This window comes from Aphis gossypii, chromosome 1 (genome assembly GCF_020184175.1).
Source record: "Aphis gossypii isolate Hap1 chromosome 1, ASM2018417v2, whole genome shotgun sequence".
NCBI classification, from domain to species: Eukaryota; Metazoa; Arthropoda; class Insecta; order Hemiptera; family Aphididae; genus Aphis; species Aphis gossypii.
In genome coordinates, this window is record NC_065530.1 from 85,800,610 (window position 1) to 85,944,788 (window position 144,179).

Here is a 144,179-nt window from a genome sequence, read left to right on the forward strand (position 1 = left end):
TCTATCACTTCATCTATCAACGGTTAGTGTTTTTTAGTACCTCTGATAATACATTTTTAATACAAATCGCTTTTCGGATCGTTAGGTTGGCGCGAACAAACGTCATATTATTACGCCGTAACAGCCGGCAAACCGTTTGTTTTCGTTACCTTCGCGAAAACACGACTATCGTTTCTACAAGGCGGAGTAAGCTATAAAAGAATGTCCACAATTGATTTGTTCCATCTCACCCACTCACCATTCAAACTTTTATTTTATGTAGTATAAAATATTTAAGTGGCCATTACCATAAATAGAAGCCGTAAAAGTACCTATATAAATGGATTAAATGATTTATGAAACTTTCAAGTAGCCAGAATGTAACACCTGAACGGAAAAAATCACTGTATAGTAAAGCAAAGAGCTAAATAATCATAAACACTGCTCATAATTTTTAGCCGCTTTTTGTGATCTTATTTTTTTTTTATTAAAAATTAACTTCAAAATCAGTACAATTTTTCTAATACCGATATACCTACTGAGTAATTAAAATAAATTTAAATGACTTATACTATCATAATACAATTTTCGGGTTTATGACTGTTATATACTTATATATTATATACATATAAAAAAAAATACGATGTACAAATTTAAATTAGGAAATTGAATTTGCGTAAAAATTCTGGTTTTTCTTTAATCCTTTTTTTTGTTTTTCCCGATTATAAAAAATAATAATACTTAGGAATTTCTTTTGATTTCTCAAAGGTAGGTACTTACTAGATACAATTTGATACCAAAAACAAATCTATTTTTGAAAATCGAAGTATTTTATCAACGACATCGTATTTATAGGCACACACTATAAAATCGATACATTTATAGTTCTCAGAATTATTTTTTTGTCTGTTAACACTCTTTTCGTTTAAAAAATGTTTTGATCATCAATTTCGAGAAGGGTTTTTGATAGAAATTGGATCTTGTTGGAGTTCTTAGGAGGAAATATCCAGTACTTTTTTAAAATAGTTGATGAAAAAAGAATCAAAAATGTTTAAAATTTTAACATTGTTATTAAAATAATTTGTTGACGAATTTGTAGGTTCCAATGTAAATTTCCAATCTGTCTTTATAGTACTATAATATAACATAGTATATTATAGGCTATAACCACTTTCAGGAATAGATACGACACCGATTTTAAACAATATCTTCTAATTTTTTTAGCGTTATACATCATAGTAGTTATTTGAAGTGTTTTGACACTCCTGATTTTACTTCTAATCACATATTTATATAGTCGACACTGGTTGTATTTGCCCAGTCAACCTCACAGACAAGTGTTATATCCATCCTTTTATTTAATGTTTTTGGATATCTTTAAATGTTTTGTTAATCTATATGGGAACTATGAGATATCGTTCTGAAGGTCTCATATCACCTGCAAATTGTTAATTTGTGATTATATAATAGTTAATGTTACTTCTACATTTTTAAGGAACAATTAAAAAAAAAAGAATTGCCAAAATTCATTCAGTAGCTAATACCAAATAGAACAAAAACAGAATAATTATTAAAAAATTAAAAAAGTAGGTATGATATATAACATATTCCCAAGTCTGGGATTATAAGTTTGAAATAAATCTGCAAGTACGTTGTGCTTTCACCGCCCGCATCTACCAACCCACAGTAGGTTACTGAAATTATGAGTAGGTATTGCGACAGTATATAAGTGTTCTTCAACAATGTATTACAGGTGTCAGTCATTAATCATTATATGTACCTAATTATACATAAGTAAATCATTATCAATCATCGGTTATTGTAAGATACATCAAGCAGCGGTAATGTAAGTGGCGTACAGGTAATCGTATAACAAGTAATCGAGACGCATATTTATTATAAATGTAAATATACCTACTCGGTTATCAATTATTATCACACCTCGATATTGCTATTAAGTACCTATAATATAATATTGATATCAAATAGGCGAAGACAGTATTGATTGTTATGCCAATAAGGGCTTGTCATTAATCATCAATATTTAATATTATATTTCGGAGTTCAAACAGTATAGTTACAAGCGGAATCGTATAATAAAAACATGCGAGCCTGTATAGTCTAAAAAAAGGATGGCGATGTACGTACTGCACTAGTGTACGAAGGAATAATTAATAAGTTTGTGGCCTGCATAACTATACAAAATCATTATATATGTACAACTGGTGTACATATAATATATTATATTACATTAGAAATGTTTTAGGTTTACTTGAATATTTAGGTAATGATTAAATGGTAAAAATATTAAATGTTCATACTTAAATACTTAAATATACATAATATACCTGCTATAACTGAATAAAGGGAATTACCTCGAGCTGTTTGTCCGTATCAATTTTTTTTTTAAATATGAAAACTACAAGTTAATTTTTTCTAGAGAGCTTATAGGTTCTCTAATTTTTTCTATCCATTTTATTTTGCACGGATATTATGTATAATTATTTTATAATTGTTATTTATTATTCATAGTCATATGCTGTAAGCAATAAACCATATAATAAATTGCAGTAACAATGGAAAATAATAAAATAATGAAAATAAATTAAATTACCGACATAAGCATTAATGGAATGGTGGAAAAATAAAATGTAAGTACTGTTAAATATAATTTTTAAATTACTGATAACGTGAATAACAACTCTAAACCATCGACGGTTTTTCGTATGTAGAATTTTGTAAGTTATTTTTTTAATAAATTTAATTTGGAGGATAATATTATGATAGTTGTACCATAATGTACTATAAATTATAAACAAGAGATTTTTTGGGTTGTTAGCATTAAAATTCAGAGTGCTAAGCACCTTATTTTCACCGATTGCGCTGTGATAAAACTATACATGTTAAAGAAATAATAATTATTAAAGTGCATAAGAAAAAAATCAAAACTAGGATGATACTATTATTATAAGAATTACAAAATTCAGTTCAGTAGTGTAGCTGAATTGCCTGTTCAATACGCCGTGTGATCATCATAATATTGTTTGACGCGTTTATTTTTGATAATTATATTATGTCGTACATCAATGCAGATGATCGTATCATTCATTAAAAAAGGTTAAGATTTATCGAATAGTTAATTGGTGTATTATCAAAAATTAATGTTTGGATATCATCGATATTAAATAACATCAATATTATTTTTCAAGCATACTTACCTATATAATCCATAATATTATATACTATTAATTTTCCAACTAAAGAAATTTATTCCTAATAATTAATTCAAAAAAATAATAATAGCAAAAATATCCTGAAGGGTATACCCGGTATATAATATATATTACAATTTTAACTCGTAACAATTTAGTTTCTAATGTTTTGTAGATGTAACATATAATTTACTTGCACAGTAATAGAGTATATTATTATCAAATTAACTCTTTTCAGAATACATATACTAATAAGTTAATAATTTATCGCAGTGTTTTTAATTAGTATATTGTACATTAAAATAATAATTATTATAATTCTGAATATTTGTTATTTTGATTTTGACGTGCATTCAACTATATCAATTATCAATTATGTATTAATATTTATTACATTATTTTTGTTACGAATTGAAAACTATTTATAGGTATTAAAAGTTTTTTTATTATAAACTGTTGTAAAATCAATATAGATTTATAGTTAGTGTTGATAGACCTCATAATAATGAATTGTTCCTGTGTAAAATAAATGAACCGGTATAAGTGTGAAACGGTTGTACATAGTAATGTACTTATTGAATCTAATATTGAATACTGTTTATAGACTATTCAGGCGATTATTCACTTAATACGTTAAGTTATTTACTATTTAATGTTAACGTTTAATATACATTTTTTTATAGTTTCAAAACTAATACTGAAAAAATAAAAACAAAAAACTTTAAAATTTTAGTGAGTACCGGTTTTGCTGTATATCAAGTATTTTCACAATAACTATAGATAAATGCATAACAATAAAAAATACGTAATAGTTTTAGATTCCTATAAATAATGTTATTCAATTATAACAAAATAATTAATATCATTATTATTATCTTTAAATAAATAATATCATGCAAATTCGAACTCAAAATGTCTATCAAAAATAATTTTCTTTAAATATTTTTTAGATCTTATGGTTTCAGAATGAACTACTTATAAAGAATTTTGTGTTAATTTTTTTAAATTATTAGATACAAAAAGAAAAGTTTTTATGAATTTTAAACTATAAAAAACTATAAAATAGTTTGCTATTTTTCCGATTTAAATACTCATAAAGAAATATTGTGACTACACAGATTTTGTCAACAATTGGATTTGCGTAAAGATTCTTAATTTTTCTTAATTTTTTGTTTGTTTTTCTCAATCATGAAATTAATTAGTGAGAATTTTTAAGCTTGACCTATTTAAAGTACAGATAAGATCCAAAACTATTTCTGTTTTTAAAAATCAATTCATTTTATTGATAACTTATTGTGGACTCATAAGCACACACAAAAAAAAAAAAAACACACCATACAACCTTTTATTTCAACATATTCATTGCTTCGCTCAGAATCTAAAAATGCTACTATGATCCAAGAAAACTTAAGATTAATGAGTTTAAAAATTATGCCATTTAGTTCGGATAGAAACATATTATACCTAATGAAGAAGAAATATTAGAAAAAAATAACTACAACCTATATAACCAACAAGTAAGTAATTGTTGATGTATAATACGTGGTGTTAATATAGAAACAAATAACGACTATAACTCACGGTAATTATAATTAATCATCAATTATGCTCTAATTAACAAATATAATATATTCAAAAATTTTTTGTCCTTTATTACGTTTCATATCAAATACACGCAGAATACATTTTATTATTTATGAATTTTAGCTAGGACTACTATAAAGTATAACTATAATATTTTCAAATTAAAATTATTTAACAGCATTTATCTGTGGTGTGTGTGTCATCCTATACATGTGCTCAGAGGAAACGTACCGTGGAGCCTGGGTTGTAAGTATGTATGTATCATATGATTATATTAAGGTATTTAGATGAGTTTTTTTTTAAATTGACCGGTTCAAATACAAAATTGTCAAAGGAACGCGTAATACCGGATATAACGTCACGGTACATATATTATTAGTATATTATGTTACATGGACATGTTGAATTATTATAAATATATATAGTACTATAGTAAGTATATAGTGCAACAAAACGTCCGGTAAATAGTAGTATACTTTGTAGCAGAGAGAAAGTGAACATCTCACAGTTTTCTTAGCGTTGCGAATTTCTCATATTATATTGATGTGAAGTAGAGGGACACGTCTAGAGAATTTTCACACCCAGAAACTATAAAATATATTATATTCACACTGAAAATATTCCAACCGATTCATCGTTGTAATGAGTTTTTGTAAAAATAAAAAAAAGGTAATTATTTATAATATTCTTTAAGGACAATACTGCGACTATTGCAGGGTTTAGTGTATAATTTTTTCGAAAAAATAAAATATAATTACTATATGATATATACAGGTTAAATAAAGTATAAATTTAATTTTCATATTATTATTAAATAAGTATATAGAAAAATCAGACTTAGGTATATAATATTATCCTTTTCAAATAGATAAAAGTCAAAGTCAAACCAAAAATAGTTAAATTAATTGTAATAAAAAGCTATGAACGGATTTTTATGTATATTAAGCAGCTTTTTTCCTTCCTACTGATTCTATCGTAAATGATATACTTATTATAGTTATAATATACAGTTATCAATATTATTTTACCTAAATGTTTATAATCAGTTTGTCCTGAATTTGAATCGTTTTTGGCATAGCAATCGAAGGACCGATGATATTTAATACCATATAGGTATATTATATAGCTCCGTGTATCGTGTAACCCGCAAATGTCGGTCTCCATTGTCGATCAATCTGGTTACACTTCAATGTGTATAATATAGGTATTCTGTTGTATTATAATATTATTGTATTCACATCAACTATACCGCGACTATGACACTATCGTCGCTACCACCATTACTATTCTACCTATACCTAACTGCTTAATTAATATTAGATAATTATTTCGTAGTATAATAATAATAATTTATTAGCTATTTAGATAATCGTATGAATAATATACGATATAATAGTCCGACTCTTCACCGAGGAAGGATCCTATCTTTTTATCGGCGAAGTTAGAGTGTTGAAAAATAAAACAAATATTTTTACACAATATTATTTTCTATAAATGAAATGTTATTCTAAGACACAATAAATATATGTATATACTATATAATATATAAATAGTAATTACACCTATACAGTATACGTACGTATACTACTAGAAAGTTAAAGAGTCTAACCTGGCATATAATAATATACTGAAGTTATATATTTTAAATATTATACAATTTGAGATGATATAATATCGCAAGCTCAACACAATATATAATATATTACACGAGTAGGTATTGAGTATGCGTATTATATATACGCGTGCAGTACACAATGCCCGTCGTGCGATGTATATAATACAAGAGAGGGGCCTGAGCTTGCAGCAGTACCCCGCAGGGATTCCGCCGGCAAAATATCACCCGACGAAATCTCGCCCTCCCCTCGCCACGTCGGAAAAATTAATTATGAATAATGGAAGGGACGGAGGCCTCCAACACCGCCGCCGCCGCCGATGGAAAGTGCCCGCGTACAGTCATAATATTTTCATTCACGCCGAGTGCCCGCAACAGTGGAGCGAGAGACTCGGCAGTGGCGGCGGTTACTGCAGTATATAGTGATGGAGGGGTGGACTTATTCGCTGAGGGGAGGGTGACGACGGGGTGCGCGAGTACAAGGGTAGCGTGTGTCCGAAGGGTGTGGCCGCCCTATCTAATACGGCTAACCCTCCCTCCAGCCCGCTCGCCCATCACGACGACTCGGGGAAATAAAAGGGAAAAGTACCACCGCCGATGCCGCCGCCGCCGCCGCTTCCACCGTCTTCACCACACCGCCACCGACGCCATTCCACCCCTTCAAGTTCGGCTATTGATTCCACCTGCAGCGACGTTGCTGGGGAGGTGGTGGCGGAAAGCGGTGTGCGAATTGTGCGTTGCAACGGCGGCCCTCGTACATCCGCCTCGCCCGCTCCGAAGGGCGCGAACGACGCGCGACGGCGATGGCGACCGGGCACGACATCTCATCCGCGGTGAACCAACACACACACGCGCGTACGTCGGCCCGCGAGTTTCGTTTTGCAAACGTTTTCAGTGCTATTCGAACGACGGCCGTGGATGCAGGGACGGAGGTGGACTGCAGTCGGCGTTGTTTTGCGAAGTTGACGAACGAATTCGGAAAAGACGTCAATTCACTTCGTCAATTTTCATATTATCTGCACGAACTCACGTACGTATTATATTTATAAACGTGTATAAGCTTAAAAAATGATACCTTTCTGTATACGCGCAATACGATTAAAGTAAGTTTATTATAGTATAAGTATATTTTGGGAGCCCTTATACGTGTTTCGTATTGTGTTATATAGCGCGTGTGCCGCACCCGAAACCGCGGCGATGACGACGACGACGTAGGTATACTACGATATTATGTTTATACTTACTGTATTATAATATAAACCACGCCAAAACCTAATAATCCTATTATAGTGTAATATAATAATGGACAACTTCTCAAACACCGCCACCTAACCGGCGTGACTATCGTGTACCTGCAACAGTCGCTCGACTTAAATTATCGTTATTATACGATTATCGCCGCGTTGGATGATCCCGATGATTTGTAAAATATCATGATATAGTATTATAATACAATAGTGTCGTAAGTAGTCGCGTAACCAGTGACAGACGACTACAATAGCTATAATTAAACTATATTATATATGTACAGCGCAAACAAAATTGTACAGCGTGAGAAATTTTATTTCAGGAACTTTACATCACGCGTATTGGATATATTTTCACGATTCAAGTACATCACGAAGCGGCGCCAACTTATCGCAAAGTGTAATAGCCGCAGTTCAACAGAAATACACGATATATATAGGTATCTGTCTAGTGTCTACAGTGTCTGCTTTCGATCGAGGCCGAGTACACACACCGTGGAAAACCGGAGGTAAAAACGATTTACAAAAAACTATATGAATGGTTTTCTCTACACATTTACAGCGTGGATGTATGCATTGACGGAAATTACGATAAATAAGACGCTCGACGATATGAGGGGTACATGCTGGTGGGGGAAGGGGGTAGTCTTGTACCGGCGACCGCGAACTTTTTCGATGTACCTATACGTCCTCTTCCGGCCACCTGTTTTCTATAATATAATATTATTACCCTGTATTCCTCTTATTGTATCGTATTATATTATACTTAATAATACGTAAGTATATATAGTAGGTACGACGAATTAGCGTAATGGAAAAACCGTATTTTTCCTATCTGCCTGCGGCCGACCAGGTCACACCCTTTTCGTCATATTATTTATTATTTATTTTCTAGCTGTTCCACACTCGTAAAACTCACAACGGGCGTCGGTTGAGAGGACGTGTTAAAAGCCGTTTTACTATATTGCACGGTAGTCCTTCGAAAGAGGTCATTGGACGTTATATACTCATGTTTATACAAATAGAGTGCTTTCCACTGGTGGCTTTTTTTTTTTTATTCGCCAAATTAATATGATCGCACAATTAAAACACCCGGAAAATCCATAACTCTTTGCTTCACGCAGGAAATCGTTTTGCACGCAATTTACGCCTTTATTTTTTGAAATTAATAAAATTGACTGCACACGACGTAATACTTTATGTTTAAACCATTACCACGGTTCGTTTAATGTATTATGTGGGTGGACAAGGCGAATGACTATTAATAATAAACTTAAGAGAAAACACAACGGAATACTTTTATTTTCATCATCAGGGATTTGTTTTTGATCAATAAACCGGTATTTCATTGCTTTTCCGAGCGTAGCTTTACACGAGAGTAGACCTAAGAATATAATGCTGCACGTCCTCAGCTGACCCATCATTCGTACAGGAATTATGTTGATTTCGTTTTGAACAGATTGAAATAGAAACCTATTTAATTATTGCGATTTTGTTCATGTATTAGGGAATTTTAAAAATGACTTAGTTTAGTTAGAAGTAAAATGGAACAATACGATAATAAATTCGAGTTTGATATTTTTCTAATAATGTAGAACGAAAGGTACAATAGATTATATATATATATATAAATAATAATTTGTGTTTCAATCACACAGTTTAAAACTCGTAGGTAGGTATACCGATTGCCGATTACACAAAAGTCACGTTCACCAAGATTCTTTTTGCCTATTAGGCTGTATTTTGACGAGTAAAACGTCATTACTATTATAATAAGCAATACATGCGATGTTGCTTAAAATTTAATGAGCGTACAGGGTAATCCGTCCAACGTTCAGTAGCATTCGTTAATTTTTGTGATTTTTAAGTAAGTTACCTAATGCTCGAGTAATAAAAATCTGTACATCAACGACAGTTTAATTATTACATTTCACAAAACAAAATATCATGAGAAATTCTAATTTTCATTTTAGCTCACTAGCGCAGCATGTTTTAGTTTTACTATTATATTGTTTCTTTTTTTAAATATTGCAATTCATATTTTGAAAATATAACTCGAAAAATATAATAAAAAGTAATTAATGTCAATTGTCATTCATATAGCGGTGGATTATTATACAATTTGGTACTTTTAGTTTTTCGAAACTAATGATATTGTAGTTCATGAAACGAATCGCATTGTACATGCATGACGTATTATAGGACTGTCGACTTCTGAATCTTCTGATCTGTCGTCGAGAAATTCTTTTTAAAATTCAGTTTTTCTTTATCAGCGGACGCGTAAGACCCATTATGTACAAGTTAATATAAAATAATGATAATATTAATAATAGTATACGCCACCCGCCTCGGTGAACCCTTATTCGCGGACTAAGGCTAACGACCCCGCAGCAGGATTCGAAGTGGCGTTTAGCCGTGGTTTGCGGACGATATAGGGGTGCGATATAGCCGCCGCAGGGACGGATGGGTAGGAGAAAACTCGACGATTTGAGCGGTTATAGTTCGCAGGGCTAGCATGCGATTTTCGCTTCAGAACTGCTACACATACGCGTAGTACACCGGAAAACGTATACCCCTAGTATGGTTGAGGTTGATCTCAGTCTTTGAAACGTCTGGCCATATACAGGGTGATTCACTGAGCACGACCAATTCTATTTTTTCGGTTTATGATAAATAAATTTATATTCCGATTATGATGGTATGTTTATTAATTACCGTGTTTTCAAATTTTTGATTTTTGTGTACTACTTATGAGGAGTGTTCCTTGACGATAAAAACTTTGGTTTTTCAAATCAAAATTCCTTTCTTTAAAATTAACCATTCAGTGTATAATTGTTTTGAATTAATTTTGATAGTTTAAGATTAGTGATCCACTAAATAGTTGGGTACAATAGAAAATAGGAGTTTTCGTTGGAAGAACAAAAGTTCATATATTTGAACAGATCACTCCACAGATAAGTAGTACAAAACGTCTCAAGAATTATTGAAAATTTGATTTTTAAGAATGCGTGTATAATATATATTCAAATATTGCAACAATCAGATTTTGAATCATTTCGCGTCATTGAAGTAGAAAAACGGGTTGAATGCTCTTTGTGAGTCACCCTGTAGGTATACGTCCGTAGTATTTGGTGGCGTTACGTCGCCGGGAAATCCATTTGTGACGGAATAGGGACCGCTCGACGAGAGTTACCGGCGGCGTTGTCGTGACGACCGTTGTAGACGCTTGCGCGCGCGCATTGTATGATAATACTGTAACATAGGTACCCTCTGTAGCTGGCCGCGAGCAAACCGTGTACTTAGCATTTTATAGTACATAACATAATGCACGTCGTGTTGGTGGTGGCCAAAGTTCGGTTTTAGTTGTGATCAACACCAAGTACCGTGCTGAACAATTTTCAAGGCTGAGGTAATACCTACTATCGTTTAACTATCCTCATAGGGCTTATTTGATTAACGTTTGTTTATAATAGTATAATTTCAATTTTAATCGTATTTACGATTAGTTAATGCACTATATTATAATATATTGTACCAACCAAAAAGTCTATAGTCACGTTCAATGATTAAAAATCGATTTTCTTACAATGACCAAATCAAATTTAAAACAATTAAAACGGATGTGCGAATATCCTATTATTGTAATTTCCAAACTGTGTTATCGGCATTTATACACCGTTGTTCCTACGGTAAAATGTTTTTTCTTAAAATAAACTAACCCGTACGGTTCGCTTAAAAGGACATTATCGTCGCCGCGATAAGATATATTTTATAGTATGATAGGTATATAATATATATAGATACAGTAGATACACTCCAATTTTTCGACTGATGTCCGTTAGGTATACTGTAGTTTGGGTCAATGCCACCGCGTCGGACGCAGCAGCAGGCGCCAGCGGAGGTCGCGTGCACCGGGGCCGTTCAAATTTTTATTTTCACCCTTAACTTTAACCGTTCACAAAACCCAAAGTCTGGCCGTGTGTCTCCGTGACGGAATGTATATAATATAGGATGTAAATACATAATGTGATTAAAATAGTTTTTTTTCGGCAAACCCGCACGCGGATGATGTCAATAGCCGACAATGGTTAGCAGCACACACAGTTTATGCGTTTTTAATTATACTTACGGCGATGCAATTTCTAACACGTCGACAGATTTAGCGAAACAGATGTAATAATGTCCGAGAAAACGTCCTGATTCTGGTGCAGGTGTCATATAAAATATTCTATAATTCTATATACGAGTCAAAGTAAAAACTAGTTATCTTTTTTTTTTTGTTTTATAGACGGTTAAGGTTAACTATCTTTTTTATATCGTTACCATTCAGCACTAGGTATACATTATTAGGTACCTCCTATATATTACCTTCCTTTTTTTTATTATGTTTGTTGTCGTGTGTAGAGAGACAGGCGTATCGATGTCAATTAAATTCCTGCATCAAATATACATTATAAATTGTCATTCATCACGTAGACTTACACAAATGCAGTTTAATTGCACATTTGCAACGTTGTATCTACACTTTTGACTTATAATATCTATCTAGGTACCTACCAACCTACACGCTTTCAAGTCTTATCGCTATCTGCTATCACTTCACCACCATGTTCAGAAATGTAGATATCTACTCCTGTTTATAATGCAAATAGAAATGTATCATTCATTTATTTTTATACGGATTTAATGACGAACGAGTGAACAAATAACTCAACAGTATAGCTTAAATTTATATTTTTTTAGTATTCAATTCATTCCATAGTTCTAATTTGTATTTTGTCAGACTTATTGGACGCCCGCAATATAAAAGTAATTTAAATATTTATTCAACTACAATATCATATTATGTTTATTCACTCATAAATCTATTTTAAAAGGGATATCATGTTATACTCAAATGTTGATTAAAATTTAACGTTGCTCCCTAAAATAAACATTTCATTTTAGACAATAGCAACCTACCTATAATTTAATACATTGTAGTAGAAAATAATCATATTTCACAATCCCAGAAATGATATACACGCGATGCCTTCTACAGGTATATCTAAGTTTAGAGCTAATACGTACAAAATGAAATGTATTTTATCGGTCTACTATTTATAGGTTTACGAATATTATAAATTTTCGGGGTAAAATTAATCCTAATATCTCTAAGTAACTCTGCAGACTTGCCCTCGTAATAAGCGTAGATCATTTAAGCTTAAACACATTTAGGACGCATTGCGTGTGACCGAGTATAGTTAGATAGAAATAGTGCACATACTTATACATATTTTATATACCATTGGGAAATAGGTTTTTTGTTTTTTTTTTCAGCTGTATTTTCAACATTTGTATTTAATTAATCTTTTAAAAATTGGTTACGAACATGTATAGTAAAATGTAGTTAATTTGGTGTCTTTCGAAAAAAGTACAGTTATTACAAAGAATAATAATATTATCGTTTTGGGAATTTCGTTCAAAATTATAAACGACTAGATAGCATGTCAAAAGTTAACTAGGTATTAAAATTATTGGTAGGTAGAGGGTTTATATATATGTCTCTTATTTTGAATTCTTTATAATTATGTTCAAAGGACTGCGAATAATAAATAAATGCAAATAACATCGAAATTTTGAAAATGATTACTTAGTTGGTAGGTACTATAGCTTTATACAGCTTGAACTATCCAACATTAATCGTTGTAATGATGTAATTAAACAATTTCACTCTGTAGCAACTCTCAAAATAAGCAAAGCTGCCCATATTTATTCGTATTAATATTATATTTTATGAGTATTTAGAAGAGAATTGCAAATTTTCTCAGGTATGTTTTCTGTGCACAATATAATTTGTTGTTTGTTTGAAGTATTTATCTATGACGATAAACAGATTTTACGTCTGAGACTATTTCGGCTAGTAAGTACATTGTCGTTAAAGATAACACAATTAAGATTACAGTTAATACAAAATATTTCGTTTCATGTTTTCTTAAGTAGCCTGAACAATATTATTGCAGATTAGGATTTCTAACTTAATACAATAATATAATATCATTAAACATTTTGTACGTGTACAGTCAAAAGTATAAAAAGGCGAAATGCGTTTAAATATATATTTAGTATGGTAAAATTATCAATTTATTTAAAAACATAACATATATCGAAAGTAGTATGAGAACTGTTTTCTTCGTTTTTTTGGATTCAACGGCGCCGACTTTTATGTATATGTAAAATACCCTGAAAAATTCATAAAAAAAGATATGCACAACAATACAACATAGCAACAATACACAATATAAAATATTTAGTTATAACAACGTAACAGCATTAGTATAATGTAGTTAATGATTATTATACGTAAACATAATTTTATTAAACTGATCTCCTGTTAATCGAACGCAATTCATCTGGAATAAAGATCATTAAATTATAAAATGTATTTTACATTATTCACACTTTATTAACAACTCTCAACAACTCGTTGATACGCTATTCGTTATGTTGGTCTGCAAGGTAAAACGAATTCGGTAAATAATGTTTTTTTTGAACTTACCATTCATTTATTTAAGAATTTGTTGTTGGATGTTAAAAGTATATAAAAATGTTTCGTATATCACATCATCATATTAAATAAAATATAATATGATTAAAAAAAAAAAAAAACGCAAACAGATATTTTGTAGGAAACATTAATATATAGATCATAGATAGGTTCTTTGAAGTGTTAGCTAATAATCTAAAAATATATAAGGAAGAAGTAGCACACAATATTATAATTGTAATAAAAAAACCACGTTTATGTTTATTTTTTATGGGGTAAAAAATGTATTTTAAAGTAACTTTTTCGAACTAACAGAAAAAATAGTAATAATAGTAATAATAATAATAATAATAAATACAAATTCTAATCACATAATCTACACCTAAACTAACCACAAATACGAATATATATATATATCATATATATTTATTGATTCTAGGCGACTAACCAAACATGACTAGACCTAGCCTAAAAAATTGTTGTACAAAATTTACACAAGTTATATCGATTAAATACACGTCTAAATATATCTTGTTATATAAAAAATAACATATCGATTTACATTGTTTAGACAGTCATGGTTTAGGTGCTACTCGTATACTCACTAATGATGTTTCGTATTAATTTATTATTACAAAGGAAGACTTACAAACGACGAATATTAAGTTTGAATAATATGTCACGACATCTGATATATTAATTAAATCCGTAAATAATTAGTAAAATATATATACTGATTAAAAATAAGACTAGATCAAAAAACGACTAGTACAAGGTTCAAATATCACAAATTTTACATATTTCAAAGATCGTATTAATAATAATAATAATAGTAAAAAAATGTTATATATATAATATTTATAATACATATATATATAAGTACGTAAATATCTTACAATTCGTATTATTGCCGTGAACGATATATATATATATATATTATTATATATATTATATGTATTATAAATATGCCTAAATTTTTAAAATCACTATAAAAAATACACGTTGAACGAGAAAAAATTCTAAATATTACTTCCGTCCATTACATTATATATAAATATATATATATATATTAGGTACGTAAATATAATAAATTAATATATTAAACTAAATAGGTTTTTGTATACTATGCCACTAGTTTGGCGTTTATAACTAAGTGTTTATACATACACACATATATATATATATATTTTTTTTTTTGTATGAATATATAATATATAAAAAAAAAATGATACACCTAAATATTAATTAATTACACGCTAAACTATTTGAGCAATATATAATAATATAATAATTATGATGATAATAATAATAATAATATTAATAATAATATAATATAATATAACATAATTTTATCCATTTTTTTCTCAGATAGAATGGGAAAGGACGTGAATAGTGAATATCGATTTCCCCCCGAAATATTACAGTATAACACGAGTGAAATTGAATAAAATTCATAATACTAAAAGCGCACAGAAAAGTATGTGAAAATAAAACTGGCACAGAACTAAATGTAATAAACACATAAATATATATTTAATGATAAATGTATATAAAATACAAGAACCGTTGTTAGACTATATTAACATAAATAAATATTATTTTGGTGTTAGTATATATAGGTATAATAAATGTCATGTCTACTTAAATACTACTTCCAACAACGGTGGAAACACATGCAATCGGCACCAACTACGATGTTTTACGAGCTACGGATAGTTTACTGTTTAGTATAGAATAATTAAGTAATATAATATTATTATATGAGGCCGGTTTTGAAAAAAAATTTCTAAAATTTGTCAATTTTTTTGATTAACAGTGCTCGTCACTTTTCAATTATTTTTTTTTTTAATATTTATAATTATATACAAGCGATGTATCGCTTAGCCAACGAATCTGTTGAAAAGAGTTAAGTTCTCATCGGTTTCAAAAACGATCATCGTAATGCGTTATATTAAAATACCTCTCCATATAAACTATATTACATTAATGTGGTATATTGCGCTGGTCCTGTTTTCTGTAAGAAAAAAAAATGTATATACCATACTTACCTATGGCACACACACGGTTTTAAACGTTATGTCTGTCGCGCGGGGACCAAAAGTCGGCGGCAGCTGCTGTCGCAGTCGGAGTTGTCTTCGTAGTTGTCGTCGTAGAACTAAACACAAAATCGTACAAACACACCCACTAAATTTATTAAAACAATCGGTAGCTAATATTTTTCCGTTTTTCGTATTTTGCCTAATTCGCAGTATAATATAATACGCTTCTAATATATTATTATACGTAGCAGAGATAATATGTAATATATTACTGTGATACGAGTCTACACAAAGCGTCGACTAATGATAATATTATTATTATGTACTGCAAACGTTGTTAATATTAATATGTTTTTTTTGTTCTACAGGTGAAACGGCGGCCGCCGATGTCGTATCTCCGGAGAGCTGTTCGAGCACCGCCGGTCGTGTGTTCCACGAGGAAGTTATAAGTAATAATAATACGAATAACAACGATTAGTAATGACATAATATTACGAACCGTTATTATTAAATTGTTATTACCTTCAGTCGTGCGGGCCGTATAAAATTTAAGGCGACACAACTGTATACTATTAATTTCTACGCCACACACCAGAACCCGTTACCTACCGCAAACGCAACAGTTAATATAGTGAGTAAAAACAAAAAAAAATTTAAAAAAAAATTCTAATATCGTACCAGCCGAAAAAATACTTAATATAATCATCAATTGTATTATATTGTATTGAGTGTGTAAATATTATATTTTTTTTTGTCGTTCTCGTCGGTTGTGACTCGAGCGCGACGACACTGTCGAAAATAGGCGAAGGTATACAAAATGTGTATAAATTATTAAATAATTATTATTATTACATGATGACGATAATATTGTATATACGTGAAAAAAATTAAACTATTTCGTTCAACACGTTCTTTTAAAACCAAAATGTTGTTTTCATTATTTTTTTTTTTCGTTTGCTCGCACAGCACATTACACACATTATAATACGGTGTAATGATGTGCTATAATTACGAAAAGTAATATAATATACATAATATTAAGTATTGTATTTATCGGTAATAATAACAAAAATCACAACGATAATACGACTACGTATATTAATGTGATGTTACGAACGTAATATATATATGGTCCGGGGTTAATTTCAGCGGCACGTAATTATAAATTACTATTTACGACGCAAATACGTATTATTATAAGTCCATATACTGAGCAGCCGTTTACGTATTACACTATATATATATGATATACATGTTAGGAATATTTATATATTATATCGAATTCTTCTAATGGGTTAGTAATATTTTTTAACTACTTATCAAACAACAACAACAACAAAAACAACAATAACAACAGCAACAACAACGGTTATAGGGTTAATAATGATAATAATATGTATATATAATATCACTCTACTGTCTAAATAATAATATTATATATGGGCCGATGTACAACGGACGGCTTCAATAATAGAATAATAATTGCAGTATATGTATTTTAATACACATACACACTCAATCGATGATGGAATTAGGAGAGGGATAGGGGAGGGAAAGAGATGATTCTCATCCCCAAAATTGAGCGCGGGCGGACCGTACGCGGCGATATATACCTACATATCGCACGCGAGGTCATACGCATGCAATATATTATATTATTACTATAATAATATAGATATATTATATAATTTAGTATTAGTATTATAGGTAAATAGTATACATATAGATAGATATTGGTATTATAACAACATTACGGTAGTGTGGTGTTAGGATGAGAGTAAGATTGTTTTTTTTTTCATATACGATTATTTCCTTTACTCGAATACATAGATGTGTATATATATAAATACTATATACACACACATATATGTATATGAATTAAATAATAATGATCTAAAAAAAAAAACAAATCTAAAATTAAATTAAATAACCAAAAGCGGATCGGTCGGATTTTCTACTGACAAATACTACTTTTATTTATTTCCGTTTTATAATGTAAACAACACAGCATTTTTAAACATTTAACTACTAGAGTGCGTAAAGAACTAAATTGTTAATAAAAAATAATAATAATAATAATGATAATAATTGTAAATAATAAAAGAAACGAAGGATCCACGTATATAGAGGTATCTAAAACTACTGTTAATAATATATTTTTACGATTTTTTTATCTATATGTAGGACTACACACGAATATATAGTAGAGAACGTCTACACAGAAACTAAATAAATTAATAATAATAATAATAATAATTAAAAAAAAAAATGTCAAAAAGTGTACACTTAATTACTCTTACAACTATGTATTTTTTTTTTAATAATAAATAGTAGTTAATAATATTACTCTACAAAAAAAAGTACTAAACTAAAAAATACTGTTAAAATACACACCAAGTCTAAATATGACTTCGACATTAAAAATATACACCTAGAATAGGTTTTTAAATGTACTAAAAAGTCTAGGTCTAGGATATACGACACAAAACCGGAGTATGTAAAAGCATCGCTAACCCTCTTTCGTATAATTGCTTTGTCTTCCTTTTTATTAACTCTCAAAATATTACAAAAATAGAGGGCTTACCACTAGAGTAAAACTATACTAAAAAAAGATTTAAAAAAAAAAATATATATAAATAAACAAAGAGATCAATAACCATTTAAGTATTATTGCTTTACATACATATAATAATGATCTAATTAGTATTGTCCAGTCGAATCAGTGCTTTTCGTAACTTTTACTTGTTTAATTCTAACAAACTAAAAACTAAATCGCGCAGAAAAATTAAATTATTGTTTTATAGTAGATAATATTATACGTTTTAACTCTTTTAGTGTCTAACTAAATATTGAACTCGTGAGATTTTCATTACTTGACAATATATATAAAAAAAAAATACAAAAAAAAAAAAAACAATGTACGATTGATCACTAAGGCGAACAGCTAAAATTAAATTGTTGAACAACTCCAATGTCTTGTTTTCTACTGATTTAAGTATACAATAAGTAGTGAGAAAATAAACAAAAAAATATATACATATAATAAGAATTATTGTTTTTGTTATACATTTTCGTACTTATGTTTTCTTTCTAAGTTAAACTACTATAATACTAGAGCGAGTTAGTAAATCTGATTTTAAAGAAGCATTTGATATAAGAAGCGAAAGATTTATAATTATCATGTATTATATGCATGTATACATATATATACAACAATTAAATATACGTATACATGCATAAAGAGAGAGAGAGAGAGAGAGATAATGAAATATATAGAGAAAAGAGAATATAATTTATGAAATGGTATTTAAAAAAATTGTCATGATGTATGCTTGTGAGCTTTGGTCCTTAATGGAATGTATTTTCTCTACTGATCATTGGAATTTTTTTTATTAAAGAGCAAAATAATACATTAACTAATTAATTAATTAATTACACGTTATTTAGACACTAACCACACTACGATTAGAAAGTTGAGAAATATTAAAAATTAATAATAATTATTGATAGTAATAATAATACATAAAAAAAAAAATAATAATAATTAATTAATATTAATGATAAATCTGACTAGAAATCGTTAGTTTTTATCCGATGAAAAAATAACTCACGACAATGAGGCAGTGGTATGGCACACACGCGGATTGATCTCCGAAGATCTGGCTGTCAGCCTCGTCGATTTTGAATAATACAAAAAAAAAAAAAATGATAATGAAACGCGGTTGGGTGTGGGTTGGGGTGAGGAGGGTTCAGATGGGGATTTTTTTTAGATTTTTTTTGGTTGAATATTAAAAAAATAATTTCAATGATAGAATGTATCTGAGCAACAAGAGAATGTTTTTCGTTTTACTTTTTTTTTGTTCGGTTTTCTCATTTACGCGAAAAAAAATTGACCTGACCAACACACAACATACAAACAGCACAGGACGCGCGCAATAAGGGTTGAAACGGGCCTAAACGTACATGCCACCCATGCCATACATGGACGACCAGTCGATGCCTTGGAAGCCACTCATGTCGATGCCGGACAGGCTGTACGCCGGATATGCGGCCTGCGTGGCTGCGGCTGCTGTGGGCACCGGTTGCGGGGCGGCGGCTGCTGGCTGCGGGGCCGCGGCTGCGGAAACCGGAACTGGATACGGGGCATAACGGTAGCTGGCCAGTCCTGGATACGTGGCGAACAGCTTGTTGTAGTTGTGCGCGGCCACCGCGGCCGCGGCGGCTTGAGCCTGAGCCTGGGCCTGTGCCTGGGCTTGTTGCACGGCAGCCAACTGGTGGCTGGCCTGTGTCACTGGAGCTGCGGCCACGCGGACGCCAAGCGGTCCACCGACCAACACTGGGCGCTTGCCCAGCAACAGGCCCGCGGCGGCAGCGGCCGCTGGCTGCACTAATTCCTTGGGCTGTGCCTTCTTGCACTCCACCTTCTTGTTCTTGATCGTGTGGAAGTGGATCTCGCATATCGTGTCCACTATGTCATCGTTTTCGAACGTGACAAACCCGAAGCCACGGTGACGCTTGGTGTGTTGGTCCATCAGCATCACCGTCTCCTCCACCTTACCGAATTGGCTGAAGTACGCTTTTACCTCGTCCGCGGTGGTGTCCTGGCTGACACCACCTACGAATATCTTCTTGGTCTTGCTGCCGGCCTTTGGGCGATTCTTGGGCGTCGCGTGCTTCGGGTCGATCTTTTTGCCGTCCAACGTGTGTATGGGCACGGCCAACACCTTCTCCACAGTTTCCGCATCCGAGAATGTGATGAATCCAAAACCACGACTCCTCTGCGAGTGACCAAAAAAAAACCAAAAAAAAAAAATAATATTTTCGTTACATTTTATTCGCGAGACAAAGATATACAAGCCTCCATGGACGGTCGAGATTCTTACCTGAGTGATGGGGTCCTTCATGATAAGTACATTGGTCACGTCACCAAACATGCCAAAATATTGTTTGAGCTTGTCGGCCGAAGTCTGCCAACTGAGACCACCGACGAACAGTTTGGCCGACGTGCCCTCGGTGCTGCTGTTCGGTGTCGACCGGCCGCTGGGCGATGGCGCCGAAACCATCTGTTCGACGGCCACGGCGCCGTTTTGTTTGCCACCGCTGATGATGGCCTGTTGCTGTTGCTGTAGTTGCTGTTGCTGTTGTTGTTGCTGTTGCTGTTGTGCGGCTACCACGGCCGCGACGTCTTGAGCTGACTGATTGCCGTTTTGTAGCGGTGAACCCGCCTTGTTGGCTGCCGCCGTCGGTTGAGGTTGAGCGATTTTTACCAGGCCCGGCAAAGGGCCGCGCACTGATTGGTGGTGAGGGTGCAAGGCCAGTGGCACTGGTGCGGCAGTCATCGGCTGCGGCATGCCCATGCCACTTGCGGCCAACATGCCGCTAAAGTCAGCCGCGTGTTCGGCCAACGTAGCCATTTGATCCACTCCCAAACTATACATTTGAAAAAAAATAATGTTAAAACGTGTTAAATATAAAAAAAAATTATATGAAGTTAGGCCGTTACGCGCGAATTATATTATTTTTTCGTTTTGCGTCTATGATTATTATTAATAATAATATATATATTTTTTTATGTAGGTCTACAGGTGAAGAATTGCGATCGTAATATTAATTATCAACGCAAGATGAACGCGATAATAAACAGCAATATTACGGCGACATATAATCATTATCAACAACAGCTACGTCACAACAACAACAACAACAACAATAACATAAATGGTAAGTCTACACAAACTTTGTTCTAATACGTAAATAATAATAATAATAATGTATTTATAATAAAAAAAAAAAACCAACTATAATTCGTTTATAACAATGAAATAATATCGTAAATGTGTGTTCCGCAGGGTTTTGCAGACTGCAAAATATACACGGAGTAGCAAGCCTCGGAAGATACTCAACAATTATGAAATACTTTTACGACGATGACAACGTTTAATGGATAACACTCCGATATTGTCCTGTCACAGCAGTAATGTCACTTATTCGAATTGTACTGCTGTCGCGGGACATTTTCGGAGCTGTCATCCATCTCTCAATGACGTTTACCAAAAATACCATACGAACATCACCATAATCGCAACAACGCAATTCAGAGTAGAAGAAAATAAATAACAATTTTTTTTTTTTAATTTCTTCGTTTATTTTTTATTATTAATATGTGAAATATTTGTATTTTGTTTTGATAAAATAATTTTTATTTTACATTAAAATGGGATTTTACTATATTTTCTCAATACACAATTAATATATTTTCATTTAGATATATATTAATTAATACGTTATAGATAAAATATAATATTTTTGGAAACATCTGATCCTAATATTTTTGCTTATCAGTCGAACTTTAGTTTACTATATTTGGTTCTCAAACTTGTAAATATACTAAAGCATATTTTATAGATAATTCTAATATTAATTAATGAAAGATTTCATCCATCACAATTATTTTTGATTTAGAAATGTTCATAAATTATCGATGAATAATAATATTTATACATTTTATGAGGTTTTATGATATAAGATGGCTAGAAAATAAAAATGATATAATATTGTGAATAATTTTTAAATGTTCTAATTCGAATATAACAAAAAAAAAAACTTGGCAATTACTTCGGAATAAACATTTAAAAACTTGTAACTTATGTTGTTTGTTACAATTAAAGAGTTGTGTTGGCTTTTATTCAATCATGTATTATTTTTTAAGAATTAAGTAACTTTAGGCATCGTAATTTTAAAATATTAATTTTCTAGTAAAAACACTAATAAGAAATAGTATAAAGTAATATTGTATATATTAAGTTTTGTGAATTATACCTACTAACAGCACAAACATATATAGTTTGTGTCAATGTGTAAATAATAATGCTATATAAATATTTAAACAATTGTAGATAGGTATGCATATTGTAAAGGTATTATACACAATATATAGTTGCATCTCAACATTATGTAGCATAGAAAGTTGTCATAAATATTGATTAAATAGTAATTGTGTTTGTTTAAGATTTAGGTATCCAAAATGCATTTTACAAATTCACGTGCAAGATAATGTACTATTACAACCTAAATGTTACTTTTTAAAATCACTTGAATTATAATAGCACCTGTGTTAAGAAGAATTTTATTTTGTAATTAAATGAGTAATCATATAAAATAATTTTAATTAGTGTATAACTATAGGTACATTAGTAAAAATTCATTAATTTTCAGGAGGTTTTCATTGTTATTTAGGCCGTTAAAACATTTTTATGTTTTATAGAATAATAAAATAAGTGTTAAATCAAATTTAATACTTTTACATATTCCGTGTATAATTTGCCAACAGTAAAATATTAAAAAATAAAATTTTAACAGTTTGTTTAATATTTATATGACATTGTGGTGCGTGAATGAACATCATATACGACATGACGGTACAAAACACATACAATAATTCACTTTTAGTATTGTTGGTCAATTAAATGTTCTAATAAAATGTATATAACTGTAAACGTATCGCAGAACTGTATAAATAATGAATTAGTGTATGTTAAATAACAATGTAGCGAAAATGTGTATCTGAACGTATTTATGACTAGTAATAAGAACTGTAAAGTAATAGTACTGTACCATAACGATAACATATATTTGTTTAATACGCATAGAAGTGAAGTAAAATAATAATTATAAGTAATTTACGTTGGCAAGTTAAATTAAGAACGAAAATTTAATTTAATGCAAACAATTAAAATTTAATTTAAACAATGAATAACACTAAATATATAGTAAGTGTTTATCTATTATAGCCGAAAGAAATATATTATATTTTTATTTTTTTTTCACATAGTTCATGTAAAAATAATTATTACTCTAGTTGATCATACATAAATTACAGAGGTAATATTTATAACTATATGACGCGTGATTTTATTTTTAAATGTCTTATACGACGTTATTACAACGCGAGTCGAGCGGATACACGATACCGTTTATTATCTTTTACACGTTTAAACGCAGAACATAAATTGATAACATTTAGTTGTAGACACTCTTTTGGTGTACATTAATCATTTTGATATATTATATTTATTACTTAAATGCCCCCTTCCCTATTATTCATCTATTCGGAACTTGGCCAAAGCATATATATATATATATACAACTTTGTAATAAAGCAAAAATGTATTAATCACCCGTCAGTCAATGTTAAACTTAATAGACTCTAGTATACTATTGTGCTTCACGAATTAATTACCTATCATGATTACAATGATACAACTTGAGGGTGGAAAGAAAATCAATAAATTCATGATGACACGTCAGATCAGACCATTCAAACCTTTTTAAGTTTATTACCACGTCGTATTTAATAAATTATTACAAAAACGTACTCCATAATTATTTTATAAAATATATACATAAAATATAATACAAAATTATTGCTTATCTTTTTGTCACGTTCAAACTGTACAGTTTTCAATTAACTTAGTCGTCACTCGTCACGTAGAGCAATGAATGGAAAAAAATTCTATACAGCCATTTTTATAAAGGCTAAAAAAATTTAATTTAATCGACAACAAAATAAAAACACTTTGACCGAGAAAAAGAAACGGAAATGGCAAACGTATTTTGACGTTGAAAAGGAAATATAGTTCAAAATTATTAATACTTCAATACGTTACAACAAACCCAAGACGTCAATGATTGCGTTTAAATCAAACGAAACCAAGATAAAAAAAAAAATGACATTTTATTTTTTACACTTTAAAATCGATAAATGTTATTCAGTATGTAGTGCTGACAGAGTGTTAGTAGGAGGGAGAAGGAGCGGGGATGCATTCTGTATTCAAGATAGTACATCGATATAATATATATATATATATTATATATCGAAGAAAAAATTCAAACCGAATACAAACTAAAAGCAGAAGGATGATAGATATACGAACCAGTTTTAGACTGGTCAGTGTTTTTTTTTCAAATCAAAATACGACGATTTATCATATTTCTATTGAGTAAAATGCATTGTTTAGTTTTTTTACATACAACAACAATACAATATTATTATTATTATTTCTTATTAACTGTTACACTCCTAAAAGTGTTAAAATCCTTGAAATATTTTTATACAATATAATAATTAATATAATAAACTTATATGTGTATAAATGTTAACATGAATGTCTTAGTCAAATTAAAAGTGAAAAAATGAAAATAACTATTAATTTGAATTATTTAATCATATAGAAATTATTTTTTATTGAAAAACTCAGTACAACAGTTCAAATTGAGATTTATAAAAATTTACGTTTGGTGGGTTAACATATTATATTTTATTATAATAGTTACAATTTATTATAAATAATAGTTACGAAAATTACTTCGCACATTAGCATGTACATAATAAGAAATAAAATATTAAGGGTGTACATTGTAGTGATGAAAGCTAGAATGCAATTTAAATGAAAATAGAATTTTTTAATATTCTAAAAAGGGAGTGTTTGAAAAATGTTTTAATTTTGTCATTGTTGTAAGATGTAGTAATATTTATAAAATGTTTTTGAACCCATCGAGTTTTATTTAACGGTTGTATATAATAGTTATATACAAACAGAAGAAAATAATATTTTATCACGAAATGGCGGAATCTAAAGCTGCGACGACTGCTATAGTATATATTATTTCCCAACAAAAGTGTATAATACACGTTAAAATTATATCTATGAAGTATCCCTTTCAAGTTAAATTGAAAAGGTAAAATTGTTTTTAACCTTCAAATGTCAGAAATACTTGGCCACGTATATAGTATAGTGTTAAGATTTAAAAGTGACATAGGCTTTTTTACATGAATAAGTTATTTTTAACACGAGAAAACAAAAGTATTTGTATATTTGTTAACTAAAATATGAACTTTCAAAATAATACTTTTGGTATAACTACTATTAATTAAAATCTTACCTAAGTAATGTAAAAATTAAGTAGTGTAGAAATTGCGTAATAACCGATGTTATACGTCGCGCATTCAATTGGTCTATATAGATTCTGGAGACAGTTAATATAGGTACAATGCTGCATGTTTCTACGCGTTGGTATCGTTTTGACGTAGCGTACAGAAATATATATAGTTAAATAATTGCAGGTCAATTATAATTGTAAAACATAGATCAGGACTCGATACAAGTCATGTGTAATATGCCAAATATTGGTAATAAATCCCGGCAAATAATCCTACTCTATTCCAACAACCATCGCAGACCAGACGGCTAAGTACAAACATTTCCAAAGCCAAAGGTGACCTGCAGAGACGTAATTATGTTTTACGAAATCTGTCCAGAATCGACGTCAGCGGCACGTGCTCAACCCACGCAACGATCACGGGGTCGTCTACGTCTCCCAGTTGATTGGTGGCGTGCTGCGTCGTATTCCGCAGTGACGGCAGTGAGTGCACGTTTCCACCGTGTTTTGGAAGGGTCGGGTAGATACGGTCGGGTGAATAGGGGTAGTAGGCGGAGCTTACGAACTTTAACACGAGGCGATCAAATTTGCACATTTATTCGTCAGTTTACCGCATTCATCAATATTATATCACCATCGTACATAATTAATAAGAATGTACCGATATTTGCGGTGTAAGTAGCTTTACTTATTAGAGAGAATACGCACGATACGGCTGCGTATAGCATAAAAATATGTATTTTTTGTTTTCTGAAACACTCGGCCGTGCTTTTATTTTATTAAAAACGTCGAGTGGAAGTTATACTACTATAGACGAGGTACGCGTGCCACCTCACCCATATCCATGTCAAGGCGATATGAACTCGGGTCGCGAGAAAACGGGGATGGCGTGGAATAAAAAACGTTTGGGAAGTGTGCGCAGCAGCTTTAGAACAACGGGCGACAAGGAGACACTACTGTCGTCATTGAAGAGAACGGGTGCGAATAAAACAAAGCTCATTGAAAAATAGTTGCTGACGTAGTCACGAGTGCTTCAGGCAATCTTGTCGTCTCCGGCAAAAAGCCCGTCGACGACGATCGGAGTTATTATCGACGACTATCTTCTGATTATAATATAATAATACTTAACAACAGTAGTTATGGACGACGTGTACGAGTGGACATTATCGCACGCAATGAGAATTAAGAGAATCGAGTGCGTGCGCCAGTTACGGTTTTAGAAATCGTGAAGAAAACAAAGATCCCCCGACGACCGGGTCGGACTGAAGACGATACATATTATTGTTTTTGCAGTTGTACATAATACACTGTGGCGCGGTTATAAAAACGAAAAACCCAGATAAGAAGAACAGACAATAACGCGTTGTATATTATTATGGTTTTTTTTCTTACATAGTCCCTTTTTCGCGTGCCTCTCGTCGCCACCATGGTCGTAAAATGAGACAAAACGCTCGAGTACGAAATAAAAAAAAATAACTTAGTTACCTTACTATCAGGTATAATTATGGTAGACTACTGCGCTGGGTCATCACTGGAATAAAAATTAATACCGGGTAGTCGGGACGACAACCACAATAATAATATTATGTACTTTGCCGTTTAAAATTGCGAACAACACGCACGGCTTACTAATCGTTTCAGTTTGCGTTTATTTAACCAAATAAAATTATACGTTGTACGAACGGCGTTTCACGAGATAAAAATTTAAAAGTTTATAATATTCTATTGTAAATACGGGGTAAACGTTTAATGCATATCCCTAAACGTAGTTATAATTAATTTTTTTAACGCCTTGTTATAATTACACGATTCAAAAGCATTAAAAAAATTAGTAAACGAAAAATCGTCTTGTTGATAAAACGACAATACGGCTGATTGTTTACAAGTTTAGAACACGCGTACATAATATTAAACATATATCACGCATGACATTATTCGTTTCGCGCTTGGTATACATACCTAAAATATTAATTTACACCGAGTGCCCGATAAAATCGCAAATTGTAAATTGTTCAAACAGTCGGTTTTTTTTTTTATTTATTTTTTGTAATATTACGTAATCTGAGTTTTGCACTTAAACCGTATAATGTAGTCCCGGTGAATAGGACATTTGTACGGTGATGTACCTACTTTACATTAATTGAAAACGTGCCGAAAACGTCGTAGCGACCGTGTTTACAGATGCGGCGAAAACGTATACGTAAAATATACGTACACGCGATACACCGCCTAGGCGACTGTTACTTTTCGTTAAAATATTACAATAAAAACGGTACAAAATCGTACGAAAAATAAACGCTCAATTATTACTGTCGTAAATTAATTCTACATAAAATATTAGTTGTATTTTCTGTCACGAATTATAATACTATATTATTATTATTGGTACGTCGTATAGGTGTAAGATACTCACATTTTTTCGAACATCGAACGGTAAACAATCAATCAAGCTCGTGAGGACTAAGGGTAGTTGGACGATCGTTCGAAAAGAAAACGACGACGACGACGACTGCGGCGAGATAATAATAATATTATTTTATATAGAAACGAAATAACGACGAAAACGTCAAAACGATATTATTATACTATTAATTATTATTGTCGAACAGTCGGTGCGCACTGCGCAAGTGTGGCGCGGCGGTGGAATGTCGATGGGACGGACTGTTGAAGACGACGGTGACAAAGACCGCAGACGATGGACCCGCGACGAACGCGGAATCGAACCTCTTTGGCGAGAGAAGCCGCAGTTGTGGCGGGAAAAACCGAACGGGCTGGGTACGTGTGTGGTGGTGTTTTACTGCTCCCGTCGACATAAAAATATATACTCAATTATTATAATATTTATAAATTTTAGTTATATGATGTCGGTGGCCACGGCATCCCATTAAGTAAATTGCCTTTGAATCCTATTTATGTTTCATTTTTTTTTTCGCTTTTTAGACGCCGCTAAATTCCCCGTAGGCGCGTTAAGAATTATTTATCCGAATGGCGAGGCCAAAAAAATATCGCGGTATTGCGGTACGACGATTTCGATTTATTTCAGAGGAGGATTTCAACGGACCTATGTGTGTATATATACGTCAGTAAATTACAGTAACTTATTGCGTTGTTCTTGGCTGCTGTATAACGGCGAGAGATAGGAGGGGGATTTCGAACGGTTTTTCCGGCGAGAGGATTACTAGAGCTGGCGTGGATTTTATGCGGTATACACTTAATTATATTTGCGGCATTTTAAACGTCTACGAAACACATATACAATAACCGTAAAGATTAACCAGAAAAACGCCAAACGAAAACCACACACACACACACACAAACATTATTGCACACTGCAATCGAATTATTAGTGTGTATATACGATCAAAACAAATAAAGGCGATTAATTTAATTGCATATTATGCAATATAACATTATATTATATGTTATTTAAACGGGGCTTTTGTAGTTAATTTAAATATATATTTTTTATTATTATTTTTATCAGGATTAAATTGCATCATACATAGCTTTTGGACGATCTGAACGATGCAGCAGACCGCGTGTAATCCTAAAGCGTAAAATACGAACAGATAATATATATGTATGTACTTTATAACATAGATACTTTTAAATAGAATTTGTATTACTTTTTTGTAATTATACCTACCAAATGACAATTTGTAATTTGCTATTTTTTTCTCTTTAATTTAATCATTTTTTTTTCAATCTTTAAAAAATGTGTTTCGAAGAATCCTATACAAGCAGAGCATAAATAATCGGTAGACTCAACTGCACTTCCTGTGTGTTTTTTTTCTTTGCGCAACAACGAATTATTGCACATAGCAACGGTCTTATACAAAAGTCGGACGTGAGTTGAGTTTTGGTACGCATAATATTATATAGTCTCCTGCAATAAATCTAATTCTTACACGCACTTTACAATCAACAAATATTCGTCTGTAGTACGGTTAGTACCTAAAAATATATACCTACTGCGAGTAGTTGGTTTTATGATGTGCATAGGAGCAGATGTTAATATTTTGTGGAAGTGGTAAAAACTGTCAGAGAGTATGTATATATTATAGCTTATAAGGATAATGGGAGGATATATTATGCTGATATGTATTATAGAACACTCAACAAAACGGAAAAAATTCTGTGTACATTATAGAGTATGAGTACCTACTATTCAGTAATAATAGACTTTGCTGAAGTGCCTACGACGTTGATAATCTATATGTATGTATTTAAGTACGATACAGCTTTATATACGCACTGTTGATATTCACGTACTTACATATTATAATATGTTAGGGCAACGGATGAACTGCGGGGTTTTAATTTTTATCCTTTTTGACAAACACCATAGTTTTATCGATAACAAAAATCAAACAAAACAAACCGCAGACATCGTAATTTGGACTTATTGTTCTTATGTGGAAAATATTCAATAATAATAATAATAACAACAACAACAACAATGACAATAATGATACAACAACATGGTGCCCGTGACGCGTCGGGTCTGGCACGAAATCTATATATAGGGTCAAATTTATAATAGCGTGCACAGGCGAATTTTATCAATGCGTAACACACCGACAGCAGTAGCAGTACACAGGTACACTATACACATTACACATAAATATATTATATATACTATTGTAGCAATAAAATTACGATAATGCACATAATATATATTATATTTACACAGTTATATAATACAACTTAGGCATGCGTCAAGTCTCATGCCAGGCGCGGTAAAAATGTTTAGCAGGCCAATTTTCCATTAACGAAAATGAATTGCTATTTATTCGTTACTAACCGCATAATTTACAATCAATAATAAATAATGAGCGATAATAACTTTTAAAAACATTTGAATCGTACGCATTATGATTTCCGCGGGTCCTCCCACCCAACCGGTCGACTGACCGATATCTAAATAAATAAAGGTCAATCGTAATAAAAATATTATGTTATAAACGCTGTCGAAGAATTCGGTGCTTATAGTATAATATTATATTATAATTTTACTCGTCAAAAGTGAATCGTCGTGATCTACAGTAGGTAACCGGGCTCAAGTCTGCCTTCTATTCGAGTTTGAATGGCACAACTCATCGTAGCAGTCACTCGTGCGAACATATATTATAATCATGAATCACATATAGTGTTATGTATACTACATTACTACAACAGAAACAGGCAGCCGTCGATGGCGTTGTATTATTATTAATATATCTAAAAATGTGTATCATATTCTAAAGATAAAAATTTAAATCGGAGGTGCGTATTTGTGTTGTTCGAGTCTATATGCGACGCACACACTCTTACGCCCAGTCGCGCCGCCGCCGTACACGTGTTTTTCGGTTGAACTCATCGCACACTGTTCGGCTGAAATGACGATTATTATGATATTATTGCTACTGCGTAGCTTGCGGCTTGCGTAGGTATTATAATATATACACATAGATATGTTACGTAGACGGCATCCCTAGCCGACCGATCGATACACGATAATATAATATGAATAGGGGTCGATGGCACTCGAAAACCACGTGTGTAAAAAAAATAAAAATATAATATAATAAATAAATCAAAAATCAAATAAAAAAGGTTATAACTTATAATGTTTACATAGGGATTAATTGCGGTGCGTGTAAGTATATTTACACAGTGTAAAGATTTGCGTCAAACCACGCTATATATAGCTACTACTGCAGTATAGTCTGATAATATTATTAAAACCAATATACCTGTAGTTCGACACATTATAATAAAAATAAATTAGCCATTGTATAATATTATAAGTACCTCTAGGTAACAACACGTTTGGAATCAACGCTCACATAACCGAAAATAAAAAACGAAAAACTACACCCTCACATAACTAAAACTATATACGGATTTGAGTATTTGACCGACTATATATTATTAAATAGAGGTCTATAACTTTATTATACACTATAATACCTAAACGTCGAACCTTTGCAGCGTACATTTATAGTATCGATTTACTGTAATTTATTTGTGGTGGATGCGAATAGCTATTACAATTATTTTCTGCATACCTAAAACTTTTATAGTATTATTATTATTATCATATAATATTGCCGAGAATTTCATTCAAAAATACGGAGAGACGGTTTGTTAAATATAAAATCTCGTAATTTTCTAGGGTAAAACGAAAGTTGTCGAAAAAATAAAAATAACCAGTCTGTGACGTATACGGATTAACGAATATATTATACATAGGTATATCTGCTATATAATATATACGCACAAAATGTAATCCTACGGTGTCCGAATGTGCATTATAAGCAGTATCCTCCGAGCTTAAAATACTCAGAAGATTACGCTAAATTTGAATAGGAAAAAAATGTATGATTCGTAAAATATTTTTTATTTTGAACCTTTTGTGTTTGTACACAGCTTAATCGAAAACTGTATTTCATAAAAATAGGCCGAAAGATTGCTTAAGATTATCTTAATGTAATCCGCACTATTTTTTTGATATGAAATTCTGATCACGTTATTGTAGTACATTACACATTCCCGAGATAATCTGTAAAATAAACGAGATAAAACAATGGCTATTTCCGATTTTAACGCATGGGTGAAATATAAAATTAGCAAATACTCTTTTTTCCGACAACATTCACCAAGTAAACGGAATGAATACCTCATGAATGAGGAAACGAAAATACTGGAAATGAAGTTAAGGTTCTAAAACTTAATTTAACGTAACTCAACTGGAAAATCAATTACAAAATATCACACTTTAAAATTTAAATTTTTGTATTTACTATTGATTTCTTACATTTATAAGAGATTATTGTCAGAGTTCTTTAGGTTAATAGATACCTATATAGGTACTTAACCTGTATATTTATATTTCTGTAAATACTATAATAAATGTATCTGAATAATGTTTTTATGCACATAATTTCAAGTTATGTGTTATTAATATATTTTATATTATAGTTATTATTTTTTTTATCAATATTATCATTTAAAATAATTTGGTATAATTTATGACTATAATTTTTGTACTCAACACATAAATTTAAAAATGTAATAATACTTTAAGCAGTACTTTTAGCCTGTATTGGGTAATAAATCATAATATTTTAATCTTTTATTTAATACTATAGTTTGAATAACCTCATTTACCAAGCGTGCAAAGAGTAATGTTTTAATTTTCAAAAGATATTTTATACTGGCTTGATATTAAGTAATAATTACTTTTTTGATACTTAACGTTAACATTTAATACAATATAGATTAAATTAACTAGTACGTTAAAGTCAAAGACGTGAAAGGTATATAATTTAATTATCGTAAAATAAAAATATTATAATATAATTATTTTGAATGTTGGTGGACCTGCTATACATACGTATATTATTAATTATTATTACTATTTGCCATTTATACATTATGTATTTCGTAATAATTAACCTATGTATTTTTAATTGAATTAAAGTTTAACATTTTTCTCTCATTAGCTTAAGCTGATTTTCTATGGACAACTCGGTGCACATGGGCAAATTATAAATTTAATATAATAAAAATTAATTTATTAAAGGTTATTTTATGTTTTTATTTTAATTACCAAGTATTTTAATTTACAATTCAATAACAAGATACATACACAGTGTAAACCATACAATTCATATAATTCACAGCATTGGTAGAGGCTAAGTTAATCCAAATATAAAATTAGCTTCTCATTCACCAACATTCGTTTTGTACCCATTTCTGTATGAGCAGTGAGTACTTGTAAAATATTAATAATTTTTCATAATATTTATTAATTAATAATCAAATTTATTCTATAAACCAGTTATTCCAATTTATTTAATTTAGGTTATAAATCTATGTAAATAATAAAGCTTGTGAAAAAATAGAGCCGGGGCTCAGCCCCTCCAAATAAGTTTATCAAGCTCTACATAATATGACAGTAAGATTAAATAATAATAATTCATGTGTATTATTATTTATTGTGTTGAACTATATGATTAATTATTAAAAAAAAGATTATCTACATGGTAGGTACTTCAGAAAAAAAGATAATAATATACCTTTTTTATAAAATAAAGTAAGTTTGTATTACAATAAATATTACTGAATAACTGGATGTGTTTAAATTACAAGAACGTGATATTTTATCATACACGACTTGTTTGAATGAATTTATTCGCTTTTTATTTATTTATTATAATTGATTTAGTTTGAGAGTTAAGTTTGTTTGTCAATATCGTAATGAAATATGGCATGGGCCGTTATAAGGGGAAATTGACGAAGTACCATTAACCACGTTTAACCCTCATAAATTCAGTCACATATCGAGCTTACTGTCAACAGACCGAAGCGTTATGTGTGGATATTTTAAATGTTTTTTACCTAATGTGTATTTTTCCATTTATACTTTAACTGCCTCTATATGTAGTATATATATTATACGTATTGACAACCCTAAATATTATTCACACCCGACTAATAAAAAATAACTCTGTGCGTGAAAAGTAAATAATATAGGTATGTCGTATATAATATAATAGTCGATCTGTTCTATTTCGTAGTATATTAAAATGATTATTTATTTTGTTTTCTTCATTCGAAATCGATGTATACGGTATGACTTTCGAAAACATACCTACAGCAGGCTGCAGTACTATAATTTATATATAATATATACTTATATAGGTACCTAGTACACAAAGTCTTGTCAAACATTGTATATACTTGGGATTTAGCTTTTAGATGTACACACACACTCACACGTATGCATAAATTTATTTATATACATATATTAATGATGCAATATGTGACAAGCTTCGGAATCCCAATATACAGCATTACCCACTAGAGACCATGGAGCGGTTTTTATCAGCCTATTCACTGCAGGTATTCCTTCCGGCCCTGATACTTTACGCGTTGTCGTTGTAGTCGTCTGTGCAGAAAAGTGTGTTTGTCGTAGTGCACAATTTATATTATATATTATATATGGCTTGTTGTATCCTTTTAAGCTAGAATATATACCTATTATATATTGAGGTGAGGTACATATTACTACTCGTATATCGTCGAAAATCTATCGCCAAAGTGGATTATCCGTTCCTGCTTTGACCCACCACGTATATCAACGCTAATATATATATATGAGTATTACTTTGACTCGCATGAGAAACCCGTAGGATGTCCGGAAACGCTTCCGACGTCTAGGAAATCGTACAAAATCGTTGTTAAATAGACACACGTGCGCGATCGGAAATACTACATGTCTACATACTACGTGTAGGCCGGGATACGGCTTCGGACGAAAAATGTGGGGCGACCGATCGTTCGCGTCTACACGGAAAAACGTTTTGGTGCATTGCAGGTACCCCACATATACTATAACAACAAGTATATATATACAATCAACGAGTATTGCTGGTTGGGTATATCATATAAAACGAGACAGGCACATTTTTTGGCTCCGGTTTCTCGTTGCGGAAAAGGATTAATAAAAGCGCTTTTATATATTACACGCGCACATGCATAATATTATTCGCCGCACACTGACGCTAGCGAAGGATTAGAATGTATGTATAATATATACTTGAATATATACTGAGTACCAACCGAGGGCAGGCGTATCCAACTGGAAAGTTTTCATTCTATGCAATTTATATATACACGCAAGTCGAGACTTGACCCCACTACATCCCCATGTCGCCCATCGTATCATTTTTTCTAACCCTGTTCATAAAATAATATTCGCGTGATGCATTGTGCGCGTATAAAATGCAACCGCAGCAATTTTGCACCATTATATTCCGTTGAGACGTATATACAGCCGGTGAATTTGCCAAGAGATAATACGCACTCTCTACAGCAGTCCCCCTCACCCCCGCGATTTCCGCCAAATTTTCCACCTACCTGAGTATCCTATATCGTTATAGCTACTACCCTCCGAGTCACAACTTGCCAAAGGAATCGGAGTGTAACGCGATACGTCTTATATATATATTATATATATTATCATACTAATAATAATACGAGTATATAGTATATTATATTATATACATACATCGTAGTCGAGCGGCACGCACAAAATTTTGTGACTATATATTATTGAGTCGAGTGCCTGTATAGGAGATAATGAATACACCCTGCAAGTTGCTCCGTTGAATGCCGAGGAGATTCTTCAGAAACGTTATTATCATATACAACTATAATATTATATACATATATAAGTACTCGAGCGGTACATAGACCCTTATATTGGCACGGGCAACCGCCTCCGAGAGCGATCTCGGTAGAGATTGAACACGACTGGTGCACGATACATAGAAATGATCACGTAATCAGTTTTAGATGTAATATTATTATATGCTATCATAAAGTTACACACACAAATAGTTTGCTGAGATTGGGCACTGCTATGTCTCATAGGAAAAATTAAATTATTGTGAAAGGGTGCACATAAGCATGCTTATTTTGATTAGTTAGTTAGATTATGGTTGCAAATAAAATCTCTACAGGTGCGTGTGAGATCGAGACGAAATTCCTTTCCTAAGTTCTAATGTACTAAAATTCGGTGCTATTTTTAATAAAAGATTTTGAAGTTTAACAATTATGTAGGTATATCTATTAACTTGTTACGTTATTATGGATAAAAACAACTATTGTTTTACCGTTGTTGTTTGTCTATTTTTTAATATAACGCAGAAATAGAATATGTCCCTACAAATTTTTTTTTGGAAATAAAGGTTTTTAAATTAGTATCGATAACATGGTTAAGTTTCTTGATGCATGAAAAAATAATTAATTACGTTATGAAAAAATGATAACATATTTATCTTTTTAAAACTCAACCGTATACAATCGAATATTAATAACGATAATTGATCAAATTTTCATTGTTACAGGTAATTAATAATTATTGTATTTGGTTTATTTTTTTGTATGTTTAGAAAATAAAACTTTTTTTTTTTTATTTATTTAAGTAATAAAAATAAAGGAAGCTACGCTATATTTATTACTTATTGACTGTTTTATAATTTTAATTGTCAATAATTCTTAACGGTGATAACCATTATGCATACGGCATCTGCCCCATCTGCATAGAATTGTATCATACATTTTAGTTTTTAATGATGGTAACACATGTTTTTATAGTTATTCGGGGTAATTTCAGTATTGTTTATGTTATTACAATGACGATTATAATGTTTTTGTTCTTTTCTTTTTGTACAACAGTAAAACTTTATTGGCGAGTTAAAATCAAAACGTATATACTTGGCGGGCACTAACAGAACGTGCTTTAGAGTAGCTTAGAAAGTTTACTAAATGAAAATACTTAAGACTTATATAAACTGAATCGATTTAAAAAATATATTTAAAAAATGACTTAACAGAATTACAAGTATGTTTTTTTTAGCTTTCTACTAAAGTTTTATTATAAGCTATTATATTAAGTTAAAAATATAACTTATAAAATTCACATATGATATATCAATCCTAATAAATTGCTTGTCTATTATTAGTATTTATACACTTAATATTATAGTGTCATAGGATTCAGTCAATCGTAACAAAACCAACCAATGATAGTCATTTATTTTATTATTTATTTTTTTTTTTTACTGTCGATTAAAAAATATTAGACATTAATAATCAACGGTAGATACGAATAGCTCAAGGTATAAAACTTGAATCAATGTAGAAACATTTCTGAGAAACGTTGAGAAATTAATTATCAATTATTATGGGACACATGTCCACGTTCGTATAATAAACATTATATGATTATAGTATATAATAGATACTGTAGTAATTATTTAATTTTTTATTATACGTTTCAATGATTGTACGAAAAAATCAATATTGTGCGAATGTCGTGATGACGTCAAAACCCTTACTTTAATTTACAATATTTTTTAACTAAATGGATTTTTATAAATACGCCTAAACTTATAAAATCAGTAATAATGACGGATACACCTAATAAGTATTACGCAATATTATGCACCCTGTGAAACGAACTTCAACATACCGCGGTCTTGTGCCCAATTAGTAAAAACTCAGTTATTGCGACGTGCATCATGGCACGAACAACAATTAATATCGCCATCTAAACCTATTGTATTAGGTGACGTAACTCTAAAATATTGTGAGCACCGTGACAATTTTGGATACCGAAATTAACTATACTATAGCTGTAGTGGAGACGACCGAAGGGTGGTATTGAACGAGAGATGGTTATACTAAGCGAATAGCGATACACACACATTCACAGTACACACCTACGTAAATTACATATTATAATATATTATACACTTTATATATGCTATTTCGTCGCCATAAAAAGGGGAAAAGAGGCTATATATTGCAGACAAACCCCGAAATCGTATAATTTACGCATATATATATATATAATATATATTGAACGGAGTGGTTCGGCGTTATTTCCTGTCCAAAACAACAACTACCAAACGCACAAACGGCGTACATATATGTGTTATAATAAATATCAAATACGTACATATAGTCATCGCGCACGGTCAAACATAATGGTGTATGTTGTTGATTTACCACACACGATTACTGTTTTTTAATGATAATGGTAGGGTGGGGTTCGGCAGCGAAAGACGCGTGGAGGTGGCTCCATTTTTTTGGTGACGTTTATCAAAAACCTTTATTAGGAGGTAACCTATATATTCACGTTCGCGGTCTACGACGCGTGTAGTACCGGTCGTTTTATAAAAATAGAACTCTGCTGTTTACGACGAAATCCGCGGCAATGGCGGGCTATTAAAAATAATAATAATAATAAAAACACTAAACGGCGCTTACGATTATTATATATAAATATATATCATTGTATTAACAAATTATGACTATGGTCGCGAGAGAAGAAAATACCGTTGACGGGCGGTGATGTATAAAAGCCATAGCCACCGCGAGTGCATTGATCTCGATATTATTTTAGTGCCCTAGTAAAATGGCATGAATTATAAAACATTATATTATTAAACATAAAAATTAGAATTGTCGAAAACGTATCTTATTTCGCATCTTTCCTTGTCTTTTATTCAGTAAGATTTAGTCACTGAGATCAAAGTAAATACGCATAGTTAACCTTTAACGAGCATTTCAAATACTTGCAGCATTATATTTTATTTTATTAATGTATACGAGATTTATCAAAAACGCCTTTACGCCCTGCGACCTTATATATTATCTACGCCCCGTTAAACTAGAAGTAAAAGGATGAGGATCCACCTTCGACCTTTGAATGTATCTGAGGAAGGGTTATACGTCCGGGGATTAACCAGAGTTAACATCATGCTCGTCGAAATCAAATAATACTTGACCCCCTAGGGGAAGGGGGGTGTTTGTGACAGTGCAGTGTACATAACGGCAGTGGCGTATCCGTTTAACGCGAGGCAGCGAATGAATTGGGCGGGTGTAATAAATCTGCAGCGGGTTAAAAGTTGCGAATTGATTAACGGCCCGACGGACAGCTAAGGCCCACGGATGTCATTGTGTACATGAATATATATATACACATTAATTATATATATATATACGTATATAATATGTATATTGTCAGTCGTTTGTTGGTATACACAAACTACTACTTCGACAACCCCCCTCCCTCACACAACGTTGTTTTAGCGAGAAATACACCGAGACATAAATTCTATGCGGTGCGGCGCACACAATACTGCACCCGCAGTTGTCTATATATTATAACAAAAATAATATGAATAATACGTACAAATACAGGTATATATTAACGATAAAGGCTGTGTTTGTGGCCTTTTCAAAAAACTAATATATTATAATTTTTGTATTCCATAATAATAATAAAAAAAAAAACATCAGAATTATTTATATACGTATAAGCCTGTGTTATAATAATGAATTATCGTTATTATAATGTATGTGTGAGTGTGCGATAATACAACTACTTGAAAATAATTTTAAATTGAATATTGTAATAGGTAATAATAACTTACACAGTGTACACTGTACAGTCATATTTATATACTACTGCACACAAATACGCAATAACTAGACAACGTACACTCGTCTGCACTTCACATGATGACATAATAATTTTATTTCTATTAGTAAAGATTAGTTTTTAATTGATTTTTTTTTTATTCTTATCAAGTAATTTCATACGTTTATTTTTGATATTTCATATTATGTTATTTAATAATTTGAGATGAAGTTTGTTAACTTTGATAAAAAACATATAGCCAGTTGACTTTATAGTACACGTTTGTAGGGTTAATTCTATTTCAATATCTACCATAAATGTTATATTATCTTAAATGTTTGTAATAAGCGTGAAGTATATAGCTATACAACACTTGAAATTTTAGAAATGTTAAACACTCGACCAACATAATATATGAATAGCATTTCCGTAGGTCATATGCGTTACATTATTTCATATTTTTTTTCTTCTTTTTTTTTTACTTATATCGTCGTATAATATATGGGTATATGAGTGCGTGTCTACCTAATCCAAGCCATTATAAAACGGTATCAATTTCAGTTTATGGGGTTTTTATTTATTTATTTATTACATATCAACCATTCCTTTGCAGTTATTTTTTTTTTTTGCAAATTGTTTATCTGAAGAAGATCCTTTAGTCTCTTTAGCTCGTCCAAGATGAACATTAATTTACCGCTCTATTGAGCCATAACACCAAGAAAAAAACCACACTTATTCATAGTAAAATACAGGATCTGTTGATCAAACAGAGAAAATAATATGCAAGAGATTGCATTTCTGTATGAGAAAATTATGTGTAAACTAGACTGATAAATAATTAATAGCGTCATATGCACTTGTGAAAAAGGAGTGGTATTTTGTAAACGAGGTTCATATTTATCGGTAACATTTTTTTTTAATGACTATAGCTAGTCCTTAATGTAAACGAGTACATATATATATATTACCTATAATATGTATATGAAAGTAAAGGCTCAATTTCAAGTGGTCTTTCTTTTGTCCCATGTGAAATGAAAACCTATATAGCTTTAGTCATAGTGACCTTTTACGATATACATTAAATATGTACAGAGAAAAATTGCTCTTGCCAAAAGGCTGAATGCGTACATGTATTAAACGTTTTTGAATAATGCATAAGTTGAAACGACTATATATATATTTAATATTTAAAACATATAGTGTTCGTAACGATAAGTATAATATTCGACGACGTTATATTAAATCATAGTATATACCGATTAAAATATTGCAGTATATTATATTTATAAAAATATTATGATAGGTATACAGTATACACGTAATGCTAGTAATAATAGATACATATTGGAATATTAATTTGATAGGTATGCATATGATATAATATGATGTAGGAAACAAAAATAAATCTGAGTAAAATATTATCCGCAGTCAAATTTGATAAGTGATAACCATGCAAGAAATACCATATGGGACAACTATAAACCAATCTAGAGACTTCAAATGTATTTACACAAAAAATTAAATCAAATAAAAACATGTCAGTCTTTTGTGTTATTTTTAATTCTAAACACGCTAAAAACTATATAATATTTTAACACGGTAAGTAACAAAATAATAATAAAAGAATGAAGATAATATGTATGTAGGTATATTAATAGTCTAAGCAGAAGAGAACAAAATATATGTTTAATATATACATAGTATATGTGTTAATGCAAGAGAAAATTAGCGTCCGTCTATCGATAAATGTCAGTAATAATTATGATTATAATAATATATAGAAAGCCATGTGCAAATTTCAGCTGTTTGAACGCTGCATTAGTTGATTAGTGAATTTATTTTTAATGATTCTAGAATATTGATGTACTGCACAAATCTATATATATATATATATAATATTATGTATCAAATTTGATCAAGCCGTTTTTGTCAAGTTATTTTAAGAATTATACAAAAAACAATATAATAAATCAAATAAAACAATTAAAATAAAATGTTTTTAACGGACACTATCATAATATCAACCGCAAACTTCTACTCATACGTCTACACATCTACGAAGTTTTTTTTACAACAATAGACTCCTCTGACTACCCATATGACTTACTTAAGGCTGAAAAATAGAGGGTCTGTCATGAACAGGTATGAACACGGCCGAACGGACGCGAATGTCGGGTGTGTTCATGTAAGTAGGAGGAATAGTATTCCCGTCCTCCTTCGGGCCTCTGGGATCGGAAAATTCTATCCAACCACATCAACGACACGAAAACGTTAAATCCGGCATTATAATAATTCGTGTTCAACTTTGAACACAGTTCGGTCAAGGACGCTCATAAGTATAGCCTAACAGAACCACGATACATATGAGAATACATGTGTGTGTATATTTATTTATATATGTATAATGTATATGTAAGTTTTGTTGATTGTAAAATAATTTTTGGTTTAGTTAAAATTAAGTAATTTTTAAACGCTGTGTGCACATATGTTTTATTTTCTTACCTCGTTGACACTCGTAAAGGAGCCTGGGAATACAGTTTGGAAGTAGCGATAGCCAGTTTTAAACCTTTTCAGTAACCCTCGTTGAAGTGATCCCTTGGAATCTGTGAACACACATAAAAAAACAAATTAATTAAGGGACAAGTATACGGGCTGTGGTTCTTATATTATTTATATATATGTATTATATGATGTGCATGTGGTACGCTAGGTATATTACGGTCTGTGACAAAAACGGTACGCTGCGAGAAAAAAGCTCAGAACTCGAGACGTTTAATATATATTATAATCACCAGCAGGCTGAGCAAACAAAACCATTTATCTCGTGCGAACGACCACCCCGAAAGGGATTATATTCATTGTTTATTCAAAGAGACTTTTCGTCGAGTTTTTACAATAATGTCTAATCCTCGTGTTTGTTGTATGGTCGTTTATTCATCCACGAGGTTATAACGTCTATAGTAACCGACTAATCGGGTCTATTATAATAGTATAAGTCGACTCTAAATATGTTAATATTAATTATGTCCATTAATAAATCAAAACGACCGAATAAAATATAGGTAATGAATATGTGTACTTATAGGCCTATTTACCTATAGGTAAAATATAGGTCTAAGCCTAATGCATATAAATAGTAATAAATATAGGTGGTCTGGAAATTTTTTACTTGCTTATAAGAAATCGTTGAAAAATGTTTTGATGCATTTTGTATTTGCCATCAATTCTATTATCATTACTGCTGTTTTAGACCTAAGTTATAAAAATTATGGGTAACTGTGTAATAAATATAATAAAATACAAATCTTAAGTAAGTAGCCATGAAATATTACGTATTATTATTGTTTGTGTGATAAGGCATATTTTGATTTGTAATGACGTCAATAATATACTATACTGCATGAAACATAAAAACGCAAAACACTACATATATAGACAGGACAGCGTGCACTATTATATAGTTTCGAGAGGAATTTGTTTACAACCTTCTATAATCTGCAAACTAATTCCATTTCGGTTCAAGTACATTAATAACATTAATGATATTTTTCCAGTCTAGTTGACTTACAGAACATTAACGTGTACCAATGTTATATCTTAATATATTCCATTACTTTAAGTTAACTGAAAAGTTTGTTTTTGAAAAATATAATAATACGGTTTTTTGTGAATGATAAAATTGTTATAAAACTTCATATTATATTCATATTATAAATTTATAACTCACTCAATCGCGCAGAGTTCATTATAAAGGACCAAGCTTATATGTTATTAAAACTGTAAACCCAATTACTTTGTGTTATACAAAAAGCACACGAATTTGAGACAATATGTATGAAAGTTAATATTTAAAAAAATAATACGTTTTTAGATACATGAATCTCTCAATTGTTATAATTACATTAGATTTCGGTACCTGGTATATTCTGATTCGTTTTATATTGTTTGTATTTAATGCATAATAATTATACAACGATACCTTTGTATTATACATACACGCCGATTCAGACAACTTCACAAATTAGAACAAGACTATGGGTAATTCGACTGAGATATCAACTTCAGCACATCGACAAGGGGTTTTGTAAGTACAATTGTATACAATGTATTTGTATTGAATAATATTAAAAAAAAAAATTTGGACGTGTGAGCAGCAAATTGACAACTTTTCGGTCGAAATATTAATTACTGAATATGAATGGGAAATAAATAAAACAAAATCGATACAGTAATTCGATTATATTTATTATTAACTACCAAACGCTTCGGTGTTGTAAAATGTTTGTTTGTATATAGGTTTATAGTGTTTATACACAGTATACATAATAATATAATATGTACATAATGTACTAAAAAGTTTGTCCCGTGCGAAAAGGAACGTTGACATTAGGTTGTTATCATGTAAGTCGATAGGAAAACTTTTTCGGAAGGGGTCCTTCGTCGCAGCCGCCGCGACTTAATACCGACCGCCGCTATGGCATCTAATTAAAACACGTTGCCGAAACGGTGACACGTGATTGGCGTCGGCACACGGTTGTCTGGCAAAAGCAACAAACGCCGCGTGTGAATAAGGTAACTACTGCACATCATACAGGGCCACCGGACATATGTTTACTTTTGGACTATAGTTTTTTTTAAATTTTTTTTCTTACTATTTCTTCAGAAATTTATTTTTATTCACCGGCCTCGGTAAAGCGACTGTGGCGGCGTTCGTTAGCCATCCAAATAGCCGTTACACGCACTATACGCGTATCTATAAATAATGAAGACCATCACGACGTCACTCTGCGTTACACGTCCCTGCAGATCCATCCATCACATCGCGCTCACTCTTCTCTTCTGGTCGACTTTTCCGTAAATTATCTTAATAATATATCCTGTATATTTTATCATATAAATATATACGTATCAAGTGGTGTATAATTTATATTGACCAGCAGGAGTATGACTTATAATGTCGATTAGATATATTATATTATATATATATATATACAAATATAAGGTACTGGCACGATACACATTAAACAAACACACACATAGTATATATAAAATATAATACATGCCTCTTTGTTTTATTAAAATATATTACGCACAAACGTCGTGTTTTTGGCCCCGAACTACGCGGTGGCGATAAAACATCACGAACACGAAATATCGGCCAACGAATGCGAATTGAAAGCGTATAAAGTTAATGTTATAATGATATATTATTATGTTCGGGCGCATATACATACTGCAGCTATGCGGCGGCACTCGTATTAGTAATTTTTGCAAGACAAAAATCTGTCGGTGATTTATATGCCCCACAAGACGATGGCGTTTTTATTGGCAAACGCACGTTGCTGCTGCAGGCGCGCGACGTATTTTAAAGGTACACCAATGGTTAGACCCTCCTCGTCACCCGTACCTCGGTATTGAGCATTTGCGGCGGCCGTGATGATAAACGAGCCGAAATGAAGCTTTAACGCCGATGGGGCGAAATCGTTGGGACATTTTCGTAAGTTTTTGACGTTTTCTAGGCCATTAATCGTGGCGGTAGGGGGTGAGCGGGAGATTGATCGGAAGTGTTGTATATTCGAAACGCGGATGCGACTACCGCTGTCGTCGACACATGCAGCTTCTGCGTTTCTCTATATATACATATAATATGTATGCGCAAGTACGAAACGCTCTAATGTAATTTGGACACACGTCACTGTCACACCTTCACGGCTGGGCAGCCGGTTAATTTTTCAACCAATCCTCTCGGTTGCGAAAGCTGCTGCTGCGCCGGTGTGCGGCTTGTTCTATCTATATAGATATCTCTCGTCCTATCACGTGGTAGGCCAACACGTTCTCTTATAAGGTGACCGAATAGAAAAATTACCCCAGGGACTGGTCGTCTATTTAGTTGTTCCCTGACACTAAGTGGCGTAAATGGTCGAAAAATGAAACAGTATATTCGCTTTAGAAAAATTATAATAATAATATTAAACGAGAGTGGTTTTGAAATGCATGATAAAAAAACATATGTAGGCACTAGGAGGGAGGTACATAGCATTTTTGGATTAAAACCGTGTTTTGCGTGCGTGACTTACAAACGTGTTATTAATTTGTTTGAGATAACGCGATTTTTAACCGTCACATTTTACTAAGTTTATTTAAAAAAAAGTTCAGAGTATAATTTATTCCGCGATTGCAACGTTGGAAAAAAAACATCACATTTAAAAGTACCTAATGCTCTTAATGTAGAATACAATATGAGATGAAAAAAGTCATTTAACTTTTTTATCACGTTGCAGGAAATAACATAATTAATATTTTAATGGTAAACTACCAATACTAAACGTACATTAATTTCCTATTCCACTAAAAAAATAGCATTCAATTATCATGATACTCATATCAATTTTGATTAGTTATACCAAAAGTTTTGTATACTATTATATAGTGTCCATATAATAATGGACTATTGCAAAGATCAAAAATAAAATAAAATTGCATAAATAGCTTCTGATAAACAACGTTCGAATAACATCACTGCGATACTGCGCTCTGCAGACTGCAGTACTTGAATTTATTTTATTTAGGTATATAAATAATCGTATATGACCGTCTAATAACCCGACAATTAAAAAGAGATCCTATAGGTGTATAATAGAAAAATAATTAGCGACACGATTTCACCACGAGTACCTATTTATCACAATTACGTTAACGATCGTTTTAATAAAATTATGATGTCTATTTATTATAATACGCATCGTAGAAGGGATCGTATATTATGAAACAGGAAAAGTGTAACTAAAATAATAATACAATATTCACTATTCATAATATTATTAGCTATAACCTATACTTATATATTTTATATATTATATCATACAGGTACGCATTTCTATCGCGGTAATGCGGTATTACATATGTAATCGTGATTTAATCGTTGTAGTGAATTTGAATAGGCGTATGTATAATATCTTAACGTGGTAACTCCTATACAACAATATACAGTGATTCACCAAAATAACTTCACCCACCTCTTTTGTAATGCTTTTATTCAAATTCTAGTGTTTATAATTTTTAAATACATACTTAAAGATTAAATATTTTTAAATGATAATAGGTATAGGTATACTTAATTTATTATATTGAACTATTTGGGGAGAGTAAAATATAATGTTTTATTATATTTCTAGTAGTTTGAAGGAAAAATTTGTTAGTTGTACAACCATTGGTAGTCGCTACTTTTATACAGATGTAGCATATACTACGTAATACGTATTATTTTCAAAATAATAAATTATTTCAATAAAAAGTAAAAAAGGCAGATCACTTTTGAAAAAAATATTGTTTTTTACAATAGGACATTTCTTAAAATATGGTATATACTAAATTTATTAGTATTTGGAAATATGATCTTTAAACACGCTTAAAAATTCGAATAACCAGAATTTCAATAAACGTATAGTAAAAACAAATAGCTAGGAGTGAGCATGTTCGATGAATTACCAAACAACCATATGTGAAAACAACACTCCTGTATAATACTACTATTATGGGTTATAAACTCGGAGATTTACGTGGTGACACGAACGTGGTAAATCCGACGACAATGATAACGGTTTTTTTCGTCGTCTACACCATAATATCTACTGTTGTCGTATTATTATTATTCTATTATTGAATAAACCGACGATTCCCGACCTAGGACTTATAATAACGTACTCTGACTGGCCTGCCACGCGGTTAAAAGGTGCAACTTAATCCTTGCGCTCGATGTCGGGTGCGATGGCGGCGGTGCAGGGGCGGGCAAGTAGATATATTATATAGGTAGGTATATGGTCTGTGGGCCGACGGGGCGAGGAGGGGGACCCAGACAAACACTCGTACAGTGATAAAGCGGCGATGGCGTGACAGGGCGGTGGTAGGGGTGAAAAGGGGTGCCCAATCAATACTCGACCCCCGCGGCATGCCGCCGCCGACGCAGCCGCCACCACCGCCTCTACCACCATCAACTGCGGCCGCCGCACGCCACTGCGCCGCTATATAACCCACGCACCACGCGCGCGGAGTACACGACCATCCCCCGTAGCCGCCGCCGGACGATTGACGGTCAAAATCGTAGTTTTTCCCGTTGCCCGTGCTCGCACGCTGTGTTCAGCATTACTATTATTATTATTATACATATTTTACGTCGTATAAACGCGCGACAGAGATTCCACGAGTGTCGACGGGCTGTGCTTTTACAAATTATTATATAATAATAATGGTAATGATATTCGCTATGGCGTGCGCAATAAAGCGTTGTTATTAAATTTTTATTTTTTTGTGACACTTTTATTTGACGTACAAATGATATACGGACGACGAGCATTTTACAGTGACGGCGACGACCGTTTACGCCGAAGGGACCTTCGTCGAATTCGACGGCGGCGTCGCCGATCGATGACGCGTTGCCAAAAAGACGCGAAAAACTCGGCGCGGCTGCGGAATCCGCACATTGAGCGGTATACATAATGAAATGTTTACAATAATACCTTTACTAAATTACATGGCACTGTATATCTGTACCTACACTACGTGCGTGGCTTAAGCGTGTGGAAAATGCATACCACATATCGTAGTAGTAGGTATAAAATGTATAATGTATTTTCTTTGCTAAATGTCGTCAAGCGTAGAAAAAAATTGGTGCAACTATCAATACGTAATGGAGAAACGAGTTAGAGACGTGCAGAATAAAGCCATTGCGGGTTTACGACTTCGTCATCAATAGAACGTCATGTCCAAAATTCGAGTTCGGCACAACTCTGGAAATTTACTGTATATCACATAATGTTATAGTGAATAATATTTTATATAGGTACCATCCATGATTACAACTATATATATTACTAATGCGATAAAATACTACACACGATACAACAGGCGATGACAGTTGTGAATCCGGCGTCAAACGAAAGTGCGCGGTTGTAAAATAATATACCTAAATATACCGCCTAGCGAAACGTGCTTTTGGAGAATTACCATAGTTTATAATGGATTAGATGGACCAACAAATGACCACCAAATTCGCATAATTCGCATACAGGTAGTCCGTTCTTTTCCAGATCTAGTTCTATATACCTAAACATATAGAGTTTCATACGCAGCATGATGGTAAGCTTTTTGTGCAGAGCGAATACAATTATATATCTTTTATTATGTTGTGGTCAATTGTTGAATAAACGCAATAATACAATGCGGTATCCCGCAATAATATAATTTAAGTAGTGGAATTTTTTGCCGTCAGAATTTCAAAACATACGACTACCACTGCCTCCGGGCCGCTCACGTCGCCATTGAAACTTTCAGGGACGCACTCGAAATTAATACACGCACGTCGTATAAGCACAAAGGAAACAGTGAGCGGCGGTGTTGCGGCTGTCGCGCTGGAGCGGAACCGATGACGACGCTGATGGAAGGACGAAGATGAGTTTTCGACGAGGTCAACGTCCCAGCCGCGCGTACATAATATATAATATTATTATTTATTATAATATAGTACTAATGTATTACGGCGTACGTCGTACACGGTACACCAGATCCGGTACACTAATAATCTGATGTTAAGTGCGAATAGTGTTCACCTCCTGTATGGGTATATAAATCGTTCAAGTACATAAATTGTAGGTATGCCAATTACAAATGTGTGGACTGCGCGTTGGTCATCGTTATCAGCTGCTAAGTATAATAGAAGGAGAACAACGACGACATTGAACTACATTCGTATATATAGATACCATATACAACATAATAAAACTTAGGTGGAAATATCTGGTAATAATAATGGTTGAATCTATTATGCGATGCGATAAGACGTCGTTCTGCAGAAAATAAACGAAACAAATTTCGCGGTACATCACGTTTTTACTCGTGCACGTTACTCGCGTTGACGATGTCTTTATTTAATATATTTTCACGTATGCGCGAAAGTAGAATTCTGAGCAGTTCATATTATAATACACCAATATTTAATAACATTATAATTTATAAAGTTTTATGCGAGTTTACCTACCGCGAAGGTTGAGCAAGAAGCCCATTGTCTTACGAGTATATATATATTATAATATCCGTCATAATATATATATTATACAGACATTTTGTATATTATTATACATTACACGTGTATTATTAGTGTGTGTGCAGACCACCTCGCAATAAAAGTGCACTATTGCAGTATATTAAAATCGTGAAAATTGCACGTTCGTTTAAACGACACTACGACCACGCTACAAACAGCTAATCGAAATTGTATTGTTTTTCGTTGATATAATTATACTATATACATACCTATATATTATATTATACGCGATGTATAGTATCGTCAACATTTCCCGCTACAACAATAATTATTGAAATCACCTACGATTTTCCGCACAGGTTTAGTAACTACATAATATCACGAATTCACGACGAAGTTCCGACATACCGTGAGCCGCGAAGTAAAGTATTAATTTTCTGAATAAACTTTGACTTCATTATTCGTGTTACATTTTTTATGCATTACTACAATAATTTTTGGTGACCACCAATAATCATCATGCTATATATAATCTTATTATACGATTTGTAATGTTATGTGTTATTGTCGGCTCCTTTTGGTCAGTAGTTGAATAAACCGCAACTGCCATAAGTGATTATTATAACGAAGTAAGGTACCTATAATAATTATATTGTTTACAACCAGTTTTCGAAATCGTTAATCATTTTCAATAGTCTGAAAATTCAATACAATAATAATAGGAAAAACGAGAGTAAAATATATTTTTTACAATAGAACGGCAAACTTATTTCGTTCACGAAAATTTAAGAAGGTCATTATATTTCTCATTATTAACACTGCAGGTTAATTAGCTTAATGTACTTAGGGTTACAGTAAGCTTTTTTTCTGTCGACTGGGAGACTAATCGTTTTTATACGCAAATACATCATCATCACGTTTATAAGTGATTAATTTCAACAAATGCGAATTACCTGATGTTGTTAAACTAAAAAGAACAAGACGAGAGAAAGAAGGCGCATTGCGTCTTGTTCTTCAAAGTCCGATTCATTAAACAAATACCGCTACGTTGTAAAATGACGGTTATAAAAGAGGCTTATGCTAATATTGTCTGAAAAAAAAATTATATTTGTATGCATATATATAGGAGTAATTATAGCTTGATAATTTTACATTGTACACCCGCACTGCAGCAACCGTGCTTGTCAGGATGCAGAATAAGGAATATAAGAGTATTGTATTATTATTTATGCTGTTGCAGTCGGTGAGTGTACAAATGTGCATTTTCATTATCGTCGAGTCTAGTCTACGCTGTCCTTAAATAATTCGTCACGTGTACTCAACACAATATAATATATATCCTCAGGCGTCTGTGTAAACTAGGCGAATGCGTACACATACCTACATCCGAAGTGTTTAATATATATATGAACACATAGGTACCTGCGGGTTTTCAAGGCAGATTGCACGTAAACTCGTTTCGCTAACCCGATTACGGTGGCGGCTGTAGTTTTTAATTGAAACCCGACAGACCGTGTACGCAAAAAATAAATAAAATATAATAATAATAATAATAACGGGGTTCACTGTTTGCCAAAAAGGCTGCTCTCCTTCCCTTTCTGCGAAAATCACTTGGTAATTTTCCAGTTTCCCTCCGCCCCCGGAGATAAAAATAACGAGCAAAAAAACATATATAGAGGTGGTTGAATGAGAACACACGGCGATTGTTTGAAAATTTATTTTTAAAATCATCGCGCATTAGTCTCTGTCGTCTATTCACTCGACAGCTGCTCTGGCTGTGGACCCAGTCTTTCGTCACAAATCTGATATTCAACTAGACTTTCCGATTTCTATATGAACTTACACGACACATACTTGGTAATTTAAATATTTCACTGTTTGTTATATAGTATATACAATACGTACGTAAATACACTACAGAATCTAGGCGCCATAGATATTTTAATACCAGCCTTAATATTATGACAACGTAAGATACTCGTAAAAAAAACCACATTACATAGGTACTATTTAAACGCCGAAATTAGGTCTCGACTTAATAAAACCATGAAGAAAGTTTAAATAGATATAATCGTAATCGTAGGTACAATGTATTTGCATAAAAAGATCTGTAAACGTTTATTTATTATTATTTTCCTTAAAAATAACAATAAACACAATTACTATTTTTGTTTAAGTTATTTATGGTCATTTAAAATCTAATTTACATTTTTTTTAACATATTCAATTTTAATGAAGGGGTTTAAATTTAACAGCTATCTATTATTAATTTTTAACGATGAAAAAAATGTAATTCTAAATATTTTACGAAATATTAAGTAACAATAATGTAAAAATTGAAGTATAATAATAGTTTTACAAATATATAGTAAGTATTATATAATATGTACCAGTGTACATAATATAATGTCTACCTGTTTTTTTTTTATATAATACAAATTGTATTGTAATTGATTTTTGGTATTTTTTTTTAGCGCACCAAATATTCCGGCAAGAGTTACTCGACGTGTATGATAAGTGTCTTGCCACGGTGAAATGAGAAATGAAAAAAGTGAAGGTTTATAGTAATAGTATGATGATCGCGATAATAGTAATAATAAAACGGGCGGTCCACTTGGGTATTTAAAAACGAAAACCTCATACATTTTCTACCGCAGCTTTGTTTGCTCGCTTTCAAACTACCTCTAGAAATGTGATATACATTCCGTGTACACGAATACTAATTACGCGAATTTTAAAATATCACATTTCAACAGGCGGCAGAGGATTCGGCGTTTTTGTATTATACCTACATTATAAATTACAACACGTTTATACTCGCACGCATATATTGTGAAATGTTAATTTTACGAGCAGTTTTTATTAATATTTATTCCTCTTTTCTTGTTTTTGATAAGTTTGGTTATACGCACGTACATATATCCCGTGCATAATACCCATATCTATGCCATTAATATTACAGTGCATTATAATACGAGAGGAGCTCAATTATAATCACGACGGTTATTGAACAAAAATGATTAAAAAATCATGATACATAGACCCAAAAGTTTTCCTAATCAGACGAGCAAAAGTTAAATTGGTTTAATAGCGTCGCGCAAACATTTATATTAATATAAGTATACTACTACAACAAAACGTTAGAAATAATCGCGATTCTACAGATTAAAATTATATAAAAAGTCGATTTCAACCTAAACAAAACACTTCTATACATATTATACATAAAACAAAATGTTACGGAAAATTGTGTTTAATATTTAATCAAAAAACAAGTGTAAAACCATAAAAAAAATCTCATAGAATATATAGGTGTTGTATTACGCTTGGGAAATTTAAAAGTTTTTACATGAAAAAGCGATTTCATGGTGACGGCGACACAAAATAAAGAAAGAAAAATATACATAATAGTTAATTTTATATTTACGATATAATACTTTCACGTGCAATTAAATCTTGTAGGTACCTGAGCATAATATTATATATATTATTATTATGCTCGTACATATGACGACCGCAACGACGTCGCATAAAATATAAATTCTATACATATATATATATAAATGAAAAAAAAAACAGTAATAAAACATAATTTACAAACGCTTTTATACCTACGCGCATTATATCGAATCGGCCAAGTCAAATAAAATAAATAATCACCGTAATACGGTAATAGTAATAAGGGTGGAGTCAATCCGTAGTGATACAATATGAAAAATTTCGAAATTCATAGTGCGCTAAGACGACGTTATAATCTACCCGTCATCTTATAAAAACATAATATTATTATGGTGCGTATAGGAAATAATATTGTATTTTGTAAAATTTTACAGTGACGATTAATTCGATCGATATATTAAAACATTATTATTATTTATTACACGTTTGAGCGAGAGTAAATAACAATATAATAACACATATGCACGCGTGCACGACGTCGTGTTTTCCGTACAATATTATATCGATATTTCGTCGGTAGTGGGTACGATAACGACGGGTTTTAAGGAGTATGAGAATGGAAATGCTTTCTCAGCTAGCGTGCTCCGAATACGTAAAACGACAAATTTGTCTTAGGCATATGCGATTTATATACACGCGGGGGAATTATAATAAAGTACAGCTTATAAATGTATAAATAACGTACATCATAAATGGATTATGATATTTCAATGAATATTGACGAAGACGTTTAAAATAATACTACGCAAAGCTAAACTGCAACAATTTATACAAAATTACGTACCCTAAGATTTAGGTCACAAATATGAATTAACAAATACTAGACGAGGAACGCCCAGGGACAGACTGAATAAATTTACGATGTATTAGAATAAATAAGGGAAATTTAGTCCAGTGGGGGCTATCCTTTAAGAATCACTTTGATCGTGAGTCCTACAATAATCAAATGCGGTCATTACCAGTGGTTATTGCATTATTATTAATTGATTAATAGATGAGGACGAACGGGGTAAAACACACGGTTAACATACGATAATATGAGAAATCAAACGGTGGATTGGATTTGAGTATAGTATAATATATATCGAAGTATAGTCAAATAATGCACTACGAATGTGTGTGCGTAAAAGACGAGGGGATTATCGTGGGAGACCTTGAAAAGTAACGATTTTCGACGTTTTCGTACGACCCGCCGCTGCCGACGCCGTTTGTGCGGCGAACGACTATCGTGTGTATATCTACATGACTATAATATATAAAATATATAATATAATAATAATATGCGTGCAAGAGTGCGAGTCTAGTGTTCACATAACGGCTGGTAAGAATCGGTAAATTATAAATGTATTATGAGAAAAGAGCGGCGTTGCGATTTTTACTTTGTTCCACCAAACAAATATTTATTTATCGAACCGAGATCCTATGATCCGGTGATTCATTAGCAACGTCAAAAGAGGTTTTTTCCACTTAAACGTGTTTATTTTAGTATCAATTTCGGATATTATAAACTACAGCGGTATGTAAAATACTAACGTGATATATATTTTTTATAATTTATTATCTATAGAAGATACTACAGGGAACATACCGAAAAAGCTACTTTTCAGAGGGCTACACAGCTATAGGCGCTTACTGTGCGTTTTTTTTTTTTTACGTAAAAACTATTTTGCCAATCGATCAACGTATATATACCCACAGACCACAGTGTAATGTGTAATATACACATTGTATATACAGAACCGTCGAGTACGTAACATGAGAACGTTGGTCAAAAAAAAAAAAAATGATTACTCAGCATAAATTCTTATATATTATTCTAGATAAAATTTAAGAAACTTTTTATGGGGTAAAATACGATAAAAATAAAACAACAATATATAGCGAGCAATTTTTTTTAGCGCATTTACCAATATATACGATATTATAGTTTGCTAATAAATCATATTATACAATTTATAAAATATTCTATTGCAAGTTAACAGAATACAATATATTCAACGTTGAAAAATTAATTTCGATAGGAAATTATAATGATTTCACTAATGCAGATCGGAAAAAACAGTAAGTTATTTAATTTGACATAACAACTGATTATAGAAGTATACGGATGCGCACAGAACACGCAGTTTTAGTAGAAAGTTGCATGAGAGATTCATTGCATGGTGAATGGTAATATAGATTATATTTATTATACAACCATATTATTGTCATAGTGTATAAAAATGCTCCAAACATCATCCTTAAATCATTAGATAAACCAAATGGTACCTACATAGTAACTACGGACCAGCTAATGATTAGATACCTTGAAATATTTACAAAAACTAAATTGACTCAGTCTTTTAGAGAATGAACGTAGTACGAACTGTTAGTAAAATGTGAAATGTTGGATAGCAAATCCTAGGGCTTACACGAAAAATCCTTTTCGGTCACTATGCAATCCAAGTGTGTAGTATTATATATCACAAAAATACTCGTAAAACATATTCTATCGTTTTGTCTTTTAAAACATAAATAAAATGTTAGTCAATATTCGATCAATAGATAGCTTCTAAAATTTTTTTATTCGACTGGTATACATGCATAGGTATTTACCCTATAATTGGATATATTATATTGTTAATAAAACAAAAGCTACCAAACCGATTCCATGTTCTTCTTTGTTAACACGTTACTAATATTAGGTACTTATGTTAGATTAACAATCATTAATTTTATTGATGTACGTTAACACTTAACAGTCAAAACCAATTTAAAAATTGTACATACTGATGAATTATGATTAATAATTCTATCGTAAGATACGTTCGGTTTATTACCAAACCCAACATGTTTGAGAAGTAAATACCATAGCCAGCGAACGTAATTGTGTTATGTAGGTATACGACGTTTTCGAGAATCGTCATTTAAATATTGGGGTTTATTTTTTTACTTATGATGAGAATTATTTATAAAGCGCCCATTATATTTGATTATAAATTTTTAAATTAGGAATTAATACATGAATTGTTCTGATCGACTAAATTATAATATACTGCCGTATAATAGAAGCGTAAAAATTAAATAAAATAATTTACAACTGCTTTGAGTATATGCCACTAGGTTAGGGGGGCGCTGTTACTGCATTTGAAACAAAACTATTGATTTTTCCAGCTCCGCCCGACCGCCCTTGGGAACCCTACCGTCTAACAACAAACCCTCTTTTAGTCAAGGAATCCCGACTTTCTTATTATTATTTTTATTGTTGTTATCACTGTTTTCAGTCATGTTGTCATGATGATGCCTGATATAACTCGAAAGCATAACAACGCGCGCATGTCGTTTTGGACTGAATTCCTATTTAATGTGTCGAAAAGACGTCGAGGTATTCATATTATACTTTTCCTTCGTCAAAATATTAAATTCAAAGATTATATTTATATAGCTGTAAACAAAAAAATTAATTTTTATTTGTTTGAAACAATAACACTGAATATGACTAATTTACTCTCGCAGTAAGTATTATATATATTATAAGTAAATGTCATAAAAAAATCGAAAATTTTCCAATTGGTTGAATGTGACGTTTTATGCTTGATATAGCAATGTGAAACAGGTTTAGGCCAAACACACATACATACTACGACTACATAATAATCATTGCTATAAAAGGAAGGTTGGTGTACCTAGATGATAAACGTCTAACAACATCTGAAAGGCTTTAGCTACATAATTTCAAACAGAAAAGTGTTAACATTTTGTATGATAACTAATTGTTAGACACCTAATAAAAATTAAAAGAAAGATTTAAATTCAAAAATCTAGAGAGATTTTATTAGATTAAAAAATGTTATGTTTTATCGCGTCGTCGTGTAATAAAATTTGAACATAAAAAAACGCATTTTCTTAGGTAATCTATTTTACAGATCATTCACATTTTTGTATAATATGGTTTATGTTATACCAAAACGTTATACGGAAATAAAAAACAGTCGTTTTTTATAGAAAAATTAAAACGGTTTCAAGTACTTCAGTGGCATACTATATACCTATAAGAAACTGACGAATTGGATAAATATTGATCTTTAGTGGAATTTCAATGTTGTTTAAAAACCTATTTTTCTTTTTTAAACACAACATTTAGATATCATGGAATAGTATACACAAATACTGTTATTTGATATACGCAGTTTTTCATAGCGATATGAATAGCAATTCGTCGTTGGTGGCTAATCCAAAATGATGGTTCTATAATCTATATATTATTATTATACACTATATTGACGACTTCTTTTTTTTTTTTAACATTATTCAACAGTTTCCAAACTCAAAATGAAAGAATGATTCAAAGAGCATAGTAAAAGGATAGTAACATTAATGTCGATTAAATGTATATAAAGTCAACATTTCGAAGCAAATACTCGTGACGTAAACGTTATGGTACTATAAAAATTAAATTTGAATGACATTTCCACGTTATTATTTAAAAATAGACGTTTATGTTGGGTATATCTTGGTGACATTTAATACGATGTCGTCAAGAGCATACATGTCCATGAGTTTTTTTCTTTTAGGCATCGCAATCCGAGTAAAGCCGGAGAAGATCATTTTTCATAACCTATCGTCTATTTTTACGGGCACAGATCCGATTACCGATCGGATCGACCGCCATACATCCCGACGAGGAAGTGGAACAAACTGAGGCAAGAAGGGATGATAGAAATGAAATACACACAGGTATAGGCTATTTTCGTTGACAGGAAACGCGCGAGTTCTATATAAGAAAGTATAATAACAAGAAAAAAAACCATGAAAAAAGTCTTGTAGAGGTTGAATTGACAGGTGATGGGTGTGGCTCACCCGGTTAAAGTAATTTTCTAAAGCACTCGTTCATAACCCTCTCTCGTCGCAAACCCGCGCCCCGTAACCTTTCAGTCGTCTTTATTTAGACTTTAGAGAATGGAGACCCGTGTCACAAGCTCTAAAAAATGTACCACCGCGAACGGCAAAGAAAGTATAAAACGCGTTTCACGTTGATGACTCGTATCGTGAATTATGGCACACAAACTCGGCTAGTATAATGTAAGTACAAAATAGGAGAAAACCGTTCATTTTTTAAACGATGAATACGTGTGACAACTTATATATACTTCATGTTGTGCACCCGCTATATATAGTATTATATAATAGGTATATTATATATATAGTAACTATAATATATAAATATATATATATATTATAAAAGTAGTTGTGTTCAAGGTCAATGATGTTGAACAACGATGATATGACCATGGTACGTAACAACAAGAAGTGTATAACTAGACCAAGTATATAAATTTACTTTATATATATATATATATATATACGTGTATTTTATTTTTATATTTTTTGAAAAACGAAGACACATTACGATAATGATGAAAACCATTCGTTATTCTTGTTTTTGTTTTTGTTTTACTGTCTCAATTTAGAACAACTTACAGCTAGTATATAGGTAGCTATAAAAACATCGTTTTGTATGACCGTTCTAACGTGTTATGTTGACATAAAATATTTTCAAAGTGACTATATATAGGTATGCACCTAATATAATAATGCTCAGAAGTCGAACCTATGGATACGATTTTTCCGTATATATGCAAGACAGAAGTTAAAATAATCATAATATTATGTATTGTAAATTTTTCACATCTATTGAAAACTGTTCGTTAGAATGAACTCCATGGAAATCGTTATTATTTGAGTATCGTAAATATATAATACTCCGTGATTTACTTGAAAGCACGTTTCAAAAATAATTGCACGTTTATACAACTTTAAATGGTCAAAACAATGTATAAAATATAATGTGCAGAGTTTGGGACATAATTTATAGTTATTACCAGCTCTTGTGGTGAGCGGGTAGACTTAAGGATTCAAATTTCTTCTTCGCCCACCCTTGCGGTAGTCGTCTAGTAAAACGAATTATATTAAATCGAAGTATTAATCATTGAATAAATGTATTTTTTGATATCTCGTTAACTTGAGAATCATAATTTAGTTAACATATATTTATAATATTTGTTGACGTCTACATCGACTGCTATTTTTTACTGTCTTCCATTTATAGTATTATGTTTCGAAATGCCTTAACTGAGTCAGAGTGACACTATTTTTCAACAAAAATGTTATAACTTTATTCCCACATTTTTTTCAGTCATTATTTCATAAAATAATATTTGTATTAACATTGTGAGTTTTATGATTATTATTTTCAGTGTTATATTATAAGTTATAACCAATAACCATATCGAACCGAATATTTAGAAATCATACAACAACAATTTTTCATCGAGTCTTATGACGTGAAATTTCACATCGAACAAATTGGGTCCTGTCAACGTATTGTACGTACACCTGCACCACCGCCAGCTGTCTGCTCCAAGACAATTTCGTGATCAAGCAAAACTGGCATTGCCAAGAAACATTTAGAATAATATTATATACAAATGACGACAGCAGTTTTCCTCATTGGCCCGCCGACCAATACCATTTTTGTGATGTCGGCCACTGTCGCCAAGAGTACAGATTTGTACCTACCATAATATTATTTGTATGTATACAATATAATGGAGGAATACGGAGAAATCAAAAAATCGACATATCATAATGCTTATAATACGTATAAAATATCGTCCAAAGCGTTCGTATACAATGCAATTCGTTCTGCGGTCGTGTCTCAGATTTAACGTACGATCGTACACGACATACACATACACGAGTTATATTTATATATGATTATTGTTATAGGTAGTGGAAGTTGGTGGCTATACGGTCTCTCTCTCCCTCTTTTCAATATATAAATATATTAAATATATATATAAGTTTAGTCTATAATATGTATATGTGTTTCCCGTTTGCCTTTCACCCACAACATCAACGAGAAACCGTTTTCTGTGAGTTCCGTGCACGCACTGCTACGCCGTAGTATGGATCTATACCTAAATAAATTGTAGTACATATTATATCCGCATATACCTACCTACGTATATATTATATATTATGTTATATTATTTTTTGTAATAAAATCTGGTATTTTTTTTTTTAATATTATTTCTATCGTCAGATTCGACCCTTGTCGACGTTTTAGTTTCGCGATTTATTTTTTTGGGGCGTGCCTTAAAAAAAAAAGCACACAATACATGACGGTGCTGTTGTATATAAAATGAATAATAATAATAATGATGATAATTAATTAGCTAACCCGCACGCGAGAATATATAACGCTGAAATCCTAAAGTGAAAGAAGAGAAAAAAAATATTAATTAATATCGTCTGAGCGCCAAGTTTTTGTTATTTATTTTCTGCTGGATTTCCAGTCCCCACCCTTGTTGCCTCGATTTTTTTCTCTCAACATTCAGCTATACACGCACCCACATATATATATAGATGCAAACATTTTGCTTACTAGATATTATGAGGTTAAACTCGGTCCGCGTATTTCGTTATCTCTGACGGCGTTGGCACTATTAATCGTCATAAAATAATAATAATAAACGATGACGGAAACGCGGGCATGCCTTATCAACACAGTGACGCGGAATGGGTCGTGATAAGACACCCCCCAACTTTAGCTGTAGAGAGCAGTCCATTGTGAGGACGGCACGGATTAAATGGTCCGGAACGTATTAATTCCGCGACGACGAGCTCGCACTCTACAACACACAACATCACCAATCTCAACTTCACCACCGTGGTGCTAGTAAGTAGTAGTAGTAGTAGTAGTAATATTTAGTGTCATCGTTGTCAGATTTGTCTTATTGTAGTGATATTAGTAAAACAGTGTGGTAGTCAGTGGGTTACCCCCACCCTTTGACCTATATAAATGTGTAAATACATAATTCAGGTAGTAACTTTATATAGTCAATATGATCATCATCCAGACTTAAGACATATCATTTTACTATGAATAAACATTATTTTTTATAAGTATATATAAGTCTAAATGGTATAGCACTATTATAGGCTATAGCACATGATACTACTTATTATTATGAACTTATTAACGCGAAAAAAAATGAAATATCCTATTGCGACTTGTAAAAACCACCCCGGGTTGTAGAAATAGTAAAAACCGAAATGAGCTAATTGTATATAGTTACAGTAAAACTTAGGCCCCAATGGATATATTATACTGTTAGTTATCAAGATAGACGAAGAGCCCACAAGAGAGATTATACAATGTAGAAGCTATTCCAACGGTAAACAATATATATAATATATATATATTCTCTATCACTCGTCACAAAAACTCGAGCGTTATCTCCGTTGTAATCGTCGGTTTCTTTTTTTCTGCTATTTATTTAATAGTACCTACGCAGTATATTATAGTGGTTTCTGGCCGTTGTCGTAATTAAAGTTCAGCGGAGACAGTCGATATCCGCACCCGCACAAAAGATTAACTTTTTTTTTTTGGAACGATTCCCGTAAACGACGCCGTTACTATAGTTTTTAATCGAAGATAAAACTCGCCCTCGCATTTTATAGTATTATTATTATTTAGTATAATCATGCGGAGGAAAACCGAAATAATGAATCTATCGCGGAGAATGATTCTCATTGGTTTAGTTTAGACTTTCTACATTACATGTACTTACAATAAAAGTCGATGTACGTGTAATATTATATTATGTATACATTTAAATTAAGAGTAATTTCGATAAGTACCTACTTGTTTATGTTTTATTGTTAATGGCTGTTCAAACACTCATAAATGACAGCAATCTCGGGGCATTTTTTTAAAAAAAAACTTCATTATTTTGACGAGTTTGAGTCTATTTTCAGGTGAACAGGATAATCTCCTGTAGGAAAGTGTATTCGTTTAGTTCAGTTTTTATTGTATGCAGAACTGCTTTACTATCGGTGTGCGAATAAAAATAATGTGTTTTTAAATCACGAATCGATTACGGACAAACCGAAAAAACCCGCAAAACTCATCAACTGTTCAAAAAAATAATCCAATAGTTCCGGTTCAATACGCAAACACGTGAAATTTGTGCAAAACGTAATACTTATAATATATATATATATATCGGTCTGTGTTTATTATATAAATGTAAGAGTAGGACAATGTTACATGAATTGCGGGACAGTGCCGGTGAAAATCCATTAACCGATTTCCAAGCAAATCATTCGCGTTTATACATATAGGTATATGCATTTTGCAAGCACGATAAATTAACGATTGTTAATAACACTGAGTACGATTGAATTTACATTGAAATTGCCCTCAATTTTGTATACAAAACCCTTAGGTATAGTAGCGACATTACATTATACATTTATAGAGCTTTCAGATTTACAGTACACAATCGAAACTAAAAACAGTATCGGTTAAGGTATTTAATAAAATAATGTGATGTATACTCAAATTGAATTTTATGTTTAGCAAATTCTTTTTAGTTTGATTGGTTAAATATATATATATATACCTATTATATGCACATGAGTACCTATATATAATTTGTTTAGAAAAGCAATTAGTGAGCAATGCATTGTTATAACTAAAACAAACTACTTATGTCTGATTATATTACAAATAGAGTATATAATATAGACACAATATTATTTATTCAATATAACTTTAAATTGTTAACAAAACATCTTGCAAAACAGTTTTGTGGATTTATCTTATAATAAATATAAGTACCTAAATATTCTAATATCACTACAAATGCTGACACATGTAAATAATGATATACATTTAGGCACTATTAATATTAGTATATTGTTATTTCTTTACTAATGTTAATTACTACTATCTAATTAAATACATTTAATAAGGCTGTGAAAATTACATATCATAGAATCAGCAGCCTAATTACTTTGTAATATTATCTTACTTTATTATATAAAATAATTTTATAATAATATTTAAATTTCAATACATCCTATTTAAGGATCACTTAATATGAATATTGAATATCCATACAAAGAAATCATAAATCATATACCTCTGTCTATAAGTCACTAATTGTCAAAGGTGTAGACCATAATTAAATAATTAAAAACAAAAATATTGTTTAAATGTATTTTAAATGTTATATAATAGAACGAAACTTAATTTAACGCACATAATAACATAGTATACTCATAAAAGAATAACTTTAAAATATTATAAATTGACTGTACTTTTAAATCTAGATAAGGATTTAATGTAGTACCACGAAGAAACTAGTACAGCTAAGAACGAAAAAAGATAGTTTAAAATCACAAGTAATAATTGTAAATAGCTATACAGTATACATATATATACATATATTATATAGGTATTGATTTACAAAGATTTATTTAGAAAAAAATAAATAATGAGACATAAAATGTAGATTAAAGATAGAAATACTGGCATAGATAGAATAAGAAATAGTTTCACAAAGTACAGTATAAGCTTAATCAAAATAGATTACAAAAGAAGAGAACTAAATACATTTTTCTATTATTTACATAAGTTAATCATCTAGTTTATAAAAAAAATAATTATATTTTTTTAGTTAAATCCTTGGTAATACTATATAGAAAAGTTAATAGAATACTGTCTATAGCGTTAAAAAATAGTATTTATAGATAGGTGCTATAAAAAGGTACAACTAGTGTACAGTTACTTAAAAGAAAAAATATAATATACTCAAAGTGAATGTTCGAAATGTAATGGACTTCGATGAATAAACTGATATCATAAAAAATAAAATATAATAATAATATATTGGCCACTTTCTAACGGGTTGTTTTTTTCTTATTCATATCACCGATGCTACTGCCGCCGGGTCCGTTCGCCACAAGACATTAGAGTGCGATTTGAAACAATGTACTTTACCTATTGCAATATATAACGTGTAATTCATTTTTTTTTTTTTTTTTTTTTACCAAAAAACCAATTCTTAAAACATAGCACATAAGACACAAGCCAAAAGTCACGAGGACGGTTTGGTCGATGAAATGGAGCGCGAACGGAAAACGTTTTCAGCTGTAGCGAGCGTCACGCACTGTTTCCGCAGTAGAACGGTCGGCCGGCGGCAGCGTCGGGCCGATGGTACGCAGAGATGCTTATTGAGATAGATAAAAAATAAGAGAAAAAGGGTTTACGTGCGTTCTGTCTTTATGATTACATTTTTATGTTTTTTTGGAGCTCGGCCATAGGTTTTAGCCATTTACAGATTATAGAGTGTGTGCATCGCGTACGATGACGACATAGTTATACAAAACAACGACGTAAAATAAATAAACAATAAAAATTCTGCTACCGATAAATCATATAATATAATATATTAGTGTTCTTTTAATCTAATGAAAATCGATTGACCAGAACGAACACAAAAATATTATGATAGGTACCAAGACTGCATTTTTCAAAGACAATTGCAGTACAGAAAACTTATTAGTATACTATCACAGAATCCTCTCTCAAGACCACAATGGGCAAAATGCGATTATTTTTTTAAGTTTTAGTCTTAGATGTTTAGTATTAAGGATCTTTAAACCTGGCAAAAACATTATGTGTTTTTAGCCTGATTATATTTACTAAGTGTTGTTTGGTTTGATAAATGTAATTTAATATTTTACGTTTTTTTTAATTCTTTACTATAAATACAATGAAAATAATTTATGGACTCAGAAGCACTTAAATGGAACCCTATGTGGAATGTTATTAATAAAATAATTAGGCAATACGCATTTTCAAACATTTCAATTTAAGTACCTAACATAATATTATATAGTAGAACAATATTATCGTTCTATTCTTAACATTCATTAATTTATTTCATGATTAATAATTTATTAATTGCGTTAGAGTATACTAAAATAGAGAAATAGAAAATTATTGTAATAATTATTGAATTGTTTATATCTAAAAAAAAAACGAAAAAACCTAACCTAACAAGGAAAAGTTCTCAAAATGTTTATTATACACGAGCATTTCACGCAAATTTATTCTTGTCGTGATATTATGCATTAACTAAACAGCATTCAACTGAAAAATGTCGATCGAAAACAAAAGAAAATTTCTACGAGTAACATCTGGAACTCGTTTGAGCCGGTCTAAAAATGTTAAAAACGTTTTAAATCAAACGTTTACGATTTATGTTGTTTCAGTACTGTCATTTTGTTTGAATTTTTTTTCTGCAGTGTACCTATAAACAATCTCTGCTGTTTCTTTATAAACTATTGAGTAGGTATTGGTTTTTTAAACGTTCAGAGGTATATATATGAGCACATTATTGACAAAAAATAAAAACAAATAAACAACTCGTATTGAACTTATCAAATTCCTTCGTGTGTCACAACATAATATCCGTAGCTATATATTATAATAAGATCTATGCTATTTTTAAAAGCAGCCAGGTTAGGTTAGGTAAAGGATTAGAAGAACATATTCATCGTAAAATATCTAAATGCATTATTGTTATTAGGTCCTTATTATCATATCCTGTCATTGAACTATTTTCCTGATTAACAATTAAATATTTGAATGGAATTTAATGGAATTTATCATAGTTAGTATTCTTATTCTAATGTATTCTGAGTGCATTGAAAAATTGCACTTCAATCGGAAGATTCCTGCATATTTCTTGAAAATAAAAACGTGTAGCCACTGATGTATAGTGTACATAGGGATACAAATATATAATTATGGATACGTATTTTATAAACTAACAATAAATATAAATTATACTACCTACAAATGATAAATGAAGACACACAGAAAAAATACTTAATTATTGCTGATGTGTTTACACAAAGAAACGCTATGGTCGCTAAAAAGTATGCAAAATACACTTGAAAGTCCACCGAGCAATAATTAATTATATAAAAAAAAAAACGATTTGTAAGGGGTGAAAAATCGAAAAGATACACATATAGGTTTTAGTATGCCTATAGAATGTACACAATAATATATAGGTGTATCAGTAAATATTTGTTTATCTCTGCTTTAGCATTGGAAAAGAATAAATACGATGACGTAAATGCAAACACGCACAAATATTTAAATATCCTTATTAAATAACGATCGGAAAAGCAGGCATTTCGCATATAACATGTTTTTTTGTCAAAAGTCTGTTGTGATGGTGGCATGCACGTTAAACTATGTTTTCATTCATAATTTTCGTATACGGAGTTTGGTCCCACGATCAATATATTATTACATTATTATAGTTTTATTATTCTAGAGTCGTACCAGCCGGGGACAGATACGCGGTTGGTGAAATCATTATGAATTTATAAACCTAATACTTCATGCTACAGAATATTCCAGGGGTTGGTAGATCTGCTAGCGCTGTGCTATGGACATCTGTTCGGGTTTTGCGTGGAAAGGAGCCAGGTGGTGAGGAAACAAAAAAATTAGAAAGAGAAAGAGAGAGGGTCGACAGAGAACCAGGCACGCGTCTCTTCCACGCAGTCTGCTAACCATCTGTCCCCTCGGTATATATTTTATGTTGTCCGGATAACGGACGAAAACGCATACACGGGATCCCAGGCGAAGACATATTTAATTCCGGAAATCGATTTTACCTACGCACTGCAGGTACAGATTATCATTCATTTAACGTTTAACATATAAATAATATGTTTATAAAATTAGTTCAAACTAAAAGCCAAATGGGTTTAAGAATTTAAACTAATTAGGTAAGTTTTTTTTCAAATTGTTTTCGTTATAACGTGAAATAGGTGGTATAGTTTATTCAGGTACATTACAATTGAATGAAACCATACAGAAACATTAAAATAAAAATAAATATTGATTTTATTTATAATGAATTGTTTATTGACATTAGCAAAAGTTGAAAAATATTTAATTATAAAAAATATTTCAAAACTAAAGCTTATATTTTTTTTTAGTATATAACACTCATTAGTTATTATTCAATATAAGCTTGAGTATGAATCAATATTATGTAATTAAATCGAATTGAATATTTTAAATATTGTATCCAACGCCTAACTTGTCGAATACTTAAATTAATTTATAAAAGTTAAAATAATAACTGAAAATGGAAACGTATAATATAGTTTAAAATTCGATATTTCTAGTATGGAAATATTTTAATATACATCAGAAACATCTGTTTCGTTTTAATATAGGTCACTGCATTTTGTTAGCATCTTCACAGGTATCGCATATTATTACTCTACATCAAAAGGTGAAGATTAATTATTCAAAGAAAAACTGCACAACTAGAGATACATTTTATATATTATTGGCCAGGGTTTATAAAAAAAATGTTAACGGGATATCTACTGGGCAGAGTAAACTGTTTGAGTTTATTATAAAATAAATATCGTTTATTATTTACAAACGTTAGATTTTCCCTAGATATAATGAATAATAAACAAAACCTAAAAATATTACCCAGTAATGTACGAGTATATTGATACTTTTTGAGGAATAATGTTTTTTTTTCATATCTGTATATAATATAAATATTATATTTATAAGACAACGCATAATGAAACGCAGCTGTAGACCGACTATCATCTGAGACGGTGCTAGAAAGATGGATAATTTATTTTGGGTCCATAATTTTTGCGCCAAATGAAATCTTCTCTTCGTTGTCCTTGTTACGAAAAAAATAGGAGAAGCCTGAGATGAAGAAGAAAGAGAAAAATATACACGTACCGTTTTCATTGGATAACACTAGTCGCTTTACTTGGCCTCGTTATTGTTCTCTTTCCTTCCGATCCCCCACTCAACAATGCCACAACCTCGTGACGATTCAATACGGTTAACCCGCGAGAAGTTTCCGTATCCAACAATGTGTTATTACATTATTCTCTCCACTTTTCCTATTTATTTTATATCTACCACGAATCACTGAAACGAACGTTAAATGTACGTCGAAAATAACTAGATCAGACACCGACATATAAATACCAATACAACATTACAGTATTATCACTCATCATTCAGTCCTGTAATCCTGTGATCTATAGCATTTCCGTATAATTTTAAGTAAAGAACTGACAGTGCAGACAAAACAATAGTTTTTTCATTATTTAACATAAATACATTAATTTATTTATCCACTTAAAATGTTTATAAAATTAAAGTAGAGTTGTGTTGTATTTTAGTGAAAAAAATTAAAATTAAATCTAGTAGTTAATGAAATTATGCTCGAATGTGACAAAACAGTAATTATTTACTGAATGCATCGCTTTAGTATCTACTGAGAAATTGATAAAAAAAATCCATATTAAACTTTTAGATGCAAACATGTCTTTTTATAATAGATAAATTAAAGCTCATAACTCGCTTTAAAATACAGATATAAAAACAAAAAACTAATATCATTATTAGATAATACTTTTAAATTTAAATTTGATGATTGGTCAATTCACTGTAATATACCATTTTATTTGTATTTATCATGTACACATTAATACTTAATGTTTTAAAAATGTTACAATTATTGCAATAAGTATTTTATACCTATCTACTGTAGTATAAAAACTGAAAACATAAAATGAAATTATTCACCATCTTATATAGGTATTTGTAAGATAGAGACAATACATGCGGGAAAGCAGCACGTATTTTTAACAATTCATAGTAAAATATTTTAACCAACGATTTTCTTCAAACTAATACTTTATTTAAATTTTACAATTAAGTTTATGTATAGGTATAAGAATACTATGACATTTTAACAATTAAATATTTAATTTTGTAATATATGATTTTAAAATTATCAGCTGATAGCTATAGTATTATAATGATACATTTACATATAAATAGCAAATTATTTATACTCAACGAACGCAAATAATATAAATAGGGAACTACATACATATTGTAATTGTAACACAGGCAGCAAGCATTTCATTAATAAATAAAAAAAAAAAAAATGATAATAATTAATAATTAACTGTTTAGACAAAAATGTAGGTACTATTTTGATAAAGGAAAATACTTTTCTTTTAATATAAATTTCCCGTACTTCAAATTTTAATAGAAACTCTCAATATGTACGTGAGGTTAAATACAATTTTTCACGCAGTCACAACAATTCACTCTCATTTCACGTACCTACCTAGGAGTGAAAGTAAAAATATAAAATAAATAAAGATCCCTTTCGTTTCGTTCGCTATGTTTTGTTCCAATCGTCACAGTCTCGACGTCGGTTTTTAAAACGTCGGTAGTTCAGTACCGGTTTCAACACACGCGGCACATAATATTACATGCGTTATACGCCAACATTTTTTTTGTTGCTATGACAAAGCCTTCTGTATAGCCATGAGAAACGTACCTACTACAGAGACTCGATTTTCGGTATCTGCAGTAAATAGCAATATGCACTAAATTATATTATTATATACTAATATTATGATCTCCAATAATGCACTATACGTGATGATTACAGCAGCAACGTTTATTCAAGTGGCATTTGGCAGTGCGGCTATCTGGCAATTTACCGAACCAGTAGCGAGATGTAATTATTGGACTGCCTATTTTGTACGACCATTAGCATAATGAAGTACCTATATATAAACGGTATATATGTACTGTTCTCTGGCCCGATGACAAAATGATGTTACCTCCGCCCCTAAACACAAACTACTCTAGTTGACGCAATGGTTAAATGAGTTACTGTGAAAACTATATAATAACTACGAAAATCACGTCGAATAAATAAATATATAAAAGGTCCGACTTCTATAGGTTAGGATAATATATAATATATATATATTAATATATTATTACGTGTGTAAAAATAATACCTACCTATTACACAGGAAATCAAATAAATTAGTTATTACGAGTACAGATTTATAATTTTTTATGAGTTTGAGACATATCCATAATAGATGTATCATGTATATGTATTATTGAATTATACTATATTTACTGAATTATATAAGATATACAGACAATTAAATAATTATAAATGTAGTTGAAGAATTCGAAAAAAATTACCATTATTGTATGTATGAGCAGGTATTTACTATCTATTATCTTTAAGGTCTTTGCAATTATTTACGTTTTAAAATGTATAGGAAATTTTTAAAAATAATACTTCGAATGTTGTATTGACCTTTTCAAAGTGAGGACAATTTTAATAGCTTATTTATAAAATGCAAATTTATATATTAAATTATCTACCAGATCAGGTTTTATAATATAATTATTAATTAGTAATTACTATAAGATCTACTATATCTCTAATCTAAATTTCATAACTCATTATATTATTCAAGTACGCTAAAAATTATAATTATGTAAAAAACTGAATAGAAATATTATAAACTTTTTATATGGACTTTTATGTATACTTTTGTGTAAAACATTAAAACTTGTTGTACATGAGAATAATAGTGTATAGTGTATACGTACGTGAATATTTAATAAATTTGATTGTTTTTTGTATACATCCTATGAAAATAAATTATATTATGTTGAATTGATTGGTGTACTGAATAGTGAATACTAATGTTAATTTAAAATTAATTAATTTTTGCATAATTAAAATATCATAAAGAATAATATTAGTCGTAAGATTTTTTATTTTACTAACAGAAAGTAAATATAAAATAAAGATTGCAGACATCTGCGTGTGTATAATAGTACCTATCGAAGAACGTCTCGGCACGTTATAACACGTTTAACCAGCATATTCGATATTGCTTTATTATATTTATGCACCTTGTATATTATCTTTCTCGACAAAGTCGTCATCGTTTCGGATTAAATTGCGAGCACAAGTATACTACACACGATATAAAAGTATGACGGTGGCTTTGGTGGTGGAAACCGTGGCGGTTCGCTTTTGTTCAACGACCTATTCAAATTACTTCGGGTTGTAAAAGTCAACGTCGGAATTTCCAAGTGGCTCTCGCTTCAGCCACAATATATTATAACCCCCCCCCCTTACCGTGAAAAGACGAAGTGGTGTGTGAGAACGTGGGTGGTATATAATGTATAGGTACGTATATCGGTCGTCGCTATGATGCGGAGGGAGCAAAAAGCCAACATGAGGATATTTTCAGAACATTTTTTTCTCTTTTCCGTTCGTCCCCTTCACACAACCATTTCCGAATACACACACTTTAACCCCTGTTTTGCATTTTTATATTCACCGCGCGGCTTACGCGGCACGGTAAATCACAGTCAAATTATATTAAATATATATATATATATATATATTATGTAGTATATGAACGTACTACTGCGTTACACACACAAACGACGACGACGACGACGATCTATACGCCCTCTGCTCCTCTTCATCTAGAGCCAGAGGACTTCCGAAAAATACTCTGCACGTTGTGTACACCTCCCCACCGCCCAAACCTTGCACCTATGGTATATAGGTACCTATAGCGGCGGCGTACGCGTATTATTATGTCACAGAGTTAGTAGGTATTACATTTTATTATAACGCTATGACCAAACCATACAGAGTGTACCTATAATAAATACCTAAGTTATATTTCGTATACGGAGGGAGCCGAACGAACACGACTGGGTGAACTACTGCGAAGGACGACCGGTTGTCGCGGCTGGCCAGCCGGCCGGCTGCTGAGTTCGACATCACACAACCACCACTACCACCCCCACCAACCACTACCGACCAAATCGACACCACCGGGCCGACGAAACCGCAGGGCCCGCCAACGCATGTCGTCTATTTTTTACTCACGAGCATATTGTTATGGAGGTTCGACAATAATATTTACAACAGCCGTTTCAAAGGACAACTATTCCGTTCGTTTATATTATATAATTATTTCAAGTCACCTTCGCCAGATTTCGGTTAATATTCCGAGATAGACGATGAGAATTCGCAGAAAATCATGAACAGAATTGGCATAAACGTGATGTTATGTTTCGACTCGAAAACATAATAACATAGTATCCATACATATTATTATTAATAAATACAGTACGCGAAAATAGTTCAAAATCCTATAATAATGATAAGATCGCGCTGAGAAGAGACTAAAATGTACGGTATGAAATTCTCGTTAATTGATTAATCGTTAATACACATGGGCTGCATTTTAAAAATATTACAATTTATAACTATTATTAAACACAATATAAAGTAATCACTGCAAAATTAAATACCCATGTAGTAAAAAATTATAAATAACCGTTTATAAATAATACAACTATACATAACACAATGGTTTCCGGTAGTAAACAGTAGGCACCTTTTTTTTCTATATAGTTCTATATTTAGTCTTCAATAACAATAATAATGATAAGGTTTATCATAAAAATTAGCCGTATTTAATTTTATTATTATTATATTATTTTATACAATTATACGTCATATATAATTGAAACAATAGGAGTTAAAACAATTTTGACGTATAAGATATAACTGTTGCATATTTTTTTTGTAATCGATGGAAAATTATGGCCCGCGTGTGTTTTATAACAGATAGTGATATTTTTACAGATTGTTTTCACAACGCGTACCTATATAATATTACATATTATATTTTATTATTTGGCCGATCAATTCGCAAACCGTGCAAACAAAATATAATATAAAACATGTTCGAATACGTATTGTACAGCCGCCGCTGTAGGGTGTTTTGCTCTCCACGAGGGTCGACAACAGGAGGGTGAGGGTCGGTGAGAAAAAAGAACCCTGCGTTTCGACAAAGACCGCGTGTATAGAATATTCTCGGCGTTTTATTGTTCGTCGTGATACGGTTGTTGTACCCAGACACTGCTGTTGCCTTTGTTTAGTTTTATTTTATTTTATTTTTTTGAATTTTTACAAAGTTATCGAGCAGCAACGGATTATTGTTCGGTGACCAAGGGAGGTAGGGACTGACAAATCTTTTAGATTTTCGAATACCTATCCGAACCTTTCGTGTTATGCACTAGGTACCAATGTGGCGACAATTTGCGCGCGCGTTCGGTAACCGTGACAACAAGTCGACTAGGAGGCCACCACACAGCCGGATAGAAATATTACAGAGTAAATCGGTTAAAACCTTATGCGACAACACACGACGTAGGTTATTGAAGTTTAGAACTCGTGCGATATCGTGTGGTCGATTAGTCGGAGAGTTAAAGTATATTATTTTCATACTTTCAATAACTGACAACAATGTTTTTAAAAACTATCAAAAGCAATAATGTTTATATGAATATATTAGTTAAGAGCGTGTATATTTTACTCACCCTAAGTAAATTTAAAACCGCAAAAACGGTTTCAGCAGCAGACGCAGGCGACCTTGGTCATGGACGCGTGTCCGCCGATCGGGGGTGGAATATAATATTATTACTGAATAATATCCCGCGACACTCGGAATCCGCGGTACGACGACGTAAGTGGTGCGAACAAATTTCTTTATAATTTTTCTTTTATAATTTAAACTAACGGATTAATTGCCGAAGACGAACGCGAGTGCATGTATTACAACAATATTATTAATATACCCAAGTATAAACACGATATTATTGCGGTAAATATATAAGATTATCGTACGGCGAGAACGTTAAAATATGTGTATAATATGTCTGGTGGTGTATGAGGTGTACAAAGTGTAAGTATTTGATGTGCGGACGAGAGCGAACAACCACCGAACGTATGCGGAGCACGTGAGACACTGAACGCTCAAGGGGTTTGTGCGACGGGCCGAGAACCGTTCGGCCGTCGGTGTGAGTGCGCGCGCGTGCGTGTGTCCGTGTGTCTGTGCGTAGCGAGCGCACGCGCGCTCTCTGTCTTTTGTGTGTAGCAGCTGCAGCGAGCGGCAGTCGTACGTCGCGACGGCGCGCGGCGGAGCGAGCGAGAAGGGTGAGCGAGAGTTCGGGTAGCGAGAGCGAGAGAGAGCCGTCCGCGCGTACTGGTTTTTTTTTCGTGTGTGTGTGTGAGTGCCGATCGTCGTCGTCGGCGGCGGTACGAAATGCACTGCGTCGTTCGTCGTTGCCGGCCACAGTGATTCGTCGTCGCCGCCGCCGTCGAGTTCACATGTGGTACGGGCGCGACGGTGCGTGCGTGCGTGGCCGGCGTACCGTTCTTTTGTGTGCGCTCTCGGCCTGTGGTGGTGTGAGCCGGAGGGCGAAGACGGCTGCTGCGATCGGGGGGTGGGGGGCGGGGTGGCGAGAGGGTAACGTTGGAGGCGGTGGAGGCTGTGGCGCGAGAGGAGCCGACCACGGCGCCTGTGCAACGGCGGGGCTGCGGCGATCCGATGTTTTCGTTTCGGCGTGCGAGTCTTATTTATTTTTTATTTTTTTTTTTTTTGCTCTCTTACCCGTCGCATCCTCTGCAACACATCTCGTCGCCGTCCCGTCCGCTCTGCACGTTTTCGAAACCTCTGCACCGCGGTGGGTTTGCACCAAAAAAAAAAACCGCTCGTCAAACGGTGTCGCGTGGTCGCGCGGTTACGCTCGAATCGCCTCCAATGATTGTTTTAGCTCTCCGAGACACTCAAATCGCCTCCCGTTATTACCCGTTTTAATTTAATCTCGATTTACATAATAATATTATACTTTTTTTTTTTTTCAAAGGTTTAATCACAAAAATATAAATAATAAGTAATGTTTTCGTTTTGTTTTTTTCGCAGTAAATACTATTTTTTAATCGTGTGCAAACGCTGCAGGTATATTTCCGAATAAAAAAGTAGTTCGCCATCGCCACTGCGATTATAATTTTGTCTTATTGATGGTTATTATTACTGTTATTATATCCGAAAAATACCTCCATTATTATACATCATAGTATTATACAATAGGTAGTTATCATGTGCTAAACATTGTATTATCTTCCATTATACGGAGACGGTGCGATTTCTCTTTCTAATAACGTAATTGATAATTTTAAATCATTTTGAATTTTAAATATTTAGAAATTCATTTTAATCATAGAACATATTTTAATTATCATCAAAAGTAGATAATTTTCGTTATGTTAAGCGTATAAGTATAGGTACATAGGTTTTACATTTTTTTAACGTTCAAGTATTTTTTTTATAGTGTGTGTGTGTTATTGTATTAACACTATTACGTATGTTAAACGCGACAAAGTATAAACAAAGTACGTGTGTTACAATTATTAGCGTACTACTCACGACTACTGTCTTGTTGATATCGATGTATAAAATATAAATTAAATCGAATAATACAATAAAATGTATACATTTTTATTTATTTGATTAGTTGAAGGTTTTAACTTTGTGTATGCTATTCCCAGGAATTTTTTTGAAGAATTTAGGTGGTTTTTTTTTTGTTTGAAATCCGGCTGAAGTCAGTAGTACCTATTCTTAATAAAAATATATAAATTTATAATAATATGTTATATTGGTATAGTGGATAATTCGAATAAAAAACAAACCAGCCCAGCTAGTTTTGGAAGGTAATCGTGACTGATCATCGGAGGAGGGCTGCTGGTTGCAGTAAGGTCTATAATGCGACTACGATTATTTTCGCACGTGATTCTCATGATGATGATAAATACCATTATTATTTTAAACGAATATTCTTTTATTATAATTCAACAATTTAAAATTTTATTTCATTGTGATTGTAACTCTACAATTACCTTGTTTAGATAGGTATCGTACTATTGTATAATAGGTACAAAATACACAGTGAAATTGGTCGCATATTAGACATTGGTAAATAATACGTAGGTACCTGTGGCTATTATATAGTATACATAGTAATTAAGCAAAAATACTTACTATAGACTTTAACATCTATGTTGGTTATGAACTACTCGTAGTTGTTTTTCGGGGAGGTTAAATAAATTAACAAATTTTAAATTCAGATTTATAAAAACTTATGATTTTTTCCTGTAATATCCAATATTTAAAGTCGCGTAATTCCAAGGTAAGCGCCCTAGACATGTATCAAAAGCTCAACTCAACTGTTGAAATAAACCGTTTTACAAAAACGTCCAATATTATTGACGAAGGATTTTTATGGTATTTTTTTTGTAACTCTCCTAATTTATTTTACCATATTATTATAGTTCATAGATATCACACAATCCTTTTGTAACGCTAAAATATAATATATATATATATTATATAACCTACTTGAATCAAATAATCTGATTACACCAAATAAAGTTACACGACATTTTTCTCGTTATAATAAAATTCGGAACTAGTGAACACAAGAATTAAAATATTTGATCATCATGATCATTATTTATCAATGGGAAACATTTTATTGTTTAGATATAACACTAAAATGTTACATAATAGCGTATATATTACAATAGTGATGACTAATAAGGGGGCCCTCTTATAACTTGATTAATTAATAATATGTAAATAGGTATTAAAAAAAAAATAGTTTTTGGCAATTATTAATGGTAAATGTTTTAAAGGTTAAAAAAAAAGTTATAAAACAGGTTCGCTTGGAAGATCGAAAAGAGGATAAAAACATTTTTTTTTTTTTTACATATATTTTGTACCCATGAAACTATAAGTTCACCTCATCCCACCTTTAAAGTTTTGTCAAAATCATTACTGATAAATTGGATATTTTAAAATTTATCAATTAAATATGTATATTATCCCAAATTACATTTCATATTTTGTAATTAGTTAATTTATTTTATTATTATAACTATAATACAATATATATACGTGTAATCTATTAGGTATAATAAAAAATAAAATATATATTCTATTAAGTATATTGTATGCATATTATACAATAGAACTATAACTAATATAATGTTTACTTATCAATAGGGTTAAGATAAAAGAAAATTTAGTTGGATAAAATGTATCTAAATAAAAATAAAACCGAAAAAGTTGCTTTGCTGTACACATTATACATGGTATAGTGAGTGATTTATCGAGCTCACTTATCTCCATTTTTCCTTTAATAATTAATTTATTCAAATTCTGTTATTTGAAATTTCCATTTTTAAATATAATTAGAATGTTTATATTTTAAAAATTCTTGAGATTTTTTACTAGGTATTTAAGTAGTGCTTTGTGGCAATATAACCCGTTTTTCGAACGAGAATAACCCTTTTTAATATTATTCAGTGGATAATTTATTTGATCCTTTTACTTACTAGTTATACTAATTTAAAATTCAAAGTTGTCTAAATGTTTATACTTAGGATAATACATATCTCTTAAATATGGATTAACAAAAATATTAAATATTTGTAATATTGTTTTCATTATGTATTATGATTGGTTCATTTGTACCTACAAATTACAATTATAAATATTGATTGATTATTAATTACTAACATTTTCGAAATTATTTGAAAATGTTAGTACCTATATAGTAACTTAGTAACTTCTTAAATACATAATCATTTAGATACATCAGAAATATAAAATTGATCTTGTAGATAGGTACATTAAGTGCTCTGTTCTACTTAATAAACGTATACCTACTCGGGGGTGACTAATTTTCTTTGGCAGCGCGGTCAAGCAATATTTGTTCTATGCATAAAGCATATTGACGAGTCTTCGATGAAGACATGATCCTACGCGCAAATCACTCACCAAATATATTTTAAGTTTAACTATAATTGTAAATGTATACCTATATATATTATAATGTGTACAATGTAAAACTCTATACTTTAACCAATTATAGAGAATGTGTTTAATAATTAATATTTCTTACTCATTACTGCAATGTATACGGTGTATGTTAATTACAATTTAAGAGGATTATATATTTGTAAATTGATTATTTATCCGAATACCAAACTAAATATTATTGAAATAATCCTTCAAAGTAATTATACTCACATTAAATTAAATGTTACAAAAGTGGCTCACGGTATAAAATCCTGGGTACCTGCCACCTGGCATGGTATCTCAGATGAACAGAAAACTAGAAGTACGATTGATAATGCGGCGTTTAATCATTAATACAAATATGTTTTTATAAATTATTGAAAATACTGATTTCATGATATTTTATCAATTTGATTTAGACGATTTAGTGCGTTATCAGATTATTTGTGTACCACGCATCTGTGTGATTGACATATTTTGCAACAACCATACCTAAACGTACTATGTTCGTCAAAATACTTACCACGTTCAATGATTGAATTGGCTTTGTCGTGAACCAAATTATAATAACACTGGACAAAATTACACGTTAATATATCACAATATACAATAGGTACACCAATTAATGCTCATGAATCAAACCAACGACAAAGCACTATATTAATTATAATATCATATTATATAGTTTAATCGATTTATTTATAACATATTACGTCATAGTAGGTACTATACTAAATATTGTCATGCAGAGCGTTACGCAGTTATTTTGCCAAAGATACCCTAGGATTTTTTAAATCTATCCATCTTGTAATAACAAGAGGTACTTACTTAAACACAATAAATTTTAATTTCAAATTACGATCGCAGTATACAAATTACAGTGATCGGGTTAGAGAAGAGTTTATAAAATTATTCCAACAAGTAACAATAACCCGTGAGTACCTAATAAATAATAATACAGGTATCTAAGTGACTTTTTGTATTTTACATTGACGTAACCGTATACGAATATTTACCTTACAAATTGTGCACTTCACCATATTTCACCGATATTTTCGTCGAAATTTTGACTATGATTGTCGATTAACAATTTTTGAGTTTTTGAGTAGATAGTCATGCACTTTATAATCATTTATACAATTATGTTTGTTGTGAAAATATTTCAACAAAACTAGTCTTAAACGAACATCTGTATTACCTCTGGACGGACAAAACGCGCCAACCGTTTTTAGAGTTTTACAAGCCTTAACGTCAGGATTCCTTGAAAAGAGCGAAAATATTGTACCAGTTTTATATAATGCTTTTAAATATTCTATTGTATTAATGATATAACGTGTGTGTATCATTTATATTCCACGTTTTTTAAAATATAAATAAATACAATAGATTACACTCATTTAAAATAGTCAAATTTAAAGAGAATTTGATTAGAGTAATAAACATTTATGTAGTATGCGCAAGTAAAAATTCAACATTTATTGTACCATATAACAACTTGTACTATCCATTTAAAATGAATAGTGTTCAGGAATTGGCCGTACTAATGTTGGCGTAACAATGAAAAATAACAGAAAGTACTGGAGACAACTATAGCTCTAGATAAATATTTGAATTAATAATTTATCAATAATTAAAAACGTATTATTGTATATAATTACGAAAATAATAGATCTTGTAAGCAATTAAAACAAATTATAACTGTACTACTGTAGTGCATAGTTATATTCTACACATTGCGTTTTTAAAGTTTTCATTATACATTTACGTAACTATAGTAAATAAATTATAGTTATTAAATACAAGACGTTGCATATATACATTATACAATATGCATGTATATAGTATATGATTATTTATCAAGCATATATTGCTTATTATAATTTTTTTACTTTTCTGATTTTTGATGATATTTTTAAGTTATATTTCTAAATAGTACCATTAGTACCTACATTTTATACCACTAAATCAATTTTTTTTGTGTTAATACAAACTTCTTTTTACAAATTAAAATCATTAGTTTGACTATAAGTTGATAAGCATATGATTTTTTTTTTGTTGAAAATGTTGATAAACATAAATTATAATTTCTACGAAAAGTTTTTGATATATTAAATTTCCCATTAGGTAACCTACTTGAGATAATATTTTCAGTATTTTAAAATATGGTCTTGATTTCTTGAAGTACACTTTAAAATTCATAATTTGAATAAATACATTGTTAAAGAAAAAAATGGGTTGAGCATATGCTTGGTAAATCACATTATTACGAATAAAACAGTGAAAGTATCTTTATTTTATTACCTACCTATACATATATGTATAATTATATTGGATGAATTCATTTTTAGATTTTATTATATGTTTTGAATTCATATAAGCATGGTTATAGCAAATTTAATTAAGGAGTAAAAGTAAAAGTTACGAACTTAACGTATTCACATAGCGTAAAATAATATTTCATTATTTTTACAACTATTGATTAAAAATATATACTATCTGCAATTTAATTAACTTTAAACGTGATGACGTTAATTTGTACAAAAAAAAAACTAAACCCAATAAGTTGGTTGATTAATGAAGAAACTAACTAACAAATTTAATTAATGATTTTATTGCATTTTAAACTTAACTTTCAGACTTATTTAGTATCCACTGCACTCTATTAAAATAATTATGTTTTTTGATATAGATTTTAATAAGTTTTAATTTATTAGGTCTAATTATATCGAAATAAAATATAGGTACAACACGTCATTATTTATTGTGGTATAATTTTATTTTGATAATATTGGAGATTTTGATGTATAATTAAAGCTGTAATTATTTATTGTGCTCTTTATTTAAACAATAATAGTATACTGTTTAATATGAATATAGTATTTTAAAATTAAATTGTTGTTTTATTGAAATTTATTTATCTTTAATAAATTAATTATCAAGATCAATAAATATCTATAATTTATTTTTTTGATTATTTAAAGTCTCGAAAAATATTTTGATTTTGTCAATAAAAACATAAATGCATAATACTCTGGATAAAGATGTATTCATCGAATTATAAAATTTTTGTCTAGTTAAAATATAAAGATTTTCTTTTTAAATTATAAGAATTAATAGTATCAATTACAATATAATAAACGCCATGGTACAATAGAAAATATTTAATGATTATATACGGTAAGAATGGTCACAAATAAATGTGTTATAAAAACTATAAAAATGTTCTGTTAAATAAATGAATTTTTATATTAATAATTACTTAAAGGTACATATAATAAAATATATAATGTAATCAAAAAGTATTTACGTTTAAAATTGTGTGAAACAAAAGTACTTATTCTTGCGTAATTCTCTTAACTATTAGGTACAAAGTTTAATTTTACGAGGCGTGATTCTTTAAAGGAGCAGTTTTTAAACATACATAATTTATTTTAATTTGTTAATATTCAATGTGCTTTAAAATTTTTTTTTCTATTTTTATTTATGGTCTCTACAATTAATAAATTAATAAATGATTATAATAATAAACTATTCTGAGCAAAGAAAAGTAATGTATATTATAGTTGATATAAATAAATTTTGTATAAAAATTTTGAGAAAATATTACACATTTATAATATATTATATAAATAATAATATTATGTGTATCAATACTGGACAAGAAACTATAGGTATTTTTATTGTGCTAGTCATTCAGTTCACTTTAGAATTATATAGTAGTTTGTTGCGAATATTATTTATTGTTATATTAGTAAAAACAATTTTGCACAGAGTTCAGTCATAACCAAGTCTACTAATATTTCTTATAGATTTTCGAGTTACTATCTGTAGTTTTTATTTATGATTATAAAAACTATTGAGAAAATCGATAAAGGACCTGTACAGAGTAGTCCTATCCAGACTCGATTTCTCATCTCTAGAGGGGGCTACATGAAACTTTTAAAACACTCCAACTATTTGAAAAATGTTTCACAGAAAAATATAATGAAATAATAAAAAATAAGTTATGTTTAAATCTATATAGGTAAGTTTTTCTTTGTACTTTTGTAATATTGAAAACCGCCATTGTAATTTCTAAATTATGTATTTCAATTTCTAAAGCTTATAAGCAACATTTTTTGTTACAATTAAAAATATTTGAGAACCAACTAAGCAGCTTTAAGTATTATAAGTAAATATCTCATTCTATAAGCATATAATATTTTCGTTATTGTAACACTTTAAAACCACTAAGGAGTAAGGATATTAATAATTATAAATAATTAAATAAATAAAAGAAATAATATATTTTACATACAATAAAACTAAATTTGTAATTTCATTTCAAGTTTTGAAAATGTAAAACATAAAATCCAAATAAAATTAATTATTTTAGTTATTATAATTTAAATGCAACAAAATTCTCGAAAATAATTAAATTCATCTAAATTGAAGCTTAAAAGTTTAAATGTTTATAACGACATTGAATAAATAGTAAAAATATTGTATTGCAGTTATATAGTTATAATTAGTTATAATCAATGAATAGGCTTGTTTTTAATTCAAGGTTTTATCCATTTCAAATAATTTTCATAAATGTTTCAAAAATCTAGAAAATTTGAGGTTTAAGACAAAGGTGGCTGATCCCAAATAGTTTGGAAGGAGGCTAAGGCAAAGGCGAAAAAGAAGAAGAAGAAATGCAATTAATTTTGTATAATTATATAATTCTAAACTTAATACCAGTACTAATAAACATAACGTTAATATTAAATTATACGTTTCGTTACAGGTCGTATAATAAATTAAAAGTATAAACAAAATACGTTTAAGTTCTACAAAAACAGATTTTTCTACATGAACATGTTATATCAGATATATCATATATGCTAGGCAAATGTATAATACGTGATATTATTAAACATTGCATAATATAGAATATAGAATATAGATTATAGGTTAGAACATTATATAACAAAATTAAAAATGTTCATAAAAAAAATGAATTGTTAGTGAATATTATAGTTTTACAATAATAAATAATATTCATAAATTATACGAGTTATTTTGCAGTTGATTTTTAATAAATTATTAAGCACTCAAAAGTTATATAGTCAGATCATTAAATCTTTAAAAATTACAATATATTATAAACATTAATGTTGATACTCACTAAATTCTTAAGAGGTATATGACAATTGAAACATTAAGCCCTAACTAACTATAATCATATATCGTTTTAATTAGTATTAATTTGAGTTTGTTATTGTTGTAAATTGAACGAAAAATTTAATATTAACTTAATTAAGTATGCATTTACGATATTTAAAGCCATTTAAAATATTTTAAAACGAATATACAAGTAATTTAGGTATGCAAGAATAAAGTATTTTGGATTTTAGATTATTTGACGTGTACGAAAATCATCATTCAAAATATAATAATGATAATAAGTATTATGTACCAAAATAGATAAACATACAAAGTGATTATTTATTAAATTTATAATAATTTCTCAACGATTTCTCACGAAGATTTCAAGTAAATTTTATTTTTTCAGTTATATTATACATTTTTATATAATTTTCTACTAAATTATTTCTATTATTATCTATGTTTTTTTTTTAATAATTATAGTTATTTCTGAATTACAACCAACATTATAGGTTTTGAATATTTTTATGTAGGTATAAAAAAAAACACATAAAAATTTATATTATTATATTATAATTGAAAAATTGCTTTTTTTGTGAAAAAGAAAATGTAACATTTAGTATTTTAAACTAATAACAATTTTTACTGATAAATTGTAATATTTTGAATATACCATTGCAATAATATATTATATTTATTTTTATTATTATAAACCAGATTTTTTACCAGGTACTCATGTAAGATATAATTTTAGATTTTATTGATAGAGTTGTGATAATATCCAAATATCAGGACTAAAAAAGGCGAAGTTAGTGATTGATGTTTGGAAAAAGCTATACAAATTTGATTGTATCATTTTATTTTTAGGTTATAACTGGAGGAAATTTTACTACCATTTTTGATATTCTATGAATTAATAATATTAAAAAAAACAATCTAAAGAATCTTTTTAACTCTTTTGGGGTTTTGGTTTTAATGTATCAATTTGTCGTTAGCGTTGGTAGGCACAAAAAATTGATAATTAAAACACGACCCTACCATATATCCATATGCAACTTGTATAATGATTATAATAGCAAAAAACCAAGCATGTCTCAGGCACGCATAAGTAAATTATGAATAACTTAATTTTTTTATACTTGGAAATATCTCACAAAACGATTTTAAGTTTAGTTTTTTGTATGAAATATCAATATATATATATGTAACAAAGATAATTCGTATAACATGTTTTTATGTGAAATATTCAATTAAAAATTAATTACCATAAGTTTAGGGTCAGAAATGGTCAAAACACGAAAATCGGAGAAATTTCTATATGTAATATGTATATATCTTTTTACACAGTATAATATACTGTAACAAATGATATTGTTTAAAAAAACTTTGTTATTTTAACAGAATTCACAACTTTGCATTTATAATAACGCCATATAAATAAAAAATATTTATGTTTATATTTTAACACAATGGTTACTGATTACGTGGACAATAAGGCCATCTTGTCTATTCACTTCAACCCTTCCTTAGTTATATGCAATTTTCAATCTCACCTCACGCTCCTGAAAGACTAGTATACCAACTTTAGATTTATAATTAACTATTCCAAATCTATTCATACGACGTTCACCCTTAGACTTGTCTACTGCCCTGACGTCTTGTTTACTGTACCCAAATTCTAAATGCTCTAAATTCTTAATATCTAGGGTTAACTCTGGATAAAATGCTGATTTGGGTACAGCATATCAAATCCAAAAGAGCAAACTTAAATCTACGAACACGCTTACTTAATAATCTAATTAATAATAACAAATATTCATATATCAATACTAAACTTTTATTATTTATGAATCTTTACTTAAACCTTTATGGAAATAAGGCCTGAAAATAAGCCTAATACAAACAAAACAAAAACTTTATTTTCTAAAAGTATTCTAAAAGTATTTGTATAGAGAAGGCATATTATGAAACTTTAAGTGATTAGGTACTTTTAATACTTATAATAAACGTTAATATCATACAAAAAAAAAAAAATAAATAATAATAAGATGAATGTAAAACAAATAATAATTAATACCTTTCTATCACTCTTTTTAGAATTAAAAATAGACGTACGAATGAAAACTTTATTATACACTAAGTCACTAAGATAAACTAAAATATACGAATATTATTTAGTATATTTTTTTAATGTTTTCTATATCATAGAAATATATTATTGTACACTTTTTTAAATGACATATCATATAACTCATAGTTTGAAAAATGAAAGTTTAAATACGTATTATCATGTATAATAATATATTTATAAGATAAATTTTATATATTATTATAATTATATAAAATGAAAATGTTTGCTTTTGTTAATATATTTTTAAAGTTCAAACGTTAATTTTTTTTCTATTATTTGCTATGTGATTCTAATTCCATAAGCAGATAAGCTAATTAACGTAATCTAAAACTTAAAATCATTGTATCATAAATGAAAATAAACCATCTTTCACTGTATAATACAAATTAAATAATTATCGTACTAGACTGTTCGCTTGTAGTATAAATATTATTAGTATACGTTTTTGTATAATATAGAATGCATACATAAAATATAAAGTATATAGATGCTGAATTTCGGAAGTTAGAAAGATAAGTTTAAGTCATTTTTTTTTTTTTTGTTCGATGGATTGTATACCTACTTGAGTTTTTGGAAGTGTATAATATATAAATAATACGTATGCGTTTAATATTATTATATACGACTTAATAAAAGAACTGTATATTTTAAAAATTTTGATAACAGCATTAAATTTGTATAATAATTTTTAGTATTCATTTTATTATATTTTATGACAACAACGTTATAAATGTCCTCTCAAAATAACAATACAGTAAAATATAATTATGCACTGCAGTGTAACTTAACGTATATACCATAATAATAATAATAATAATAATAATAGTAACAACAATAATATATTATATTGCAGTGACGGATCCGAATATAAACAATATCGCGTGTCTCGGAAACGTATAGTGTCCAAATGCCCCGGACGAACACAATTTCCGAAATGCTCTCGATCACTGAGGCACCGGGAGACGCGAATAGCTATAGTGCGAAAATGGTCTCACTATTTCCTGCTTTTGTATTTACGAAAACAAAACCCCATGTTTTCCCTTCCTATACAAACACATTCCTTTATAGTGCAGTAAAAACGATAATGGGAGGCGCAAATGGGCCGCGAATGGCGTACATGATGTTATATTATGGTTATATATGTATTATATAAGACTAGAATTGTCATGTTAATATTTAAGCAATTTAGTAGCATAAATATAATATAAAAAATGGTATGTTAAAAATAAAATGCAAAACGTTTAGTAAGATCGAAGGTCGATTTGAGATTTTGTTATTTATTCAGAATTCTTTTTGTGGTTGATGGTGCTTAGTTGCTGGTTAGTTGCAATTTGGAAGTAATTATAAGTAATGTAGTGAGGTTCAAAGGATCATTTAGTTTAATTTTACTATTCACTGGAAGCTTTAGGAAAGAAATTGAAATGCTTCAATTGACATGCTAGCTTTTAGGTACACTTGTAAGGTTGTATTTATAATTTTTTAATATTCTCACAAATTGCCTGACACATATACTTTATGAAATGTCATTACATAAATTTTAAATTATTTAAAAAATTATGAATTCATACTGTTTAATAAAATTTGTGAGATACCAAAAAGAGGTAAAACTACAAAAAATGAAAAATGGTAGTTTATTTTATTTAGAGAAGTATGGTGTTTAAATATTTAAATCATTTATCTAAAGTTAGTTACTTAAAATAAATAACTATAAGTAAAATATATTAGCTATTTAAATTATTGAAGTCTTACACCTAGATTTTATTATACAAAATATACTATTATATACGAGTATTATGTTACTAAGTCCAATACATTTTAGATTCTGAGTGATGCAATGAATGTAATAGTTTTGAGATGAAGTCTTTTTTTTGTCTGATGATATTTCTTGGACAGAAATAATGGTTCAATCTTCAATTTTAAGGGTGGTTTCTAGTATCTTTAAAATGATATCTTGTTTTCTAAATAATTGGGAGAAACTTCTTGAATTATTCAAATTTAACACATAAATTAAAGAAATCTACTCAATGATATAGAATAGTAGACGATGTATGAATGTAGCACATCTGAAATCTACTATACTGCAGAGCAAATTCCTTGTTCTTTATATGTTATGGATAACATCTCGATCTCAACATAAAAATAAAACAAAATTGTTAAACTACGGGGTTCTTATTAATTTGCTACCTCCTCCATTACGATGACTGCTGTAAGATACTCGGGATAATATATAAAATTGATAAAACCGCACAGACTGGTCGATTTTCTGCTATATCGTCCGTTTTATTAATACATGTATGCTGTACGTACTTTTACCTATTGTTTCCTGTACAACCCCTTCCCCCCGCCATTATCACTTTGGCATCTCGAATTGCCTGTCGCACGTGTTTTACACATGTTTGTACCGTTCCTCACTTCAGACTGACTGATTCGGGTGCTCGTGTGATTTATATATAAAACGTCGTTCCTCCATAGTAGTCAAGCTGTAATTTTTTTCCGTCTGTTTCAACTGTATTTCCTAATCAAACTTTTCTCCTTTCATTATATATTGGACCGTATTTTTCAAGTCACTCCAGGGATATCGAATCGAGATCATCCATCTTGAAATGTGTTCGAAATAACATGCCAAGTATACAAGATAGTTCTTTTAAAGCCAAACACTTATTTTTTGAAAAAGTATTATCGAATTTGGAAATTATTTTTTATATAGTTTAAAGGGCTAAAATAACAATGTTTTTTTTATTTATTTTTACTTTTTTTGTCATTTAAAATTATGAAATTTTAATATTTATTATTGAATGACCACAAACTTTTTTAATTTTATATTTCAAAACAGAATATCATTCTTATAATTTTGATTTATAAACATACGATTTCAAATGTACAGTTAATAAGTTATATTTTTACCTACATACTGTACCTACTTAAAGTATAGATGAATAGGGAGAACGTGGAATAAGATTTTACAAGGTATCCCGGTGCTACACAACACTGCTCGTTATCTATCTTTAAATACTAAATATTATTTTAAGTTAACTTATTAATTGATTTTTAAAATTTCATTTCATAGTATTAAAATTCTAAGATTATTATTTTTTTAGAAATATAAAATTAAAAATGTACTTATATTATCATTCAAACAATTATATAGGTAACTAAAAAATTATGATAATACAAATTGTAAAAATATCATATTTTTTAATATTGTTTTATTATAAAACAATTTCAATACAACTTCAAATTAATAAAAAATATATTTGGATTAATGTTCTTAATACTTTTTTAAGTGTTTAACTTTAAAATATAATATAATTTATTATATAGGTATTTACATCACATGAAGTTATACGATGATTTTATCGAAAAATAACGTACATACGTGCAATACGTATTAATCTATAAAATCACTCATTGATAAAGTATACTATATAATACGCCTTATGTATAATTAACTATAATTAAAAAAAATCTACATTTATATTTTTACGATTTCTAATAATAAATATTAAAATTTTTTTAATAAACGATAGAAAATTTAAAAAGATGAAACAATGGACACAATTTCCTATTATTGATTGCTCGAATGTCATTGTGTTGCAGTACTTAAATCAAAATCCTTTTATCAAAGCACCCATTCTCGATGAACATTATTCATACACAACTTCACGTCTACACGATAGGTTAGCTTGGGGATCCGAGATTTTTCTTTAAAAATGCTTGACCAATTGTCCTTTGAGTAGTCAATAAATAAATGTAAAATAGGATTCTAGTACTTATTATATTTTACAAAAACACACTTGTGTCAGTCTATTCCTTCAAAATATAAAAAATATGTGTATAAGTATAAGTAGGTACTAAAAATAATCAATTACCACCGGCTGTCAATGATTAACATTCTAGCAATCAAAATATAAATATTTACTCAATTTTAATAATAAATAGTAGAAATCCCAAAAACTGTATGTTTTCAATCGATTATTAACTTTATATAATTTTTGTTAATTTTAGAAAAAATCCAACTTTTATTTACCACGTAATACCTAGTCGCTTAGATATAGTAGGTATTTAGTTAATTTAGAGATAGTTAATCATAATTTATTTTATTATCTAGTATTCTAGTTTAAAGTAACAATGACCTTAACGTTTGAATCATATTCTATAACAGGATGTTTTGATATATTATATAATTATATAGCATATTATACAATAAAAAACATGAATTTGTTTTAAGAATGAATTGCCGGCACGTGAATAGTACGTCAGTACTTACCTATTTAACACACTTAAAAAAAATTTATTAACCATTGCTCAATTTATCACTTGCGATAACGTCCGATCTGTCATCTTTAAATATTAATTAGGTACGTTTAATTTTTTTTTCTTTGCTATTTTATTGAAAATATAGAATTGATTCTATAATTTATTTCAGTCTATATACTCTATATTATCGATATATTAACATTATGACTTATGAGGAATTATTATACGAATTCATTAGAGAACTAAATCAGATTAACACCATTATAATGTAAAATATTTAATTCATCAGCTATATAAAATGCCGTTAAATATTTACCTTAATAATAATAATAATAATTAATTACATATTATTTTTTATCATTTTACATTCGTGCTTTGTGTTTTTAGTAATGCATGTGACCATTAATTAGAGTAACAGTAGTGGTAGTACGCGGATAGTGGTGTAAAGTATATGGATATTGGTATTTAAATAATTTTTTTCTTTTGGATTTGAATTTTAGGTAGCATATAAATATTTCTTCATGGTATTGAATACTTATTACTTATGTATTTTAAATACTTTTATATTTTATGTTTGCGTTTTATAATTTTTTTATTTTAATTTACTATTTTGTTTGAATTATTAGAATTTATTATTTATATACAATTTTTAGAATATTATGTTTAAGAATTTTTTTTTATACTACATTTATTTTGGCATATAAAATTAAAACGATATTAAGAAAACTTTTTTCTTTTTTGATAATAAAAATGATTTAATAATTAAGTAAGTATAGTATTAAAGTATTATTTAAAATACTTTTTATAAATATTTTTTAAAATTCTGTAAAAGGGTGCATCAAAAATATCATGACGCTAAATATAATACTTTTTAAATAGGTATCTAGGATATTTTATACTAATTGTGTACTAAGTCTAAATAATATTTGTTAATTTTTAAAAAAATGTGATATTTATTCTAATTGATACAATTATATTATTAAATTCTATAAGATACCTATAAGATAACTTAATATACAATTATAATGTGTGTGATAACACCTATTAAAAAAAAAAAATTGTTTTAGACTATTTATTGCAATTAAATTACACAATAGACTTTTTTTTATATACATTCCAATAAATTAATATATTCACTATAAGTTAAAATTCTTGAAAATTAATACAAGATTTCACAAAAGATATTCTTACATTATCTGTATAATAAATATTTATAGGCACAATTTTTTTTATACATTTGAAGTTGGATTTTGATGAATTTCATCAAAATCATAAAAAATTGCAAACTATATTTTGTAGTTAAAAATGCATAAAATATTTTCTTTTTGTATAAAGTTTTGAAAATTTAAAACAAAATTCTTCATAAGTATAAGTTCATAATGAAAACATAAAATCTAAAAAACGTATAAATAAATGTATTTTTTATAGACATTTTATGTTCCGATTTAGACAAAATTACTTATTGAAACAATAAACAACGATATGCTAATTATTTCGCTATAATTTAAAAACACTATTCATGGAAATTTTAACTTTTATATATTTTATATTGTTATAAATTTTACTATGTACAATAACATTTTAGATTTATTTTAAAATATTATCAATCTATTTTTACAATTGTATAGAATTTACAAAAATATGATACTAAATTGTGTTTTAAGTGTATACGTTGATGTACTATGATATTATCACTTATAAACATCATGTATTATTTTAATAATTAAATACTAATAATATAATAAATGCAATATTTTCGAGAAAAATGATATCAACCAACAATAATAGTATACAAATTAAAAGTAAAAGAAATGACTTTAATAGCTATATCAAAAAATCACATCACTTGATGGTATAAGGTAATAATATACTGTTTTCGCTGAGAAATGTTTTTTTATACAATATAGGTGTCATGAAATTCAAATTTAACACATCTATAATAATGACTCACTGAAAACCTAATGTACAGCAGAGTGGTACCCACTTGCCTAGGTACTTTTTTAAATTAAATTTCATTATATAATATAAATTATTATACATATAACTTTACATATATATTATACACATATATTTTTTTTAAATTGGGCGAAGAAATTTAAAATAGTAAGATTTTTATAATAACGTTGATAACATTGATTAGATATTATCTTTAGGTATGCGACTCAATTAGCATACATCGATTTATACATGGTGTGTAATTTCAAAACAATATTGTAACAATTAGATGATAATGTATAGGTATATACCTATATTATCATATAATAGATAATAGTTACAAAAATCTGCTATGATTGGTGAAAATCGTTTTTCAAACACGAAGATTTTTCATTATTTTCTAGTTTATAAATTAATAAATAATAAAACATTGGATTGCGACCAGTGGGTATATAAATCCTGATCTTAATTTTTTATTACCAATTTTAAATTGTATAATGAGTTATTGAGTCAGTTTATAATGTAAATAATTATTAAAAAATTAAACGTATCTAAGAGTTTGATTTTAAAAATAAATCATGTACCTATAGTATAAAAAACATAAAAAATAATTCACGAGATACATTAAGAGCTAATATATATTTTGTTATAATATTATTTTACAGAAATGAATTTGTTTTAGTATTTTTGTTTTCATTCAATCTAATGTTTAATTTAATAGTGAACATAGTAATTTGAATCAATTATTAACTTAAATTTTATTTTATTTTAGAAGTATACAATTTATAAACTAATGTATGCCATTGATTTTAAAATTCATTACATACGATATTTTATGAATACATAGAAAAAACTCAATAAAACAGTTACTGGTCAGGTATTATTGTTACTATTGTTTACCTATAATCAGGCTTAAAACGACACTGTGGTTTAGTACAATCGGGCAATTGTACTCTAGGTTTACTGTAGTAAACGTTTTCGTAATTTGAACAAACAAACGTTTAACCTCAGATTGGTTAGATGTTGGTTTATTTCACTGTTTCTTGGAGGTTCAGACTTCAGAACATAGCCCACAGCCCACAAGTGAATAAATACTCGATCAGCTGATCAAGTATCATTTCTACATTGTTCTATTCTATAACTAAAATAAGTAAGTTACTGTAGTATATTACAATTAAGTGATATTCATAGTTCATATAAAATACGATTCATACATTTATATTATCTTTATGAGTAAATTATTATTTTATTAAACACCAACATTACAATATCTATTTAGGAGGTATGTGTGATTTAACACGTTTACGTCAAACTATAGCGTTTTTTTTTTTATTATTTTATTATAAATATATAATTATAATGGGATTATGATTAATTATAATATTATCTTATAATTATAAATAATTATTAAAAAAAAACAACATTAATAATTAAACAATAACTAAAATTTTTATTAAAGTTGAAGTAACTAAATACAAATTAGTATTGAAAAATATGACGGATAAAATATATCAATAATAAAACAATTTTATTATACTTATGTATAGGTAAAATGTATTTCAGATACAAAGTATATGTAATTTAGTGGGTTTATTGGCATTTAATATATTTAATCGTTAGTGAATCATTACGATTATAAAACTAATTGACCGGTACCACTATTCATTAATGAATAAACCAGTGTAATGTTATATAAATTGAAACTTTGCATATTATATCGGTAATTGTCATAAATTCTTTTTTTTTAAAAAACCATTGTTGTGAATTCAAAGTTTGTTCTTTTAACTAGGAAAAATAAACAAATATATGTATATTATAATTTTTACATAAAAAAAAAATCAATATTTATATCTTATGTAGGCGAAACTGTAAACCTATTTTAAGCTTCTGACGCTTCTGTACAGGTAGCTTTTAATATCCTCTTTGATATACACTAAAAATCTACAACTACTTAAAAAATAAAATAATTATACCGATAGTAAATAATTATTATGCTCAAGGATTTATTTTTTTCAATACAACAAATAATTCACTACTTTTTTTCATACAATGAAAAGTATTCACTATATTTCTGATTAAAATGATATGCTGAATGACGTAAGAAATATTTTTAGACAATAAAATAAGAATTTAAAAACATAAAAATATTTTAAAAACTACAACTATAGTATTTAACTAATGTCTGATATAACTTTAATTGTCTCGTTGTGCTATTTTTATTTAAGTAGCTTGTTAAATTTGTTTTTTGTTGTACTAATAACAACTATATAGCGTTGAATTAATATTTAATATTTCAACTTTGTCAAAAGAATTGTGTACAATAGGCGTTTGAACGTATTTTAAATATTAACTTTAAAGGCATTTAAAATATTCTGTCATTGCATTGCTTGATTGTATATACTTATTACTTATATAATACTTACTCAGGTTTTATTCTCGTATTTTTGATTGGAACCATCCGTATAAAATATTATAGTTACTTAAATGTTAGAACAGTTAGCAAACACTAATTAATGATTTCATGGTGTGAAATCAAATGTCAAGAAACATCATGTGTCATTTGGTGATTTTCATTTGTATAGCGCCAATGTATATTACAATATGCATATATATATACATATGTACGTACTACGTATGTATAGGCCAGGTAGTTCATCATTCATTAACAGTGAGATGACGGTTGCTTGAAAACTTCCAGAAGTTCATTTGTTAAAAAGCTTTTGTTCCTGTCACAGCTTATCTATTTTCATTTTTAAATAGCACTGAATATTCTTTCTTCGTGGAAATAGACTACAATAGGTATAGGTATTGTATACAAGTCCATCTATTTTGAATGAGCTACTCGGGAACTCGGGGTATATGTATATTTAAAATCTAAAATTATGTTCATTGTGGAATTCTAGAAAATACGATTTTTTGTAAATAGAAATGTTTGCCTTCGGTAGAAGTTTTCATACTAAAATATATATGTTTGAATCTTAGTTTAATTGATATAGAATTTATGAAAAAATGTATCAAAATATTTTTTTATATTCGTTACATCGTAGGAATAAAGTTATTCAATTGTGTGTTTACTGTACCTACTGTATTTTACACGTAGTTTGGTGGTTTTTCTCAGATTTTACACAAATCTTATATGTTTTAATTTTGTAATTTACAGTCCCAATTTCACACTATAAATTTTAATCGGAAATTAAGTCATATAAAACTTTTACAACATTTTTATCTCCGTGAAAAGAGTTTTAAGAATTACGGAAAAAAGCAATTTCATAATAAATGTATAGAATATGTCACTATTTTTCGCAGTTTTTGCAATTTATTCAAAAAGTGTTGCGCACTTTGCAATACTGACAGACCTGAAGTACCATCTGCACCTAATTTCAATCGATAAATGTGCTACATGAAACTTTTGAAGCACTTTTATTACTTATACAAAGTGTTTTACGTAAAATAAACACATTATATATTGTAATACCAAATATGGAATATACATTCCCATTCAGCATCTTGGAATGACAGTCTATTTGTTTAAAAAGCATACTTATGTAACTTATTAGTAAATGTATTTATTTATTTTTTATCTAAACCAATCATAGTGATTACTGTAATTGTAATTTTAATATAAATAGTTTTTTTTTTTTTTTATTTGACGTATTAATTCTATTGTAGTTAGTCGTAATTATAATTAAATAGAAAAATATATAGTTAAATATATTATATAAATAGGTATACCTAATAGAAACTTGTGAATATAATATCTCTAATAGGTAATTTTTATTATAATGTCATTTTTTTTTTACGTTGTATTATCAAATTATGATGTTTGTACAGTTGCTATTTAAAGTTTAAGTTTCATTGCTTCAAGTTAAATAAATGAATAAAACTAAATTTGAGATTTGATGATATACGCCATTTATTATTGCTACATTTTAATTCAAAATATAGAATCGTTTATCGGGTAAAATTCTTGTATTGAGATGTAGAAAAATAGTAGGTGTTGGTGGTAAGTATCTATGACTTACATGGAATTTTCCATCAGCAATCATTGACATTAGAAGGAAAAAGTACTCTAGGGATAATTTTACAAAACCGATATTTTGGAGGGTACACGTATACGTGTACGCGATTTTCTATATACTTACTATTCATTTTATAAAGAATATTTATCTTCTTTATTTTCCATCCTTTCATAATAATATTATGAAAGGATGGAAATATTATGATGTCTTGTTAGGTACCATTAGATTTAAGCAACAACTATGATGCGCATTGTGTACTAAATAATTTTGAATAAAATAAGTGAGTAAAAATACTACGCAGTTGCGTATATACCGTACTAACTTATTAAAAAAAAAAAAAAAATATTTAAATCATATTTTATATTCTAACTGTGAATAAATATTATGGCAACATTATATTATTTTAATAAGTTAGTTTGGACTTTAAATTGAAATCAAATAATATAAACAAAAAAATGATTATCAAGTACCTATTGGCTATTGCATTACAATACTATTGTCTGTTATACCTAACATAGTAATATACTCTTTTAGATAAGATAAAATCAAAACATAATATATCCACCGACCAGTACACCGCCACGCGCCGTTGTATACTAATTTCAACGAATTTATGTGTATATATTATGTACGTGGTTTTAAACCGATAATAGACGTAAAATCAATACCCTTCAATGTTTATCGAGAGCTATTACACGTTTGTATGCTGAAACATGGGATTTGTGTAATTATCTAAGAATAGTGAGTTGAAATTAATAATCTCGTTAATGGGTTTTAGAGGAAAACGTTTAATCTCATTTTAGTCAGATTTCAGAATGTGATTTTCCATTGTTATAAGTCCTGCAAATATATACTTTAGTACTTTTTGTTTTTTTAAAGTGTTATAATATTATATATAAACACTATAAACACATAAATAAACTTAATAAAATACAAAGAATAATCCGTTTGGATTTAATGTATTATAATTTTATAGAAGTTCAATAATTTAGTTATTAATTTGTACACTATTTGAAGTTTTAATTTTTAAATACACGATTTAATTCTCAAAGTAAACAAAAATATCATTTTTACCATACATAAAATATTTATTATTAATTAAGTATTATTTTTTTATATATATATATTTTTTTTTAATTTAAATTTTTATACCACAAAATATAACATACAAAGACAGATATTAGAATATAACGAAAATTTCTAATGCAATTCAATATATATTTTTTAAAGTTATATTGTTAGCCATGAAAGTAGTTCACTAGTTTGGCAGTTTGGCTTCGGTTGATACCCATAATTTTGTGTATCAAATATCTACGAGTGAGGGTGCTATCCTTAGTCATTACCCCTAGATATCAATATCTTAAAAATGTTTACCTAATGCTTCAAAATTACAGTGTTTTTATCACGTTTTTAAAGTTTTGAACACATTTTTACAGACCAAATGGCAAAAAGTCTATAACAATCCTAGTAAATCGTTAAAACCTAATTTAAATAATACATTAATATGTATTTTTGGAAAATAATAATTGTAGTTCTAGTTCCGCAGTTACATTATATAAGTATAATATAGTACCTGTTTGTATAAATATATTTTATATAAATATTTCGAAAAAAAAAAAATTAAATGCGATGCATCTATAATAATTAAACTCTGATTAAAATTAATTAATTGGATTAATAAAACGAAAATGGAATAAATTACTAAAAGTTTAAAACAACGATACGCAATACGAAATTACTAAACGAAATGTGTGTATAGTTTCCCACTGTATACTTATTATATCGTCGAATACATTTCTAGTATAACTATTTTTCTTCCAAAAGCCAAAGGTAAACTGGTAAAAAATACGCGGAAACCACATGGGTCGAAAAAACTCATCTAATTTAATTCCAACACTATTCTTTAGCGGTTTATATAGATGCTAAAGAATAATTTTTCGTTTCTAATTTTTTCTTTGCAAACAGTGAATTCTTTTTACCACCAAAACTATGTATTTAGTGGTGAATTCGAGCAAAGTGGCAACTGGCAGGCCTGGTTATCGTTACAGTGTCCGATGTAAGACGCATTAGTAGTAATAATTGTATTAGGACTATTATATTTGATACACTACAGGATAAATGTACAATAATAAATTCGAGGGCTGGTAATGGTCGTTGAAAGGTGTCAGGGTTGCGTCGTACAATAATAACGGTTGAGTGGCATACACGTCACTTATTGCAGTGGACATGATGTAGGTAATAATAATATAATATAGGTAGTTAAATGCAGGGTCCCGAGTAAACATTTTGGGTACCCTCGTGAAAATGCGCAGGGGCATTTGTCGTACTCACGTGTTATGGCGATGGCGGGCGGCGCTAATGTCAATAATGGCGATATTTTCCGAAAGCGGTATCGTACGACCAGCTGTTTTTCACCTTACAGCCTCCACAACCTCCAAAGGCTAACATCAGCGACGTCGATCTTCTATAGGACCTGACGATATCTTGCAGCAAGAAGATATAACTATACATGCATTTATGTACGCAGTGAGTTCCGTCGTAGTCGTCGTATTTTCCATCGCGGTCTACGCAGTATCGTATATATACCACTATATTACTGCCGGTAAAATACTGACACACCATTGACAAAATAAATACTCTATGAAAATATTAACTGCATGGCGTTGACTTCCGTGACTAATTTAATATAATACCAGTGGATTTACCTTTTCTTAAACTCAGTAAACTGTAAACTACATACATGCGTGTATGTTTAACGAAATTTTTTTCATGTGGTTTTGACCAAGTATAAATTACAGATCTAAAATTATACATAGGTACAAATCCATATTAATGTTTTGTACCAATGCGAACTGTGCTGTAGGTATACAAACAAACAATTAATGTTCGTTTTTCGTGAGCCAAGAAATCCCTCGTTCGAGCCCCTCTTCGAATGCAAAACTGAAAAAATTGGCTTCAAGACGCACATCTTGGAGGATAGGATTATCTGTGTACCAAATTTCATAACCACGAATACCATAGTCTTGGCTATGGACCGCTTATACACATTTGGGACAAAATGCGAGTATTTATATACGTGAACAAAGCGAGTAAACACATACGATCGTAGTCGGTGGGTCGGTGTGTGATGTAGACGAGGCGGTGGGTAAGCTGAAAAGGGGTTTCGGTGCATCGATGGCTCTCCGAGCTCGTAGTCATGGAGACCGCGACACTCCCTCCGCCACCGCGCCGCTGCTTGATGCTACTACTGCCGGTGCCGCCGCCACTGCTGCTGCAGACGTACCGCGTTATATTTATTTCCTCCCGTAACAAAAAAACATTATAAAAGGTCGTTAATTTCTCGCGTGAGGGTTTTTTCGCGTTTTATTTTATTTTAATCGCACGCACTCGTATACATATATTTAGATTAGGTTATATTATTTAATTTACACACACACACACACACATACATACTTGTTATTTATGTACGAAAAAAATTATTTTACGTACGCATAATATAATAATAATTAATAATATTATTATTCCAACACACACGATTGTCGTCGCTGCGCCGTCAGTGCACTGCAGAATCGTATTCCGCGTGACGCGGGTAGGATTTGGGTTGTTAAATTATACGCGAACGTGTGATGGAATTTTTTTTTTCATCCAAATGATACGGTTATCATGGCAACTGTGCCATGTGAGTGAATAACCCGATGTACACATTGATGTGCTTTTCCCTCATCGGTTTATTATTTTTAGTGTAGAAATATCGCTACATTCATGCCACCTCTGCTCTACCATTGCACTTTTATATTCGGAGGTTTGTAGAGGTACATTATTCAAACGTATTGAACTACATATTACTGTAATATATAGTATTCGCACGTCCCTTCGGCCGAACGGTGAAAAACGTATATCATTATTATAATATTATTCACTCAATTTTCAATACATTCGTTTTTGGTACGACTATCGCTACAATACAAACGTAATATATTTTCATATTTATAATAATACTATATTTACATGTAATCAATTGTACCAAATAATATAATGAAATCATAAGCGTTTCGTACTGCACGTCTGCACATAAGTGGTATAAACCTACTATAACACCGGCGACCAAAATGTATCGTCTGTCATTTAAATTTCTAAAAAAAAACTTCACAAAATACGCTACTGATATCCGGCTGTTAATATGAAGCCGTATCGTCTATAGGTATTCTATAGGTATTATACTCTTTCAATACCAACTTTTTATTATTTTGATATGGTCATACAGATGTAATGTAACTTTTGTGGAGCAAAAACCAAATTATATTTAATATTTCGTACAGGTACCTAAGTTTTGTATATGTTTTGTAATACGAATTTTGGATTTTATCGATATTTATAGATGATATCATACATGAACACACTATTAATGCAGTGTTTTAAACCGAGTTAAGATTATTATATACCTACTATAAGATTAAAGGATATTATGTAAAATAAAAAAAAATCAATGTTTATAATGTATTACGTCATTCGTTTATTATTCAATGTATATACATTTATATTATATATATATATATATCATACATCATGTATTTATATAAATATTTTAACATCGTAATTCGTGTATAAAATAAAATATATAATATGATAATCGATGGGATATTATGATGTAAATGTTGCTTACTGCGCAGACGTCAGACGTATTATAATTTCTCAGCGTACTGTATAATGAGTCAATTTCGCTCAAATAGTAGTACATATAACATATTAACATAGACGCATTTGTCTCCTCAGAAAAAAAATGTCTGACAGTGGGGTTGTCAGGTTTTAAATATATCCAAAGACGCAAACATAATATAATAATATACTTCATTGTATATTATGTACACATTATACTGATATACACCATGTACAATGAATTAGATTAATTTGTCAATGACGTTTACGATGAGCATTACAACTTCGCGAACGTTCGGTCTGTGAATATTAAATATAATATATAATAATATGTATACTATCTGACGACAAGCCGTCCATTCACGAAGCGCATTAAACAGTCCACTAATAAAAGTTTATAGGTATTTTGTCGCGTTGAAACGCTCACACGATGGCGGAGGCCAACACAACATTTCAAAGGAATTTTTTAAACGATCGTGAAATTTATGGTCTTCGGTAGTTGACTGCATTAAATAACCACACTGTACTTAAAAAAAAAAACATTACGAGAAAGATAGAGGGTGCGTTATCTAGCGGACAACAAGGGTGAAGAGCGCAGACTTTAATAGTTTCGGATCACTAATTCATTATGTTTCATTATAATAATATGTCTCACACAATCAAATATATTTATTTACAAAAATAGTTTAAAGTTATCAAACAATATATAGGTAACATATTATTACATATGTTCTATTAAAACACATTGATAATAATTGTTTTGTTAAAACAATAGGTATTTTATAATGTATTTTAATATTTTGTTTAAAATAAATGTATGTAATTTTAAAAATAAAAAAAAATTATGATTTTTTACATGTTTGCTGCGTTTACCAAGTTTAAGAGCTCGCTGCTCGACTGTATATAGTCATATTATTATTATTTTCTATTTTATAAAAATATAATTTTATTTTCAATTTTATCAACTTTTATTCACTGAGTCATTTGTGTAGGTTTTTAATTTAATATATTAATATATCATATTTTACAGTTGACCTATTTTAATAATAACGTTTTTAACGTTAAAAGTTAAAAAAAATATAATACACTATGTAAGTATATTATAACATTATTATTAATTAAGCACTTTCTTATATATTAGAATTAAGTTTAAAATAACGTAAATTATAGAACTTTTATAATATAGAAAACACTTTTTAAATTTTCTCACCGCTTGAAAATAATAGTTTGAGAGGAACAGTAAAAATCAAAATTAATTTCCTACATCTCATTACTACGAAATACTTATCCAAAAATAATATGCTTATCACAAATTTATACATATTTATTGTTTTCAGTAAACAATTATACACAGAAAATAAAATATTGACTATCAAATAATTATTATACATAGCAGTAATATATATTTACTACATATTTTAATATTAAAAATAAATTTATCAAAACAGATTATTCATAAATTTATAACATTAGAACAGAAAATCTTATATTTTCAAAAATTAACATTTGATTTTAATCATAATCAATATTACGACAGCCATTTGATGACTGGATTAAAGTTTATGCATTTAATGTAAAATCTTTAAATACGTACTTATAAAAAATTTCATTTTTAAATTTTTAAAAAAGTATTTATTATAAAGTTATGGTTATTATAATTAAAATATAAAGTATAATATATTATTCTACAATCAACTATTATCAATGTTTTTTTTAATTATTACTACTTGATATTGTATAGGTATTATTATAGTTTAAAATCTTAAAACGAGAATAAGTTTATGTATTTTTATATCATAATATAATATGCATTATTTTATTATTCTTTATCATTAAATATATTTTATATCAACCTGACTACCTCTAATATTAAGTATAATGAATAAAAAATTTACGAAATTATCTATTTAATATTTTTAATAGTTAAGTTATATTCATTATTTTTGTGAAAAATACTATTTAGTTAAATAAAATTAAATGTTGTCCATTATTACGCAACTGGGGTTAATTTCTCTCTAAAAACAAAGGGAGAAGACTCGGTTACAGCGTTTGCTGTAGCTTGCAAAATAATGCAAAAGTGTAATAATACGTAATTTCAAGTACTAAGTTATACTTAATATGATTTGAACGTATGTGATCGATATTATATCTTATGGTGGTGATTTTTTTTTTCGTGCGATTTAATACATAAAATTGTTTTCGGATAATTAGGTTGAAAAAGTGTATACATACGAGTATATTGTCGTTTTATTACTACAATATCGTAACTGCGACATGATGGGTGATGTTACCATCATGCAGGGCTCACCGGGTGGTTACTCGCAGTTATTATACGTCAACCGATGTTATCGAGTCATAGATGTAGAGTGTAAATTTTACCAAGCATGTAAAAACAATTTTATAATGTCTAAAATCGCATCAATATAGTCAAGGGAGACGTCATTGACCCTTCAAGTCGAACATTTCGATCTGTACGCCATTCGTTGTGTCACCGTCGTATAGTGTTGAAATCTGAGAATATTATAATAGTCTGGTGTACAGAACTAGTTAGGAGACAAGGCGAAGGAAAAGAAGAAGAAGACAGTAAAACAGCGACCAAGAGTTAAGAAGTATATCATATCGTTGGGTCACGTGGATCACTTAAATCATAATTTTATGCAAAAATAAAAATATAATATAATTTGTGAGTTCGCAGCATCCTCCAGTTATACTTATAATATTTTGTGCGTTTGTACCTACACTATTGAGATGAATTATAACATTTAATCATGTCGTAACGAACGTCTAAATCGCATAAGTTATGATAACTAATACAAATTATAAACGATGATAGGAGAAGGAAGGAGAGTTATGTTTCAGAATAAAAAAAAACCTAAACGTTTTGCAAAATCCGTTGGGTAGCGTTATAACACTATATGCCGCATTGTGAATGTCCGCGGCCAAACGGCAAACACAATGACGAGCTAAAAATCAATAGACGCTTATTGTTTTTAGAGAACACAAAACACGCGTACAATATTGCTAGGCGTCAATGACTATATTATTATTATTACATTATACACGCGTATTATATAATATGGTATGTGACAAAGGAGTTGCAGTATTTCTTCTTCGATCTATAAACGAGATTACAAAAACCGATTTGTTTTTCGTCAAAGTAACAAAACCGTCATAGTAACAATAACAAAAGTAATACTCTCTAACTTATATTATGTATACATAATTATTATTACGGTTTGTGTTTGTTAAACTAAATAATATAATTTCCGCCTTGAGCACATGGCCCGAAAATGTCAAAAATATAATTGTTACTTGTTACTATCATTTTTATAACGATCTCCACGCGCCTGATCGTATATTACCTACGTATTTAAGTATGACTATGTAGTGTATAATATTATTGGATCGTGTAAACTAACAGAGTAAAAGAAAAATAATCTATTCGATAAAATTGTTCGACTGCCGACGATAATCGTAAATAACAGTATACTTATTATAATCACGTACGTTATTATTTGTATAATGATTTCGTGTGACAGGTATATGTAGAAAATCAACCGTAAGTATAATACTATGATGTGTTCCGAACGGAGGGAGCAGCAATCTAACTCGTATTGGATTTATAATGATATGCATGTACTCTTCCTTGTGATGACGCTCTCGTGCAGACAGACGAACACGTGCTTCAATAATTTTTCATTCACGCACAAAACCTATGACATATTATTATATACACACTGTACATATACATATATATTTGTAGGATCTTATGACAATTTTACATTAAAATTACATTTAAATATGATATACGTATCATATCATGTTACCCCATATATTGTATTTTTTAAAACTAGTTTTCAGACTTTTTTACCCTCGTAACATCAGCGAACGCGCGTAAATAACACCTAACATAAAGACGGTGAATTCAATATTGTTTGGGCGGTATTATAATATCCATATATTTTATGCACAAAAGCTTTATTTTATATTTTAACTCTATTAAGATCACGAAAATATTACAATCCAAATGCTGGAGTTGTTGTTACTGATGATATTATCACCAAAAATAGCAAAAGCTCACGCAGAATATTAACGAATTCATATTTCGTGCCATTAACCAGATGTTTAAACATGATAATTTTCTATTATCTCTTAGATTCTGAATAGATCGAGGGATCCAGAAAGCCGAGGGAGAAGCTATTTATAAGATTAATGACGTTGTTGTTGTTATTTTTTATTGTAAATAAAATACGTACAATATAGATATATTAATTTGCACAACTTTTATTTTGAGTACATTTGTAATATGCATGTATTTTGTGTAATTGAGCGATCGATCGATTATAACACATTTTATGATTCTAATTTAGCAAAGATCGTTCCAATTATTTTTCAAAAGTAGCTCAATTTTATTCGTGACACAGTGTATGGTAGATATGACTGGTATGGGTTAATATTAAAATACCTTTGTAAGATATATTATAGTTTCATAGTTATATACATATAATAATATAGCAATATACAATATCCCTTTACTTTATAAATACATTATTTTTTATTTGATCAAATCCTGCCGTTTATGTATCATGTTCGGAAGAGTATTACTTGACACATTCGATTTGAAGAATTTTTCATAGTTTATATTATAAATTATGCTGTTTTGTAACTTAAGCGAGAAAACTTCATTCAGGATCATTTTTCTTAACTGATGTTTCATCAGTATTGAAAATTTAATAAATCAAATTACGGTGTAACGCAACAATATTATATATCATATTGTATATATACTTTGTACATATAAAACGTATTGTGTATATTTGATACAAAGCTAATTTCTTTTAATGGTTCATTTATGCATCATGATATTCTATATATTATATAAGCACGAGTCAAGTTATTTTTATCATCGAAGTTTTTAGTGATTTTATTTTCAATTTGTTATTTAATTTCCAGAGTTAAAACGAAATTTTCAAATCGATTGTTAATGTATTTACCGGTGATTCAATATGCTCTTAATAATAGCGTCATAAATTCTCATAAAAAATGCAAATGTTATACCACGCCCGCGCTTAGGTGTCTATATGGGTAATATAAATAAATATATATACTTTTTACGACTTTTTTTAAACTCATTATGCGCTTTCAACTTTTTAACATTAATGTAAACGAGAAATTGGACTTAACTTGATTGTCACGCCCATCTCCAAAAAAAAAAAAAAACAAATATTTAGAGAGTTTAAGTTTTGAAATTTGTTTTAATTTTAAGAAAACTTTAATCAATCGTTCAGGGTCTTTCATTATAAATCACAAGTGTGAATTGTGATGATGTATTGGTACTATGCGTAGTTATTATAAGTTATACATTGAATTATACATCACATCTCATATATTATAACGATTGTACATCAGATAATAACACTAATATTATGAATAATATTATTTGAATTAATAGTTCAGTGTTTGTTTATTTAATTTATGACTTTATGTTTATCTGAAATTCATTGAATAACTTTACCCCTTGTGTATTTTGCATGCAGTGCTCATTGGTTCCATGTAGTTTACAATATACGTATACATATTAAATAAACTTTAATACAATCTTTAATAATTTCATAGTATATGTTATATATTTCTTTAATTAATATTAATTCTAACATTATTATTTAGTGAAACTATTACTAGAATGTATGAATTTACAATGGAAATACTCTAATACGAATAACATACAGATTATTAGTGAACCTTAAACTTATACGAACTGGTGACTGCTATGTATCTAGCAATCCTATAAAACTAGTTAATTTTATGTTTTTTCGTAAAGTGGGTATAACAAATTATAAGTTATAAACATAAAAATATTATACTTACATATTTTCTACACTTTGAAATTATTGAAAGTCCAATCAATATTGATTTTTAGTAACTTTTCTCATTTTATAAGATTTTTTTTTCTTCTATAGTCAATGCCGATAATATTTACACTATACCAATTATATACAACATCTCTTCATTCTGACTTGCTAATTAAAATATCATTCCTTTTGTTCTTGAATCAAAATGTTTTTTAACTATCATAAATTTATAACCGTTGGTCTTAAATTGCTTTGAAACTGGACATTATATAATATATCACTAGTATAATTTTCAAAATGGTAACTATTTCTATGATACGCCCCTGGATCGTTGTTATTTCTTCTTTAAAATATAACTTTTAAACGTTACACCTCTTATCAGTTTTAAAATTTCATTTTGTAATTACTATTTAATATATTTTAATATATAAATGCATTTGCATAATTACATCATAAAGTGTGTTATATTTTCTCCTTAAGAAGTTAGAATTAACTTAACAACGCGATAGTCTAAAATAAGCGTTTTATTTATTTTTTTTTTGTTTTCATTATGATTACAAAATAGTTAATTATTTTGTACATAATTTTATATTCTGAACTTCATGAACCTAATAGTGTATAATTATTTTATATCGTTTATAATTGGTGCAGTATTTAATATGGAATAATAATCTAAATAACTGGTATAATAATTATTTTATAAAGTACAAATACATATATCTTAGTATTCTATTAAATTTAATATTCAAAAATATAATATAAATGGAGTTTCATTAGAATTGAATAATTTTAATAGTTTCTGTTAATGAAGTACTATATTGTTAATGGACTATTATGCTATAAAAAAGTCAGTATCTTTTAGCAGCCGTCAAGTATGACAGAGAGGTATACCATTTCAATGCATATTTAATATGGTTTGTTTTATTTTTTTTTTCAGGAGCTCATACTTCATAGTGGTATTTAAATACATTGTTATAACCAGTGGTCAAAGTGGCTCAAAATAAGTGAAAGGATTCCTTACCTACATTTGTATACTTATCTCACACAAAACAGCTTATATGTATGAGCGTGAGAGAGAGTTTGTGGAGTGGAGGCGAGTTAAGCCCCTATACCTTTTTTATAATACAATTTATACATAGTATAAATTTTTATTTTTTTAGTTTACTATCTTTTTTTAACCACTTCCTCATATATATACATATATACATATACCTAAATATATTTTGATTTTAAAACATAAAAATTTTTACTCGTTTTTACTTTGAACATTAATGTACAGTTAACTTATGAACTTATAATTTATAAATACTAACGGTGTTCATTATACAGCTGGTATATAAAAAAAAAACTCAACTTTTTTTTATACACAAATTTTATTTATGATAAGATTATAAATAACTGACTCTAACTAGTCTTACTTATATAAATAACTCTAAACTATAAAACCATTGTGTTTAAATTAGATTATCACCATAAAATTGTAAGAAATTACGTTTAAGTTTATTTGATCTATACTCATTATGTGACAAAATTAAAACAAAAATAAAACAATTGTTTCGTATTAAAAAAAAAAATAATAATATTTGTAATAATGAACATACTTGTAGAACTACGAAACTAAAAACATACTGTTTAATATGTAATAGACAAATATAAACCTATAATCTTGTATGTAATTACAATGGGGGTATGTTAAATTGGAAAAAATAAAAAGGAATTAAAAAATTTAAATTATCAAAAGAAGAGAATCATCTCCCTCTCGTAATCACTCACTTGAGCGAAGAGGGTAGAATTGTATATTCATAACAATATGTAAATAGGTAGAACATCACTTATTTATTTAGGTACCTAGTATATTATGTAAAATTTTAATATACAATGAATATAATATTATTATTGATATACCTATATTAATATAATATAATTATTTTTATAATAAAATACAATAAGTACATTTATGCATTTAAGAATCTAAAACATCATCATAATTTGCAAAGTCTAAATTCATTGTTGTGTACTCATTGTAGTGATTATTTTTAGGCACTTTGAGTAAACGTATTCACAACCATTTACTATAATACCTTCCAGGTATAATCGATTCCCTCGAGGACATCACTTTAAAATCCGTGCTGATTTTAAACGTCAATAATATTATTCTTGAAGTATGGTTCTACTCGTTTTATTATAAGTTAAACGTAAAAAAAAAATAGCATACATCCAGACGCGTATGCGTAATAATTTTGTATGCTATATGTAATACCGTGTTATGTATGTATAATCTATATAGCTTATAACAAACATGTATGTCGTAATATTATTTGAAGTCATACTCGTCGCATACAGACGGATCCGATCTGAATTCGATTTTTAAACTCTTCCCGTTTGATTTTATAGTTCGTGTCTGACGGGTACACCGTAGCCCGTAAGGTATTGTAATAAACTACAATCGATTTCATCCGTGAGACGGACATGTGTAAAAAAAAAAATTAATAATTTTGATCGTTCACAGCAGTGCATTGCATAATGATATTTCATAATAACGGGCTAAGTAGTTGAATTTTTTTTACATTTTTATTTCTACGCATCAACCCCGTCGCGGACGAAATTTAAGGACATACGCACCGATACCGGTTTCGGTACCTAGTATTACAGCATTTATTCATGTCGTGATGCCGGTGAGTGGTTTTCGCAATCACCGTTGTGATGTTCGAACAATATTCTATTTTTTACCGTCTTTATAATATATACAATCCATAGTATTATAGTCACGCCTAGGGGAAACAACGTGGCTACAGCGAGTGGTTCTTCTTGCGCGGGGGGTAATAATACCATCCAGAAAATATGAGAACTTGGGGGTGCAACAGGGGGTGGGAAAATACGTTAACCGGTACAAACCAGTTGAGTGAACAGAATAAAACGACGATGTTTTTTAATGGATGTAATGATATTTCTGCTGACGGGATATTCAAGTTGGACCTACATAATATATAGTTATTCGTGTAATATTATTCTTGCTATGGTCATAATATTCTTACGACTACTGATCATCGTATATAGGACTGCGTGGGAACAAATAAAACATCGCTTTTATATTACTGCTACCAAAATCGAATACAAGTAGTTTTTAAAGTACCTAATATAATTTTTCAATATTTCTTCTAGAATTTATAACAGTACTACCTAATGAGTAACGGTTTTTTTTTTTTTTTTTTATTTTAAGTATTGTTAAATAATATAATATTTAAACTACCTACATTAAAATATTATTTTGACGTTAATGTTTACTTTTACTATATTTACATAAATCGTGTATAAGCTATACTGTGAATAGTTCTTAAAAGTATACATAATCAAAATAATATATTTAATTACAAATATTATTATAAAATAGAATATATATTTCTTTTCGAAATTATACCTACGGTTTAATTATAGCTTCATACTTACAAATATTGGTACATATTATATAATACGAGTAAAAAGTAGAAGCTTTCGATATTTGTCAAAACTTTTTGATCCACGCAATGGACTGTTCTTTTCTTTGAGGTTTTAACTTTTTTAAGTACTTGTGAAAGTTTTATTTAAGTCAGGAATTTTTCCAACAGGATTTCCAAAATATGTTTGAAGCGATAGAGAACGACGTTTTTTAAAATCACTTTTAAACTTACTGTTAGTTCCTACAAGTTCCATCAGAATCGGATACGTATCAAACGTTACCTTTAAACTTTTTCACAATCTTTTTATCACAGTTAAACGTATTCTGACATTGTGTACTATAGGTATATACATATACCTAAGTATATGTAGTTCACGCACTATATCAGAATAAAAAAGGGTTTTCCATAGTGTGTAGGTGTATAGTATTAGAATTTAAATGATTATTAGAAAACAAGCTTTCCATTACTTTTTTCGTCTTGAAAAACTGTTGAGTCCGATAAGTATACATGAATTAAATAATGATGATTTATATTTACATTTAAAATAGCTTAGGTACATTAAATTAATTTATTTGTCCGATCCCGATTCTTAGAAGGTAAGAATAAATTGGCTTATCGAAGTTCCGGTCCAAGGGTTTCGTATATTTTGTGGGAGTTTCGATAAGCTTTTTTACTTTACAGATGCTATAAATAACATGTAATTCAATGTCTGGGAAAAAAATTCAGCAGACCAAACGAACATTGCAATTTTTATAATAGATATTAAAATACATTTTTACTTTTTTTTTAATCAGAATTTATTTTTCATACCAAGGAAATAATTTTATATGTTTATTGAATAATTGTTTTAAATAATATTTTTATTATTTTTTTAGCCTTATAGTTTAAAATAAAAAAGTTAAAATTTTTAAAGAATGTCTTTTAGTAAACAATGTGTCATATCATTATCATAATGCATACCTATGAATTATATGTATATTATTTAACTTTTTTTCATTTATATTTCATATTTTATCTTGTAAAAATATAATAACAAGTAATAGGAAAATATTTAAATTTGATTGTTAAAAACAATCCTCACTAAACTTAACCGATTCAGGGAATAATAAAGATAATAAATCATAAAATAAATTGTTAAAAGTTATGTAAAATTCATTATTTATTTATTATATTAAATTAAATAACTTAAATAAGATTAATTATAAAATATAAATATTTCAGATTTTTTTTAGTTCATTTTTATTTTTAAAAAGTTATTATAAAATATTAATTTTACAAATTTCTTTCAATAAATAATTTATTGATCACTATTTATTAATTTTATTTACTATTATACATTAGCTTATAATGAATATGCATTTTATAATGTTTCATGTATAAAGTATTTATTTATACTTTTCAAAATAACAGAACTTATTTCATTTTCGGTAATTTCGTATACATCGGATTATTTTATCACATAATTAATGTATAACTCTATATTTTGTAGTACAAAAGTGCATATTTCACTGTTTTTAGTGTATTTAACCCATAGTCTTGCTTATGTGTAGATGTAACGCGATAAAATCATATTTAAATATAATAATATTGAAGCGGGCAACTCGCCCGGATTTAAAATCGTGCGCTCTCCTTCTAACTCTTAAAGGTTAGTGCGAGGTGTTGGTAGTTACACTAACGTTATCAAAATTTGCGGGCTTGCCAAAAAGTGTCACGGGGACCAAATCCAATTGTGGGAGACTTGCAGCAGTGAAATATGTCCGGAACGTAATTATCGCCGTACTGTATCGAAATTGGCGGGGTAAAGAGGCATTGTTATTATGCGCGCAGCGCGAGAGAACTGCTGAAATCGGAAATTCACGAGGCATGCACATATAGGTAGTCGTATATTTTATAGGATGACTTATTACCCCCATTATTATTTATTTAATTTAATAACGAAATAATTTAAACTCAAATTTTTGGAATTCTCAAGTATACTTATACATAAGAAACATATTTTCAAATATTATACTTTTATACTATTTAAAGAATGTATATTAACCCATTTTTTCATATTATAAGAATCACCTTTTTTCTATGGATCGTTTATCGGATGATTTTTTTTGAAAATTCGAACAAATAGTATTAAATTATTTAACTCCGTGTACTAAAGTCTAAAGATAATAATATATAGGACCATACTACGATAATGTGTTGCGGAGAATAAGGGGCCATGATGTATTGGCAATTTTAATAATTAATAATAATCCATCAACATTTCATAATTTGTAAACATTTTTCGAGGATTATAAATACTAAATCCATTATATATATTTATCACAGATTATTGAAATTTTTTTCATAGACTATAATTTTTAGTATAATATTATATATTTTAATAACACAAAAACTACTAGTTCAAAATTTGAATTGAAATATTCAAAAATATTGTTAACTTAATAATTTACAGTAAAAACGGTTGGTTCCCACTTAAAAAAAAAGTATATACCTACTCTCTACCATAAACAAAACTTTACTTTAATGTTTTAAAACACCTAAATATAGTCTTATAGTATTATACTAAAAAATCACGAAAATATAAAATTGAACAAATTTATTACTGAAGAAAGTAATGGAAATAGTAGCATGCACGAAGAATCGCCTACGCTTTCATAATATTATGTTACATTATCGACGGGTGGTTTCGAAAACGCGGAAATACGGTTTTTTATTACGTCAATAAACATTTTTTCCCCCTTTTTTTAGTTTTTAAGTTTTCCGGGCCACCCTATGATACTTTTGGGGGAATTTTCAAACATATTAATATAAAGAAAATCGGAGGTATAATACCTCAACTATAAATTATGTGCACGTTCACAAATTGTCACAGCGATTTGGGAAACTATTTATACTATATTCGACAAAAAGTACAGATAAACGCATTATACAGATATATATACAGAATGAACCAGGAAGATTTTATGTGGATATTTCATACTAAGTTAAATTTAGTATAGATTAATTGTTAAGTGATCCAGTTTAACACTTTATATTATGCAATATGATTCACCAAACATGTATATCCTTAATTTTCCTTTAATAACGAATTTATTTGAATTCTGATTTTTGAAATTTTTAAATATGCTTAAGCTTTAAAGAGTAAAAACCATATGTTCACATTTTTGAGATTTTTTTTACTATCTGTGAAATATCCTATGATGATACAAGCTTCTATTTATTAAATGAGACACCTCCTTTTTGATTGCAAATTATTTTGTGATCAATTTTTTGAAAAATTGATGTAATCGGAATGTGTAGTCATTAAAAATTATTTTAAAATATGTAGTACAACATACATGTTATATTATATCTATTAATAATTATACTTGGTTTAATTTTTCAAGTTATAAAAGTTGATGGATTAATATTAATTACTAACATTTTTGAATTATCATAGTCCCTAAAATATTTTCCAAACTCATTATTATGGAATATAATTACTCTTAGTACACAAAGTTCAATAATTAAAAAAACCATTCAGAAAAATTATACACTAAATAATTTAAAGTAAAAGATGGAAATTCTAGTTGAAAACAAAAAAACAGTAAATAACAGAAGTTTGCTTCCCCACAAGACACTATACTCTATGCAGTAAGAAATTTTTTTTCTTTGGTATATTAAAAAATTCCAAAAATCAGATTTTGAATAACTGCTTCATTGAAAAAAATATGGGGTTGACTCGCCCTATATGGATGACACTGTAACACAAGAATTTATATGCTGTACGAGAAACCTGACGATACCTTCCTCGAGTTGTTAATACATTTGATACGATTTTCTATTAAACAATAAAACTACTTTTTTCTCTTTCGAAAACACATCTATAATGAAAAATAATGAACCATAGATTTTGTAGAGTACGTATGTATTATGTATAAAAAAATTTCATACATTATAACAAATGACTGTATAAATATATATATAAACGTTCTACCTATGTAGCTATTATATGCCGTAAAATATTTTATAGTGTATTTGATGCACTGTACGATACGTAACAAGAGTAACGTAATATTGTATCATAATATAATAATATTTATTATTTAGTTATTTAGTTTTATTTAACCACATTTATTGTTATTGTTAAAAAGGTCTAAGTCTTTATATTTGTAAAAATGTACGATATTATTGTGTCAAAAGCATAATGTATTTTTATAAGAGTTCATTTTTTTTTTTTTTTTTTGGTTAAAACTAAACATGTTTTTAACTTAAACCATAAAAGATCCCAAAATTAATCTTAAACTAAACTTTATTTAAAAATAGTTTTCAACCCTAGTATGAATGTATGGCCATATCTTTAGGTAGATTAATTAATAAAACACATTTCTAGAACTAATCAGATTAATTGAGCTTCAATCTTATTATTTATAATACGTATAAGCAACGAAATATAGTGTGGACGTTGATATACATAATCAAATATTTATTATAATAATTGATTATCTGTAATATGAGATTTAATTTTATACTGAAAACAAGAGAAGAAATTTGATTATAGAATTAACTTAATTATTGTTCACTTTATGTTTTTATAATCATTATTAATTTTATTACAAATTACGATCCTGTCAAGATGTATTTTGACTTTTATTTTTTTGTTACAAAATATTATGTTGTTTTAGAATTCGAAATTTTCCATCTGTGACAGCAGTAGACGTACTAGCGATGTGGACACAAATCAATTTATCAATGTATTATAACTATTATAATAGTGTAATAACTTCCTGACTAGGACGTACGATGTCGTTCAATTTTTTTCATTATTTCAATGAATTATTTCTCAGCAGATTAAAATTTATTATTAAAATAGCGAGATTGTTGTTATCATAAGCGCATTACATTCAATAGGTAGGTACTGATTCAGATGACACGAACATAGGCGTAGCGTATCAAACTTTTTATATTTCCTCACGGCTATTCATGTAGAAACGAGAAAAACTTTTCTGTCTATATAAATTATACCAAACCGAGAAGTAGTCCGGAGTAAATCCTACTGTCATTTTTGTTGATGCGTTGAGAAGTAAGGACTAAGCGTGGATGAAAGAACGAAAAGTGTATATAATTATTAAAGCGAACGACGGTGTCCCAGGGGAAACTGATCTAATAAAAAGCACTACATTTAACCCGGATATAGTGCAAGATAGCTAAAAACACGGATAGTCATGCGATATTTGTGCGAATTTGATCACCCTTGTCTGAGTTCGGATAACAAAACACTTACTGGACGAAGCCGTGGTAGCGACTAGCATTAAGTACCTATATCATTCGAATGATATAGAATGATAACGAACGGTGCTCCGTTTTCGTGTTTTTGAAATTATTAAAATATTATTATTTATTAGTGATTACTGCGGTGGGTGGAACGTTACAATTTCTATAGTATATTGTTAGTTGTTACAGACCTTGTATTTTATAATATAAGATAATATTATGTTTAATTTATCGAAAAACATATACCTGGAGGGTGAAAACGGATACGAGGATGAGGTATGATAAAATCAACGGGGAAATCCAGGTAACTTTAATATCCTAAAAGGATTAAATATCCGAAACTTTTGGAAGTGTGGCACAACAGATTTTTTTAAAGTGGACATTTTTCAAGACTATCTTTATAAAATAGACGTTTTATCTTAAACTAACAATTAACAAACATAAAACATAAAACATTAAAAAAAAAAAAAAAAATTAAACTTAACTAACATTTCAGAGGCTACTCATAATACCACTCACTACAAGTAATATTACTCACTGTATTAGTAATAAAAAATAATATTAGTAAACACCAGTAAATTATATTTGATTTTTGAATTATTAAACTATTGTATTTTATACATAGGGTATATAGTTGTATAAATAACAATCATAATTTTATTTTTGAGTGTAAAACAAACTAGGACCTCTAGTGGCATTCAATACAATAATAAAATATATTATATAGATACAGCGCGCGTTTATCGCAATAATTAAATCTTGAAACTATTCGATGTTATATTTTTACATACGTAATATGACTATATATGATATGATATGATATTATCGTTGTTATTGATCTAATGAAATGTAGGTATATGAAAACTTTTGAGCGGATACGTATTCATACTTAAAAGATCTACATCTGAATTGTTTCCCATATTTTATGCGACAGACGTTCGAATTATTCTACTGGGAATTGTATTTAACAATAGACTTCGGGGCCTATTTTCGAGTAGAATATATTATACCAATGATAAAATGTATGCAATTTCTATGCACAAACGTATTAATAAACCAAAAATAAATATTGCACATAATAAATAAAATGTAACAATGATATTTATTTGAAATAAACAAATATAACGTGTTTGAACAGTAGGTTTTGATAAATTCGGTTTATAATATTTTTATTTACTTTTTTATTAATTGCTTTTGGTTACAATAATTTTAACCATTATCAAATAGTTTATAAAAAGCCTTAAAATGTTTAAATAGTAATAATTCGAACCAATTGGAATGTATACCGTTTCTGTCCCAGGAATATTCGTTGTAATTATACGATTATTCATAATATTATTATTGTGATTTTGCATATTTTTACAAATAGTATTGCCTATATAACCTATATGTACACTATCAATGGTAACAATTTTAACAATAATATTATAATATAGTCATTGCATATAGTTTTGTTGATCAATAATTCCTATGTAAATAATATAACAGTAGGTAACCGTCTTACTTAACGTTTCGTTGTTTTACGATTTTTATATTATATAAAAAATTGTACCTACCATCATAATATTATATGCATTTATACTTTTCGAGTGCTTACTACTTTATATGCAGCGTTTTTCCAAAACTTTTTTCGTGCACCCGGTGCAGTTAATTTGTGGTGATGCGTACGTACGTATCGCTGTGTACGAGTACAATATTAAATAATAACGATATACATTGTTGACACGCAATCAATGACCTATTTATTATATACATAGGTACGCTTTTATTATTTGCATTTTATCTCACGTCTGAATAATTCCACTTGGCACTTGTTTAATTTTGCCCGTAAAATACTGAACAATACAACTTAAAAACATTTGTTTGCAACATTTAATCTTCTCCTCTGCGATAATTTCTTCAACCATATATGCATTCATATATATCTGTAGCATTGCTTCTATTTTTAATGAAAATTTCTCTTATATTCGTGTAAGCATTATGATGCGTATGTATACATATATTTAAGACGTATATTCGCTACCACAAGTTCACACGAGCGGCTGTTAAAACTCGGCTCCCTCGTTTATCACTCCTACAATGTACAGTGTATACAGTGTACAGGTAATATAAATATTTATAATTCATCGTGAATCTGTGCATACCATTATCTCTGTAGTCTTCATAATAGCTCTACTATTATACGCTTGTTCGGTAAAATTACTTTTAACTTTTTTTTCGCACTTAAGTCTCGAGTCCAAAAACTTTTTTCTTTTTTTTTTTTTTACCAAATTCTTATGTAAAGGGTTCAGTACATTATAATATATGTACCGTGCATCGTGAGTGGGTGTATTTCTATTTTTTCTACATCATTATCTTGACAACTATTACTCAATCATAATTCTATACATTCTTACCTACAACCTTCATAAATATTGTGTTCTTTAGAAACTGCAACCGCGCCTTATCCTATTCATTCTCTGCATACTGTATTATATACGGTTTTCCAACAGCCATTAGAAAATTGTGTATAAACTTATAAGAATATTATTATTGAAAACCTGTTATAACACGCATGTATAAAAATATAATATCGAATATATTTTTATGTTTACACTCAGCGGCATCTCGTATTATATCGCTCATCCTCAGATTTATTTTTTGTATACGATCTACTGAATAACCACTAACATTTAAGTATATTTCTTTTAAATTTATAATGAACGTTTTTGAAATCTAAATCAATCTATTTATTCTTTACATTATAATATCATATAGTTTGTTTAGTTTTCAATCTTTATATATTATTATTTTATAAGAATATTTAATTTGTCTTCGCTTCCACTCTGGTCGCTACGGCTCCGGCTCAGGCTGCGGTGGCTCCGGCTCCGGCTGCGGTGGCTCCGGCTCCGGCTGCGACGACTGTAGCTAACGGAAACAGTGATGGAGCCATTAATAGCGGACAACGGCTTACCGGAAGCCGAATTGGAAATTGGATCACAGGAGGATCCGGTGTAGGAGGTGTTGGCGGCAACGCCGTCGGTGGACCTGCCCGTTGCCAATGCGGTTTCCTAACAGTGATCTGAAAAGTAAATTTACCTTACACAAAACCCAATTAAGAAAGTATGATAATAATAATAATAATAATAATATAATTGCGGCGGCGACGGCTACTGTGACTTTCCATGTTCTCGTCTTGCGCGTCGTCCTCCGCCTTCGCCGCGGACGAATCGTCGTCCGCCCCCGAACCCAGCCGAACGGCGACCGCATAACGATGGGCAGGTTTAACGACAGCATTGCTGCTAACACTTTTTATTCCGACTCTTCCTGTGATCCGATTTCCAATTCGGCTTATGGTAAACCGTTGTCTGCTATTAATGGCTTCATCACCGTTTCCGGTTGGTCAAACTCCTGCAGTAACGGGATCGTTGAGACGTTTCTGGAATCGTCCGCTCCGCTGTTCAAATTGGTTGTGTTTCCGCCGTCCATGTCGGAGAACAAAAAAAAAAGCGGAAAAAACGATAAGAGTAAAAATACGCTCAAAATAAAACGCCACGAATGAGCGCAAAATGAATATACAATCGTCGAGTTAGAGTTGTTTGTAACAATATTACTTATGTCGCAAAGGCGATGTGCCACCGCCATGGTCTGTGTTTATGTTTTCATTCAGGCCAAATGTATAATAATTATTATAGGTATTATAATATTATCGACGGTGCTCTGTTTCTACCGAAAACATACCTTTTCTTCGATATCACGTATAGACAGACAAGGCACAGTCGTAAGTGTTCAGTTTTAATTTAATTTTTCATATTTATTTTATTCTACTTTGTTCAGGCCGGTCTTGCACCCTCGTGAAGGTTACATTTTATCATTTTTAATTGTTTTTAAAAGTGAATCTTGTAAAACACAGCCATGTTCCGTATGTTATTATTTTTGGGTTTTCATTAGTTTTAGATAGGTACCCTTGGGTGTTCGAGTATTTTCCTTAGTATATATTTGTGATAGCAATGAATTAGTTGTTTTGTTTTATTAATCATATAATTAATAAGCCGTGTAGCTAATTCTTTCAATCGTGTATTTTTATACATTTTTTTTAGGTTCTCAATAACAACTAACAGTGTTTATTTCAGACCTTCTATCTCCAGGGGGTATCATAAATTTTCAAGGGGGTATGTCTTAGAAATCGCATCACAATATACAATTTACATAATAATGTCATATATTTTTTTCGGGGGGTATACATTTTTCTCCGAAGGGGTATTACACCCTTTCCCCACGGTCACCCCCCTGAAATAAACACTGACAACTAATACTTTGGTCACTCAGTATTTACATTGAACAGTGGGTTTAGTTGGACAAAAAGGGGTCCATGTTTAAGATTAAAATAGGATTTAACCGGATATGTAACGTCAAAACGATAACTATTACAAATATTGAAACAATAGCTTCAAATTAGCTTGGGAAACGGAAGCAAATATTTATGAATGATCTTATACATAATCAATATTCAAAACTTATTGTCCGTACGACAGTGATAATAATTTTACAGTAATCTGGTATGTATAGCTATATTATAGATGGTTATGGCTTAGAATGTGTTAAATGTAAAACGCAATAACTAAAATACGCGGGGAAAATGAATAAATGTCTACGCTGCAGCATCCGAGGCACATAAATATTTAAAATGTCTACGCTAAGTAATGAGTATAATACTACAAAGACGTTTTGTGTTTAAAATATCAAATTAGATGACTAATTAATTATTAAAGGATTTTCTTTTATGATAACATAATAAATAATGTATTATTATTAAACGGATTTGAGCGATTATAATAACCTAGTGTGCACATTACATACAGTATATATACCTACGTAGGTATAGTGTGTGTATATCAGGTACCTTCTTATAATACTATAATATGCACGTATATAATTATAATGACCTACCCTTCCGTTTTAGATTCATTAATTTCGGGCTCTACGAGTTATTTTTAATGACAGTATTTATGTATGTAGAACATGCTGGGCACATATTGATTGTCGAAACACGAACGGCTACGGTATTATTATTTTAATATAGGTAATATTATATGTTATAATTTATACTTCACAGACGATAGAAAACGAATAGTAAATGTACGAAACAGCCTGCAGTGTGGTTGGAAATTGGAATAGTCACAACTTTCGATGTACGACAATGAAGACAATTATCGCTATATGTTGAAAAAACAAAAAGTTCATTATTACTTAAACAACCATTGCAACTTTTAAATTTGTATACGAAAAACTAGGGCGCTCTAAAATAAATTACTTTTGTGTTTTTATTTAGAAAAATAAAAGTTAGAAGACAGAACTTGGTTATAAAAAGGAAGAACACGAGAACAATCTGTGTTCACTAGAAAACATAATTTACCATTGTATTTTGAAACTCGAGTCGTGCAAAATAATATAATATATTGAATATTTATTTTATTTGTTGGCCCGTGTAAAAAAATGTTTTAAATTTAGAATAAGTCTTATTTATTCAATAGAATTATCTTATTGGTTATAAGATGTAAGTACTTGTGGAATACATTTCGTCCGAAGTATGTGCACTATTTTTTAAATTGAAGTGCGCCCTTGCCAATAAATTCTATCTCCGGATCAAAGAAGTTCGATAGCATATTATAATATATACAGATGCGTAATTGCTTCTTCAAAAAAGTGCTGTATTATCCCAGGCTTTGCTTTCACGCGTTTATAAGGGTGTACAAAATCGAACAAATCAAAGTACATAATATTGAATAGTTTTGGAATTCGAATTTGTGTTATGACAGTGATGAAGTAACGCACCACAGAAAAAATAGTTCACTACTTCCAATCACTGGAATATACCTACGAACGTGGTACTTTTAAACACGCGACTTGACCATAGCGATCATGCAATGGTATAAAAAAAGTTGTATAATTATATTTCACGTTCGGATGCGTTTGTTTTTATTTAATCGAGACACATGACGATAATAATATTAATAAAATATCTTAACAAAATGAGTGGTGGGTCTGCACAGCCGTTTATTTTGCTCTCTCAAACGAACCACACATAATAAAAGACAATTTGATACTGTACTCTTAGTTCTTACTACAATATCTACAGTCACAGTGTGACTGTCACACGTACGACGACGCTACAGCAATGTCTAAAATGAATTGTTTTGGTAATAATAATTTTTGATTAGGAACGCGATAAATACATATTACAGTCATTACACAATCATACAGCATGGTATGTCATCTCAAACGAATAATTATATACAAGATTTATCCGACGACCGACATGGATATATATGTGCGCACAATACGAGTATAATATAGTAGTTGTAGGTTACAGACGCGAGTCGTAACACACGTACCTGTTTATTTTGGAAATTTTGGGATTCCTTCGGTTGTTTGTGGAGATAAACAAAATGTGTACAATAATTTGAATTCGTGTTTTCGATACCTAACTAAGACGCCTTCTATTTTTATATATTTCTATATAATTGACAAGATTGATATTTATATAATAGTTTTTATGTTTTTGGGTACCTATTTGAATGTTGTAAAATGTTAAAGTTCACCCATATTTTATTTTTAAATGTTATTTAAATTTTTTGTTTTAAATTGAAAGTTAAAAATAAAAACAAAATTGTAAACACTAATGAAATTAAATATAAACAGTAAACACATCAGAAAAGTTAGTTGAATTACAAAAATATAATAAGTATGTTAATTAATGTTAAATAAAAAAAAACAACAGTAAAATATTTCCGAAAATATTAACTTTTTTTGTTGTTAACAAAAGTTAACTAACTTCGAATTGATTATATCTAAAAGATTAAAAAAATTAACTATTTTAGAATTGTCAATGAAATGATGATAATATTATTTGGCATAGGTAAAATATCAAAAATAATAAGCAATATTTATAGCTATTTTTTTTTTTAATTTACATAATATACGTTTATTGTTCATTATTAATTTTAAATTATTATGTTTATCGTTGTACGATATTTGGTTTAATAGTATTTAAATTTTATCATTTTCCATTTATTGATTTCATTATTTTTTTTTTTATATTTTCTCATAATAACTACTGTCTACGTTATAAAAACGTTTTGAAGCGTTCGTTACCTATCTCTATATCATAAACTGATTGAAATGATGTTCCATGTTGCTTATTATTATACAATATACATATTGTGTTTATTCCTTTATTATACCTATTTATTTATATTTTAATTTATTTATTTGCACTAGTTATTTTATTATAAGTATAGTGTTTAAATCGCTTTTATAATATTATGATGAGGTCAACTAGGGCATTAAGATAAGGGTAACTAAACCATTTTATCTTGTTGATAGTTTGAGGAGAATTGGTATGAAAAAAAGATAATTTTGATAGAAACAGGTATATGCCCGTTTCGATCAATTCCAATGATATAATAATAATATGATCTAAGAGTTATTATACACATGATACGTTATTGTGTACACAATATGTACTCGAGAGTTCTAGAAGTGAAAAATAAAAATTTTACAAAAACCAATATATTTTGATAGTTAATCAAAAACAATACGCGAATGCGACAGATTTTCATTTTTTTTTTTTTTTTTTGTTATACTATACAAATCACCATCGAGCGCTGCAGTAATTCAATAAAATGTGCGATTGGTTTGGCTTGGTTTTTCGAACGTATACGGAGATTTATATACGTTGGAAATTGGCGGTCCGTTTGTTTGAGCCCGAGACCGAGTACGAAAATAAAATCGTCGCGTGCCCTTCGGTTGCCAACGCGCGGCAGCGGCGACGACGGTTTTTTTAAACTTTTTTTAACGCTTTGAACTAGAGCGAAAACACGCGCGTGGGCCGATCAATATAAATTGGCCGAAACGTCGTACGACCGCCGAAGAAAGATATAGTAAACGCCACCGTCCACAAAGAGGAAAACACAATATTTTTTAAGAAAATTGTCTATACCTACCAAATACTTATTACTTACGTATATTATATATTACTGTTACTGTTTACTCTATGCAATTTATTCAAATTTTATTTAGTATGTGAAATGAAAATAATTTTTTAATGTATGTGATCTAAAATTAAAAGTGTTTTTCTCCAATCCAAAAAAAAGTTTAAGCGTTAAAGAAGAACATTTGATAATTTATAGTACAAAAAATTTAAAAAAAACTGTTTAAGTTTATCTTTATGGCTGTACGAGTCCAAGAGAACCTTTAATTTTTTACCTCGTGATCACGTTATTATAGTCACACGGGCAGAGTAATTCAAATCGGTCGGTTTTGGCCGGTAAACATTTAAAACGATATTTCAAACGATGAAGTATACTCAACTTGGTCATTTATGTGATAATACATTAATTATTCGCACGTTTTATAGTACAAAAACGACGATAATGATAATTTAGTTAACGTAAGTCGTCGAGTTGGCTGAATAATCGCATAATAATCCTCGTGCTTATATATTATGTACGTGTTATAATAATTTCAACGCATTTTGCATACAACGATAATCTAATACGGTACACTACATTGTATAGTGGTGTGGTTCATAAAATCATTATAATCAGGTGCTTTCGTATAAAACTATGCGTTTTTAACAGCCTCGCAAATATTGTTCAATATTAATTATCAAGATACATTTTAATTAAAGAATATTTGAATTATAATTATCGGACAATAAGTAATTTTAAATATTATGATCAAACCATTATAAAACTGTTTGTTCCATAAAATATTATTGCAAAGTGTTAAACACTTAAAAATTTAAATTAACAAAATAGCAATAAAAACCTTAAGTATACAATAAACTAATTTAAATATTTGACTTTTCGTTACTTCGTTAGTATGAAACATATTTATATCTCACATAGATTGTTTTAAGGTTCGCCGTTAAGAATATGCGAATGTTATAATTTCCTTGCCCTGAATAATTATCCTCGCAAACTGCTAAGAGCCACAGTTTAGGTACCTACATAATACCTACTATATGTACACAATACAATTTAAAAGTCACGGCGTTTCATACTTTACGGCGTAGTGGAGCGATCTATAAAACGCTAAAATATAATAATAAGTAATAACTATAATGTTAGGAAGCATGCCTAATAATAATAATGATAATAATAATTTCACTCGATAACGGTTTAATCGTTTCAACACGGTCCGGCAGGTACTTATATAATAAACCCTCACTGGCTTCTTTCGTGTATTATAACGCGAATAATGAATACTTATAATATTGTAAGCTCGCCGTCATGTGCGAAACCTCACATTGAACGTTTCCCGACGGAACCGGACATAAAAATGATAACGAAACGAGATAAGACTGAACCTTTGGGGCCGATTTAATTCTGTAGTGGCGTGTGCTGCACTAGAATGAATTTTCAATGGTTATTTTATTACCTACTGTACCTATCGTTGTTAATTTTCATATATTGTTACTTATTATTTTATCTAGTGTATAATATTGCACGTATATGCTAAACTGGGAAAATTCGTTTAAAATATGAATTAGTGCATACCATAAAATTGAATCAAGTTCATTATAAATCGTTTATTTTCTCTAAATTTTATTTAGATGTACCCATATTAATGAGAAATTCGCAAGTTAATTTTTTTTCAGGAAATTAAATAACTTTTCATAGCTTCAACGGTTCTAACAACCCCACGCCCTACATTGTCCTATTTTTTTCTTCTTAAAAAAAATGTATAGTAGATTACTTACAATAAGTAATGACTTTATCTAAAAAAACATATATTTAATGTTCATGTCATTACTTATTTATTATTATGTACCTAATGCTTAAATAATTATTTATAAAAAATTGTATTTCATATAAGATATGAGAATAAGTGCATATTATAGAGGATGTTTAAAATAAAATAATAATAAGTGTATATTGAAATACTATTGATTAAGTTTTGAATAATATGAATAAATTTGATCATACAAAGCAAATACTACATTAAAATATATTGTTTGACGTATGAATGAATAACTTTACTAAGTAGACATAAAATAAATATAAACCTTTTATTAATATATTTCTATGAAATCACATTAAATATACTTTATACTTGATTAAATTTAAATTTCATTACTTAGTATTTTTACAACAAATTATAGGATTTCAACTTTTTTAATTTTATTTTCCTTTTGCAATATACGAAATAATTAATAATTTATTACTAAGTAATAAGTTAATGTTCGTTATCAATATAAAAAAAATCAATTAAAAGTAATCAATTAAATCAAAATAATAACTCAATTAATTGTCATTCGTGCATTTTAAATTTGTCCATTTAAACCCGTTCATATCCAACCCCAATATAGGAATAAGTTTATTAGGATATATAAATAACTATATAAAGTACAAGGTATACATTGTACATGAAACGTATTACGACCATGTGTAAACTTAAACTACTTACACTCGACAATTTATAGTATATTATTATCGTATTATAGTGTACTGTAGTACTGTGTAGACCACAGTGATATTACCTGCAGCTGGGTCACACGTAATATTCCACAACTCCATATGTCGATAGCACTGTATGACCATATACAATATTATAAGTTGTAAATATTAAATTATTCGGAATCATAAACCGTGAAGTTTAATTGATTTTAAAACTTAAATAAGTGACTGTTTTCCTTAGCTTATTATGGTTAAAACGTAGGTAGACAACAATTTAAAGAAATTGTAATGATAACTATATAATTATAATTATTGATTAATATTTCATTCGAAAGAATTCAAAAGCATATTTTGAAAATTAGTGGACTGTAAGTACTTTAAAATTATAACTAAATAAGATATACCTATAGATATTGTTTACTGTTATTGAATTTTTCGATTCATAAATATCTATACTTGTCTTGTAATATATTGCTGTAAATATTACGAGGATATCAAGCTCATAGTGGTAATACAATAAATTACTATCGTAAATAATTCTGTTTAGATGGAACTTTACCGAATGATTTTCGGTTTGCCAGATACTATAAAACCGGAAGGTAATTCTCTTAAATTCAGTTGACAAAGATAAAAACTTTTAACGACCAGAGTGATAATAGGTTTTTCAAATGTATGGGACTATATATATATATACATTATTCTTTTTAAACGTCGCCGGAAAACATCTTCAATTAAAACGGGTTTAAACCTCATCTGAAAGCTCTAATCTATTTTATATAGTATATGATTTAAGCGTCAGTTCACAATATATTATTTACGGCGGATTTACCTCCATAATTCTATATTTCAAAAATAGACAATATAATACAATGTTTGTAATTTTCTGGTGTGTTACAGCAATTCTTTGGAAGTAATATACAATATGATTGTTTATCTATTTTATAAATAAATATATAAGTAAGTTTCGAAAAGTTTTAGAATATCGGTATTTTAAATAATAATATAATATTTTAATTCTTGTGATAAATAAGTTATATCTTAATAGTACTTATTGTTTATGAGTTTTTGGCAGGTAAAAGTTTATACCTTCCTCAAATTTTAAAACATTTTTGTTTTACAAAATATCTATTAGTTAATTTGTAAACATGAAACGGTTTTACTAAGAATATTTAATAGGTGTTATTTTATAATATATTTAAGTATAAAGAATGTAAAACATTTCGTTCACATAATACAATATGTTATGAATTTAAAGTTAAATAACAGCTATACCAAGTAAAAATAAATTCTAAAATATTGAAAATTTAATTAAAAAATAACGTTCAAAAGCTTTTTTAAGTTTTCTTTATTCGATTAGAAATTGTGAAAACTTAAATGACCAAGAATTTGATACGATATAAATAAATTATACTTTTATTATACCGCTTAATAGGAAATTGAAATCAACCTGTATACACGAACGTCGTGCATAGCATATGGTACATTATTAGACTACTCTTGAATTTCAGTGCGGCTAATAAATATAAGTACTAACAAATCACAATACTACACTTTTATATAAAATTATATCACAACTAACGCTGAAACTATAATATATATATATTATATATTTAGAACTTACAACATGGGAACTACACGTCTGTTGTATATTAATAAGTAAAAATCACACAATAACTGGAAACCTTTTGCTGAACAGTTCCTGTACGCGATTTGACAACATTATCGGATCGAATTAAAAGCGGTGTAAGGATATACCCATCTATAAAAATAATAAAAAGACCCGAGATTTTTACGATCAAAAAGAACAATAGGAACGGTGTCATGCGATATACGAGTATTATTTTGTACGTAGCATGATAATAGCATCTATACATATATATAGTTTCTATCCGCCTACGCAAGGACGTTATTAAATTGTCGAAGATATATTATTATTATTATTGTGTCGTGGTGGTCCTCAGAGAGGAAACTCAATGGGGGTGTAAAAAAGTGTAGTAAAAGACGCGAGAGATCACACATTGTATTGTTAGACATAGCTGCCGAGACCGAAGTGGATGTAAATCCATCGTACGATAATATATTATTATTATATATTATCACAACTATTCACAATATCGTACGCATTCGCAGTAGTCGTTTTCGGACGCGAATATGATCCTGAGAGTGTTTTATAATGCTTATTATTACAAGTAAGTATAAAAAAGGTCAAAAACAACGATGGTATTCCGTTTTGGAAAAACATATACTTAAAACGCACGCGTGAAATACCCCGATAATAATGTTCGCAATCACGAACACTGGAATACACAGCATTATATTATTAAACTTTATTGAGTAAACCTACATATACTATTTATTATAAACCTACTGCTGGGGGAAAAAATACGATAACCATATACAAAAACAAGTTTTTTTACAACACTATTCATAACTCGTCAAATGTCAATTTATAGCAACACAGATTATGATATTATAGCTGGTTAAAATATAACGTGTACCTATACCACATTGAATTTTTTAGAATCGTATTTCAATTGGCTTTCTGATTTAACAAAACACTTCTCGTACATTAATGAAATTACTCATTATTCATATAAATTCATGTCTATTTGAAATTACATTCATATTATTTGTGCTTCGACCTACTTGCCTTCACTATCCGCAATTCATATTATACTTTCTAAAACTTCCCTCTGCGTCTAAAAAACATTCACTTTTCTAATAGAACTTGTTCTACTTCATCAACCACAAATCATAAGTACTCACATGCAACAGCTTTTGTTAATTTTTTATTTGAGCAATAAGCATTACCTATATTTTAAGTTTTTGATTATTGTTTTTGATATTTAAATATAATACTGCAAATAAAATATGATTGAATAATATATACCACGTGTAAACAATACACTGAATATCACATGAATCTTAATTTCATTCTTAATTTTACATTATTTCACGTTAATATACTAGACTTTTGAACTTATGGAGGGTTATATTTATTTCAATTTGAATAAACACAAAAAAATAAAGAAGGAAAAAAGTCGGTAATATGAGAAAAGTCTAAAAAAACGAAATAAAAAGTATAAATTTAAGAGCAAAACCAAGTTATTTTTAAAAAGAAAATGGAGACAGGATGCATTTTCAATGACTGAAAAATGAACGCTCTAGTAAATCATGTTTAATAGATCTTTTCTGGTATATGTAGTGTGAAAATTTGGGAGAAACAAAAAAAATATCTTTGTTACCATTGTATTCCTAACAATCCTAATAAAATGTATTTGATTCTAACAAATTAATTTTAAAGATAAAATTAATTTTTAGTTACAATAAAAAACATTTAGATATATATAATAATTATTGACCGAATTTATTACGACTAAACAAAAAAAAGTGTGGACGCTAAAACAAACACGCAAACAATTTATAGTTTTTCAATTTACATAACTCTTGTAAAAATGTAAAAGTTGTCACACGTTTCTTTTGGTATTCTATACGTTTAATATTACAAAGAAGAAAAAAACAAAAAATGTCCTCAAGTATTTTTTAATCAATTGATGATCTCACGTGCCAAATTTTGAATTCATCGAAGAATTTCTTGGCGAAAGACCAAAACGATTTCCGTTTTCGAATATGTTTATTTCCAACTTCAATCAGCTTTCGATAACTTTTCACGGTTTCTTCACACTACGCATGCGATTATTGTTTCGTGGAAAATTTATTGTTATTTATTTTACGTATTTTTTTTTCTTAGAGAAACTATAAAACTGTTTGCTGTATAAGAATAATTTTAATAATGATTTTAGTCCAAATCTTAAACGTACCCTACGTAGATAAACGAATATTTATTTCTATTAATTAACTTTTATCCAGCTTTTTAATAATATTTCTTTACATTAAAATTAAAGATTTCTTTAGTGAAAACTTAAGTATAAAAGTTTATGTTGCTGCGAAAAGCATGAAATAATCGATATAGTGATTCTAACGCCATTCCTACAAAATTCCTGTGTATATATTATATTTAAGTTCTAATTGTTGACTAACATTTACGTTATATCTAAAATAGTTGAAACTATTCACTGATTCAACACGACAAATTATTGCCCGTTGAAAGTTCAGTTTTCTCTTTGAGTTGTATTAAAAGTGAACTTAATATACCCTTTCAGTGCAGTATACGAAACGCATACAACTTTCAACTAAACATTTCAACGGATAAAAGTGTTTGGTACAATACTTTATAGTGATGGAAGCATTATTATGTATCGTATAGCTATTATAATGAAAATTCACAGGCACATTTTAATACGAATTTAAGTTTGAAATTTAAAATAAATGCATACAATAATCATAGGATATTTGAAACATCGTATAGCGTATTATACACTCATTTATTCGTTACTATTATTCAACTTAATATATCATCGAATTAAGTCCATTATGATATGTTAAACGAGTAATAATTTTTAACGCGCTTAAGTACTAATTTATAATATTATATTTGTCATATTTGTAAAACAGTAGTTTGAAATACATAGTCAAAAAAAAAAAAAATAATAATAAATAAATGATATTTTGACATAGATAAACATTTTTTTTATTTTTATCGAAAATTATAAAAACTTGATTTTTAAAATCAGATTTGTAAAATCATTATAATTAATGTATTTGTATTAATAAAATTTTTATATATTATACAGTGTTGGATCACTGTCACATTATTTATCATTAATAATATCATGTTAATTTACATTAATTATTTGTACATAATATTTTTTATCTTGTTTTTGCTAAATTTGATTTTTGCCAAAACTTAAGATTATTTTATCATATATCTGTTCACTATATTTATTTATTATTTGATTATCATGACAATTACAGTGAAAGACATAACACATATAATAAATTAAAAATAAGTATTTAAATTAAAAAAATATTTGGATAATGTTATCGTAAAAACTAAAAAGTAAGCTAGTAGTAGGGCACAGTGAATTAAAACACATAATATATAGTCATAGTTAAAATGTATAAAAGTAAATATAATTTAAATTCACTATAGCTAAAATTTTTTTTTAACTTTGAAACAGGTTGAATAAAAGTAATCTGCCCGTTTAGTGTTACAATTTAAAAAATTAATTAAACGTAATTTTATTACATAAATTTGTTTAAAATGAAAAATAATTCAATTTTTTTTTTGTATTGTGTTGTGGTGTTATAGCTAATGAGTAATTTAATTAAATAGTAACTTACTAAACTCCATATATATGTATATTCAAGAATAAGAATTAGTCCTAATTAAATTATAATTTATTATAGTTAATAGTGAAATCATAATGGAAAAGGTTTGGAAATAGGTACTTACTGAAAAGGTAGGTATACAAAATATATGTTTTCTTTTGCTCATTTGTACAAAAACTATATTATATACGAATACAATTTGATGTATTGTAAAAGTTTTACCGATGATATAATTCTAGTGAAATTGTATGGAAGGCCTGAAAAAAATCAGCTGCCTCGTACTGAAAGCTAACCTAATAGTCAATAGTCGGAATACCGTTTTTAACTTCTAGTCTGGAACATTACTGTGTGCTGATAAAACTTTGATTTCTTTTTCAAATCATTTAATGATCAAATATCAATTGAACTGTAAAACTTGTATGTCCTTAGTTTAATATAAATTTATATAGATATATATATTTAAATAAGAATAAAAATGTTTAATTAGAAGTATTGAGAAATAGCAGAATTTGAACGGAGTTATGTAGGATTTAAGTAAAGTTTTGTTTTTTAGTTGATATTCTCATAATATTATATTAAATAAATATATATAAATGGTAATTACATTCATTTTTTTTAATTCTAAAAATTTAAGAGAATCAATTGCACCATTTTTAGACTTTATACTAGTAGTTTCCTAAATTAAAAAAATATATATATACACATTGTTTGGTATAATTAAATATTAATTTAATTTAATATTTACTAATAACTCGATGTTGTTAATATTTAACAAATGTATTTTTTTTTTTATTGTTCAGTAATAATATTCTTACTCTAACCATGTATCTGAAATATTCTCTTTGGTTTCAAATATATAAGTATACATTATTATCTATACCGATAAACCGTATAATACCATTACAATTTATGTATGTTTCTTAATAACGATATTATTGTTTGCGTCGTTCACTGTAGCTGTAGTATTGTTTTTAAATTCATTAGTTTCATAGGTTTGCTGAAAAGTCGTATATAGTTTCAAATTACAATACATGGTTTTAACTAAATTGTTTGGGAATTTTTGACTATTCGCGTTTAGCGGTCATAACAGCTGTACGTATGCGCACAGATAGCATTTCAAAACCTATACCTATGACCTCTGCATTTTGCGCATACTCATGCCACACGTTACCTTATAGATGCATAGCGTTTCAAATACTGTGACCACTGCATTTTACGCAAACATATTATACGTTCACCGACTGCGTGCAGTTGTTGGCGGTCGAGCCAAATATTCGCTCTAGTCGTTTTGAACGCCACCCGCCGTAACTCTTTTGCGTGAAACAAATTTTGTAAAAAAAAAAAAATAGTTATACGCGAAAAAAACAAAACTAAAAAAAAAATTAATGTTTACGATGATATTATTATATTGTTTTTCAGAGAACGGACAGACAAGGGTCTAATTTTTATTTATTTATTTTTTTTAATTATTAATGATCCTCCTGCCAAAAGATACGGAGATAGAGGAAAAAGTACAAATTTAGGACCCGACTACGGCCAGGTTTTTAGACGCATTATACCTCCACCCCCTCGCGCCCTTACTGCACACGTATATTTCATAATGATATTTGTCTCACGCCGGACGCTGCAGCGTTATGATAAAAAAAAAAAAATAATAATAATAAATAAATAAAAAACGCAAACGAACAAAAACCGTTTTGTCACGCAGACTGCGTTGGTGTATATAGCAATAATCACCGGTCAGTTTTTCACGACCATAATAATTCAACGGATTCGAGTGTTTGGAAATATAATAATATTATGTACTATATATACGCTCATACAAGTCGAGATCTGAAGTTTAGTTGAAATCTTTTGCGACCGTGTTCGGCTTGCACTCGGTGTACTAAAATATATAATAATAGGCTTTATATACGAGTAATAGTCATCGTAGCTATTATAGTTCTGGTCATTTCTTCTACTTGGCCGTTCTAGACACACCGACGATAAATTTGATTTATTGCGCTTCACAAGTCAGTAAACCTATGTAACACACTATTTTTCCAAGCAGCGATTTTTTCCTCGTTTTGTTTTGTAAGTATAACAGTGACTTGACTTTTTTTTCTATAAATAAGATAAACACACCATATTTATTATTGTAATAATATACTATATCATATTTTAGTAACCTGTACGATAATAGAAATTTGTAAACTTGCTAGTATTTATTAAGTTACGTTGAACCTGTTATCTTCTGCAGTGTATTATAATAAAATAGTTACTTAGATTATTATATTAATGATAAAATGATTGATTTTTTTATAAAATAACTTAATTAATTTTGATATACATATATTTTAAATAAGTTAAATGCTTAAAGCATATTTATAAACAATTATATTTTACTAATACTTAAACCTGAAAATTTAAAAATTGGCGTCAAAAAAAATATATTTTGTTCGATTATTTTAAAAATAGAAAATTTAAATCATTAGATGCAGGTGGCGTAAATCATATGAAATAAAAACAAATTTTCAGTAGGTATACCTATACATTGATAATTAAATTATCTAAGATTCAAGTCTTGATTACGGATGTTTCGAGTAGGTATTATTTTTAAATAATATTATGATGCAATATTTTCATAATTACATTACATGTCCCCTACGCATTAAATATATACGTATAGTTAGGTTTTCTTTCTGTAAAATAAATTATTTAAATTCAGATTCTGAACTGCTGTCCTAATTTAATTTAATTTATTGTCCTTTTGAAAATTATTAAGTTTTATTTGAATATTATTATAATGATATAATATTACTCAATGTTAGTATTTGTTAGGTTTTTAATGAGCTTCTCGACTCTCGTTGCTAAATTGTCATCTTTTTATTAAGTTTAATTGAGTTTAATTTTCTTATGTATTGATAAAATTTTCAAATTAATTCACCTATATTCATACTATATTTAATGAGCAATTTTTATTTTTAGTATTCATCGCATATTATTGTCGACACGTGTCTATTAATTATTATTTATGATAAAAAGTAGGAATCTTATGATTTTAAATATAAATTTTATCACCATTAGGTATTACGCATAATATTATGTTATATTATTTAGATTGTAATCTTTAGGTGCCATAGATTAGCATAATATTTGTTCATAATTTTAAATATTTTATAATTGATATCATAAACTCAAATTTGGCGAGGAAAGGGTTATGTATGGAAGGATTACTCAAATATCATGATTAACTCCCAAAATTAAGTGCTTATAATTAAAACCATTAAAACACATATTGAAAGTATCGTATAATAGTTTAAAAATCAATTACTGAGCTGTGTTTATGGTGAGAGGAGAGGGTTGACTTCTCCCATGATAAATTTAAACCGTACGCATCTTCTTTACTTAATACGTAAACGCTCGTCAGTCGTCACACATTACCACACATTACCAACCGATTTATTAGTTCGATGTTAATAAAATAACAATTTAAAGATATTTATTTAATCTGTTTATTTTTATTTTCAAAGTTTTTTTAAACTTTCATGGAAATCTTACTATTAGTTTTTAAGACGTATAAAATGTTAAATAGGTATATTTTGTATTCTTACTGAAGTTATGAGCTATTTCAAGTACGAAAGTTATCCTTTACTTACATTGTTTTTAACCACAGTCAGACACTTAAAAAAAAATGATTAAAATATAACGTCATGTACAATTATAATATTTGTGACATTATAAAAAAAACAATTGAAACAATGAAAACTTCTATAAACTAACTGAAAAAAAGAAACCACAGAAAATCCTAAGTATAAAAAAATTAACAAATAAATAAAATTATTTTTTATACAACCCTTTTGCACAGTTATAAAACATTAGTTTTACTTTTTTTTATGATTTATTTAATAATCATAACATAGCCATCCTTTGCCAAAACCGTACTTCAGCTATATTGTTGTCATTAAAAATTATCTCTTAGTTATTTTTATTTGCACATGTGTAGTACATTTAACCACTTTTATTTAGTTGGCAGCCTGCAGGGCCTTAAAAACAATTGTCCATCGTATTCATCTGATTTTATCGACATAATAGTAGTAAATTTAGAAATGTTTATTTGTTGTGCCAAAAAATAAAACATACCTAGAAATTGAATTTCTTTTATCTCGCGCTCAAGCGTACATAATTACTTATATTGTTTAATTATTAAACATAAATATTGTAAGAAAAAAGTGCACCAATATATATATGTGTGTACTATATAATAATACATTTTATATTATATAGTACAACACACAATGACATTATTATAAGTTTAAACTTTAAACGCTACGGAAATTGTTTTGATATCACGATTAATATTATGACGTATTATCGGTGGAAACATTTTAAAATTTCAATTTAATGCTTTTTCACTTATGAAAAACTAATACAGTCTACTGACTACTATGAACTTTGCACTATAATCCACCGATGGCTTATAGTATACATGCATTATAATCTATAAGTCATAAGTATAACGTATTTTATTATTTAGGACTATCAATTATTTTTAGGAAGTATATTAATATAACCGAGTTCTCTTTGAATAATAATTTTTACAGCTTTTGGATATTTTTGTTATCAAATCATTTCAAACCATCAAATTAGTTATTAAACTTTTTTTATAACAGATTGTAGTGATTTCTCTATTAGAATAAAAATAAATAAAAAAGTATTAATATTTCGATTTTGCCAACAATGGTAAATTATTAAATTTCAATCGAATCTTTATTATTTTTTTTTTTCATATTTATTTGTGTAGGGTAAATATTTTTTCAGCATATTTATTGAATTTAATTAATTAACTTATACTATGTTTATATAACATAATCAAGTTATATTATTTTACTAATGATAACACGGCGATTAAACTTTTGTATCGAATTTATTTGAAAAGGGAAAAAATAGCTTTATAAAATATTTAATAGGTAGATTAAATATCAAAGTGAATTAAATACTTTTTTCGATGGACGTCAAAAAATATATTTTAAGAAAAATTGACTTATACAATGCATGCGAAGCACTGTGCCATAAACTATATTTATTATTTACATGCAAGTTCGAGGTACGACTTAATAATGTAAATATTAAAGAGTTTTAAAATAAAAACTAATAGTGGAGTAGCTGGTACCTATATAATAATATTAGTTTGTTTATTAAAAACAAAATTCACTTCTTACACGATTTCAATTAGCAATCCCTTTATGGTTTTCTAAACAAAATCTAAATATAATAAAATACGTAATGGGTATTTAACCTATGAATACATTAAACTCATATAGTTGTGTATAAAATGTTTATACAAACATTCATTAACATCTAAATACAGTATATTATATGATATACTATACCTAATTTTATAACTTGAAATACCTATAGACCACGTATTCCATAATAATACTCCGGCCTTAGCTGTAGTATAGTTACCCGTCGAACATAGAATCTTAGTGTAGGCGTGTTGCCTTAAATAATATATCAAGACATAACAAATAGTAAAATCTGGCATTGGTAATACTAATACACATCAATAATATAATTTATTTATTGTTATCAATACAAGACTCACAAGAAGAACACTTATGTAACACTTCTATACAAAGCCACAATGAATATACTGTAGACCGGTCGAATTTCTTATGAGGCCTTTTTTAAAAGTCAACCCATTTGTCATCGCAAGAGATTAGACCTTTGATAAGTCCATTAATATATATATATAGCTGCAGTATTATACCTTATTCTGTAAATAGTTTCTAGTATTATAAATTATAAAAATATATGATGGTTTCATTTTTTAATCATATATCATATGATTATGGCTGATAAAAATAATTTTGCGACCCATCACATATAAGCTAAAAAATAATATTGTAAGCTTTAAGTATGACTTTACCTTATAACGGTGGAATGGTTTCAATCAAAACGTTTTCTAAGTTTTTAATAATTGATTCTTTTTTATGGCTTTAGAGTTTCGCATTAGGCAGCTGGTGGATAAGAATCCAATTTACTACATATTTTTTTGAAAAATCGTGTTCTGCAAACTTATTATAAAGGCTGAAAAATAATGATTTACAATATGTCAATATGTAAAAAGTTGTAAAAAATGGTAATTTATAAATCTCAATATTATGAATATATTTTTGAAAAAGCACAAAGAATTCGATATCACTTTGTAAATAGTTAGTCGTTGTTATATGAAAGTATTTTCTGACGAAATAACTTCTATATAATGTTATAAAAATATAAATGTCTTATAAAAATTTATAATGGTACCAAAAATTTGCAAAATAAAGAACACTAAAAACTTATAAAATTATTAGCAAAAAATAAACATTAACTTTTTGGCGACGTGCCCCCGGTAGCAAACACCAAATAGAGGAGGCACAAAAGGTCTTCCTGAAAGTTTTTATTTTTATATTTTTAACCGTCATAAATCACTGAGTGAATTCAAATTCTGCCAAGTTAATTTGTCCCGGCGGAAGAGTCGAAAACAAGAATGGGGCGAAATTATCTGCGACAAAAAAAAAATATACGCGACGTCGTTAGCTATAATACAGATCGATATTTTCAACATCAAGAAAAAAAATATCGTTTGAAACTTGCACGCGTTACAATGAAATTAATATCGAATCGTAAAAATGATGACAAAAAGAAAAATCATTAAATTTAATACCATCATGATACGTCGTTGTGTTAGTGTTATGAATCGCATTATCCGAGTATAAAGTTGCGTATTGCCCGATGTTTAAGTTTTGTTTTCGCTTTGTGTCTTATTATTATTACTTCAAGTCTCTAAACAAGTCGTGAAAATTCAATTCAAACTTTTGCATATTATACATTTCCGTGTAGGTACGACGTGTACAACATATTTATTGTGTTTTATTGTCAACTACGATTTATATATTATGTACTTATACTATTATGCGCACAGTGCACACAGAGAAAAAGCAAAAACAAAAAAAAAAAAAACGATTATAAACTATATTATTGAATATCGGTTTTATGGGTAGATATAAACAGTAAAGTTTTGTCTAACTTCAATCACATTTTCTATAGATCGCACATATTTCTTTCGTTTCTTAGGTACCTATTTATAAAAATATTTCCAACAACTAAAAATAGCAAATTGAAAAAATTAATTGACTATTTAAAATATTATAAACTACCTACCAACTATCCTATTGGGCCTATATTATTCATATTTATTGGAGAGAAAAATATCATGTTTTAAATTATAATTTATTGTATACAGTTAACAATAAAACCAATGCGTGCGTTGGAAGCCTCAAGAACAAACTTACTATTATTGCCTCCAAAACGTGAAGTATAATAAAACTATAAATGATTTGGTTGTTATAATAGGTATAAGTTTCATTGTAAGTCTGTAAAAGCTATTAACTAAATCATTGTTCTATAAATTGTTTTCAAAAAGTGTATTATAGCTGCTTGCTGTTTGCGTGTTTTTTTATTATTTAAAAATACGTCATTTATTGAATTGGGTAAATTTTTTCAGTACCTATGCATTTAAACGAGGCGGAAAAATGCATAGTACGTATAACCTAACCCAGTTTAAGCAATATTTAACCAACATTATTTTAGGCCAAAAGCCCCCTATAGCCCACTGAGGCACCGGGAAACTCCCTGATAGGCCAGTGCCTGATAAAACACTATTAAAATAATATTAGCATAAATGTAAAAAGTTTCAATAATTTTTAATCAAATAAAACTCTAGAAATAAACTTGTTTAATTCATGTAATTTATTTTTGTTCGCATAATTTTGTGTTTATACAATAATAGGTAGTTTATATTATAATCATAATAGGTATAATAATAAAATTTGTTTTTTTTTTTATGGTTCTATACAATAACGATTTTAATAAAAATTTTTTTAAAAACTTTGGTTTCGTTTTTAGCTTATTTTATAGTATTTATTAAGTAGAATAGTAAACTATTTAATAGAATCAATAATGAATTATGTTTAGTTTAAATATCTAATTTTATCAAAATTGTATTTTCAAATGCATATAAAAGTTATTGTGGCTTTACGCTAAACCGTTTATTTTAATTGCTGTTAGAATAATTTATGAGGGACATTGAATTAAATGTTCCAGCCTTATTTAGGTTAGGTTTGTTAAAGTTTCAAATTTTATTAATTTGTAAGGATAATATATAATTTGTGATTCTTTATTATTATTTTACAAATATTATTAAACTACTTAACTTAAAACGATAAATAAATGATGACTCTTTATGTAGGTAGTCGAAATTTCAAGTTTTTATTAAAAAAAAGTACTAATTTTAATTATCATAACTAAATAATAATAATTAAAAAAAAAAGGAATATTTTAAATTTTTATAAATTATCCAAAAACACCAAAAATAAATTTATGGATGTTTGAATTTTTTTTTTATATTTTAATAATGATAATAATTAATTATTTAAACATGATGTTGCTTATATTTAAGTATTATATTTTTAAAAACTATTCCTCTAAATTGTATTTATTTTAAGTATAAGTAGATATATGGGTTTGAAATTAAAAATATATTATAAATACATCTACAAGCTAAGTTCAAATCTCTGAATTTTTTTTTTTAGTTTAGTTCAGACAAAACATTTTCAACTAAATTTAACGTTAAAAATTGAAATATTTTCCTAATGTTGAAAATAATATGTTTTTTAAATTATATCTTTGTATCTACATGTATCTTTGTACAACATGTAGTATATTATTTTATTATTGTTATTAATACCATAGCTGTTCAGATTTTATCAATAATATATAATGTGTATCCTTGACTGCCTATAATCAATACAATCGAAACGAAAATCATTGGGCTTATTGACTATCAAATTGTAGTTTTATATTTTTTGAATTGGTATTGATATACAAACTAAAATACTGTTGGTCCTGTCTATTGTTTTTGAGATAATTTTCTAACGAATACAATTTTCAATATATATCAGTATTTTAGTCAAATTATAAGCGTATTATAAATTTTATAAATTTTATATATTCATGTAATCTGTAGAGTGTAAACTAAATACGATTTAATACGAACTTGAATAATATTAGTGTTTATATTAGATAAAAACGATAATATATTCAATTCAAATAAAGTAGAATTTAGAAGGAACGTAGAATTAACTGCAGAACGAAAATTGGTGTGATATGTGTGGATTGTTATTTTTAAACTTTAGGTTTTGAGGAAAGACAACAATTATATTGTATATTAGTGTGATGACAATATCGAATATGCCAATAGCTTCTCCTGGAGAATCCAATAATAGTAATAATTAATTAAGGAAAAATAATTGTATTTGGTATTGATATGTATCCTACTACTTGGGCGCAAACCCATTCTGTATATATAAAAATACAATAAAATATTAATTGATTAATTCCGCATTCAATATAGGTACGCGTGGAAAGTTGTATAGCAACCACCAATTCCCAAACGTCTCTGATGGACTTAAAAAAGTTTGTGAGGTTTTTCACTCGATTCGTAGTCTGAAAGTTTTTAAATTTAGTAAGATTAATATTCTTAGAAACAGGATTTTGAAAAATTACAAACTATATTCTATTATTATATATCAACGTCCTTAGAATAAAGTTTGAACTAATAAATAATTGTTAACCTGTCTTCTTTCAATTTATCTCTAATTATTAATTTATACATTTTAACTCAATTGATACTGTGTTGCTGAAAAAATTAGATTAGAACACTGTTCCCGCGACCAATAAATAAATATTATCCCAAACTAATTTTTGTTTATTTTCATCTGTATAACCAATAATAATCAATTGATTCTAAGTTTAGTTTAGTTTAAGGCAAGAATTGTTATATTATGCTGAGTATTTGAAATATGAAATTCATGTCGTTTATATGAAAATTAAGATATTTAATTTGTTGTTTAACCTGTGCAGGACTCGTACTTGCATATCTCTCTCGCTAACTTATTTTTTTTATTATTATTTTTACTATGCTAATGACAATTTTTATTTATTTATTTAAAAAAAGATTATAGTTGATTCTATTTTTTTTTCAGGTCATAAGGCACGCATAACTTATACAATATAAATATATTAAAGGATTATTTTTCTTTATTAGAATTTGTTGAATTATTATTTTATACCATGGATCACTAGTGTAAAATGAAGATTTTTACATGTTATTTTCAGTGTGAATCAACTAAAATAGTTTAATATGTATTAATCAATCAACTTAACCATTATATTACAAAATTAATACTTTTATTTTAAAAATGTAATTATTAATCGCCTAAAGTACTGTTATACTATTTCCGAAGCCGGTTAAATGCAATTTTTTTAATACGTAATCACGTAGTTAATCTTTACTGTTGACCTCCTATGTGGTATAGATCAATAATAAATGTTTGGATATACGAAATGTAATATTATATTATTATGTAATATTGTATTTGTATTCATTCAATTTTTAGAATATGTATACTCTATTTTCATTCATAAGTCGTTTTAAAACTTAAAAGTCTAAATAACACATTATAGAAATAGACAAAAATAAAACAAAATATGACATGTTTATGTAAGTTAAGGCACTAAAATAATACTAAAATATTATTCGTTTATGGTGTTAACCTAAGCGTGAATAAAAGGTAAAAATATATTATTGGATTTAAAAATATTTTGCTGTTCAAATGACGTGACGATTTTCATAGCTAAATATAATGTTATACTAATTTATGTGAAACAATTCAATAATATATGCGTTATAGTATTATTCGTATCATAATATAATACTACTATGTATCACCCATAAAATATATTCTAAACAAAATGTATTAATACCTATATTATTATATTTTATTTATTAATATTTTTACATCTTCGATACAATAAATTGCAATTTATACGTTAACAATCTACACCAATAAAAATGCACATGTGTATTATTTGGTACTAATAGATTTCACTTTTTCGAACCATGTGTTATTACAAATCAAGTAAATTTAAAATAAAATGTTATAAAATAATAATTAACATTATTCTATTAAAACATTATCATAAAAAAAAATCAGGAAAGTCACTCTGTTGTAATGTTTATTAAATCTCCAACCAAAACCAAATGGTGAAAAAAGGCCAAGTTTTAAACTATTACTGCTCCCTCCCAAAAATGTTGGCCTATAAAAGAAGTGAAATCTACATTGTGACCAAGTTTGCTATTTTTTAATTCATAACCTCACTGTACTCCTATATTAAAGAGCAACACTCCTCTTTTATTTGTATTGTTTAACACTTAGCCAGTTTCTGAATGAGGCATAAATTAGACTTGGTCGCAATGTAGATACCACTTCTATGATTCACTGTTTTTTTTTGAGAAAAAATCTAAACCTTTTTCTTTTTTCTGAGTTTTCTTCTCCCCGTCACCCACGAAAGTCATAAGTGAGTATATTCGATAATGATGTTTTATGCTTCGTTCATAAATATGTATATCCTTATTTTTAACTTTTTTTTTATTTCGAATAAAGACATTTTTCGGCTGATTTTTTAAAATTAATTAAATTAATATAAATTGTATGAATTTTTAACTACAAACCTATTAATGCGTTTTCATAATTTTGCCGACTTTTTGAAATTTAAACGCTAAACCTCCTCCCAGAATTCATAGTGTACCAAATACATTCAATCAGATATCAATCATCACTCTCCAAACTGAAGTATTTTTACTGCTTTGAAAGGTAACGACAGTTACTAAAATACACACAATACACAAACACATGCATTATTGTAAAACCAATATAATATAAATGAAAAAAATAATATATCCGTTAACTTATACGTCACTAATAATAATGATCGTGACTTGTTATTTTTCATAACACATCAGTGTACTATTTGTAATAATAAATATTATATGCTTATTATGATACTTATACTTATACGTACATCTTTTTTGATCCACTTGGACAGTTGGACACTCAGTATAATAATATTATTATAATCGCTCATAACACTGGCCTGTAAAACGTTATAATATAAGCAATACATCCTAGCTATGAGTTAATTAAAAATCTCTACACTTATACAAGCAATATCCATCTAGATTAGATGCACTTCTTTGACTTATATTTATTTCATTTTTTTTTTTGTCCGCCTACACAAAAGCTACCCTGTATTTAATTTGATTATGACAAACTGTACATTCTTATTTAATTTAACATTTTAATACTGACAGTCGCGCTCGTGTTTCCATAGTTCTGACGGCCGGGATTCGTGACATAGGGTGGTCACACCCGTCACTTCAATTAAGTTGTATAGGATATAGCTTTCCCTTTTGAGTCTCTGAGAGTGTGCAGCGCATACAGTCATAACTCATTTTTCTGCAGAATATGTCGTAAAGATGACTGGTAAATAAAGTATTTTGGACCATTAATTCTTTTTTATCCTTGGCCATTCAGGATGTTTTTAAATTGACACAACTTTACGAATCCTTCATGCAGTATTATTGAACGATAATAAGTTATATCAAAAAATTGTTAATATATTATCTACATATATGTGAAATTTCAGAATATACCAGTCTTCCTTATTATTCATTTATTTTTACTATATTTTTTTATTTAAACTTTATACAGAAGACTTCTAAAAACCAAGTGTGTATAATATATAATAACATCCGAACCCTTAAATGAAAAATCCTCGATTTTCAGACTCCAACTGTGTAAAAATTGTTTTTATACGTCTTTTTTTACAGGAAATACTTTTTTTTACATTCTTAGCGTGAGCTTTATTCTTATCGTAATAATCACAATTCGTGCATTTTAGTTTTTAATGACAATAATAAAATGAAAATAAACATATTTATAATATTTTTTTTATATTATGTTGTTTTGTGACTGTCTTTATATTACTTTAATATGATATTTATAATCTAACGTTGATGCGAATTATGTTCGTATTATTATATTCTGAACACAAGTGAGATTATGGGTCTATTTTCTGGAGAGATAATGATGGTACTTTTTTTCTTCATTAATGTGTATATTTTTTGAAGTTTCATGCTATATCATTTCACTTAGTGAATAATTTTTAATTGACATTTATCAGAAATAAAATGAATACAAATTGAAAATTTCTCATGGTTATAAATAACTCAAAAGACTTAAAAACAGTAGAAAATGTCATCATATAATAAAAATGATAATGTAAACATATTTTGGTGAAAATTGCAAGTATCTACTGAATTTATTTTGAAATACAACAAATTATCAATACATTTTTTGAAGAGAAATAATTATTTTACTGATGAATATCGATGTAAAATTGTTGACTTTAAATTTTCGTAAAAATTTATTTGATTTTCAATATTTTTATTTTTTTTATTCAGATATTAATATTTTATAAAAAATTCTGAATTAATTTTTCAAGCATTTAAATCCAGTGAATAATTTTTAATTGAAATTTATAGAAAAAAATGATTTAATTTCTATTGGCTAATAGCCATTTTTTATTCATTGATAAAAAGTTCTTTTTTTTCCTTTAATTATTTTTTTTTGTTTTTAACGAAATTCGGTTTATATTATTGTTGTCGATTGTTTGTTTACTATTATATAATATTATTCTGTAGAAGGCAGTTTACATACAGTTTATTATATAGAATATAGATGTTTATAATAATAATAATAATACACCGCCGCAAATCACTAAGATGAAACGACGTGAAATGAGTAGTGTCCCGTTATCC

At 29.1% G+C, this 144,179-nt stretch overlaps 2 protein-coding genes and 3 long non-coding RNA genes across 7 annotated transcripts; 3 read left to right on the forward strand and 2 right to left on the reverse strand.

Annotated features, from left to right (window-relative positions):
* The first annotated feature begins 7,163 nt into the window (after positions 1–7,163).
* Positions 7,164–18,105, forward strand: LOC114132096 (uncharacterized). The gene is made up of 3 exons (XR_003593044.2): positions 7,164–7,417; positions 7,958–8,143; positions 16,568–18,105. It is a non-coding gene; the product is annotated as an uncharacterized LOC114132096 (long non-coding RNA).
* LOC114131951 (RNA-binding protein Musashi homolog 2) lies at positions 14,421–74,485 on the reverse strand. 3 transcript variants are annotated; one of them, XM_027997344.2, is made up of 5 exons: positions 73,770–74,485; positions 42,622–42,722; positions 42,227–42,462; positions 21,083–21,629; positions 14,421–20,977 (listed from the first exon to the last, which is right to left on the reverse strand). In XM_027997344.2, exons 3-5 carry the CDS (start codon positions 42,253–42,255, stop codon positions 20,153–20,155), a joined length of 1,401 nt encoding a protein of 466 aa, XP_027853145.1. In that variant the 5' UTR covers positions 42,256–42,462; positions 42,622–42,722; positions 73,770–74,485; the 3' UTR covers positions 14,421–20,152. The 3 variants fall into 3 exon arrangements, with proteins under 3 accessions (XP_027853145.1, XP_027853213.1, XP_050053681.1); XM_027997412.2 differs by lacking the exon at positions 42,227–42,462 and having other exon boundaries at positions 73,770–74,484; XM_050197724.1 differs by lacking the exons at positions 42,227–42,462; positions 42,622–42,722; positions 73,770–74,485 and adding an exon at positions 28,552–28,775.
* On the forward strand, positions 21,628–22,449 carry LOC126549163 (uncharacterized). Its single transcript, XR_007603337.1, has 2 exons — positions 21,628–21,920; positions 22,049–22,449. It is a non-coding gene; the product is annotated as an uncharacterized LOC126549163 (long non-coding RNA).
* LOC126549164 (uncharacterized) lies at positions 30,089–30,584 on the forward strand. The gene is made up of 3 exons (XR_007603338.1): positions 30,089–30,185; positions 30,249–30,356; positions 30,487–30,584. It is a non-coding gene; the product is annotated as an uncharacterized LOC126549164 (long non-coding RNA).
* A 43,068-nt stretch (positions 74,486–117,553) lies between the features above and the next one.
* Positions 117,554–118,719, reverse strand: LOC126549011 (uncharacterized). Its single transcript, XM_050197267.1, has 2 exons — positions 117,912–118,719; positions 117,554–117,819 (listed from the first exon to the last, which is right to left on the reverse strand). Exons 1-2 carry the CDS (start codon positions 118,032–118,034, stop codon positions 117,604–117,606), a joined length of 339 nt encoding a protein of 112 aa, XP_050053224.1. The 5' UTR covers positions 118,035–118,719; the 3' UTR covers positions 117,554–117,603.
* Positions 118,720–144,179: the final 25,460 nt, after the last annotated feature.

Bases quoted from the DNA above. Each gene is read 5' to 3' on its own strand.
- LOC126549011 (XM_050197267.1), bottom strand. From the start codon at position 118,034: ATGCTGTCGTTAAACCTGCCCATCGTTATGCGGTCGCCGTTCGGCTGG. The intron at 117,820-117,911 runs GTAGCCGTCGCC...TTTACTTTTCAG, and splicing joins CGAGAACATGGAAAGTCACA to ATCACTGTTAGGAAACCGCA.
- LOC114131951 (XM_027997344.2), bottom strand. From the start codon at position 42,255: ATGACAGACCCTCTATTTTTCAGCCTTAA. The intron at 21,630-42,226 runs GTAAGTCATATG...TCAAATGTATAG, and splicing joins CCTCTATTTTTCAGCCTTAA to TTTGGGAGTGGATCAAATGG. The intron at 20,978-21,082 runs GTAAGAATCTCG...GGTCACTCGCAG, and splicing joins TGAAGGACCCCATCACTCAG to AGGAGTCGTGGTTTTGGATT.